Source organism: Nymphaea colorata, chromosome 13, assembly GCF_008831285.2.
Source record: "Nymphaea colorata isolate Beijing-Zhang1983 chromosome 13, ASM883128v2, whole genome shotgun sequence".
Lineage (NCBI taxonomy): Eukaryota > Viridiplantae > Streptophyta > Magnoliopsida > Nymphaeales > Nymphaeaceae > Nymphaea > Nymphaea colorata.
Window position 1 is genome coordinate 2,324,169 of NC_045150.1, and position 144,179 is coordinate 2,468,347.

General features: G+C 36.1%; 10 protein-coding genes across 35 annotated transcripts in view; 5 read left to right on the forward strand and 5 right to left on the reverse strand.

Moving 5' to 3' along the window:
* LOC116266582 (uncharacterized) overlaps nt 1–1,372 on the forward strand; it is a 5,743-nt gene extending 4,371 nt beyond the window's left edge. For both annotated transcript variants that reach the window (XM_031647842.2, XM_031647843.2), the window contains exon 6: nt 546–1,372. In XM_031647842.2, the coding sequence (XP_031503702.1) occupies nt 546–989 (444 nt within the window). In that variant the 3' untranslated portion in view covers nt 990–1,372. The remainder of the gene's footprint in view (nt 1–545) is intronic.
* Nucleotides 1,373–2,068: 696 nt separating this feature from the next.
* LOC116266605 (uncharacterized) lies at nt 2,069–6,374 on the reverse strand. 2 transcript variants are annotated; one of them, XM_031647875.2, is made up of 5 exons: nt 6,000–6,374; nt 5,777–5,882; nt 5,138–5,349; nt 3,502–3,708; nt 2,069–3,408 (listed from the first exon to the last, which is right to left on the reverse strand). In XM_031647875.2, exons 1-5 carry the CDS (start codon nt 6,186–6,188, stop codon nt 2,416–2,418), a joined length of 1,707 nt encoding a protein of 568 aa, XP_031503735.1. In that variant the 5' UTR covers nt 6,189–6,374; the 3' UTR covers nt 2,069–2,415. The 2 variants fall into 2 exon arrangements, with proteins under 2 accessions (XP_031503735.1, XP_031503736.1); XM_031647876.2 differs by having other exon boundaries at nt 5,138–5,266; nt 6,000–6,139.
* Nucleotides 6,375–7,477: 1,103 nt separating this feature from the next.
* On the reverse strand, nt 7,478–16,485 carry LOC116266864 (mitogen-activated protein kinase kinase kinase 3-like). Its single transcript, XM_031648304.2, has 11 exons — nt 16,019–16,485; nt 13,650–14,318; nt 12,392–12,479; nt 12,187–12,249; nt 11,464–11,624; nt 11,282–11,357; nt 10,179–10,238; nt 9,977–10,084; nt 9,634–9,870; nt 8,251–8,366; nt 7,478–8,054 (listed from the first exon to the last, which is right to left on the reverse strand). The coding sequence occupies exons 1-11, from the start codon at nt 16,372–16,374 to the stop codon at nt 7,799–7,801; spliced, it is 2,190 nt and encodes a 729-aa protein (XP_031504164.1). The 5' UTR covers nt 16,375–16,485; the 3' UTR covers nt 7,478–7,798.
* Nucleotides 16,486–32,331: 15,846 nt separating this feature from the next.
* LOC116266829 (pentatricopeptide repeat-containing protein At3g16010) lies at nt 32,332–46,277 on the reverse strand. 6 transcript variants are annotated; one of them, XM_031648233.2, is made up of 11 exons: nt 45,908–46,277; nt 45,578–45,706; nt 41,830–41,961; nt 40,029–40,199; nt 36,686–38,178; nt 36,520–36,581; nt 36,154–36,251; nt 33,762–35,607; nt 33,521–33,618; nt 33,291–33,452; nt 32,332–32,659 (listed from the first exon to the last, which is right to left on the reverse strand). In XM_031648233.2, exons 7-8 carry the CDS (start codon nt 36,224–36,226, stop codon nt 33,785–33,787), a joined length of 1,896 nt encoding a protein of 631 aa, XP_031504093.1. In that variant the 5' UTR covers nt 36,227–36,251; nt 36,520–36,581; nt 36,686–38,178; nt 40,029–40,199; nt 41,830–41,961; nt 45,578–45,706; nt 45,908–46,277; the 3' UTR covers nt 32,332–32,659; nt 33,291–33,452; nt 33,521–33,618; nt 33,762–33,784. The 6 variants fall into 6 exon arrangements, with proteins under 6 accessions (XP_031504093.1, XP_031504095.1, XP_031504091.1 ...); XM_031648235.2 differs by having other exon boundaries at nt 45,578–45,729; XM_031648231.2 differs by having other exon boundaries at nt 45,903–46,277.
* A 6,752-nt stretch (nt 46,278–53,029) lies between these two features.
* LOC116266831 (pentatricopeptide repeat-containing protein At1g09900-like) lies at nt 53,030–65,184 on the reverse strand. Of its 14 annotated transcripts, none has more exons than XR_007575170.1 (6): nt 65,000–65,184; nt 64,791–64,850; nt 64,207–64,476; nt 63,489–63,547; nt 57,019–57,184; nt 53,030–53,406 (listed from the first exon to the last, which is right to left on the reverse strand). XR_007575170.1 is itself a non-coding variant. In XM_050081231.1 (6 exons), exon 6 carries the CDS (start codon nt 59,628–59,630, stop codon nt 58,170–58,172), a length of 1,461 nt encoding a protein of 486 aa, XP_049937188.1. In that variant the 5' UTR covers nt 59,631–59,654; nt 59,803–60,065; nt 63,489–63,547; nt 64,207–64,476; nt 64,791–64,850; nt 65,000–65,184; the 3' UTR covers nt 57,219–58,169. The 14 variants fall into 14 exon arrangements, 8 of the variants coding, with proteins under 8 accessions (XP_049937188.1, XP_049937187.1, XP_049937186.1 ...); XR_004175444.2 differs by lacking the exon at nt 53,030–53,406 and adding an exon at nt 55,160–55,379; XR_007575169.1 differs by lacking the exon at nt 53,030–53,406 and adding an exon at nt 55,160–55,442.
* Nucleotides 65,185–69,107: 3,923 nt separating this feature from the next.
* LOC116266970 (sugar transport protein MST4-like) lies at nt 69,108–73,049 on the forward strand. The gene is made up of 4 exons (XM_031648519.1): nt 69,108–69,361; nt 69,461–69,780; nt 71,468–72,094; nt 72,422–73,049. Exons 1-4 carry the CDS (start codon nt 69,229–69,231, stop codon nt 72,875–72,877), a joined length of 1,536 nt encoding a protein of 511 aa, XP_031504379.1. The 5' UTR covers nt 69,108–69,228; the 3' UTR covers nt 72,878–73,049.
* Nucleotides 73,050–76,311: 3,262 nt separating this feature from the next.
* LOC116266746 (sugar transport protein 8-like) lies at nt 76,312–99,407 on the forward strand. 4 transcript variants are annotated; one of them, XM_031648064.1, is made up of 4 exons: nt 76,312–76,598; nt 78,311–79,099; nt 79,226–79,545; nt 98,685–99,407. In XM_031648064.1, exons 2-4 carry the CDS (start codon nt 78,967–78,969, stop codon nt 98,745–98,747), a joined length of 516 nt encoding a protein of 171 aa, XP_031503924.1. In that variant the 5' UTR covers nt 76,312–76,598; nt 78,311–78,966; the 3' UTR covers nt 98,748–99,407. The 4 variants fall into 4 exon arrangements, with proteins under 4 accessions (XP_031503924.1, XP_031503925.1, XP_031503926.1 ...); XM_031648065.1 differs by having other exon boundaries at nt 78,957–79,099; XM_031648066.1 differs by having other exon boundaries at nt 78,962–79,099.
* Nucleotides 99,408–105,250: 5,843 nt separating this feature from the next.
* LOC116266621 (uncharacterized) lies at nt 105,251–109,884 on the forward strand. Of its 2 annotated transcripts, none has more exons than XM_031647905.2 (4): nt 105,251–105,572; nt 106,155–106,305; nt 108,206–108,725; nt 109,207–109,884. In XM_031647905.2, exons 1-4 carry the CDS (start codon nt 105,322–105,324, stop codon nt 109,497–109,499), a joined length of 1,215 nt encoding a protein of 404 aa, XP_031503765.1. In that variant the 5' UTR covers nt 105,251–105,321; the 3' UTR covers nt 109,500–109,884. The 2 variants fall into 2 exon arrangements, with proteins under 2 accessions (XP_031503765.1, XP_031503766.1); XM_031647906.2 differs by having other exon boundaries at nt 109,155–109,347.
* A 23,233-nt stretch (nt 109,885–133,117) lies between these two features.
* LOC116266997 (uncharacterized) lies at nt 133,118–136,745 on the forward strand. The gene is made up of 4 exons (XM_031648542.2): nt 133,118–133,500; nt 133,664–133,814; nt 135,758–136,271; nt 136,462–136,745. Exons 1-4 carry the CDS (start codon nt 133,235–133,237, stop codon nt 136,743–136,745), a joined length of 1,215 nt encoding a protein of 404 aa, XP_031504402.1. The 5' UTR covers nt 133,118–133,234.
* Nucleotides 136,746–137,608: 863 nt separating this feature from the next.
* LOC116267088 (scarecrow-like protein 1) lies at nt 137,609–143,128 on the reverse strand. Of its 2 annotated transcripts, XM_031648655.2 has the most exons (3): nt 142,857–143,128; nt 141,815–142,016; nt 137,609–139,683 (listed from the first exon to the last, which is right to left on the reverse strand). In XM_031648655.2, exon 3 carries the CDS (start codon nt 139,473–139,475, stop codon nt 137,757–137,759), a length of 1,719 nt encoding a protein of 572 aa, XP_031504515.1. In that variant the 5' UTR covers nt 139,476–139,683; nt 141,815–142,016; nt 142,857–143,128; the 3' UTR covers nt 137,609–137,756. The 2 variants fall into 2 exon arrangements, with proteins under 2 accessions (XP_031504515.1, XP_031504514.1); XM_031648654.2 differs by lacking the exon at nt 141,815–142,016.
* Between the last annotated feature and the right edge of the window lie 1,051 nt (nt 143,129–144,179).

Here is a 144,179-nt window from a genome sequence, read left to right on the forward strand (position 1 = left end):
TATTGGTGCATGCATGACAAGATTGCAGCAGTCATTGCAGCAATCAGACATGCAGGGAACTGCATGGACACCGATGTCTATTTATGTTCTTTTTATGACCCTAGCATCTTGATATAATTTTTTCAGTGTAATATTTTTATTATTCATATCTATCATGATTCTCATGTTTTCTTCGTTAATCTTGTATCTTGTTTTTTCTCCTAAGGCTTCATGCTAGCCGTATTTTATATTTTTGGCTTAAATAATCACATATATTATGACATGTAACATGTGTGCACACACAACAATACAATGCAAGTTCAATCGGTTTCTTGGGCTTCAAAAGCTATTTCTGAGGTTGTTTCATAATTTTTCTTAAAGAGCAAGAAATTGCCTCCATCAAGAATTCTATATTGGTGATTAATTCCATCCTTTTTCTTCACTTGTGTGGCTAACTCTTTGGAAGTCATTCTTATATATTGATTATTTACCTTTTCTGGTGTGTGTTTTTGGACGTGTAGTTTCATAATGTCCTCTGACGCCTTCGTTCTTGTCCTTTTTAAAAGGTTTGTGAAATGGAACCTGGATTTTTTCGTGAGTGTGATTCTATGATGAGGAATTGGCAAGGGAGACTGGAAATATTGTCCGTCTCTGTGCATGTTGATGAAGATGCACATGTTAATGATTATGAAGATCATGAAACTGCCCCATCTAGCTTTGAGAGACAGCCTGTGGATTCAGTTTCTGAGCTGAATGAGGTGGTACAGAATCAACTTACCATCTCAACAGAAAATGCAAATGCTGGAGAACAGGTGAAACAACATAAATGCAGCACATGTAATGCACTTGTGGGAGATGCCAAGCAGTATCGTGATCATTTCAAGAGTGACTGGCACAAACACAACCTCAAGCGTAAGACAAGACATCTCCCACCTCTCACGCTGGAAGAGTGCATGACAGATATAGAGCTGGATGATGCTAAGAATGATCTTAAGGACTATTCCTTTTGAGAGGTGTTTTACTAGTTTAAGTAGTTGTCGTTATATCTATGGCCGTTCAAAATTTTGTCTTCACTGTATATCTTCAAGGGCCTCTCTGTTAATGAGAGTTTGCTAAGGCAATCGAACTTTCAATTCAAACAGCAAGGAAACACTCTTTGAAGAGATCCTTTCCATTGGTGGAGCCGGATTCTTGAAGCATGAATTTGACAATGCGAGTTTATTAAACTAAATGTCTGTAGTAAGAAGTTCCAGAGAACTTAAAGATGTGTATCATAAACTGCTGATGCTCTTACAAAATTTTTGTTCTTCTGCTCATTCCACGTTTTGACTAGTACCTGTATTCTAATGCTAAAGCAATATGAAGGAACTGCATATGTATCTTTTGTTCAAAATTGTTCCGCTCTTCCTTTTTTTCTCTTCACCTATACAAGAATACGCATCATGATGTGATAACCAATCTTTGTGGGAAGCGTAATCTGGTTCGAGGACTGGTACGAATTTGAATGCCATGTGGGTTTAAGTGGGGTTAAGTTCTTTAAAAGAAACCGATTAACTGTGTCTGGATTTATCCAGTCTCTTATCCAAACCGCCACGTTTCCTCTTGGTCTAGGCCATGCCTTTTTTTATGCTAGAGAAGAGTGTACCCTCTCGGACCCCAAGAGCCCAGATTGATGCTTTTTGGGATCCTCGAAAGCAGAAGCTTTGAGTGTGGGAGGAATTATCAGGTGTACTTTTCTGGCTGGCTTTTTGTAATTAGAAGATAATCCAATTTAAACACCACTTTGGTTCAAGTTCTTCACGAAAAAGCTTTGAGTATGGGAGGAATTATCAGGTGTACTTTTCTGGCTGGCTTTTTGTAATTAGAAGATAATCCAATTTAAACACCACTTTGGTTCAAGTTCTTCACGAAAACCTGATCAGATATTTTCCGATTTATCCAGACTCTGATCCAAATCTCAGCTTTATCAAGCTGACTTTAAAACGTCGTCTCTTCGGAGACATCCGACTTTAAAACGTCAAACGAGATCATGATTGACATTGGATCCATCTTATTACCTGAAGCCGAATAACCACGAGAACAAATAAAATATCCTTCATTTAGTAATGTTGCTTATTCACGCATCAGCAAGTCAACGGTGTACAAGTATTATGGCCCAGGTAACTATTTACATTTGACAAGAATACTGAAAAATTTGACTTAATTGAAGTAGACCAGAATCAGATTCTGATTTTTCAATTCCTTAAAGAATCAAACATCGAATGACCAATGCGGCGTATTAAATTTGAACTCAGCAGCCATCAAGCGGACATTCCCAAGTTCAGAGTGACAAATCTGAAATTCGGTAAAACCTGGAATGCAAAACAGAGGATCTGACTAAGTTTGCCTGCCTCCGCACCCATGAAATGGAATTCAACGTGTGAAGTGGCTCATTGTTCATCTCTTCCCTGCACAGACCTTGGCTCGTTTTGCAGCATGCATAAGATCCGCAAGAGATGGTAGTGGCTGAGGAACTGGGACATTCATGGATCTGTACAGTTTTCTTAGGCTAAAATCAAGACTCCTCGATGTGCCACTGGAACAAGTGCCTTCTCCTGAATCACTATTGGGCGCATGCACTTGCTTTTCTTTAATACTTACGCTACCCCCATCAAATGGTGCATGTACTTGCTTTTCTCTGCTAGTTACGCAACCACCATTAAATGGTGCATGTACTTGTTTCTCTTTGCTAGTTATGCTACCACCATTAAATTTCTCATTGCATTCATCGGTAGCTCTACTTTTATCATCTCCAACCTTTGATAATCCTTCAGCTACATTAGTAACCTTGCGTAGTGCAGATAAATTATGAGGTTCAAGCATTGTTGATGGGTTCTGAATGCCTAACCATGCTCTTCCAAACAGCGTAAGGGAGCCAACCTTAACAGGAGAAGACAAACTCCCATGCTGTGCCTTAGCGGGTGTATCCAGATTCTGAGGCAGTAGCTCATTAGCCTTTGCAGGGTTCACCTTTGTGAGACAAGCTTGTGTCGAGTGGAGCTCTTCTGTCCTAATATCCAGTAATTTCCATAAAGCATCATCTGATGAAACAGAACCAATGCCACAGTTCTTCTTTACATAGTCCAATTCCACAGCTCTGCAGCTTGGAGTTGTTGAAATAACTCGTTTAGGTTGGAGATATTGCAAAGCTAATTCCAATTCTTCCTTTGATGAATGTATAGAATAACAGACATGCCAAACACCAAATTCATCTCTTTCAGCTGCTCTCCATCTCTTATTACTTTTTCTGCTGTCATCTGCATAATCTTCCCTACATGCATACCACTGTGTAGAGGGGCGGATAAAGAGAGGCTCTGGTTGAAGATTGGCTCTAGCTGCAGCAAGTTTTGTCTCAGCTTTTTCATAGAACCTGGGGAATCCTTCACACACCTATAAATGAAGGACCAAGTAAGCAACCATCTTCTCCAGCTATCAGCTGGCCTTGACAGTTGAACTTGTTACTAACATAAGGAAACAGCTTACCTGAAAGCGAGAGGATGAATCATCAGTGATGACATCAGATGCTATGATTGTAAGTGCTTCATAATATTCAGCATTTACAGATCTGTCAATGTATATTTTGGAACCAAATGTTTTAGAAACATGCACCAGGATCTCTTCCTGCCCCAGAAGATCACATGCCAGATACACAATAGGTGCATTTGGATGCTCCCATATGCACTTGATCACCTAGAAAAAAATACAAAAAATATTAAGATGAATCACATCATATAGGCTGCAGAACTTGATTGAGTTGATTCATTTGTAAGACCCACTTGGAAATAATCAAACTTATTGTGCCTCAGAAACAAAAGTATATATTTATATTTTTCTGTGGTTCGAGCTTTACAGGCATCAACTCTCTGCACAAGCCAAACCATGTATATAGGCCCTGGGGATGGAAGCTATAGCTGTGCTGTTTTACGATCTTGGATGGGCAATTAAATCTCTAGATCTAGGTCATATCCTGTTAACTGAAGATTTCAACCAGATAAATTTGAAACACCAAAGTAAGCTGGATAACTTACAGCCAGACAGTACATTAGGTCAGAAGCAGGATAACAGTTAAACTTGGCAGCCAAATATAATAGGCATAAAAATGTTGAACTGAACAATAAGTTCCTATGCTATTCTTTAGAAAGTACATCTCCTGAAACTGTTGAAAGTTGAAACTAAAGAAAAGGGATGAGCAAGCAACGAATAATTAGCAGGAAAACAACAGCTGAAAAATGTAAATTTTAAATAAGAGGTTTTGGTAGAACGAACATAGATATACTGGGGAGAGATGATACCTATGAACTTTAAAAATTAGTCCAATGCAATGACAGTCAAATGCAGTTCATATTAAGAGAAAATTAGAAGAATTTCATTTTTAAAGGACTAGAACCAATTACTTAAAGTTCAAATATTCAAAATGAAAATTATACATATGTGCACAAACGCATGGACATGACTTGAATTACTTATGATTCCATTAACATACTTGGAGCTATCAGAACCCTCACAGGGACCACGCGTTAATGAAGATACAGTGTTTAAAAATGTTATCCCCTCGATGCATAAATATCCTGAGTGACATTATTTGTTTCAAGATTTACAGCTTCATTCTCTTTATAAAAAGGCAAACTTCAGGATATACAAATTGAATAGGGTTCATTTTGGACCATGGCTCGGGGTATTGGCGAGGTGTTCAAGCTGTCAAGTAAAATGACGAATAAGTAACCCTGAGGAAGAGGCTTCTTCTTAAAAAAACAGAAAGGAATATAATGAGCCTGCCCCTGTCCAGCACCCGAATATGGGTCTGAACTGAGTAACGGCTGTAATTGAAAGGTTATTCAGAATAACGAAACAATAATTTGTTAATATCTCACTGTTGCTTTGCCGTCCCAGTAATGAGAACAAGGTAATCTCTTCTCAAATTTTAGCCTCGAGCACTAAAGCTATTGGTGCTTGAAGTATAAAGCTCAATCCTCAACTGATTTTCATTACGATCAGGAACACCAAGTCAATACACGGTGCTAGCAGGCTCCCGTGACAGAACAGCATAATCTACTATGCAACATGTACGTGGAAGTGTAGCATTCATATGAAGAATATTGCTAAAAGAAGGAAAACATACCTGATGAACAGCCAAGTCCTTGCTCGGAATTTTCATAGTATGCCCAGCAAAAGTGCAGTCAAGGAACAGGTAATCCAGACATATCTGAGGCTTCCTTCCTCTCATACTCACGTATTTCATGGGCAAACACTGTATGCAATCAGCAGTAAGTCTGCAATCTCCAGTATGAAGAATATTACCAAATTCACCCTCGAAAAGCAGCATGACAGCCCCTAAATTTTACACACGATATCCCGAGAATTTGTCAGTTTTAGGTTAACAGAACGATGAGCAACCGCTACCTTTCTGGTCGACTAATTAGAAAAAGGAAACCATAATGAGGATGAAACCCATAAAACCCCCAAAATTAAATGACAACGAGAAGAAGAGGATGTTGAATTTGGAACTTTATTAGGGGCTCTAGTTTTTGGAATGCACACACATCATACAAATTTTAGTTCGCCAATACACTTCCTACTAGTGAGGTGACGCAACTTCACGGTGCAGAATATATAAGTGGTTGGCCGTCTATAGCTCCTGTAACTTACACCACAATAGATACATTTGAATGGACCAAGAAGCGAGGGCTCGAAGCAGCATTCAATTTATTTCCATTATGGAAACTTTAACGCCAAAAATTGAGAAAAGAAAGAGCCCAACCTGGACAATGATTAGCATCGAAGGCAGTAAAGGTGAACCTGCAGTCGGGATCATCAACGACAATCGGCTCACCCACCCTCATCTCGACGAACAACGAGTCACACACCTTCATATGCCGAAGAAACCAACAAACCAAGGTGCCGCCTTAAGTACGCCAAAAAATGCTACATAACAACGAGAAAGGCATCGAATCGAGCGAAAAAGAAAAGAAAATCCAAAAAACCTGGGGGAATTGCCGGATGATGAGGTGTTTCGTGATCCGGGTCGCGTAGATCGGGAACGAAGCGTAGTTCGAGATCGACGACGCGTGATCCTTGTGGGCGTGGGTGAGGAAATGGTACCGCTTCGCCCTTGAGGATCGGCTCCATGTGTCAACGGAGAACGGAAGGCCTCTCGGCATTTCGATCGGCATCCCGGCGACGATTCCGATCCAGAAAGGGGACAAAAAGAATAAAAAGGAAAAGGGGAAAGATCAAAAGTCGAAAAGACAGGAAGAGTGAAGGGATCAGAGTTCGGGGGTTTGGTTTTCTTCTTTTCCGCGCTTTTTTTCTCTCCTCTCCCTTGTGATTGCCTGCTGGCTTCCCAGCGAAGAATGAGCGCGCGCAGAGAGAGAGAGAGACGGAGTCAATTTAAATTTCCCATCCGCAGGGAGGGAAACCGCCAATTTTTTGACGAACCGGAGTTGTAAATAACGTATCGGTTAATGCTGCGTATCGGCTCATACAATTGTTGTGTGTCCGTCTGATGGCTCTAATTTTTTGACTTTCTAAATTTGAAACATTTAAATTAAACAAAAACATATGAACCCATATTAGCCCTGCACCATATCGATAAGGGGCCGATATCATTCCGATACGAATAGATATTGACAAAACTTAGAAGACCTTCTCCCGTAACTTGGTGTTTCAATTTATGTTTAATATACACGACCTCTTAGATTGAGCTGAAAGCATTAACGGATCAAATTGGATGCGTTTCCAACTAAATTGGACAGATATTCAGATCCGTAGCATGTTTGAATAAAGGCTGCGACAGGATTCGATTCAAAATCTGGCCTTGATCGATAATTCTAATTAGGAATGTACATGAATTGAGATATTGGATTACTGACTCAATTTTAAATTCATTTAGTCAGATTTGGTAAAGAAATCCAAATCTAGTTACTAATTGAATTTAGATTATGCATGCAGCTTCATAATTGAATATGAATCCGGTGATATTCGAAGTAAACCTAATAAAGTTCGATTAAATTAAATAGGACCATCAGATTTTATACTCCAGTCCAAATTCAATTTTAAAAGGTACGATCCAACTTTCACTATGAAATTGCATTGGCATTCAAACAAGTGGGTAAAGGATGGATCTGACCAAGTCCCAAATAGTTCAGTTTGAAGGTAAGAAATGTTTGTGTTGAAGACCAAACTCATCTTTTTGTTCTGAAGGTCTCACCTCGTTTTGCTCTAGTGTAGCTGATCAGGTTGGCAGACTGGTAAAAGTCCAATCCTCAATTCAATTTCAATTTTGTAAGTACTACCTTCTCTAGAATGTAAAAAATAGATGTGCGTCATTCTAATCAATGAATCACTCACTTCCCAACTAGGCTCCGAAGCAGCCATAAACTTCGCGAGTTGAGGAAAAAGAAGATGAACTTCATCCTCTTCAGGTCAGAGAAAAGAAAGTATTGGAAAGAAATCAACATGATAGCTTCTATACTTCTTCCTTGACTGCATTAACAGCGTTACTCTTGATACAATATTTACAAGCTCGGTGTGAACATGTTAGCACCTGCTTATTAGAAGCGTTGGGGCTTCTGGAAGGAAATAGATACATTTTTTAACCGTTTCGAAAATGAGGGTGCTGCTGAAACATCAGAGAGAAATGTCAACTCTCTAAAAGAAGCTGGCTTTCTTTCTTCTTCCTCGAAAAGTAGAAAACAATCGATGGCAGATATTGCTTTCATGAGAAAAGAGGTACCAGGCACAGTGGTCCACCGATTACCTTGAAACATCTTTTTATCATCAGTTATCTGTAAGGTCTGGCTGTTGGGCCATCTGGTGCAATCATCATCCTGTAAACCTCTGGATCCATGTAGATTGAGTTCACTTGCACGCGGGGAGTTACGGAGTTCTGTGTCTGGTAACTGCTACTCCTGCTTGTTGCAGAACTCACATGCGGTGGAGAGAGCAAGCCGCCAGCCACGGTGGGTCTGAACTGCCTCAATGGGCTTGATGAGGGAGAGACGGGCAAAGACATATTCCTTCTTGACAACAACTCTTCACTGTAAGGGAATGACGAGAATCTCGTTAACCTTATACAGACATCAGGAGCATAGCTAAGCAACCAACACCAGCACAGATGGCTGACCCAGAGAAAATCAACAGTTTGGGATTTTAAGCCAAGATATGGTCTTCAATCTCAAAATTACATGAGCCCAGGAGTGGTTGATGCCAAATGACCAACAAAGTTAACATTACCTTGAGGAAAGTGTGATTGGGCATCCCACTGAACAGTGTGGTCTGTAATCTCCATCACGGATTGGAGAATTCCTTGTGCTACAGGTTGACCTTGTTGTTGCCTGATTAGGAGAGGTCTGCAAAGCAGAGCAAGAGATCAATCAGCGACAGAGAAAACTACCACATAAAATGTTAAATATCGAAAATGCAGTCATAGAATAAAACCAGGATGCATGAAACTCTCATTTATGACGCTACGAATAGGTTATTAGGGACATAAACAACATGTGCCTAAATTGAACTTTCAGATGGTATGCTTTTAAGTTTCGGAATAATGAGAACTACCACTAAATCAGAACACAGCAAAGCAGAAAATATAACCCTCTGATAAGTGACAAGTATCACCAGGCTAAAAGAAACAGAAAATACAGCAAATAAACTCTTGTGGAGGGTTGACCACAGTCAGCTCCACCAAATCCTGGCCACCTGAGTGTCACCAAGAAGCGTCCAGAATGGATATCCATTTGACAAAGTATTGAAGCCAGATGTACAATCCATAAGAACCACTAATGAGAAACATGTCAACATGACATGACCATACAAGAACTATGAGCAAAACAAAAGCATATCTTAACTAATAGCAATTAGATAATTCTGGATAAAGTAAGAATAGACAAAATTTATCAGCAATGACACATCCAGTAGTTTGCTAAACAGCTCTCTCTCTCGTTCAATGTGAAGAAGAAGCAGGTTAGCCTTAGTTTCCAAAAAGAAAACAGATATAGAAGCTAACCTGCCTAGCCAGGTGTATGGACTATGGAGCCCTTTCTGGCCCTACCTTTATTGACTAACCTATTAGATGATGCAATATTTAGGACATTCTGCCATATCATTGGGAATAGAAGTCTAGGGAGAGTTTTTCTTGATTTGAGGGTCTCAATAATAACAAGTAGACAGAACTTCTTAGTAGCTGTGAGTGCTTTCATTTTTGTGGTGGAACAACAATACTTCCTATTGAAGGAAAAAAAAAACATCTCTGACATTCTGCTCGATAGTTCCCCCATCTAGGTTTGCCTTATCAATAGTGTCATATGTTCTTATTACTTCAAGGGAATAAGTAAATGCAGATTACAGTGCCACTAATTTTATTTGCTTTATTTCAGTTTAGATGTTCATCTGCTCCCCGTTAGCTTCAAATCATTACACTAACAAACAGCCTATAAGTTCCAATAAGATCTCAACAGTAAGGTTATCAAAAACACACTTTTCCTGATGGTTGAAGCAATCTTGCAGTAGGGTACCTGTTAAGACTGAGAGTTGATACTGATACCATTACATTTTCCAATTATGAAAAAAGAACTTTCAGAAAAATAAAGGAAGAAAACACTTCTTAAATATACATACCAGTGACTGGAAGCCATAAGGAGAAGTTGACCCAGGATCTGTGACTGATCTGATTATTGGAGCTTTTGTTGCAGCTTGGTCTCTTACAAAAGGATGACCGAGAAGCTGAGCTGCTGTTGGACGTAAGGAAGGATCACGTTGCAAGCATAGACTTATAAAATTCTTCCCCTCATCAGATACATAGTCAGGTATTGGTGGAATCTCTTTGCTGTTTCCAATTTTAAATATTGCAGCAACCTGTCAAATTCAGATAATGCTGATTAATAAATTCAGGAACACGGTAACAATGAGCTCACATACTCGAAGTTGAAAAACACAAAAATCATTTAGAAGAAGGCCCAACCCCTTCATATTGGATCCAGGGAGGTTTTGCTGTGACCATCTCAAGTACCGTACAACCAAGACTCCATATGTCCACTGCCCAATTATAGCCATTACCGTTCATTATAACCTGTGGAAGAAGACAATACATGCAAATCATAACTGAAATATACAAAAAAAAGAAAGGAAATATCCTAAAGGGAAGTATCCAATGAAGACCATACCTCAGGAGCCATCCAATAAGGGCTTCCTTTGAAGGATAGTGGAGTAGAACAACAATTGATCTGGAGGCAGAACAAGGAGCAATTAAAAGGTAAGAAAGTTTTCATTTACATCTGATCTAACAGACAAGCTTTAGACTTCCACTGGTACTAATAGAGAGAATCACATGACAAGTATTAACTAAAATAGTTAGCAAATCTCGTCACAACAATTCTGTAGCAAGGTTAGAAAAAGGCCCTGGTCACTAGCAAAAGATAGAAATAAACCAGATCATGCTTCAAAGCACAAAATGGGTTGCATTTATGTATGTAAATTTAAATCCCCTCATTTATAACCAATAATTAGTGATTTGGGATGAATATTATCAAAAGATAAGAAATGTACAAATTTATCGAGCAAGCAACACACCATTGTATATCACAAGGTTCATTCTTTCTCGCACCACTCTAGTCAGAGAAATGCATTCTACATTTTTATAGGGAGGTGACAGTGATGGACCTTTGGTGATTCACTTATTCTTCAGTATATATGTTCTTGTATGGGTTTTCTGGTTCAACTTCCACCCCTAAGAACATAGTCTCAGAAACTTTTCTTATGAGTACCAAGTACTTCAATTTAGCTATTCTCTTACTATTATTTTCCCTACATGTATGAGATTACACATTCAAGGAAAATAAAAATCAGCATCTTGATCTTAAGATCTATTTATCAAGATGATCCCCTCCACCTCTGCATTGAGACAGAGTGTACAACTGCCCTACAACTCCGTAAGAGAATGAACTACTTCTTGATGACATTTTGATGGCATGCTATATTTAATTTAAGATTCCATGAAGAGATAGTTATCTAGATATTCATTTCAACTGTATTTAAAAATGGTTACCTTCTAACTGTATAACTTCATCCATACATTATTTTCTCTTAGTCATGAATGGTTTCAAACTCTAAAATTTGTTAAAGGCAAATTAGGATATACATGTAATCTTCATTTAAGAAATAAATACACAGCCAAATTTGCTAAGACATTTATGCAAATAGAGGCTGCACAATGGACCATTATTTTTAAAACTTTTTACTATTTGGTGTTCAGTGTTCACTGACATACATGTTTTGCCATGCCAAAGTCTGCCAGTTTGATTACACCATTAGGATCAACTAGGATATTTGCACCCTTGATATCCCTGCAAAATTTTGAACAGCGTATCAGTCAGAATAGATTATATTAGAGAAGTTATCATCTCTAACATATAAGAGTATCTTAGAGAGAAATATGGCCAAATAACAAACCTGTGCACGGTCTTTCTTTTATGCAAGTAAGAAAGCCCAGAAAGAATTTGTGTGGTATAATTCCGGATAACTGGTTCTTTAAATTGGCCATATTCTTGAAGCAATTTATGAATGGATCCTCCAGAAACATACTCAAGATAAACTGACAGTGTGGAATCATCCTGTTGAACAAGTAAAAAAAAGACTAAGTTTGGCATGAGTTATTACAACATCCCCAAATAAATGAAATATTAATATGCCTTAAACTAAACTTTAAGAAACAACCAAAGCCTAAGTCACATGGGTACGGGTACAGATATGGGTACGGACACGACAATTTAAAAAAATGTGGGCACGGGGGTAAGGCAGGATATATGTATGTATATGTGCAAAATAACACAAAAAAATCAAAATGAAAGCAACATTTTAATAAACAAGTGATATAAATAAAAACATTATATGTTAATGAACACTAACTCTAAGAATTGAACGAAAAGTAAGGTGGAAAAAAAATTAAATCAAAGTAAAATTAAGCAGTTTGGATCTGTAGGTATTCAAGTGTGTCTAAGTACCCATTTTGGGTACGGGTACAGCGACACGGGTACGTGGACCCTAATGAAGTACCCATGTGACTTAGACCAAAACATATTTATAGTCCAATTTCAGCATGTGAAAACATGTCGATTCACAAGTATCAGTTTGTAAAAAATAAGTTGTAAGCAATAACAGATCCAAGTTTAATACCATATCACTGCCATAATACTGCACGATATTTGGATGTGAGAGTTGACTAAGCAATGATATCTCCTGCATGACAGCAAGAACAATCAAAATTACTGCACTAAAGTGTCAGACACTAAAAATTGCAATTTAAAAGCACCAGAAAGAAAGAAATGTATAGATGCCCTAGGGCGGCCTTAGCCTGACTTTCTATTATAGGATTTAGTACCTGGTTCAGCTGCTTGAGACATTCCTTGGAACTTGGGTCATCTGGTATGACGTTGACTTCTTTTATTGCACACATTTGGCCGCTCTCACTGAAAAACCAGTGATAGTCTAGTAAGAAGATTAACTAAATGCCTAATCAACAACAAGGACAACCTTTCAAGGCTTTTGTGGCAATAATTTTTCTCATAAAAAAAAATGCATGCACAAACTACAAAGGAAACAGCCTATAAGTTAGAGATGGGCTTAGTTTTCCAACTAATATAGGAGGATATACAAAGTTACACAATCGTAACTTCAGAAGGAGAAAAACCTGTCTTGCAAAAGAAATACATGCACAAACTACAAAGTAAAGATTGCAGATTTGCTAAAAAAGATCAACATCTAACAATGCAAGAACAGAGAATAAATTGTTCACATTCATCATGTCAAGAAAAAACAAATCTCTACATACTACAACCAGTTATTGATCATTTTTATGCACCTTCTCAATTTAAATTAAGAAAATTTTATGTAACCAAATTTCTTTGACTCATATAGTCATATTTTTCAAGGCAACCAAATAAATATTAATGTTGTACACTATTCTGACTTAATAATTAGTACTTTCAAAAGGTATAAGTAGAATAAGATGAAATCATCATAATTGTACTGGGAATTAGCTAACATAGGTGAGGACTAGATAAGAAGGTAAACAGTGACTAACTTGACATCTAGTTCCCCAGGAATTGTTTGAGAAAACCAGGAAAATTGAGCCAGACAGCAGGACAGGTTTATGAACTATGAGCCACAATTAAGTCATTTTTCACTATATAAACTACATATCTATCAATTGAGATCAAACTTTCCTTCCTTTTCACTTAGTTGGGAGAATGATGACAAACAACCAAATCAGATCCCTTTTTAACATCACTTAAATATATTTTTGACAAAATACAACAAATTTAGTATAACATGGAGAGTAAGTGTGATGATCTTTGCCATACTAATACAATTTCCAACAAGTAGAAGAAGAATTGACCATGAAAATTTATTCTGCCTCCGTTAATTAATACATAATCCACTAGCAGGATGGCAACTAAATGGTTCAACTTAATCTCCAAGTGGGACCCCTTGTTTGGTTTTTCTTCTATGCAGTGGCCACTTGCTAGCATGGATTCTATTGCTTCAATGCATATGCAGGAAACTGGAAAAGGAAATAGAAAAGATCCAGCAAAAGAAGATTTGAGCTTGTAAGAGTTGGCATCAAGGAACATAATTACCTATTGAACCCAACATAAACATGTCCAAACGTCCCTCTTCCCAATAGTTTTCCTTTCTTCCACCTTGACTTGAGGCACAACTCACTGTTTGTGCAACTACTTTTCGAAAATCCAGTCCTTGTGGAACTATGAGGCGTTGAAGATGTAGAAGTACTAGTGGAACAAGTTGGTGGGGGAGAAGTGGGAGAGCAAGGAAAACTTGGAGGAAGCGGCAATGGATGACACTGAAACCTGCTGTCATCTTGTCTTGATCGTGGAGATTCTGAACGTGAGGGCAAAGGAGGAGTACAAGCACCATTCACCCGCAAGCCTGGGCCAGGACTCCTGGCTCTTGGACTAGGTGCCAGTGAATGGTTCGCACTGTTTCGTCTATGGGCCAAACTGATTTTGGTATCTGTAGAAACTCTTGGTGGAGAATAAGAACTATTATGGGCAGTTGCAAAAGATAAATCCGATTCCACCTTTGGAGAAGAAGATAAGCCAAGCTTGTTGAACTGTGGTGAACCATATACGGAATGTGTAAAGCCATTATTAGGAGGCCTTACAAACTCTGATCCTGGGCTGCTTGATAGAAGCTGCTTACTCTCTGTGAACTGTTGCTGGATTTGATGGTCATATATAGAAAATGAATTTCTTGCTTGCCTTGGAACGTCCACCCCATCTACATATCTTTGTACAAGAAACAAAGTTTGGTTAGAATAGGACTTTTAAAGAACAGGGAAGTTCACCAAGTGTATCAAAATGAAATATTCAAGAAATAACTAAAATCTGATGAAAAACCTGGTGCAAAAATGTGCTAGCCACGTATAGAGTTCAGTGCCTTCACATCATATGATGAACTGCGCTAGTGATATATACAATTTTTATTTAAAAGTGTCGATGACATTTAAAAGGAAAGATTAAATAGGAAAGAATAATTTACTCTTAAGAGTCTTAAGACATGTAATGCGTGCACATTTGGCAGCTTCAAAGTCAAGGACCGACGACCATTTCATACATCTTACATAACCAAACAACGATGAATAATTAACAATTTCAAAAACTGATGAATGAACAAACATCATTTCAACTCTCACGCACTACCAAACAGAGGGTCTGGACCAACTGCAGGGAACAGCATGAGATATGTCCGAAATTCAAATCGTTCCTTCAGCAGCTCCTATCCCACTCCCCTCCACACTTCCAGAACACCCAACGACACACGGACACAGAAACATAAAAAAAAAAAAGAACAAGAGGAAGAAAGAAGACCATAGTACCATACCGTATCATCTCGGTAAACTAAGAAACGCACGACCAAAGTACGCGCAAGACATACGGCAGTTAGAGAAACCAACAATTCAAAAAGTTAAATCAATATTTCTCGTGACCGGAAGATATCTGCAGAAACTAAAAGAAGACATGCCGAACCGACGCATATACTGGAAGCGTCCGAACAATATAGAAATAGCAGAACATAAATTATTCAAACTAAGGTTTTTGTTCAAAAAAGAGAAGGAAAAACATAATAAGAGAAAATTACATATCGACTCGGTAAAAAAGACAACGCCTTCCAAGTGAATAAAGCAATTAGAAAGTTAAAAGGCGATGGGTTTCCAAAGAGATCACAGAATCTGATGCCATCCATTCTGGAAAGCTAAAAACTCCTTCAAATTTACATTTCTCATGTTTCATCGGATCAACCAAAAGAAGCCATCTCGAATTTCCCAAACTACGAAAATTAGAACATAAGACGACCCAATAATCCGACAAATCCCATAATTCCACATTTTCCACCATAGAACGCTAAAAATTATTCCAAAAAAACCAATTCTAACGCAGTTGACAGAAACTTTGTTCAGCTAATATAAAAACGATAACATTCACCAGAAAACTGGACACGTAATATTTTCAAGAGAAAACGACATGTAAAACAGCAAGAAGTTACTACCGTAATTACATTCGAGGTGGGGAATTAACAATTAAACAATAGAAAATTCTCAACTACATGCTAAAGGAATAATATGGAAACTGATTGTTCCTTTCGTAAGCACCCTAGGAAGAGAACCTGAGGGAACTAGAATTAACATAAGGTTTCATGAATTTTAAAAATTATAAGGAATTGGGTAAACTTCAACATCGATCTAGAAAACTCCAAGCAGGAACGACACAACTCCCCTGCTTTGGTCTGAAGTGCGCAAAAATGTCCACAAAAACGAACTGTGCAACAATTCAGCATTCGTATTGCTCATAAACCAGAAGAAAACTAAACCCAAACCACCGAGTTTCCAAAATCGATAGAACACTCCAAGCTTCCAATCCCTTTATTCTTGTCAATCAAACAAAAAACTATAAGCAAAACGCTCATATGACCACGATCTACCACGTACCTGGGAAAAAGATACCCTGGATCCGAGCACGAACCCGACGAGCTGTCGCTCGAGACCGAGGAGATCAAGGAGATCTGATCCACCGGAGAGAGCGCCGACGGGGGAGGGAGCCTGTGCGTACGACTGGCCGGCTGTTCCGATTCTGATGTAAAGCCTGAACCGGTCCCCGACGGCGAGCTTAGCTCTCCAGGCCGGGGTGAATTGATGCCGCCGAAGAGGGAAACCCCCGCCGGCGCGCCGCCGGGCGGGTTAGAGCTTTTGGATTCCGCCTTGCAAGTGGCCCTGGAGGAATCAGCGTCCTTCTTCTTCTTCTTCGCCTCCTTCGGTGAAGAAGACCTCGTCCACCATGCCGGCATGATTCCTCTAGCTATCTGCGACTTTCCAATCGTTCCATTGAGCGTTCAGGGAAAGAGAGAGAGAGAGAGAGAGAGAGCAAGGGGAGAGGAACAGACGGAGGAGAGTGAAGGAGAGCGCAGCGGGGGAAGGAGGAGGTTGAGGTGGTGCTTTCTTACGCAAAGTCCAAGTTGCCCTTCGGGTAATTCCAAGCATTCTGTACGCCTGTGCAAATCCTTGCGAGTTCCTTCTGCTTGGGATTCATTCGGTTTGAGGGTAATTTGGTCATTTCATATATCAACGGAAGTTAAAAAGACAGAGGGCTTTCGCTGTCCATACGACATCAGCCTTAACGGGTTCGGGTGTGACCCGATTGACGCTGTTTCTGATCCGCCAAATCTCGGGCCCTTACTGTAGTAGACTCAGATCCGTTTAATAGGTTCTCCTTTTTCTCTCTCTTTTTATTTTGTAGGTTTTCGTGGTAGATCCGACAGGTCCAAACTCAAACTAAATTGGACTATGGGTCTGGGCATAGGCATCCGTGACCCGTTTGGTGGCCCAAAAGGAAGCGTTTGTCTTTCTTCACATTACTCGGGGATGTTTTAGACGTTTTACTTTCCTGCCAGGTGGATTTCCCTCCGAAGCTTTTAGACGAAAATACCCTCACATGAAGACGTCCGCAGAGGCCGTTTTCACCGAAGCAAGACAAGGTGTTATCGTCTTTTGGGCGAGCGCGGAAGGTGAGGGCATCGAAGTCATTTTCAGGTGCGATTGAGGACAAGCGCGTAGTTTTAAAGAGTAGGAGATGATGACGTCATCAAGCTTGCGTGCTGTACAGTTGAGGCCAGCTAAGACAGGGCGGGCCGGCGAACAGCGGTGTATCCATCCAATGATGACGTGGAGGAGAGAGAGTGGCCTAGAGAGAGAAAGCGAGAAACACCCTACGCGTGGCGGTTTCCTCTAGATAGAATCCCCTTCGGTTGTCGCGTCATGCTCGTGCGGGACCGGGTCCTATATAAAGTTGGACCCATTTGGATCCAAATCTAGACCGACCCAAGATCCGGGCCAAAGACGACGGGTCTGGACCTTACTAAAGTTTACCCATACTTAATCCAAATATTGAACTTATTTATTTTTATCTTTGAATAAAAAAAAAGAGAATTTATGAAACCCACAACCCTTCTCTATCCCCCATGTTTTAGGTTCATAGCTTGTTTTGATTTGAGACCAATATGAACTTGTTTGGACCTAATATCTAAGAAGATAATATTCCCAATTTCATAATAATGATAACATCAAAATCGTCCAAATGTGATAATGATTCCGTTGAATCGATCAAAACTTTGTCGGGCCCAAATTTTTCTTAATTACAATTAGGTCGTGCCAAATCCCTTCTTGGTTAAACTTATACATTTTATAGGGGCATTTGATAAGAAAAATATGGGTGTGATTATATCTACTAACTAAATCTTAGATATATAGCTACAATCATCTTTTCTTCCTTAAATAAGAATATAGTGTTATTGGAATACGTGTTATAAAAACAAATGTTTTTAAAAGTTGTTTGTAAATCAAGAAATATAATTTCAACAATCAAACATTTCATAAAAAAAAAAACTGGAAAACCCCAGAGGCACCAACCAAGTAGTTTGAGTGCAGGAGTAGTAAAGCCAAAACGGGCTACCGAAATTGGCTGGTAGTATTTTTGCCGACCAACCCTAATGTTGGGCACAGAGTTGGGCGTGTTAGGGTTCGAATCACATGGGTGGGGGCGCACCCACATTTTTGGGACCCATCTCATCTTTTAAATGTACTGGCATGAGAAACACGTTTCCTGCTGTGATCAGATCAGATCATCCAAAAATAGGGCTGTTAATATCAGCAATATATATATATATATATAGCTACATGGAAGTTAGTTGCATGACCTGTAACTCTTGGTCATTTATCTTTCCAAAATGAAATGCTAAAAAAAACAAAGAGAAAATGTTGTTAATTAATGCTTAATGATTAAAATATCCTATTTCATTTTTCTCTTTGATTTTTTCTCAACGTGCCATCATGAAAAATTCAACAATTGAGATGATTTCTTATGGGGCATGCACCTAAGGATCACATACCCACCACACACATATATATAGTGTGTGCGTGTGTGAAAATTGAAAGAAAAATTATATATATATATATGTTATAGTTTGTGTGTACGGAAATTGAATAGTGACTATTCAAAGTCACATAGATTACTCATGAGGGCTATTTGATCATTGGTGACAAGAACACAAAAGAAAAATAAAGAAAAAAAATATTATGGGCATTTTCATCATCCAGTATTAATTAATATTTTTTTTCCTTATTTTTTTTCTCAACCATCCCTTCATTGTAATGAATCAAATGACTCTTTTGATGACCCTAGTGACTTGCATGACTAGAGACACTATATATATATATATATATAGCTTGCAAGATTGCACGTAAGAGTTTCCTTACTCTTTTGATCTCTCAATGCACAGATTCATTTAGATAAAGGAGTATACCATTTAAAGAAATAAAGGTTCAAAAATATATAGTCTGAATGCTCAGTTATGAATGCTCAGTTATGGTTTCCTTAATCAAATATTATATAACTGAATCTCTATCAACATCCCCTAGGATGTTTGCGCAACAGATAGGGTGGCGACCGGTATCAACTCTTTGTATGACAAATGAGGGCCACTAGTATATAAATTAAAGTGCAGTGGAGTCAGTGCCTCAGACACTAAAAGCAAGTCTCATCTTTGTATGACAAATAGGAGGTCACTAGTATGCAAGTTAAGGTGCAGTGGGGTCAGCACCTCAAACACTGAAAGCAAGTCTCATAACCTACGAGATGAGGGGGCGTTCTGCCTTCTACTTTTTAGAAGACAATGAGAAACCCCACTCACCCACAACTGAATCTCTATCAACGGTTAATAAAGTTGTTATTTTACACGATAAGACAATGAGAAACCCCACTCACCCACAACTGAATCTCTATCAACGGTTAATAAAGTTGTTATTTTACACGATACATATCCGAATATGAGATACATATCAAGTTTCCTTATAATTAAATATTAAATACATATGATCTTATCCTTTGCTGATGAGTCACATCTCTTTCCCTGACTATTTCGTATTTTCTATTTCTGGGGAAAATAGACATTTTACCCATTCACTTATCTCTTCCAGAACTTATCATGTGTGTGTTTAATTTCGATTAATATTTTCTACATTGGAGTATTGCGTTTAATCATATTGTGATTGGACATATCGTGATTGGACTGATGTTTGCATAACAGGAGGATTTCACTTTATATATATATACATACACTAATTTTTTCACTTTCAAAATTTTGATGTTATAAGAGCCATTAACTTTTTGAAATTAAAAATATATTTAAAATAAAAATTAGTATAATATATGTTTTCTATCATATCACTCTGAAGATCATATCTATAAAGTTAGATTATATAAAAAGAATCTTCACACTATTGAATTTTGAGGAATCTGTCTGGTATGTATCAGTTACTCATATATACAAATCGGCCGATTCTGGTACATATTTTTGTTAATTTTGTGAAATCAGACCACACAAATGAGTAATACAAACAGGGGCGGAGGGAAAGGGGGGGGGGGGGGGGGCGCTTAGGCCACAGCCCCACCCAGCCAATGATTTTTTTTTACATTGAAAAAAATAATATTTTTTAATTACATAATATATTTTTTGTATTAGAATTCAGTTTGACCCTACCCGGATCTAGAGATCGAACTGTCGGCCCGCCCCTGAAGAAAATCTTGGCTCCGCCCTTGAATACAAACCACACGAATGAACGTTATTACAAGTGTATTGAAGATAATCTATATTATCAGTGCATAGAAGATAATCCAAGTTGTTTAAGCCTCGATTAGGTCATGTCTTTGTTAATTAATCACCTGATTAGTTTTAAAATTTCATCACTCCATAACATATACTGTCAATCACATCACTTTCACAACTCAAGCGTTATCAACAACCTTTTGAGATCATGCCCCACTCAGAGCCCTCAACCACCCCCACCTTTTCTTCTCCTCCTTCCAATTTGAAACCTTTTCCATTTTTTATTACTTGGGCCTTGTGATGAGATGCACACCTTTAGGCCTGTTTTGATTTGAATGAGTGAAGGAGAATGTCTTGGTGAGAACATCAATGTCATTCTTGTCTACCTTCCATGTTGCTCCCTAAGGCCATGCTAATTCGCTTTGAAGGGCAAAGCGTGCATAGTTGGTCAGACTAGCCGTCATGCAGATTGCATGTAATTGTTAGTTTAACTCTCATGGGCATAGGGGTGAACATGAGCCGAGTCGATCCCAAGTTTAGTCAATTCGAACTTGGCTCGACTAATGAAACCTCGAGCTCGATTTGGCTCGAACTCGAGAATAGCTCGACGGAAGCAGCTTGAGCTCGACTCGGCAGTTACGTGTTGAGCTCAAGCTTGACTTGATTGAGGGTCGACAAACTCGTTTGAATAGAATTGATATTCATCGTTACGTGTTGAACACAAGCTCGACTCGATTAAGGCTCGACAAACTCGTTTGAATATAATTGATATTCTTCGTTACCTAAAAATTGGTTAGATTTATTGGACACTTTAAAAAGTGTTCAACGAATCTGCTCCAATTTTTGAAGTAAATGCATGGAACAGTAACACACCGTTACAGTTCCCAAACAATATAGGTGGTTTGGCGGCCGTGACATAAGTGTCCCATAAAACAGCTCCAAATATTGGAGTAGGTTCATGGATGATAGAACTATTTTTCCATCAACCTTTAATTTTTGAGGTAGATTTATAAAACATTCACAAAATGTCACTCTTGCTTTTTTTTTTTTTTTTATCATGTTCACTCATATTTTAACATAACCTTCTAATATATATTTTTACTTTAATCATGTTTTTAATAATAAAAAGTGAACACTTATATAGCATCAATATTCTGATAGTAGAAGAATTTTAATTGACTTTAATCAGGTTTTTAATAATAAAAAATGAATGCTTATACAACATCAATATTTTGATAGTAGAAGATTTTTTTTTTACAAAACTAATTTGAATAAAAACATGATTTACACTGAAGTACTGTTTACGAACACGTTATAATATTCAAATTTTGTTTGCGATATTTTTCTATTGCAAAATTAGGAGGTCAAGTTTTTGTATCTACTGACTTGATTTATATATATTTTTTTCTATTAAATCAATTATAAGATCACATGCTACGCGAGAGAGAGAGAGAGATAATTATTTTCTTGAAGAGTGGCTGACTTGTTTTACTTTTGTCTTTTCTATTAAATCAATTACAAAATCACATGGTTAGGTGCACAAAAGAATATATTATTCATATGCACATAGTTTTGGTCACTTCTGTATTTTGTTTTATTCAAGAAGCAAGTGGTCGAGAACGTTGTCCAGAACACAAAGACATATATAAAAATATGGAAAACCATGAGAACTACTTTGAATCATCATAACAAAACGGACATTTGAGATGTACATCAATGCCAAATTGATAATTTTTTAAAAACATATAGAAGCGTTACTTGACACTTTAGTAAAATATTTTATATGTGACAATGTGAGACTTGTCCAATCTGGATTTCTAAATGATTGGGCGCCGCACATTGGTTCTCATACTTTCTTTTATTATTTGAAACCACTTGCATAAATTTGAAACGGGCGACAAAAAAAGTATGTCCTTTTATTATTAAAATATTTTGAAGTGGTCTTGGATTATAAGCAGAAGTCTCGTGGCTTGTGATTCAACTTTTTTAAGTTAATTAATTAATTGATTTTATATTGACTACAATTTCCTGTCAACCATTGAACCTAACTTAAATGCTCGCTAACCAGACGTTGATAAAAGCCCAACTTCGAGTTCGAGCCGAGTTGAACCAGCCTGAATCAGCTTCTCAAACTCGAATAAGCTTGAGCGGAAGATTGACTTGAGCGAGCCAAACATTTCATTAAAAAATTATTTTTTGCATATACCCATTTGAGCAATCTATTTTTTTTGAATAAGTTTATGAAACATATTTTATATATTTTCTTTTTTCGAGCATAGCGAAGTTCAACCGAGCGGAGCTCACTTAACCCAAGCTTAACTCGTTTGGGTTGCCGAGTTCATTTCTGAACTCAAACTCTACTCGTTTAATAAACGAGTCGAGTTCAAGTCAAGTTTATAGAGCGAGTCGTTAAACAACCTTAAACTTCAACGACATCCTATTGGTCAATGAGGGCTGCTTTTTACCAATGTTTTTCCTTGAACATCATGGTAAAAAACAAATGTTGGTAAAAGCGACCTTTCACCGACATCCATTTTCCGTACTTGTCAGTGAATCCATCTTTTTTTTTTTTTTTTTGGTAGTGATATAAATATGTAAAGCTTAGTCATGCAATTAAAATTGTGAAAAATGTTGTGGGTTTAGAGGACCAATTAGAAAATAGATCGTTTTGGTTCTTAAGTTTTTTTTTTTAGGGCTAGAACTAAATATTATGGGGGTAGGTTGGGATCTGCCAATTGGTAGTGTTTTATGAATTTGATCAAATTTATGTGACATTCACCGTTTAAGAAAGTTCAAGTCAGAATCGAGTTAGCTTTGTGCACATGCCTTTTCGAGTGAGAAGATGTCGAAGAAGGACATAAGTATTCTCTTCTTCCTTTTAGGTATAAGGTTGCTTCGAAACTTACATAGACCTATAGTACACCTGTCAACTAAAGTGTCACACTATACTGTTTGTATTTAGAGAAGTAGTGCCTATAATAACTGAACTGACAACCAATCTTTCACTTTCACTGGTTCACCAACTTGATTAGATATGCCCTGAATATATAGCATAAACGATTTTCAAACTTCCTACCCCACCTCCTATGGCCAGATGAGGTACCTAGAAAAACCTCACCAACTCCCCAAGACAAGAGTCAATAGAAATAAATAGGCGTTGACTAAATTAGTCTGGGTGGGTTTTTTAATCGCAAATGAGGTCAACCAGCCCCACCTTTTACCTGCCAGGTTGCCCCGTAGTCTTGCTGGTCAACCATGGTAAAAGTCATGAAACCATAGACCCAAGTAGACCTTTGTTACTTGTGAATGGATTTATGCTTGGTTTAATTAATAGGCTCCAAGGTTGACATTGAAGAAATTAAAGATGATCAAATTATCAACAGTCTAGTCTACTAAGATGACACCTAAAGTGTATATATTTAATTTAAAAGGTCAACAACTCTTTGATTTTCCAAGAAATTGATGGGATGGTGTGGGCAATTGCCCACACAAGCCCCACGAAAGTTGTTTATTTTCATATTGAAAATTATATAACTAGTATCCCTTGAGCAAATTTTTCTGTCTTTGTTATTGGTAAAGTCATGGTTAACCGATCACTAACCTGCAAATTGAAACATGGATCTTGACATATCCAGATTTTTCTCGACTAAATTGGAGTGAGAATGTAGCAAATAAAATGCCCAGATCCGACCAAAATACGTGTGGAGGACCATATTCAAATCTAGGTAAGATGCAAGCACAATTTTAGATCTGGACCTGATCCACAACCCATGACTTCCATTTAAGATCCTTCTTTACTGGTCCATGATCCACATATGAAACTATTAGGATGGTACAACTTAGCCCCATTCAAACCAGCTAGACACCCTAATAGTCCATGTTTGGATCTGGACACTGGTTGGATCCTGACTTAAATGGATCAACTTAATTTTATTTGCTATAGGTTCAAGGACATGCCAAAATAGGTGGTTATGGATATCATTGCATAAAAAACAAAGATACCGTGTGGGCATCGTAACCCTGTTGGGTAGTTTGTGGACCCATTGTATACTTTCAATCCTGCATTAATGTGCATTTCTTGGTTTGGATCCATGGATACGTGACACTAGTACCGGTCCAACAAGTGGATCCAAAAGTTTGAGATTTACTACATTCATTTATGTCTATCAAGATTCAAATTCTTTGTTCACGTTAGATTTTATTTCATAAAGTTAGCTTACCTATCTAAGACTGCCCAAGTAGTTATTCCCGATGGGTTAGCTTACCTATGCCCAAGTAGTTATTCCCGAGGAGTTTGAAACAATCAACGAAATATTTGTTTCTAGTTACTATGACATCAACCCCTGTGAAAGGAAATACCAATGTGCAAGTTAAAATATAACGGAGATGTCACCTGGAGACACCCAAAGAAGATCGGTACCCTAGGGGTAAGTCTGGGCATTGGGCCGGCTCAGTCCAGCCCGGCCTGACACTGGAAACCTAGGCCCGGGTTCGGTCCGACACTTAAAACCTAAGCCCGAGCTAGGCCCGAGCCCGGCAAAATTAAATTAAAACTCATATATATTTAATATAAATTAATATATAAATATAATTATTAATAATAAAATATTATGATTATATATAAATTTAATATAATATATATTAAAAAATATTATCAGGCCCACCCGGGCTGGCTCGATGCCCTTTTTTTCTGGGCCCAATGCCAAGCCTTACCTAAGGGATAGGGGGAAGGGTGGAGGTTTCGTCTATCTATGAGAGGGCAAAATGAAATATTCATCTTCCTTAAGTAGTAAGACTAAAAAAATTTTGGGCCGGCTTGTAGACCGTTTAGCCTGCCTCTGCAAGCAAAAAAATTCTGGCTCCGCCCCTGCTTAAATATGCCTAAGATCAAATGCCAATGACTTGCCTTATGGCCCCTTTATAAATAAATAAATAAATGATTAAACAAATGAAAGAAGTCTAAAATTTCTTAAAAACAGTAACAACATTCGTTGGAAGTTTTTTTTTTACAAAAAAAAAAAGAAAAAAACTCTTAAAATTCTCACGTGTTCCGGTTTGTCATTATTTCAAAATTTTTATATAGAACAAGTAATTTTTTTTTAAATTTACAAACCATTGTTACATTATAAACTATCGCTAGTGCACCTGTCAATAATGACATGTATGATTAGTTTTGAATTTTTAGTCATCTAATAATATTTTAGTTTTATCTTTAGTTGTTCACAGACATACACATATATATATATATACACACACACATACACACACGTGTATGTGCGAAAAAAAAATTAATATCTGATGTGAAAATCTTAGATTTGGATTCAAGAAAAGTAATCCGATCAGATTCAGCTTTGAATTCAGACTCAAATTTGAATTAATATTCTTTATCTATTAGCCATACATTTAGAAAGTCAGCTCTTAATATTTCGTCATGCGGTTCAAATTCGGTTGTGTAAGAGCCGGATTCAGATTTTGATGTAAACAAAAACCAGATTGGGATTCGATCTGGATTGTGACTTTACAAATTGGATTTGAATATGGTATAAACTTTTCTTTGTTCATATTCTAACTTGCATGAGTATCTGATATGTTGAACATGATAAACAATACATCGGTTTCAAATTAGATCCGTTGACATCCCTAACTGATAACAGCTCTGAACTTAGGTGGGCTGCTTGAGAAGATGTTGGGATGTGTCCAAAACTGACATTAATTGCTATCAACAACCTGTCCTTATCATTCATTGTCTTTCTCTATCCAAGCCAAGAAAGGACATTGAGCCAAAATATCTTCTTAATAAACCTAATATTCTTCAGAACAAGGGCACATGATTCCTTCAAAAAGTAAAATTTGGCTTCCTAGGCCTCCCCTTTATGCTCAACCACAAGTAATTTTTTAATTGCTTAATATTATTAGAAGAGTAGTCCTGTAGCCAAGGGTAGGGGTGAACAATGAGTCCAGCTACTCGAGTTTGACTCGTTAAAGCTTCGCTCGTGAACGAGTTCGAGCCAAGTCATTTGCTTAACGAGTCAAACTCGAGTTCATGAGTCGGCTTGTTCAAATAATCGAGTTAACTTCAAGGTGAGCTTGAGCCTTAATCGAGTCGAACTTGAGTTCAACACGTAACAATGAATATCAACTCTATTCAAATGAGTTTGTCGAGCTTTAGTCGAGTTGAGCTTGAGCTCAACACATAACTGCCGAGTCGAGCTCGAGTTGCTTCGGTCGAGCTATTCTCGAGCTCGGGGCTTCATTAGTCGAGCTGCGCTCGAGCTGACTGAACTCGGGCTCGACTCGGCTTGTGTTCACCCCTAACCAAGGGGGACCAACATTTACTGTTGTGTTGCAAAAATAAGTTTGTGTCGGCTCAAAACTATTAAAAGAAAAAGTGTCTGCACATAGTCATTCCAAGGAGGTTACAATAATTGGTCGAACTGATGGGCCGGTAAAAGTCTGGTCATCAGTTTGATTCATATAGACACTATTCTTTTAGACTGCAAATGGTGGATACACGATATATTACTTGATGGTGTACTGCTCTCCACTTAGGTCCTAAAGTAGCCCTAGACCTAAAGGTAAAGAGAAAGTGAGAGGAGCTTTGACATTTTCTTACTATCTCTCCTAAAGGTCTTCACATGATCTAATTTATTACATACTAGAGCTTTTATACCATATTTATATACAAAAATTATATGTTGGTGCCCTTTAAATTTAAAACTTTTTGAATGATCTAAATTTATGTCATTAAATATTCTTTTTTAAATAATAAAAAATTTTCTAACTTCGCCACTGACCGATAGGATGCAGATCAGCCAATCAATGGCGATGCTTTATTTTACACAAATCGCAATGTAGGGCCGGAATCTGCATGTGGATCATGCATGTGATTTTTGCAAAATAAAGGATTATATATAATATGTTTTGCTTGGTCAGATTCGTATATATAACCGCTATATAATTTAATCAAATGGTGAGAGAACCAATCTGCATTGGTTCATATATAAGTCTTTTTAAATAAAGAAACTTTAAAATAAAAAAAATTGGTACTTTTTAATTAAATAGACCAATATACATTGACAATATCTAAGGTGTGGTCTGGTCGGATCCTGCTTGGCCTATCTGGCCAAGAACAAACCGGAACAAGTGAGAATTTTAAGAGTTTTTTTCTTTTTTTTTTTGTAAAAAAAAAAACTTCCAACGAATGTTGTTACTGTTTTTAAGAAATTTTAGACTTCTTTCATTTGTTTAATCATTTTATTTATTTATTTATTTATATATTGACAAGTGTAGTCTACGTTTCAACGTTCCATTAAAAAAAGATGGGGATTTTAAGTAACTCCCCACCCAGCTAACCAGACCATATCGTAAGTTTCAAATCCATGGTAGGTGGCACCAAAAATATTATCTAAGTGTCCATAAAGATGTCAACGGATCAGATTTCAATTAGATCAACCTCTTTATCACATATTTGAATTCAAATGTGAATGAGAAAAGTCTGTACTATATTTGGGTAAAACTTTTAATTTCACAACCGAATCCAATCTGAAATCTACTTTTAGGTTTATATCTAAATTAGAATATGACCCCCACATTATGATATTTTAAGAACCAACTTTCAAATTTATGATATTGAACTAAAAGAAATAAGTTTAAGTAGCCATCTGTATGCTTATTATCCAATCCGATATTTAGTTAAATCTGCAGTTGGATTTGGATATGGTGTAATTTCTTAAAATAAAATCCGATTTGATTTATTAATCGGATGTTTTTATTTATATATATAACTTATACGAAGCAGTTTGTGATATATTTGATTTGAATTTGATCCATCGACATCCTTTATCTTTTCATATACTTTAAAATTTTAATTAAAAAAATATTAGAGGATCTTAGGCTCCAGTTTACAATTTGAGATCGCAACTTTGACAGCCAAATCAATGATGAGGACATTTATAAGGCAATTTAAAATAGCAGCATAAAGTTAGTATTTTATGAATATATTTTAAAGATTAAAACACATACTGTTACACAAATATGCTCCAACTTTTGAAACATATTCATGAAACACTAATGCAGTATTTCTTTTATCAAATGCTCCCTTAGAGGACCTCTTAAGATATATATTTCAAAACCAATAAAAATTGTTGCAGAGTTCAGGCATTGCAAACATTGAACCTGGACTTCACATCCAAATCAAGTTTGCTCTTTATCTTTATTTTGCTTATCTCCACTGTTGCCCATGGAAAACACATTTTTCCACAATATTAGAGCTCATCATAATCCCTATTCATCAGAAACAATTAGCAGGCGTTTGATCACTCTAGACTTGAAATCCAGGGATCTAAGGGCGGAGCCAAGGTGGCGCCTGCATGGGCCCTGGCTCCATCTCAATTTTTTTTTTTAAAATTTACATGTGAATTTCAAAAAATTTTACTTGTCCTATATAAAATTTTTGAAAAATGATATTTCTGTCAATGTCAAAATTTAAAAACTTTAATTCGGTCCCCTTCATGAAAAGTTTTTGGCTCTGCCCCTACGAGGATCTGATGTGGCATGATAAAATCCATAGTTGCAACTAAAGATCTTATGTAGGGTGTCGATGCTGAAGGGAATCAAATCAAGAACCGGTTCTCCATCAGTTATAGTCCGACCAGCTATGTTAAACCCCTTGAAAAGCTGCTTACAATAGTTCAAACATCCCATTTTGTAAGGTCCACACAGCCTTGACACAATCACATAAATTTATTGCACATATATAATCCAAGCACACGAGACTTAAGTGATGCAAGGATGAGCAAGAACGCTTAGGTCAAGGTCCCATTGACATGCTTATCTTCTTGAAAAGTCCACAAACTATTGACTAAAAGCCCATATGCACCTTAAGTTGACCCCACGGCACAATTTTTTTTGGGCCCACTGGGTCAATTAGAAGGTGAAGCATCATTGACTAGACGGCAAAGTTTGACCCCACCCAGTTATGTTTGGGCATGGTTTTGCTAGGACAACATGGCAGATGCCTTGACTCGGTTAGACCTTTTTCTTAGACAAATGGCTTTCAATTGTTTTTAAAGTATTTTAAAAAATTGTTTAATTAATGTATACAATTTTCTTTATTTATTTATAATGGTGGATTGTTGCAAACCATGACGACCAAGTTAAGAAATATTTTTATTTAATTAAACACCATCGATTTGGTGATAGTTCAAAATGAAATTAAAATAGTGATTAAAAATTTTCCTAAAAGGACAAGTTGACATGAGGAGCTAGGAATGTAGAGGGGCCATCTCTTCAAAGTAAAGAGGAGTGTTGATTGCAAACTCTCACCAACTTTCATCTACCTCGCAAAGGGCCTCTTTTTTTTTATTTTTTTTCTATTTGTTTAAGGGTATTTTCATTGGTCTGCTTGAGTGTCGTGTTCATAATGTATCTCTAGTTCTATTCTTATAGGTGCTAATCGTCTACACTGCAAACAGTAACATATACAACACTCGAGTTGAAAGGTATACCATAGGACCACCCAAGTCCCGAAGCAGCCCTAAACCCTAAAGCAAGGGAACGAAAAGATGATTTCACCTATAGTGAACTGCCTTGTTATAAAAAAGAAAAAATAACTTTTACCCTTTCAAATTTATTTTTATGAGGGGTCTTTTTGTCCTGAAGCAGCCTTAAACTCTAAAGCAAGGGAATGAAATGATGATTTCATCTTTAGTGAACTGACTTATTATAAAAAAGAAAAAATAACTTTTACTCTTTCAACTTTATTCTTAGGAGGGGTTCTTTTGTCCCAAAGCAACCCTAAACTCTAAAGCAAGGGAACTAAAGGACGATTTCACCTCTAGTGAACTGCTTTATTATAAAAAAAGAAAAAATAACTTTTATTCTTTCAACTTTATTCTTATGAGGCATTCTTTTATCTCAAAGCAGCTCTAAACCCTAAAGCAAGGGAACGAAAGGATGATTTCATATCTAGTGAATTGCCTTATTATAAAAAATAAAAAATAACTTTTACTCTTTCAAGTTTATTCTTATGAGGGGTTCTTTTATCTCGAAGCAGCCCTAAACCCTAAAGCAAGAGAACTAAAGGATGATTTCACCTCTAGTGAACTGCCTTATTATAAAAAAAAAAATAACTTTTACTCTTTCAACTTTATTTTTATGAAGGGTTCTTTTGTCCCGAAGCAGCCTTAAACCCTAAAGTAAGGGAACGAAAGGATGATTTCACCTCAAGTGAACTGCCTTATTATAAAAAAAAAAAAATAACTTTTACTCTTTCAACTTTATTCTTATGAGGGGTTCTTTTGTCCCGAAGCAGTCCTAAACCCTAAAGCAAGGGAACGAAAGGATGATTTCACCTCTAGTTAACTGCTTTATTATAAAAAAGAAAAAATAACTTTTACTCTTTCAACTTTATTCTTATGAGGGGTACTTTTGTCCCGAAGCAGCCCTAAACCCCAAAGCAAAGAAACAAAAGGATGATTTCACCTCTAGTGAACTGTCTTATTATAAAAAAGAAAAAACAACTTTTACTCTTTCAACTTTATTCTTATAAGGGGTTCTTTTGTCCCGAAGCAGCCATAAACCCTAAAACAAGGGAATGAAAAGATGATTTCACCTCTAGTGAACTGCTTTATTATAAAAAAGAAAAAACAACTTTTACTCTTTCAACTTTGTTCTTATGAGTGGTTCTTTTGTCCCGAAGCAGTCCTAAACCCTAAAGCAAGTGAACGAAAGGATGATTTCACTTATAGTGAACTGCCTTATTATAAAAAAAAAAATTTACTTTTTCAACTTTATTCTTATGAGGGTTCTTTTGTCCCGAAGCATCCCTAAACCCTAAAACAAGGGAACAAAAGAATGATTTCACCTCTTGTGAACTGCCTTATTATAAAAAAGAAAAATTAACTTTTATTCTTTCAAATTTATTCTTATGACAGGTTCTTTTGTTCCGAAGCAGTCCTAAACCCTAAAGCAAGGGAACGAAAAGATTATTTCACCTCTACTGAACTGCCTTATTATAAAAAGAAAAAATAACTTTTACTCTTTCAACTTTATAAATTCTTATGAGAGGTTCTTTTTTGTGTTTCTACATTTTTCTTGCTTAGGAGCATTTTTGTCTTTTAACCCTCACTATTGAGTAATTGTTTTGCCAATGAATATGAGGAAACTAATTACTTAGGCCAATATTGTAAAAATCTATTCATAACTCGTATTGGAAGCATTAGAAGAAAACGATGTGAATTGTGATCGGTGTTTGGTGTTATCTAGTCATTTTGCCTAAAGCTGTCGATGGATAGGATTCAGATCGAACATCCATCTCAACCACTTTAAATAACTTGGATACTAAAAATAATTTAACTAACTAAAAGGTAAGATACGGTTTTCATAAATGGCATCTGATTAAATTAGGATTAAGACTCATATTTGGTTAAATAAATGCCCAATCAAATAATAAAACTCAATATGGCTAGTTACATTGTTCTCTATCCAATGCCCATGTTGAAAATCCATTGTGGACTTACCACAATGCAAATTCAGATTCAGATATAAACTTAAAAAGTTAGATTTCTAATTGGATTTGCTTGTGAATTTATAATATAAACATTTCTTCATTAACATACAAATCCGAATATGTGAACATCCCATGAATTGAATACAATAAAAAACACATCCAATTCAAAATCCGATCTATTGACATCCACAAATTCAGCAACTTTTTGAAACCCAGCTCTGTTAATGAACCTGAAGGCTCAAACCTACAAGTTTATAAGAAAAAAAAATCAAAATCAGATGCATGAATTGAAATTTAGGATCTGTTAATTTTCGATAAATTGAAAACAATCTAGATCATGATTTTAAATCATCATAAAATTCTAACGTGCATTTTCTTCCAGCTTCTTGTTTTTTCATTCAGACTAGGAAATTTTGACCTCTAAAGTAAATCCATCAAAGCAGAAACAAAATTGAAGAACAAGGTACTGGCAAGTAACAATTTTCAAATAGGTCAACAGCCGATATTTCCTAACAAGTCAGGCAAAAAACATGAGGACATGATTCGAAAATATTTATACGAGAATTTTAACTAATCATTGGGCCTTCTGAAAAGAAACCTGATCGAGATTGATATAGATGAAACAATATGAAACATGAGAACGATCATAGCTGCACAAAAAGGCTTAACTGACTTGAACAAATAGTTAATACAGCTTTATGCTTGTCTGTTACAAAGAATTTCCCCAAATAACAATGGCAACAAGCCTGGAATTATTCAGAAGCCGAATCTTACAAATTATATCGATCTTTGGACTACAGTAATGGCATGCCTTGTAAGCAAGACGGAATCATTCTTGGAAGACGTCTCATCAACAGTGCTGCTTTAACATTATCATCATAATCATTATCTACAAATTGGCCTGCACAATCCCACCAAATGAATTTTTCCCCTTTGCCATCACCTTTTCCATCTCTTATGGAACTGCAGAACAATCAAAATGATGAAGCCAACAGATCTATCAAGAAGTCAAATAGTACTGCTGAAGCAAATCAACAAGATTAAATGAGCCCAGATGCTCATACTAGGAAAAGCTTAGAGCTTATACTTCTCAAACAACATATAGCTCAGGGGATACATCTCATGCATGCCTTCCTCTGCATTGATACTCTACCTAAAATGCAGGCCGAAACACCAAAAGCTCAAGATAAGAGGAGGAAATACGGCTTTCACCTAAGCTACACTCAGGAGTGCCGGGCCTACATGCTGGTTTTAGCCTCCTTAGGTGTGCACATGTCCATGCAGGCAGATGTAGCCCTGTAGGTCCATCTCCATAGCATGATGCACATGAAATGACTTCCTTTTTCAACTCCTTAGAGCTTAAACAGAAATAAACTTCCCCAGCAAGATTGGTTTTATATGGATACAATGCAAGCATCAGGAATCATCTCCCCCCCTTGAAAGAACTTGTGCCAACAAAAAAATTGCTTGCCAATAAAGGAGCCCCACTTGACTATCAAATTATCCAAATCTTATGTCCTTTGAAAAAGCTTGATCAAGGATAAACAAGAGACACATCGTTGAACTGAAAGACGGATATTGCATTAACACTTACCATTAATTATATAATCAACTGACTCTAAAGAACTGCTCACAAATGCTAGTGCTGATAATTCTTGTCAAGCATAACCAGCGAACAACCACCAACAAGATCCCTCAAGAAGTACCACGTGGTCAAAACTTCCTTCATGCACTCCCCAATTATTGACGTGCATTCCTGCTAAAGCATTGTTAGCTTAGTTGTCAATCACAAGCATCATTTTGGAGATAAGCTGAAAGATATACTTTTTGGTTTAGGCCTAGCACACTCGTCGGAATAGGCCCAACATTCAATTGTGTGAGGAAGACAGAACCTCACCAACTCCAACAGCACCTACCAAAATCTATTAGTGCCACACAGTAGCAAAAAATAGCATTAGTAAATACAGTTAGATGGACTAATATGATAAAGCACTTGAATATGAATTTCTGTAATTGGTCATAACTGGGAAAAAAAAAAGCTGTGGAGATCAACTGAGAGAAGTACCATTTGTCAAGTTGAATAAGACATTAGTCTTCATCAATCTTTCCTACAGCCTCAAGTATTGAAGAATAGGTAATGAGATCATACTCAAATCCTTTTGATTTCATCTCCTTCATTAACCTAGCAGCTTCCTCAAACATGCCAGCCCGACTAAGAGACCCAAGAACGGTATTATATGAAACAGCATCCGGTTTAATACTAGAATCTTTCATTCTTGATAGCATGTCCACTGCCTGACCTGGCCCACCTGTTCTCGCCAATCCATTGAGTACAATATTGTAAGAGTTAAGATCTGGATTACATCCTTTCTCTTGCATCTCTCGAAGCAAAGAGCAGGCTTCATCAATCATACCCACCCTCACCATCCCAGACATAAGAGCATTGTAGGAGAAGACATCTGGAACACATCCAAGTCTTCCCATTTCTTCAAAAAGGCTCATGGCACCATCAATGTCCCCAGATTTTCCAAGGTGTTTGATCATTACTGCATAAACCCTTGAGCTGGAAGTCCCACAGTTCTCTATTAACTCCTGAAACAGTTCTTTTGCAACATCATAACGCTTTGCTTTTCCAAGAGCATCAATTACACTACAATAAGCAGCAGGGCAAGGCGGGAAACCCTTCTCATCCATTTCCTCGAGTAATAGTAATGCTTTTTCTAGTCGATTGGCTTTGGAAAACCCATCAATAAGAATTGAATAGGTAAAGGCACTTGGGGTGATGCCCTTCTCTTTCATTTTCTCAAACCAGCAAGTGGCTTGAAATACAGGAGATTTTGACCTAAAAACAGCCTTTATGACACTATTATAGGAGACCACATTGGGCATGCATCCTAAGGCTTCCATTTGACAAAATACACTATGAACATCGCCATATCGACCTGCCTCACCTAGAATATTGATTAGATTATTCATGAATACAATATCTGGCTTGCATCCCACATCTTGCATAGTGAGAAAGAGTTGATAAGCATCGTCAACTTTTCCTGCTCTGCCCAACCCCTTAATTAACTCAGTATATGTATAAACACTTGGAGTACAATGTTTGGCCTTCATTTCTTGAAATATATCCAATGCTTTGTCCACTTTATTTGATTTGAAAAACAAACCAATCAGGGTGGTATATATCTTTGCATTCGGTTGCAACTCGTACTCTTTCATTTCTTCAAACAGTCGAACAGCAGAATCTTCACGACCCAGTTTGCTGAAAGCACCAATAAGCAAGCTATAGGTTACAGTATCAGGAAGGCAGTTATCCTCATTGCACATTTCATTGTAGAGCTCATGGACCTTCTCATAATGATACTCTTGCATCAGCACTAGAATCAATGTATTGTAAGTGGAAATGCTTGGTTTGAATCCTCGAGATTTTATCTGATAGAATATTGCACATGCCTTCTCCAGCATCTTTGCCTTCCCAAGGATCCTAATTATCTTTGATACATCTGATGAAGTAATCATACAACCACTCCTCACCATCTCTTGTGTGAACTTCCATAATTCTCCAACCAATCCTGCTTCTTCTAAACTATGGATGAGAGCCATGTAGGTTGTTGTCTCATGCTCGAAATTTTTGCTTTTACTAGCCCACTTGAAAAATTGAATCTTCACACCAATCTGTACATCAGTTTTCATCACCTCACGAATGAGCCTGTGGTCCACCTTTAGCATCAAAACCTTCAACGCTCTTTCTGAATCAGGACCCCATTTGAATATTTTGAGAATCCGGATGAACCGTTCATCTAATGAGTGAGCAGAAATTTCACCATTTGCAGGTTTTTGACCCATTGGCTTTTCGGGGGGCCCAATTTTGAGGCTTGGTACCCGGAACATTTGAACAATGTCATTATCTATTAAAGTTCCACATATTAGAGTCTTCATCAAAGTAAGATAATGAGAACTTTGAAGAATAAAATCTCTTTGTAGTCTAAGACCATGACACCTCTATACAGAAAAGCAAGGTGAGCTGCCAATGTGCTTTACTACAAGAAAGATGATTATGCAACTTGATCAATTTTTTGGGTAATTGGGTGCAGTATCTAAAGACTGAAACAAGGAACTATATAGATAAATGTGCATATTTAGGATCAATTATTCTGCATAAGTTAGAAAGGGAGAAGGCGTTACTGAAAATCTATTACTTTGCTTTGAAGCAAATATTGGGCTCTCCAACAGAAAAAAACTTATTAGAGAAATGAATAAAAACAACTGATCATTAGAAAAATAAACAAAAGATGAAGAACTATTGGGAGGAAATATTTGAGCATCATTCTTTTTGGTACCTGTTCCATGCAAGGAAGAGAAAAAGATGGAAGGAAACAAAAAATGACCATGAAAAGAAAGAAGGGCTCTGCAGACTCCAGAAAGAGAAAAGAATTTGTGATAAGGGCATGAACCTGAAAATGGAGAGTGGCGCCAAAGAGCAGGTACAGAAGTGATTGTCCTCCTGAATGGCCGAAACCTCAGCATTGTTTCTTTGAAGAACACTTTTCACCTGATCACATGAAAATTGGAAGTTCACTGAGCAAAACCAATTAATTTCTTTCTCTCGTTCTCTCTCTCCCCACACCTGAAGGGCCAACTAAGTGGAGGAAAATAGACAAAAAGAAAAATCCACCAACAAAAAAGCAGCTATTAGAAGACTGTTGCATCATCGGATCAAAAAATGCAGCCAAAAGAAGAGAAAAAGACGGGGAAAATAAAAGGAAAACAGAAAAACAAACGGACATAAAGGAGATCCGAGGCAGGGAGAGAGAGCATACATCATGTTGGGATGCTTGCTGGCGGGCAACAGTGAAAGGGGGCACATCCCTGTGGAGACCACCTGAAACGCATGGAAACAAAAGAGGGGATGGGCAGAGGGTGAGGAAGTGAGGAAACCAAAGAAAGAGATGAAGCCGCGGAAAATTAGAGAGGGGTTGGAAATACCATGGAGAAAGAGCCCTGCGTGACTGCGTCACTGTTGCGGACGAACACTTGCCGCCGCTGAGGAGGAAGAAGGGGACGAGACCAGTGAAAGAAGCGGCTTCACCTGGCGGCCAGAAAATTCCTCGCGCATAAAAGTCGGATCTACGGGCAAAAGTCCCACCTCGATAGGTCCGTAGATCCACGGATAAAAAGGTCCAGCAAACAGAATTTTTTCAACCGTGCGTGAGGGAACAATCTTAATATTCAAATGTTACCTTTACCTATATCTATTTTTCGGATATTTACACATTTAGATTCGAATTTTAATATATCTAAATCCAAATTCAAAATCTCATTTCACAATTCAAATCTGATTCGAATTTATTTTCAAATTCGTCTGAATTCGATCTGATATTTTAAATTCGATATGATTTCTAAGTCAGATATAATTTTTTTTCTATAATCAATTTTTTCAAGATGAATCGATTCGATTGAATATCTGATTCAAATTGGATGGATTGACGTTCCTATGAGTTCTAGGCTTTAGTGAGGCTAACTTTGAGGTTCTGTTTGTTAGATCCTTGCATTATGAAAGATTATTTGTTATTCTTAAATTAAAAAAAAAAACTATTTCCTTTTATCCAACACACGTGCAAGCTTGTTTTTTTTTTTTTTTGGGATCTAACAAGCAATTGCCGAAACCCAACATTTTTGTGGGTTAGGAAAACACTATTTTGGTTAAAAAACACAATAAATAATTCATCTATCAATTCTTGATCATGTTTAACACATACATGTTTGGCAACAGTAAAAATTAATTTCTGGACTTTTAAAATCTTACGTTAATAATTGATGTTTTCTTATAAGCCCAAAAGCTTACATGGATACATAACTAATGTTTTACGGCCAAGTAATTTAAACAGCATCCTAACAATACTAATAACAACCAATTCATGTGAAATTATATATAGATCTCTTTTTCTCTTTCTATATATATATAGACGGAGCTAAAAATTTTTGATGAGGATGCTAAATTAAAGTTAATTTTGACAGGGGCCAAAATATTATTTTTCAAAATTTTTATATAGAACAAGTAAAATTTTCTAAACTTACACGTAATTTTTTGAGGGGGGGGGTGGGCAGGGCACCTGCAAGCGCCCCTTGGCTCCGCCCCTACACACACATACACATATTTTCCCTTAGCAACCAGAATCACATAGATAGATCTGATAGGCAAGTGCATGCATACACACGCACATTTTTAGGTCCGCCATTAGGTTGATTATGTTAAAATTGAAGGGTTCATTCAGTTTCCAGTTATGTAATTATTCCTTTTGCAACAAGTCAGTGACATCAACTTCCATAGTGGCAACTAGTAATGTAACCTAAATTGCATGATATTCTTCATCTTCTCTTGGGTGGGCACTGTCATGTCAGGGTAACAAGCCAAACCTTTCAGCTGCCCCATATACCACATCATACACTTGATCTTCTGTCATCCCAACCTGCTCAACCTAAAAAATACACACAACGGTTAAGTTACATTGCCATGTAAAGATATGCATCAACATGACTAGTTACATTGGGTTTGGATGAAATATATATAAAAGATCATAGTCACATTGCATACAGTAAATAAAAGTTGATCAAAAAATGTGAAAATTCCAAACATTTGCATTCCAAGCTGCATCATCAGTATTACCACAAAGAAGAAGAAGATTCGAACTATTTTTGTAGTTATTGTTTGTTGTTAATATTGGGGACCCCTTGGTTGTCCCAGTGTTATAAACGAAAAAGAGCTTCTCTCCAGAGATTTTTTTTTTTTTTTTTAATGTCTTGTACACCCTTCAATGCATTTGAACATGAGTAGGAGATAAAAAAATATTTGCAACATTAAGGGGTTGTTTGATAATAGCAATAATATGTTACTGTTCTATGTATCTGTCTTATAAATTATGTCTTATAAATTAGAGTAGATTCATAAAACACCTTTTAAAACTTTTTATGAACCTATCTTAACATATTGTTACTATTTCCAAACGGCCACTTAAGGGGCCATTTGGTGACGGAAGCACCATGTGAGTTCTCCATTAATCTCTACCAAACATTGCGCCAAATTCATGGAAAATTAAGTTAAAGTGTTTTACAAATCTTTTTCAATTTTTTGTGACATATTTATGAAACACTCACGCGGTGTTTTATTTTCAAACACTCTATAAGGTTCCAACTTAAGGGGGTAGGACCTCGTTACACCTAAAAAGCATAGGTTGATTTAAAAATATTACCAAATGTCTTGTTCTTAATGTTTTCTGCCTTCAAACTTAAAAGAACGTGTTTGATACTATTCTGCGGAACGACATGTTCCGAAGAAAGGTAGGACTCGTAGGCAATGCAAATGCGAGTGAAGGATGACAGGAATGTACATCAAGAGTGTTTGTTCGAACTTCGTGGTAAATTGAGGTGAAAATTTGTGGGAGTATTATAGTAACTTTTCACTACAAATTTTATAAGATGACATGTGCCATTGGAGTAGAGATACAAGAATACAAAAGAAATTATAACTGGAGTAGTAAGCCAAAATTGTGTAATAAAAATCATAATTGTAGTAGGAAAAAAGTGTATATTAATTAGTTACCATCATTGAAGATTGTTTAGAACAGAATATTGCTTCTAATACGTAGGGACAACGCAAGCACACGAGAGGCATTAACATTTTACATGTATGTAACATAGTTGGCTTGGAAATCGTCCGAGTCAGCTTAGATTGCCAGAAAACTTGGCCACAAGTCAAGGTTAGCTCGGTTTTCCCTAGACTCACCCCTAACTCGGCATGACTTGGCCCTAACTCTTCTTGCTCGCGTAATTCAAGCTATTTTAAAGCTTGAGCGAGTCCGCGAGTCAACTCACTAACCCAATAACCTAGTCATCTGCTGATCTGAATCCGAATCACAAAGCCGAGCACGAGCTCGAGCTCGAGCTCGACTTGGTATACTAAGTTCGAGCTTGACTTAGTAAATTGAGTCTGAGCTTGAGCTCCACTAGTTTAAGCTCGTGCCAATTGATTCATATAATTTTCTCTGTAAATGAAAATGAAAAACATGAAAAAAAGTATTAAAATTCATAAAAAATTACCGATATATCCATACAGACATGAAATATAAAAGCGGAGTCGAGCATAAATAAGTCGAGCTTGTGTAACTCAAACTCGATTGATTTGTAACTCGAGCTTAACTCAAGCTCGAGCTCGACTCATTTATTAAACTAGTTGAGCTTGAGTCGAGCTTTACAAATTATTAAAAAATGGAACAAATTGAGATAATTAAAAGCAATATGTCGATAGCGAAATTTTAAAAAATTAGCTTACTTTAACAAAGGCAGTGGTGCACATATGAGACGACCTCCCCTTGGCAATGTTGGTTTGGGTGATGTCGAACCCACATGACTCCAGCATGGCTTGGACCTTCCCAGCCATCTGCTTCCCTCTCCAGCCCACTTTGACCACGAAGCTCCTTTCCTCCATCTTCTCAGTCTCCACCTTTGTGATTCATACATACAAATACATGAGTCTAGTATAGAGCAGTGCAGTTGTTGGTGCTCGAGGGCTCACAAGGCACCACTTGTCTTTTTGAAAAAAAAATCATTTTTTTTTCATTTTTGTATTTATATAAGACAACTTTTTTTTTGCAATAAAGGGCATTTTGATCATTTGGCACTCAAGCATGCAGAGGCGGAGCCAGGATTTTCTTCAGGGGCGGGCCGACAATCTGACCTCTAGATCCAGGTAGGGCCAAACTGAATTCTAATACAAAAAAATACATTACGTAATTAAAAAATATTATTTTTTTAATGTAAAAAAAAAATTCATTAGCTGAGGTGGGGCCATGGCCTAGGCGAGCCCCTTCCCTCCGCCCCTGAGCATGACCATTCATTCTGTCATAAGTACAAAGTATTATATTAACATATATGGTATTAAGGAGCTGTTACCATTTGTTGCGTGAATAGTAACTAACTGATCTATCTTTGTTTAGGTGAGCAGGTAGTTCATGTAGCCCACCACCTAGAAGAGAGGCCGAAGCTACTATCCTCGTAGCCCCTCAGGTTTAGAGCTTGCTTCGAGACTAACATGGTCCAAGAAAGTATGTCTTTGAACGAGGTTGTGGCCATAGGAATAGATACATGAACTCCCTTTATATGCACCGCATGTATAAGGGCAGAGGGAAGAAGGGGTCGGCAAAGGCCATGGCCTTTTTTCAGATTTTGAAAACTTTAAAAATTTATATGTAAATTGAAAAAAATTATTTTAGTTTAATATATATGAAAAATTTAAAAATTTCTATTTTAGCCCTTGTTAAAATTTTGAAACAATAGTTTGGCCCCTACGACAAAAAATTTCTGGTTTTGCTCATGCGCATGTATGCCCAATTGCACTGCACCCTTGGAGCTAGAATAGTAACTAACTGTTACTGTTGCCAAACAGCTTGCATGAAACAATTTTCTCCATCTCACACCCAACTTGTCAAAATAAAACAACTTTTTTGAGATTCGGGCGTTGATAATTCAGTACAAGAGAAAGATTTACTGGATTCAAAGAAGAGAGACATGAGTGTTAATTTCTCGAAGCACAAAAATTGAATCGGCGGATATTATGGATGAATGGGATGGGAGGGAACTTCATGAACCCACATCAAGGCCAAAATTCACTTGAAATCGATAATTGTGAAAGAAAATTAATTACAAACTAGTTTAAACTGACTGATTAAGGCCGATTATTTTTCGAAATTGCTTTCCAGAAGTATGAAAAAGTAAGAGCGTATAAAGGTTGCAATAATTTGAGTAAGATTTGGATTCAGAATGACAAAAGAACCGAACCCCATACTTAGATTTTACCAACAAGTGGCAGTTGATTTTTTTCTTCTTTTATCAGAACTTTACCCATGTTTTGGCTCTTTATGGCAAGTAAATTGGAGTAAAATAAAAGGCAAAAAAAATTGCTTCCTTATGTTATTACGAAATGTATATATAGCAGGTACTTCTGCAGCAGTTTCAAAAGAAGGTATGAATTTGCCAATTCAGAAAAAGTGGCCATCGTTTCTACATTATATGCAAAAAGATGAACCTGTATGAAAATTCCCCATCAATTAATATTACAAGAGAAGAGGGCTTACACTGAATATGCAGGGCGGGGAGTTACCGTCGACATTTTGGGCAATATTTTCCATTGTCTTCTGGGTTTCCTCGTTGATTCTCCTTACATACTCCTCAGTCTTTTCAAGGATTGTTCTTTCATCTGTCTCCGTCTGCACAAAAAGACATTGCAAAGCAAGTTACTTGTTATAGCATTCTACTTGCGACAGTATAATTTATTTATCAACTAAAACATTTTATCTATGACGATGAAATGCCTCAATCACCTAATGTCAAGTGTCACTCAGACATGAATTTAGGTGGTTAGGGCATTGTACCATAACATCTTATCAGAAACATTGTATATTTTTCAAAATCTTTACTGAACCAAATCAAAATTTTTGCAATGTTTAGTGGCAAAATTTTAAATTTTCAAAAGGTAAGGACTGGGATGGTCCCTGCGACGCCCTTTCTCCAGCCTCAAGCCGCAGACCATGGCTTTCATGGTGGTGGACATGATTCAAATCTTATAAGTGTCACTATTTAGGTAAGCAAATGAAATTTTTAGTGTGCTATGTTGAAGACCTTGGATCAAATCTCAACACTGTTCTAGCCCATGTCATTATCTTTATAAGGCTTGCTGGCCAGGCCCCACCTTTTCATTTCAATACAAAAGAATATAAAATGCTACTTCCAATCAGTAGTCAGTAGCAGAGCTAAAAATTTTGAGCTTAGGGGCACTAACTAAAAAAACTATCAAACCTTAAGGGGCAACACTACATACAAATGAACAAATCTTTCAACTTACTAACACACACACACATATATATATAAAAGAGAGTTTAATTTCATGGGCCTGTTGTAGGCAACTGCCTCCACCTGCCCATATAAAAGATAGTTTTAAGCCTAGGTTTTCCTTAGGATTCATTTGAAGGACTCCATTAAAATTACTTCTTGGCAGGTGCATTTGAGCCAAAAGCAAAACAAGAAGGGAACAACTGGTCGATCATCTCCCTCAATGAATGATTGTAATTTACACAAGCCCATCAATTTTTTTTACTTAATTAGGCAGGGTAGGTCTAATCCATAATTAAACTTGTGAGGAGAAGAGCAAGAATGCTCCCAACATTTACAGCAAAATAAAACCCTGCCCTAGTCTAACAATGAATGTATGTAACTTAAGCCACTGTGAGGTCGTTGTTTCATGAATCTATTTCAAAGATTGAAAAAATTTTATTTCTAGTGTTCTATTGAATTTGTACAATTTGCAAAAAAGATTCATGAAATACTCACGCAGTGTCCCTACTGCTAAACGACCCCTATGAGACCAAGTAACATTCAAAGCTAACCATTTCATTTTCATATTGTATTAAGAAAATAGGCTCGCTTCGACCCATCATGTTGCCAGAAATGTCTGCTGAGGAGTACCATTAATACATCCAAAACAACTTTTAAGGGGAAATCAATATGTAAATAATGAAATGGCTATGAGATACCAATGTAGATATAAGCTACTTTATGTGGGTTGTTGTGGGCAAAACCTATGCTAGCTTCTATTTACCTCCACCACTAGCTCAAACCACGTGAGAGATGGGTTGTTCTATTAAATTTTGCCCACATCCCATACACATTGAATTCATCCTTACACAGATGATGGTGTGTGCATCTTATTGGCATCCTTATTAAACACAAAAGAAGATATCAAGTGTTTTCAGGTGAGCATGCCATTAGGCATGTACAATAATTGGACAAATGGTGGTTTTAAACATTGGGTGGTTGGCGAGCTTGGTCACATAATTGTGCCATGCGATGAAGAATGAGAAACGCACACTCCCTCGGCTTAAACTCATTTTAGGGGATAGGCTTCCAACCTTTTATTTAAAAAAGAAAAAGAAAAAAAGAATGTATATGAAATCTTCAAAACAACATCCCCCTCCCTCCCCAAAATATGCATAAAAGAAAAATCTGGCCTCCTTATGTATAGGAAAAATGACTTCCTAATATATATATATATATATATAAAAGAAAAATTGAACGGCGACTCTAACTTTTTAGAGTCAGCCAGCCAACTAATCTGCACCGTCCGATCCGCATGATGGACAATTAAAAGAAAAATAAGAAGAAAAAGGTACTAGACATTTTTATCATTTGATACTATATATGTGTTTTAGACGGATGGTTTTGATTAGATGGCTGAATGACTTTAGATAACCAGAGTTATTATTAACTCACTATGTATATAAGTAAGAGAATAATGACTGGCTATTTAGAGTGGCCATTTTAACTAAAGCTGTTTATCTGAAGTAGATAGAATATACAATATATTTTTAATTATAAAATACACATTATTAATAAGTCTGGGCATGGGCTCGACCGGGCCGAGTACTGAGTACCGGGTACTTGGCCGGACGCCCACCCTTAGGTACCAGGCCTTTGCCTAGAGAATTTTACTTGGATTACTTGTTTCTCCCTTGTTTTTGTTGCAGAGGTTACTTTGAGTGGCAAAGCCACTACATTTAATTCTTAAGAGGCACTCATGTTCCCTTCTGCTGTTAAAACTTTTAATTAAGCAATCTCTCTCTCTCTCTCTCTCTCTCTCTCTCACACATATATATATATATATATATATATATATATATATATATATATATATATATATATATATATATATATATATATATATATATATATCAATTTCCATCTTGCACTCCGGCAGTCCGAACTGTGTCGGCCACCCGTTCCGAGAAAATTTTCATCTTTTATCAGATAGGACTTGTTGGTGCTTGACAATACTTCTTCCTCTGATCCCTTAAGTATAATTTTTCTTTGGCTTTTAATTGCCGGGAGTGATGCCTATGGAGTCAATTGGCAGTAGAAACATTACATTGGAATTTTATGAATGTCTCAAAAATCAAACTGATTCATGAAAACTTAAAGCAATTTTGGCCAGATTCATGAAGAATTAATTTTATGCTTTCGTGAATCTGCTCCATCTTTGAAGCAGATTCATGAAATACTCATCTGATGTTGGAATGGAACAACCAAGGCTGAAAGCAATTCAGCGAATATGGGTGAACGTGTAACTAGTGAATGGTTACTATCAGAACACGAAAGAAGAATAATACGATGCCTCTCCTTAAAAGGAGGGATCAGATGGAGGTTCTCGAATGGACAAGAGAGCAGTTGCTCACGGACTGAGATTCTATGCATCCTCAAGGTCTCAAGGCTCAACAGTGTCATTTTCATATTATTATCTTCACATATTTGCCTTCCTTTCGGAGATATGGGAAACTGCGAATGAGTATCCCTCTATAAAACTTTTCTGGTTCCACCACTAGCTAGGAGTTCCATTATCTTGAACTGTCTGGATTCCGCGTTCTGATTATGCCAAAAACGAAAAGCAGGAAGCAATCAAAAGTTCTCTAATGAGAAAAGTGTTCCAGTACTGCAGATGGGAAGAGGGGAAAGGCAAAGGTACTGTGACTCAACCTAATTTGATACTAAAAAGGCAGACCAAAGATGAAGAACCATGATAACCTCATTCAAAACATTTGAGCATAGAATGGAGAAAGAGTTTCAACTCCATTCCAAAGAATGTTTCTTTTAGTCATGTGCAGAAAGAAAAGACCAAATTCTAGACCAAGTTTCCCGGTAGGAAGTAATCTTTCTCCAAGGATCCTTTGAATATTCATTGTGTGAATCTTGCCAAGAACAATGACAATTGGGAACACTGCATGAACAGAAAAGGTTCAGAAACTATGGCTTAAAAGCAAAAGTTAGAAGACGAACCTCATCCAAATTAGGCACTAATGTCTTCAACATCTCAAACTGCGGTGCTAAACCTTCATTATCACTTAACCCTCTGCTGGAGCCACTACTCCCGCCTGCCCGAAAATTCCGACGGCCAGCGGAATCCATCTGCAGGTTTAGATTCAGCAACTCTAAAGACAAAGAGTTTGATATGCATCATGCGCCTTCCCGGCATGGGTATATATTGACAAAGAAATGATCAGTAAAGATGATCTTTTCAAAGATTCTAAAGCAAAAAAAAATCTTGGAATCTTAGACCAATTACAAAAATATCGCAAACTGTAGGAAGTGCCCATCTCCTCACCGTACTTTCTCGATTATGGTCTGCCCTTTACAGCAGGTTCTGATTGCAAGTTGCAGAAGTGAATGAAGATGGAGGAATCCTTCAGTGGGCACTTGTTGCTTCTGCCTCCAGCTTTTGAAACCTTATGCCGAGGCCATGATTGCAGAGAATCATTTGGGGAGAAGGACTTGGAGCTTATGCTTTTGGAGTTGCTATCTCATGCACTTCTGCTAGTGCAATTGGTTCCTTATTTACTGTTAAAAGATGTCCCCCCTATTAGCTTTTGAGGTTTGGTAATATGTTCTTTCACTCGCTTTCCTAGTGCTTTTCCCAGTCTAGTTTTTTAGTTTATAGCTCATATCTCTTGAATAGAACCCAGTCAATCTCTTTTTCTCTCCCCCCCTCTCTCTATTATTTACATATATATATATATATATATAAGATAATTATACAGCAAATGGGATGGGATGCTTCTTTTCAGAAAATATTAGTTAGTTGTCATAGAAGAATAGTGAAGTAATTGGAATTGAATGAGGTAGCTAGAGAGTGAAGAGTCCACATCATCTCAGCAGTGGGCACCAAACAAGCAGTAATTTCATTCTATAAAGCATTGAACTTCTACTACATTCTCGGATTTTTTTTTTTAATTGCCATTTTTTTCTAAGTAATTGATTGAGAGAGATTGGGCAGTCAGGTCCCGAACGCGACAACACAAATATTGTAATAATCCTGACAAAGAAAAAAACGAAAAAGTACTTAGGAAACGCCTCCCACGCCAATAAGGGCAAAAAGTGAACCAGAAGATACTTTTCTTTACAAATGCTAAAATGCCTTTATAAAGCTTGTGACGGATGGAAGAATGGCCGCTTGACAGGGCCAGAACGCGTCAAGAGTATGCTTGGACAGGTTAATCAAAAGGACAGGCACAGAGACAGTAGGCTGGTCCACCATTAAAGAAAGAAAAATTTTCAATTAGGGCTTATGATTAGGTTGTAATTTCAAAAACAAGCTTTACATTTATGATTATATCTATATCTATATATCTATATATATATATATATATAAACAATAGTTACCGGACCCTTACATACCAGATCTCATGAGAATCATCTGACAGTCAATTTTAATGGGATCAGATGATAGATATTAAGTTGTAAATGTAGAAGTTAAGCCATTCTTTTAAAGACTTGAAATATTCTTTCTAGAGAAATTAGCTGTACGAAAAGCTATGGAAAATTAAGTCAACCCATCAAGTTGCACCGATTCTTGTTGTGATTATGGATAAAACAGTTTGGATCAATATATATATATATATTTCTCCGGCCAGCTGAGGACAAAGCATCTTCGTTAAAGTTCAGCCATATATGTAACGGTCAATTTTTTTAGTCTCTGACATGTTTCTAAGAGGGTTTATATAGGAAGAGACGATCGATGAGAGAAATAAATTAACAGCCTGTTTGAATGGAGAGAATTGAAAGAAAAGGGAGGAAAAGAATAGCCAATCATGTATTCGTTTGCTTAATTAAGAAGGAGGGAGGGGAATGAAAGGAAAATTAAAAAAAAAAAAACATATTTGGTTGCAAATGAAAGAAATAGAAAGATTGAAAAAGAAATGATAACTCAATATAAATTAAATTCCTTGAAAATTGGAAGAAGTGTGATGGAAAGGAAGATCTAAACAAGTTTTACAATAATATCTTTCTTTTTCTTTTCTCTATTCTTCCCAATTTCTTTCTCTTTTTTCCTTTCTTTCCCGTAACTTAATAGAAGTCAAAATCTTAGAAGTGCAGAATAGACACAAGGTAAAAGTATGAAAAGATATATTTTGGAGGCCTGTTTTTTATGACTTTGCTTTGAGTATTTATTTAACACAGAAATTAGACACATTAAAACTAACTAGCTATTTCATGCCTATGAAAAGAATTGGATGTTTTGTATTGCCGAGAAAACTTGATAGTTAAAAGCCAAGTTCTATATCAATATACTCAGTGGGTGGAAGGTTTTGTGCTATGATAGTCCCATTGCTCCTACTTCTCAATTTATGATGGCGAGAGATTTTCATCCTTGAAGGGTAGAGACAATGGACAGGGTAAGAACAGTTAGTCTTTATTTTGAATTGTTGGTGTATCAATCTTTTATACCACAAGGGAGGGATGGGGGCTTTGGCTCGCTTGTAAGGTTTTTTTTTTTAGTGATAGATTTTTAATTTTTTAGCTTTCAGCAGCATCTGACAACCAGATGATTTGAATCCCCTAGATTCATGCATGCATTTTAAAATACATAATTAATAATTGCAGTTTTTGTATTATCTATTTGTAGTCATACAATTGATTAATTAGTGGAAAGCATAGCAATTATATTGTGGACTCAACTGAAGAATTGATTGAGTAGGAAAAGCATATTAAGTCAATTATTTGTGACTTTAAATGTGCTTTTCTCATACATCTGAAAAACAAAACATTCCTATAACACCCAAAATTTGGTGCTAAAAGAAATCCAAGATTTGTCATAAAACAAGCTTGAAGTACCAAAACATGTTATTATACTCAAATTAAGTTAAAAGCATCTTCGTTTGTGCATGATTGGTTGTCTCTCTCTCTCTCTATATATATATATAGATATTGAATTCATTTAGCTACTTCTGTGATCGGATGGTTATTTTTATATTTTGTACTGTTAAAAACGACACTAAAAAGTGTATTTTGTTATTAAAAATTGTAACTAACAACTAGCCATTCCAAATGTACTTTTCACAAGGGATTTTAGCGAAACGAAATTAAATATACAACCACTCAGATTGAAAAATAGTAGGTTGATTTAATTCCTTATATATATAATGGTGATTTGGCTATTCGTAGTCACCATTTTCATTCTTGAAAGCCGTCTTTTCCATCATAATAGACTGTTGAGAAAAAAAGAAAGAGAAAAATGTTTAAATTATTACATTTTTTACTTTTTTATTTTTGTCTTTGTTTTTTTTTCAAACGTTTCAAGAATCAACCTAACGAATGAATTGAGTAATTCAATTATTTAGTATATATATATATATATATATATATATTTTCACAAAGAAAACAAAGATGCTCATTTATTGACAGGCACTCAACTTTGCTTTTGTCCTGTTTTACCAGTACGGTTGAATAATGGAGGTCACATCCAATGCACCCAAGAAGAGTAGATGCAGGTGGCAGAAAGAAGATGGCACAAGCACCTAACCCATGCATGCATTTATTGTTCTTTGTCCTTTATTATTCTTCCTCTTAATTCGCTTCTGTATACATTAATAAAACGAAAATTTTCGAGATAATAAGAAAAAAAAATAATGTCTCCTGTCAAAAGATATAGATAGAAAGATAGGTTTGTGTGAATAGATAATTTCGAATGAGCGACAAGAAACCGAGTGTTCCCGTGAGAGGTCAAAGTCAACATGCGCTTATTCCATTTAACGCATGTTATCTTTTGTAGTTTAAAAAAGTAGCATCTATAAGAATCGAACCGATGACTATGCTTTTAATGACTATATAACAGGACCAGCTATACTATGCCTCTTAAAGCTCTTGCATCCAAAGATAATTGAGGCGCCTAGATACGAAACTAGTTCACATGAGATTATTAAACTTGACTACCATTAAAGATGCAATCAGATTCGCTAGACTGATGCACAAACTCTGACAAGGAAGAAAAAAAGTAACATCCAGCTAAGAGATTAAATTGGATGCAGATTTAAGAAAGGACATTTGGTTGGATTTGGACTGGGATTCGATTTTGAATAAATGGAAGATCGGATTGGGATTCAAGTTTAACTTTAAATGAATATCTTATATCGAGTATCCACATATGTGGAAGGTTGGTTATTAACGCATGATAATACGGTCCTGATTGGATTTTGTATTTAAAAGTCGGATCCGAATTCAGATGTGACTTCAAAAATCATATCTAGATTGGGTATATACCAATGTGATATTGACTTTTCTTCATTCATATTCAAATTTGAATACGAGAACATATGCAAAATCAGACATATATAGTAAAGGGTACATTCATTTAAATCTGGCTACTTGTCATCCCTGTCTATCATTCATGTTTGATTGGAAAAAAATGTATAGGGTTATGTATAGTCATCTAATTCCCAGAGTCCCCATGATGTAGCTCTGAGAGGATAACTAATCTGTCAAGCATACAGGCTAACATATTTGAGTACATATATAATTCATGTCCATTATCATTTATGCGTGTTTCGATGAAATTAATATGAGTTTATATGGGTCCTTTGGCAACTCCTAGCAAATTGTTACTGTCTAATGATTCTGTCTCAAAATTTAAATGTTACAAGGTTCTATGGGTCTACCTTAATTTTTTTAGCAGTGTCACTGGACAGTACTGGTGTCAAACGACCTCTATAAAAACCTAATTGCACATTAAAATAAACTCATTTCCCTACGCTTCAAACATGAAGATCACATAATATCCACGTCATTAGAAATCTGAAGAGGATTATACCATTTTGTTTTAAATAATGCAATTCCACTTTTCTTGCCCATTTATACTGCACACACACTTTACATATGCGTACAAATCTAAGGCATCATCCCTCATATATCTAATGCAGAAACCTTTACGTCCCTATCATTGAAATTGATGGCAGAGCTGTTTGCTGCCTACCATTCAACTTGATTTTAAAGAAGGAAGATTAGATTCGTGTAGAGAAGAGAAAATAAATGAATCTCTGACTACAAGATTATTAGATAGCTATAAAGACTAGTTAAGCTAAGCAAGTATCTTACTAGGGATAGCTATATTATTTAACCCCATGTTTCATAGATCATAGTTTATCGAAATTATGTGGCTACTTCCCCCCAAGTGGTGCTCTTATCATTTCTTTTATTTCATGTGAGCATTAAAAATTACATTTTTTTTTTTCAAATTTACTCATGTATATAGGTATCTTATTCATATAATCTCTCTCCTATTTTTCTACAAACTAAGTTGAATGTTTATATATATACCTTATGAGTATATCATTTTTTAATAAACTTCAAATGGACAGCTTTGCTCTAGTCCATGAAATAATTAATACCCTTGTCTAATGTCTGAAACAAAAATTTTCCTCTCCTCCTTTTTCTTTTTCCTTTTTTTGTACGAGTATATGATCTTTTTTCTTTATTCATGTCTAGCATCATTTGTGTGTGTGTGTGTGTGTTTTTTTTTTTTTTTGGTATCCCATATAACGAGTGCTGGCTCACCCTTGAATGAATGGGCCTGTGTTGGCAGCGGCCCACACATGCCCACACTAGGCGGCAGCCCACACATTTCTTATTTGATATATAATTATCCACTTTATAACTAGTCAATTTGATATATAATTATCCACTTCATCGCCGGTTTTTTTCCCTTTCTTATTTCGGAAGTCCGAAAAAGAAAATTCAAACATTATTGACCCTCGTGCCAACAACTACCAAGGAGGTTGAATGCATGGGTGGCAAATGTTCAAATACTTTCTTAGAGAAAAAGGGAACAAAAATAAAGTAACACTTTTAGATAAAAAAACAGGAAAAAAAAAAGATATTTTTCAAATAGACAAAAGTACCTCTAAAGGAAAAGAAATACTCTTCACAAGCTACCTGGTTGCCAGTAAGCCCGCCCGTTCCAGCATTAGACTCTTTAGGGAGTGTTTGGTAATAAAAACGTTGTTTTAGTGTTTTTATTAACGAGCACCTTTTATAGGGATGTCGACAGATGAGATCCAAATCTGATAAACTCTTAGGATTTGAATACATATTTACATACAAATGTAGAAAAGTTATATGGGGATCTGAATGCGAAATCAGTTTTCACAATTCAAATCCGATTTTTACATTCACATCTGAATTCAAATCGGTATTTTGAACCCAAAAGTGGCTAATTTCAAAAAAATAAGGCCATCGGATATAAGATATTTGTTTAAGACTAAATCCGTTCTGAATCCAATCAAATGTCTTTTTTAAAAATCTGATCTTAGGCAGATATTCATTTATATATATATATATATTTGATTTTTCAAGACTAATTTGATTGGATATCATATTCAAATTGGAGATAATGAGAATTTTTTAGTCCTTCTCGACGCTATAAAGTACACTCAGCTTTTACTCGCACAAGGGGAGGCGAACCAACATTATTACAGCTTGATTTTTATTGAGTTAACTTGGTGTCAGAATGGCAGCGCCAGAGATTTTGGACACACTGTCGATTTCGAGCCATAAGAACTAAGAACTCAACTAGTTTAAACTTGGTTTGACTCGATTACGTAAAACTGGTTGGTTATAGTTTAGTTAGTTAAACGAGTTGACCAGTTAAGCAAGTTGGGCTCGAGCCTGTTTTATGGAGCTCAACTGAAGTTCAAGGCCAAGTCAAGCTTGAGCTCGAGCTTTTTGAGTCAAGTCGGCTTGTGTGCAGCCCTAGTTTCACCTCAGTATAATATCGACAAATACATTCTTGGCCAGGTGAAAATCTTGAAAATTATATAAGTGATTGTTCTTAAGAAAAAAATCCTTGCTCCACCCTTGATTATGATACAAGCAAAGCTTGCTTTTTCCATATGGCTACCACCAAGACCTCCTCATTTACAACTTTGAAAGAAAAAAAAAAAACCCATTTTAAAGGCTAAAAATTGGTTGGCCACTTCAACAACCACACCAATGTGACTACTCTAGGAGCATTTGCTTAATTCTATAGTCTTTAGAGTTAGAGGCCTGCTACAATCATTTACTTCAATGGGAAAGCAAGTGGTTGATAGGTCTCCTTAGAAACATGTCAACACCAATCCCTTTCTTTTCTGTGATAGAAATAAGTTTAATTCCTTCCTCGGAGTTGTTGGTTTAATGGATTTTAATGGCTTGCCATAACTTAGAGGCAGGTTAAAACCTATTAAACCTACAATCTTGCCAAGGACATAAGGTACGAAACAGAAATTTGTCATGTGTAATACATATATAGCTTTACAGATTTTTCTAAAAGATGGATAGTTTCTATGTTTTTATGATATTGAGTTTGCAAACCATGCTGAGAATACAAAGTTTATGGAACATGAAATCACAGTGGGGCTTCCTTTCTGCATGCCAATTTTCTTGTAATCTCCCCTTCTAGTTATTTCGTTCCTTCAATGTACAGCCACCTCGTACACTCATAATTGGATGATGTACCTACATTCTGACCTGCCTTCTTCCTTCATCATAAAGATGCAACCTTACCTAACCTTCTTCTCCACCTCTCCACCTTATCATCACTCGATTAAGTAGCTGGCCTCTTAGAGAGTGTTTGGTAAGAAGAACATTCTATCCTGCAGCTAGTATGCTGATCATGCACTTGCATTACCACCTTTTCTTTATTATTTCTTCGTGCAGCTCCTATGCCTACCATGCACTTGAGCATCATGTGGCTAAAGCAAGCTTCACACGGTACTGAGGAAGCACACTATGCGTTGAGCATCATGTTTTGGGATCCTGTCCTGGGAATTCGTGTTTCCAAAACAACATCTCATCCTCTTCTATCAAGAAACATAGTGTGATTATGTTCGGCATTCTATTACTGAATGTAAAGATGATATTCATAATCACATCATGTTTCGTACAATAAAAACATGATATTTTTAGATAATATGATAAGAACATGTGTTCCAAGAACATAAAGTTCTTATTATCAAATTCCCTCTTAAGGTTTCTTATCTTTCTGATGTAGAGGAGCCACTGATTATGCAGCTGAAATGCTCTGATACAAGGTGATATTAGCAACTCTAACTGCCACCATCACCATTGTCATATCATATGAGACTATGTTATGTTCAAGTAGAGGCAGAACTACAAGAGGCACTCTACGTTTAAATATCAACTTCAAGGAGCACTCATATATATATAAAAAAGTGAAAATTAATGAAGTTTCTATACGTCAGCTAAAACGCAGATCCATTACTGAGTTCGAAATAGCACACTACGAGTCGCCCAAAGAGACCATATTCATTTTCACGAATGCTTCTTTTTTCTGTGGGTGTGGTATTTTCATTTGTCTTCACATTCATTTGCATTTCATACTGCAACTCAAATAGGGGTTTTCCCCTCTCTCTATTTCTGGAAAGGTACTTTTTGTCCCAGGGAGCCAGGGGGGAAGAGGAAGGCCATTGAGGCGCCTCCACTTCTCAGCATTCCCTATTGTTGGTATACTTTTTTATGCTCTACTTTGTCGGGAAGGAATCGTATTCTTTTTTCAAGTTGTAATTTGATTTGAAGTCCGATTGGCTATAAAAGCACCTCCATGCCTGTAAAAATCATACGCCTCTTGGTATCCATCTCCCATCTCTCTGTCGAGTGGTATCCTTCAGTTTCCCTTCAAGCCTTCTCCTCTTCCTCTCTCTAGCCTCAGTCTATGTACGCGAACCGGTGGTCGTGTGTTTTACCGTATCCGTTTTGATCAGCCCTCTTGACCAACACTCCAGGGCTATGGGCTGAGTCTATCTATGCTAATCCAAGCCGTGCCACCTGCCCACCTAGCAGCCCACTTTGACCCAAAAACCACAAACTGAACATGCATTTGAAGGTCGAGTTGACACAATGTTTTTGATATCGTTATAGAGCCCATGCATGTTGGACCCTCACTACTGCTGTGAACTGATGAGATCCTCAAGGTGCCATTCATTTGAGAAGAATGCCTTAACTTGAGGAACCTAACATCACTGGAATGCATGATCTTGACTCCTCTATGCAGCATAAAAACTGAAGTTTAGTTAATTAATCAACAAAAAGCATTGATCTCAATCCATCACGTCCTGTTGCATTTAGAAAGCAACCCTTCTTCATTCGTTTTGAGTTTGTGGCAGGTTCATGCCAAAGATAGATGGAATGGCTTTCTTCCTTATTGGCTGTATTTGAAATCCATGCTTCACTTTTCAAGGTCTCTATATTCATCTTGCACCTTACAACTTATAAACCCTAGAGATATATTTATCCTGGTCGAGAAACAGCGCAAGTGAGACGAATAATATCGTTCGCCGTGTCGCTTCGAAGATGCTATCCCCTTGAAGATCCGTGACCATGCAAGGGAAAACGAGAAGAAACCTTTGTTTCCTCTTTATAGTGCTCTATTAGATTGAGATTAGGTATACCTATCAACTATTTGAACATTGCTCCACTTGACTTGGAATCAGATTTTGATGAAATAAAAAAAAATTACAATACAATATCAAAAATCTTTACATGTAATTGAATTGGGATGCTTGTGATAATCATATATCTATTAGATTCGTACAACATCCATGTAAAATTATTGACCGGATCGGTTTTTTCTTCTGGAATCCAACAACTTGAATTCAAATTCAAAAGGAATATAAAATTCACATCAAGGCACTTCTTTGAGATTGGCAATCTTAATTTTCATTCAAGTACTTAACTTGAATGGCCAATGACACCAAGGAGAAGCCGGGAAGGAACCATGTTGTGTGTTCGAGCTCCCATGTTCTCTACCGATTTTCTGTTTGAATGAGAGGATTCTGTGTTTAGATATATGTTCAGGCCCCAATTCATAATCCTCTTTCTGCAAGGAGGCTAAATTGAGAGAGAAGAAACCATGGAAGAAAAAGGCCTCTTAAAAGCATTACAAACTTACAATGAATCAGCTAAGCCTATAGGTTAAAACTTCATCTTGAATAGTAAGTATAAAAGGCTTAGTTAGAACTAGGCACAACCCTATTCACTAATGGCCCGTTTGATTGCCGGGTTAAATTTCGTAGGGAGGGTGAAATCTATACGGACGGATGAAATTTCACCCACCCGCCTCACGACGTACCAAACAAAGTGAAATTTCACCCGTTTTACGTTAAAGTGAGCGGGTGAAATTTCACCCGCTCGACCTTTTCCTCTTCGCTCTCCTCACGACCTTTTCGACGCCCATCCTCTCCTCGTTTCACCCCTCCTCTCTCAGAGCCTCTCTTCTCTTGCTCTCTCATTCCCCTCCTCTCTCGCTGCCCCTTTCTGCTTCATCGCCTCTTTCCCTCTCCTCTCTTGCTCTCTCCTTCCCCTCCTCTCTCAGTGTCTCTTCTCTTGCTATCGATGCTCTTTTTCTTCATCTCTATGTATTACGCATCTTTGAATCGAGAATGGTGCGTCTCTCCCCTTCCTCTCAGTAGCAAATCCCTATAGGAGGATTAAGGGCTTTTTGTATTGCTTGTATTTTTCCTTGGTAATCCAAATTTTTGTTCCTTCCTCTCGTCTTTGCTCTTTATCTCTATTCTCATTTCTCCTTAGTGGGGCAATTCTAATGCTCTGATCTTTCTTCGTTGTCATGAAAGTCTTTTGCAGTCTTTTCGTTATTGCTCATCGAAAAAGGTCTTTCACAGTTTCACTGGGAGGATCTCAAATATTTAATTTTGAGAAATTTGGGATCTATCTAGACCATGAGACCAAGATGGAAAGGAAAAGGTTCGGCACAACTTGCCCTGCTCTTGTTCATTCTGAGTATGCGGCTCTGGTTATTTGGGATGGTGATGATGAATTCAGCAAATGTTATGAAAAAACTGGTATTGTTATTGCTTGTTCGGCACAACTTGCCCTGCTCTTGTTCCTGCTTGTTTGGATGAGTGGACTATTGAAGACACTGTTATGAAATTTTTGTGATTTTAGGTTAAATAAAACCCAATTCAGATTTATTCTCCAACTATGACAAATTGACAATTAAAAATACAATCAACTGTGTAAAAATACAAGAAAGATCTTCATTGTACTTATGTGAAGACAAGGAAATGAAATCCTAATTTATGGATTAAGAATCTTCGTTGGGTTGGATCAAATGGAGCTATGCAGCTGCCTTACTGGTTGCAGTAAAATCATTAAAGATAAACAACATTTACCACGTTAAATTTTTATTATGCATCAAACATGGTTAAATTTACTACGTTAAATTCTTCATGTGCATCAAACATGGCCTCAAATTAAAAGAAGGAGAAATTTCATCCTGTAAATTTTTCCAAAAAAATTTACACATGGTAAATTTTACCAGGCAATCAAATGGACCCTAAAGAAAATAATTAATGAAGACTATTATGTGGCGTTCAATAATCAAATATAATTTAATTAATTAACAAATGAAACAAGAAAACTCAAGAAACACTTACCTTAAGACACGTTTATCGGGGCTCAGCAGAAGTTACTTTAGACCCATTCAGTAATCTTGTTTCTTGAAATGCAGCTGCTAAGAACTCTATAAAAGCATGAGCACACCGGAAGCAACGGTAACTTGTTAATTCGCCACCCATGAATGTCCCACGCTCTTCAAGAAGACTGTTAGTACAAAAAGAAATTCTGATCCAGTCTCTTTCAAGAAAATATGGAAATGACTCTTTATCATCATCCTCACATCAGAAATTGGTATCTAAAACCACATTAAACCACATACTTCACTCAGACCAAGATAGCCAGGACTTCAGGGAACAATAAAAGTTGTCGATTTATGAAAAAATATTGCAACACCAAGAGGAGTGTATAAGAATGGGTGAAAAGGTGACGGATGTTAGCCTTATCACACGGCCAAAGTGGCAACAACTATTGGAAAAAATAAAAAGCAACCAATAGATGTTAGACCATGATGCCACTTCCACTGAAGCGTTCCAGTTACTGGAGGCCAAATGACACAAAGACAGAACTATATAGAATCAAGCTGAAAAGAAAAACCCGCCAGTTTGATAGCCTCGTTAATGACCACGTCAGCTCTTACTTCAGCGTTTAGAGATTCCGCACGATGGTGACCTGATTTACAGATCCTTCAAGGAAGACCTGTCAAGAAGGCTGCAGTAGGAAATGTGCTTCATTTGCTCCAGTTAATATGGAACAAGGACCACTTCATGCCTTTTCTGAATCCAAGATTATCTTGTACAAGTTCGAATCCAGTACGTTTGCTGCAATTCCAGTATCAGGACAAGAAAGTGCCAATCAAAAAGGTGACTCAACAGAACCAGCACAGTGGAAGAGATGGAGAACCAAAGTAGAGACGCTTGAAGGAAATAAAAGTTAGCACCCAGACTGTGCTCCACAGCAAATCCAAATTCCTTCATTTAGGATATAAAGAGGTTCTCGTTTCTATAACTGAGCATATCCTCTGGTTCCTATAGTAAAATGATACCTGCCAAAAGTTAAGCAGTCAAAGAGTTGACTGCCTAGTTTGTGTATCGGTTAAACTGCAGATTCTGCTATCAATATGGAGACCACTCACCAGAATCACAGGCTACAACCTCCAGGTAGTTTCTGTACATCCAATAACGATAACTCTTTAAATGAACATGCAATCATCACCAATGATTTCATTCAAACACTTTACAGCATTTCCCGTTTGGTCCCTGCATAAGTTATAGACCACGTTGTATGTAATAGATTGACCTGGACTGCAGCCCATCTCCAACATCGCGTCTAAGACTGATAATGCATCAAGTGTCTGCCCTTCAGCACAAAGGGATAGGATCAGTTTATTGAAGGTACGTTTTTTAGGTCTTAGTTCCTCTTCTAGCATTTTCACAAGCACCGTCACTGCCTCATTTATGTTCCCAACTTTGCAATAACCATCAATCATATAATCGTACATACATTTCAATGGACGCAAACTCCTTGCCAGCATGTCACTGAAAAACTCTACTGCTTCGGACATTTTACCTTGACTAGATAATATTCGAATAAGAGGTGTATATGAGCAAGCAATTGGCTGCAATCCTGACTCAAGCAACTCATGGTAAAGTTTAACAGCATTATCAGTGTTTCCTTCCTTGCAGGATGCCCGTATCAGAATATTGTAGGTGATAACATCAGGCTTTATGCCCACAGGCAGCATCTCCTCAAACAGCTTAGTAGCCTGGGATACCTTTCCTTGTCTACAGTATCCATCAAGTAATATGCTGTATGTCTTGATATTTGGTTTACATCCACTTTCATGCATCTGCATATACAACTTCCTAGCATTCGACATTCTCCCCAACTTACAGTATCCATCAATAAGCACGTTGTATGTATGTACATTTGGAGCCAATTTCAGACTCAGCATTTGGGACCAAAGCATTTTAGCCTCATTCACTCTCTTTGTCCTGCAGAGGCCATCCATTGCAGTTGTATAAGTGAAGACACCAGGATTATATCCCCTTTCTATCAACTCATTAAATATGCGGAGCCCTTCATCAGTTTCATGCTGCTTACAAAGCCAATATATAATCTCCTGGTAGGTGATTAGATCAGGCATACAGTTTTTCGCAATCATAAGATGAAGAAGTTGGGACACTTTGCTGTAATCACCCTCCTTGCAGAATCCAGCAATCAATTTGGTAAAAGTAACAACATCAGGAACATCACCAGTAGTGAGGACTTCATGAACCAAACCATAAGCTTCATCAAACCTTCTCTCTTTGCAGAAGGCTTGAATAAGTATGCAAAAGGTTTTCACATCGCCTGAAAGACCAGATTCCATCATCTCTCCATAAACCTGCCACACTTGATCAGTCCTCCCAATTCCAAGTGAACCCCTCAAAATCGAATTCCAGATGCGCAAAGGGGGCTCTGGGTCAAGCTTTTTCAACTCATAAAACAAATCAAGTGCCTCATACACTCTTCCATGCCTGCAGAGTCCTGCAATATATCGTTTGGGAACAGAAGGTTCCAGTCTTCTCTCACTTGCCAGTTTCACAAGAAGTGCGCGAGCTGCCGCGCACTTCTTCTTCTTCACCAAAGCATAAAAAATATTCTTTATCATTATCTTATCCGATTCAATGCTAGCCTGCAAACAAGCCATACAAAAGAATCAAAAGGGGAGAACTGAGTTCAAAATCCCTTGCAACCAATTCAGTGCTTGGACGAAGTTTGGACAGAAACTTGGGAAGAAGGCTTTTTCCTAAATGATGCACTGTTTGAATAGGTTGCCATACATTGTGCACTGTTTCTGTGCAAGTAGCTTGGATTGCTCCGCAACATCTGTGCTTCCAAAGAAGGGCCTTCCATGATCAGGTTCCTGGTTGACAATTTCTTTGTTTTCATTACCTTCTTCTGCTCCACCCATTGATGCAAAGAGAACTCATACTTGACCAAAATGTCATGCCATCCTTAGAAATCTATGTGCCTTCGGCAGCACTAAATGGAAGAAAGTGACCATATTCAGTCAAACAAAGCACCGTCATCTTTCATCACACTCCTGGTAAAAACCGATCATTAAGGGAAAGCAGAGAATCAAACTTCAAAAGAATGGACCACTTAAATGTATTTATAAGGTAGAGTAAACTTCAAAAGGATGGACCATTTAAATGTATTTATAAGCTCTTTGACAACTAAACACACCCTTAAGTTGCTATCTCCCCTGATTCATGAAAAGGTAACCCTGCATTACCTGAGAATTTAGGAGGCTTCTTTTGCTTAGCCACCAGCTTAGGAGCCTTTTGCAAATTCAATGTTTTGCAATGAACCAATTTGGCTCCAACCTGTACAACGTGTCCATATACTATGCCCTTTGACAAGCCAATTAATCCTTTGAGACACATAAAAAAAATGCATAAAAAAATGCATGCCTAAACAATGGATCTCCAGTCCTTCACTAAATAATAGTCAAAGGGGCATTAATCTTCTTAATGACATTGTAAACCTTATGATGAACCTCCCTGTGATGGCATGTGGACACTGCTTGAATGTCATGGATGACTACTTGCCAATTTATCTTAATATGAACCTAATCTCAACTTATGAAGTTGTACACAGAATTTCTTTTGTTGTCCAAATCTACATTTCATCACCAATGAACATACATTTGGAAGGCAGATGTCAATGAATATAGAGTGTGCATTTTGTCAGAAATATATATACGTGATGTTGTAGTTCATATTAAGATATTATAAAAGAAAAATTGAAGATGGATAGGGAGATATTCTTTTTAGTTAGAACACCATTGTGCATTTGGTCCTAACAAATCAAAAGACTCTTGACCTACAAGTATAGACAGCGCAGACTCAGTTTTCTGGTTTATGGGAATCGTAATTTTTTATTTTACCTGGGTTTCTAATTGTTAAATTTTTCTTCACAAAAGCAATTGAAAATATTTTTTATTATGAAAGTTGAAGGATAAATCCTTTCACTTCTCTCATATGTTTTTCAAAAGTGTTCTAAAAAAAAGTTCAAAATTAAAGAAACATCTTCAAGAATATTAATCAGTTCCTTTTTAGTATTATATGGTAGCAATGAAAGCTGATATTGTCACATATTTCAAAACAAATGTGATAAATTAGTGTTCAAAAAGAAGATGCAGAATGAAATCATATTGCTTACCCAAGTTGTTTTTACTTAGAACTTAGAAGTAACCAACAATATTTTCCAAGTTGTTTTTACCTAAGTAATGGTGATACTTCATAAAAGTATCAACCATTCTTCAGCTCTCATTCTATCTTTCTCTCCCCATCCATCATTAGACCTCCATCATTCTCGTTCTTCTTCTTCTCCATCTGGAATCAAATTGGACTTGTTGTCTGGTTACTGATTCCAAACTTTCCCCATTCTTCAGCTCTCATTCTCTCTTTCTATCCCCATCCATCATTAGAGCTCCATCATTCTGGTTCTTCTTCTTCTCCACCTGGAATCAAATTGGACTTGTCGTCTGGTTACTGATTCCAAACTTTCCCCATCCACCCACTAGTATGGATGAGACAAGTAGAGGAGCTCATCTTCCTTTTTCCTTTTCATCCACAAATATCACAATAGTTTTGACAATATCATAAATTCACGATATTAACATAAAAAAAAAATGCAAGATATTTTCAAAAATGTTAAAAATGAATTATCAGGACCTTTTCCGATTTTTCATTTTCTCTTATTTATTACTTTATTATTATCATTTCAGCAAAATATTTTCTATGTTTTCCTCTTAGTTTCTCATTTATTTTATTTTCAACTAATATTTTGAATTTTTTATTTTTACAAAAATCTGAGATTTTCCAAGATTTTCTCAAAAAAAAAAAAAAAACTTTGCCAAAGATAACCAAGAAAAACCTCAGTAACCCAAGAACAATATTTGTGGTTATTTCTAGTTATGCCATCAAATTTTTTTCTCTAAATTTGAGAATCAGAATAATAGGTACCTTCTTTTCTCATCAATCAGTATCTTCTTGCTTAGTAGGCCTTTGGATCTAGAAAGATATCAATTCCCTTAAACATTTTTTCCCATCTCTTGCCATGCAGCATAGACCTTTCCTGGTTCTTCAATAGATTTGATTTTGACTGAAAACAGGTCGGAATAATGGATTTTTTTCTTTAAACTCATTTTTTTTTCAAGTTTAAAGTTTTAAACATTCTTTGTGTCTTTGGGTACCTCTGATAGAGATGAATTAGGTGAGTTCACGTCTTTTTCTGCTCTTGGTTCATTTTTATTGGAGATACATTTGAACGATGAAAATTTTCGAAGTTAGAATTTCCACTTCTTAATGATGGGATTCAGCAGGATAACGATAGAAGATGCCCGGTGCTTAATCAGATCACCCTCTATGTCTACCAGATGAGTAAGAACTTCTCTCGGCCTTTTGGCTAATATCAAGTGAAGAACATCTAAAGTTCATGATCCTTGAAACGGAATTGGATTTCCATGTTTTGCTTGTTTACCAGCACCAGCTCCAGAAGAGTTGGCAAACCCATGAATCAGAACTGGATTCGCTGACTACTGGGTCACGGGTCAGCAAATAGTCTGGGTCAGGTCATAAACTTTCTGAATGTACTTTTACTACAAATTTGATGAAGAATAATAATTACTAATTAGAACTGGTGTTGAATGAAAGAGTTCAGAATCTGCTTCTGAGATTATTCAACCAATTCGGGCGATCCAAAACAGAGTCCTAGAGGATTCGGTTTTGTTTAGGTTCACATTTCACTTGTGACCCAGTCCCTTGAAAATCCAAGTTGATGATGGCAGTTCTCAAGTCAACTTGCTGGGTTTGCCAACTGTGCAGCAGAAGGAAAGGATGTGAAGATGATGGCTATGTTAAATCCTCGGTATCCAGTGACAAATTAGTAATGCAAAAGATTGTAAATTTGTTCAGTGATCAGTAACTGGATTTCTGCCTCCACAGACGGGGATAGTTCCTTTCATCAATTTAATGCAGAATAAAGCAAATAGACTTCTGAAGGAGATAAACCATTTTGGCAAATTCTGAATTCTCCTTGCAACAGTATGAGAAGGAAAAATGAGGATGTAATGAAGATGAAGAAATGGAATCCCTTCTACAGGAAGCATAAGTTGCAAAGTAACCCATACATGCTTTCTTTCTCACACACACAACAGCCAAATGAATTTGCTAATGAAACACAGCCATTTATAACAATGTACAACCCCATGTCAAACATAGCCATTAACGAAACAAAGTTTATAACTTTCCATAGATATAAATTAAACTTGTAACAATGTAGAAGTTGTAATAAACATAAACTAAAACTACAAAAAAGAAAAAAAAATCATATCAACAGAACATGTAACAACTAATCAATATATCACCTATGGCACAAAAAATGAACTTGTAACAAAAAATATATAATAAACCATGAAGAAATAGGAAATCAAAAATATAGTTACAAGTTTGCAACTTACCTATAATAAGCAGTTTTTCTCTTTTTATTGGAAAAAAGGATACATGTTTACATTGATACCTGCACATTAAAAACACAAGTAAGAATGCAACATATCAAAAATTTGTACACAAAACCATATTCGTGAAATACATGTAAAACATGAAAGAACTCACGGAAGTGAGTTGATAAGATGTAACACCGATTTCAATTGCATTCCACGAGTCTTCATTTTATAAGGGTCATGTATAATACCATCAAGTACGAGTAAACCCTGATCTCAAATTCAATCTTGTTAAAGTTTCTGAGAACAGGTTCTCGTGTAAGCCATCATAATTTAAAGTTTTTATGTAATCCCAGACATTAAGTTTTTATCAAAATAAGCTTCAAAAGGACCAGATAAAACAGATTAAGTTTTAAATTTTCAATCAAAATAATCCAAAGAACCGCATAAAGAACAAAAATTCGTACATATTATTTAGACAGAAGCAGTTCAACATTTAACTAACATAAAAGCCACACAAAACAGATTCATTCTTAATCAAAATAAGCTTCAAAATAATTTTCAGAAAACATAGTCAGTCCTAATAAAAGGAACCCTCAAAGTAGGCCACATAAAAAAGTCAAAGGCGCACTGAAACATAGAAGTTGCCACAAACTGCAGACTAACATACGCAAAGCAAGAGTTTCAGTCATAATCTTCAAAAAACATATTACAGAGGTAGAGGGTCTTCGAATACCAGAGAGCAGAAACCTGCCAGTCGCCAGGTCTGTTAGTTTTAAGCGGAGGCCTGGCCAAGGCCAGATTTTGCTGCATCCAATGTCATTTCTTGATCTGCCACAGCCGAGAGATAGAGAGAGTTACAGGACCACGCCTGCAACGACCGCCGGAGAATGCAGGTCGATGGAGAGAGGGAGAGCAGGGAAATCGAGGAAGGAGACAGGAAGGAGAGTGAGGGAGCCAGCGATGCTGTCCTAACTCCCCTTTCCTTTTTGCATTTCCTTTTCTCCTGAAAAATTTACAGGGTGGCTCTCCAAATTTGAGTATTTTTACGGAAACACACTGAACTTTTGAGACACACTCTAAAGTCCCTAAACAGATACATTGGACCTCTACCACCAACGCATTTTACGCTGCCCAATTTCCGTTCCCTCTCGAGCAGCCTGGTCACCGCCTCATCAGGCAGAGTAGCATTCTGACATATGGTGGCCTTTATTGACAATCACAAACCAGGGTTCGCCAATCTAAGATCGCACAGTAAATTACAGGCGCAGGTAGGAAGCGATACAAGCAACAAACGAAGACACAGGAAGAAGATGGTACCTGATGAACTCTGCATGTACTGTAGCTTTCAAGAGTCTGAAATCAAGACTTAAGGATCACCTGCAGGAAAGAAATGATAACCCAAATGAAAAATGGGTGCCATCAACAAGAAAAATGAAAATGGGCGATGGTCGATCAACAAAAAAAATGGGCGTTTTACATAGACGGGAAGAGATTGAGAGGGAAAGTGTGAATCTCGAATTGCATACCTGCCTCCACCGTTTCAAAGCGAGTTGCAGGTGATCGACCACCGGTAAGGGAAGACAACAACTCCCCAAGATGGGCTGCTCCTGTGAGAGGGGAGATGAAGAAAGTGGGGATTCTGTGTGCCCTAACGGCTTAGAAGCAGCAGCAAGAAAATAAGCCCAGATTACAGTTCCACTGTTTAGGTGGAACATCGACAAAAGCACCACTTTTGTTTTTTGGATTTATGACTTTGTAGTCTCGCTTTCACAGGGACGTTTGTGGCCTTTCAGTTTTATTTTTAAAATTTAAAAATAAAATTCGACAAATTGGAATAAAAAATTTAGTTCTGGTTAATAGTTTAAAATTTTGATTCTATAACTGAAAATAGTGTGTTTGATAAAATAGAAATTAAAATTTTCTAATTAATGAATTAAACCATCAACACATGCATCTTAAAGAGAGACTAAAAAATTTTAAAATTCTGAAATTATGATTTCTTAGAATAGAATAATATTTTAGAATTTTGATTCAAGCGTATACTATACTATTTTTATTTCATAAAAAATGAAAAGTTCAATTTTAAAACTATAATTCTCGCCTCTTCAAACACCTTGTAAAGCACAATATTCAGTTTTCAGACCAGGTCATTACATTCAAATTCAGTTTTAAATAAATATATACAGTTAGAAGGAGACGGATTCAAATTCAAATTCAAATAAATATCATATATTCAATATTCATATATATTTACAAACAAAAAATAATCTACAGCTTGAAACTAATACAAGAGTTGGGCAAAAAAATGATCAACACAACTTGAAACTATCATGAATGCATGAAAGAAAACTTAGGAGGGTGATGAAACACTTTGTAATTGTTTCATGAATCTGCTTCAAAAAATTGAGGCAAATCTGTGAATACTTAATTCTAATGTTTCATAAATCTGTTCCAAACTTTAAAATAGATTTATAAACACTTACAAAATGTCCCAAGTGCCAAACGGCCTCTACACAAACACAAAGTAGAGTTGGACAAGAACCAAAGCATATCATACCAACAAAAGTCAGATTATACCAGCCAGCCAAAGCAACTATGTCAATTAATGCCCAAACAAAGAAATAAAGTTTAAACAATGAAGAGGCCGTCAATCTATAGCTCAGGGCAAGGGACTCACGTTGGTTGGGCCCAAATAGCAAGAAGCATTTGATCATTTGGTGTTTTGAAATATAAAATTCATTTATGTTTCGTATTTTTTTTTATCAATGGTAACAAATTTGCATACTAAACCTGGTTCACTGCATCATTAAGCATGTCCAAAGAACAATTGACGACAAAAGCAAATGTAAGGACAGGTGCAACCACGATGAATAATCTATCAATGAGTTCTTTGGACTACCAACGAGAATCTCATGTTTGAAGAACATATTAATTGTTTCGTGTATAGTAGCCATAAGCAATAGCCGCTTATTACATATTAGATTATGCCAACAGTAATTTTATCTTTATAGGTGTCTTCAAATATTTACTTATTTATATATTTCAGGTGAGTGTCACTTACCATTGCCCGATAAAAGACCAAAGCTCCCACCTAACTCCGTCCCTTAAGGTATAGCCTATTTTTGATGCTTCAGGGTGTCGCTCCCACCATATTTCAACTTATACATCAATGATCCATTTATTTTGTAGCACAGAGAGTCGTGCTCCATAGAATCAAAACAGATATAAAATAGTGCCCTTCAAAATTTATTGGCTCCCACTTGCCATAATATTTTTCTTGGCTTTTGGCCCTGCATATCTTGTTATTTTGTATTTTATTTTTTTCAATTTTTTGTGTACATTAATTTCGGCACTTTATTTATTTATTTATCTTTTATGTTTCTTTTTTCTAATATATTATTTTTTTCTTAATTTTTCAAAGTTGGCAAATTATATATTTAATTCAGCCCGATTCAGCTGGTCCTCTGAATTTACTTGTAAACCTATTCTGAACTATTTGAGGAATGATTCTGGTGAATTATTCATTCATTTGCAAGAGGCTCAATTCAGAAACAAATTTCGACAACAATACATTGGTTGGTGCCAGAAGCGCTGCTATAGTGTGGCTGGTGTGGGCCAACTTCCACACTAGACCTCCAAAAATCTCATTCTAGTAAAGCTACACTAGGTTTAAGTCACATGCCATGCCCACATCAGACCATGGGGGTGAAAGGTTGAAGCTTTTCTTTCTTTCATTTGCCTCTAAGGTTCAGAGTTGCATTCAAAATTAAGTAAACTTATAATTATTCCTTTCAACTCGAGAGTAGCGTTTGTCATCTTATACAGTCTAGAGGAGCAAAGTGCTAAGGAATCAAACTGATGATCATACTTTCACCGACCAGCTACATTATGACCATTGAAGCATTTGAACCGGTGTTATCAGAATTGACCTGCTCTGCTGACATGGTGATTTCTAGGGCCAATTCAAGAATGCCTAGTGTCAAGTTTTCACCAATTTTTTAATTTATTTAGGATGTTTTATACCTTTTTATTGAGTTTTTAAATTAAACTTTAAATATTTTTAACCGGTTCACTACTAATTATTCACTTGAATCGACGAATCAATTGATTCATTGAATCAGCAGCCTTCTTCATTTGGTTCAAAAACTGATTTTATAATGCTAATTTAAACTTAAATATGCAATTCTCATGATTTGAGAATTGTGGACTTACCGGCCTTTGATTTTAAATCCGACCCTCTTCAATGAAAATGGAAACTTTATTGTTATTTTAGAAAAGTAATATTTAGTCTATGTGTTCCCAGTTGCTTTTAAAAGTAGGCATAAAAGAAAAGCGCTTTTTTTAATTTTTTTTTATTACTAAGCTGGAAAAGTAGCTGCTTTTGTTTAGGTCGGACAAAGTAGACACAACTGTTTCTTGAGTTAAAAGAAAATTTTGGCAGACATTTACAACTAACAAATGTAATTTCTAAAATCTAAATACATAAATAAAAACACTATTAAACAAATACAATTATTTTTTAGTAAAGGTCCCCAATGGCATTCTTAACTTTAGCGTCAAAAAGCTTTTACTGATGTTCAATAATTGCTGTAACATATCAACAATGGCTTATAGATATGACATGGAATGAGTGTCTCTAAAACTCGTCATAAAAATATCAATACTGACATGTAAAAGAAGTGTCACTATAAATTAGCAACGGCATTTTCTATTTTCCATAGAAAGTACTTCATTGACGTTCTTAAGATGCTATAAAAATGCTCGTAGTGCCATAGAAAACCTTTCAATAGAACTTCTTCCATGCCATAATAGATCGACAGTAGCTTTTAGAGAATGCCACTAAAAGTCCTTCAGTGCTCTTTCTCCGATGTCCTGGAAACTAGCCACTGAAGGGATTCATCTCCTAGCATAGGTAAAGTTTTTATTAATTTTATATATAATAAGGTCAGATCTTTATCAAGTTTCAGTTGAACCAAAAACTAATCCAAATTTTCTTGACAAGTTGAGATCAACCGGATTTGATGCAATTGGGCTGTTACATGAAAAAGGTTAACATATATAAAAAGAAGTTTTCTATGTGAGTCCGAATTACCGAAAAAAACATGATACATTCCATGAGAATCGGTACACTTTCCAAGTCAAATTTGAAAATCGCGTCAACAGTTTTGGCTGTTATCAGGATAAACTCCAACAAAAGCCGGTACCAGTCGTGGATATCCAGAATCCATTTTAGGATTAATGATCTCCCGGAAAGAAGGGATTCCAGTTGGATCCAAATCAGCCTCATTCATCGCTCGATGGACGGCGAAACAGCTTGCTTTCGGAGCTCGGCCATCCAAAAGTCATTGAGCTTTCCTTCAATTTCCGAGACACCACACTGTAATTAACTGTCATTCCCGACTAACTTCTATCTTATCCTCATCAATATCTCTTTCTTGTTCAGAAAAGGTAATAATTCCGATTAATGGGGGATGGACGCAACGACCGCCAAAAAGGAAACCAAGAGCACTATTTTTGGCATCTCATCCGTCGAATTTTCGCTATTTTATCAAAAAATCCAGTGCTGATCCACGTAAGGCGAAACACCGCCTACAGTTTCCCTTTATATCTGATCAACACAGAGGCCGTTCGTCATCCTTCTCTCTTCCCTTCTTCAATCCCCTCAGTCGATCGCCCTCTCCAGAAAGAAGACAAGCCTTCTTCTTCTTCTTCTTCTTCTTCTTCTTTTTCTCTAAGAAACAGAAGGACAGTAAAGATGCCGGCAATAGTGATGGACAAGCCGGGCTCCGGCGCACAGTTTGAGGCGAAGTTCACGTTCTACGTGTTCCTATGCTGTATCATGGCAGCCTTTGGAGGACTCATGTTTGGTTATGATATTGGCATCTCTGGTAATCACAGAATTTTCTTTTCAGAATAGACGTTTTTTATTTTCTGTTGGGTTCTTTGTTTTTCGAAGAAGAAAGGATACAAGCTTGTTGGTCTTGCAGGGGGAGTGACGTCCATGGACGATTTCTTGATCAAGTTCTTCCCCAAGGTCTACTTGAGGAAGCACGAAGCGAGGGAGAACAACTACTGCAAATACGATAACCAGTACCTTCAGCTCTTCACCTCGTCTCTGTATATGGCTGCTCTCATCTTCACCTTCTTCGCGTCTTATGCGTGCAAGAAGTATGGAAGGAGACCCACCATGAGAGCCGCTTCTCTCTTCTTCTTGGCCGGCGTCATCCTCAATGCGGCAGCCATGAATCTCACCATGTTGATCATCGGGAGGATCCTTCTCGGCATCGGAGTCGGCTTCGCTAACAATGTATGTGTTTTACCGCGCGCATCATCTTCTTCCCCTTCCTCTTTTTTTTTTTTTTCAATCTCCATGCATGTGCTTCCTTCTTGTGGACTAAGCTACATGATTTTCTCCAGATCGAGATCTGTTTCACAGTGTTCTTTCTACTTAGCTACTAAGTTTTATTAAAGATATATATTTTCTATGTTCCCTGCTTTATTTTGTGAACTTGTTTGTTTTATCTTCTTGAATTTATTGGCATCAATGTATTTCGGTCACTCTTGTTGCAATAATTTGTCATCGGATTTCTTAGTCAGTTTTAACTTTTTTTTTCCCTTCTTGGATGAAGTGATTAGTCGCTCATTCAAACATAATATGTGTGAACTATCCGTTGTAATAATTACCAAAAATATTTTCTCCAAAGATTTTAGGATTCATCTTTTGGTATTTGTCATGATGAGTTTTCTATCGTAAGGTTCATCTTGAAGAGATTTTTTCAATCACCCATATGTGATATATAAGTCAGCTATTTCATATTTTCTGTGTGTGTGAATATATTTGTGGTTTTAGGTGGTTGACCTAACAAGCAAAAATCCTCACATTGACACCACGATATAAACCTACTATATGTGGAACAAATCTGTAACAAAAAACCCCCAAGTTTGTAATTCAAATTGCATTTTATGAATTACATTAAAAAGTTAAGGTCACCTATTTCCAAATTAACTTGCACGGATATAACCTTATGAATACTTTATCTGAATTCATATTTTCCACGAAAATTCAAGAATTTGAAAAATTAAATACACTTTTGAAAATTAATTATTATAAATACTACTACTATTATTATTTTTTTGTTTCAACAAAATATTTTTTTTTGTTTCATGTTAGTGAACGTCTACTAAGTCCTAATTTGAGATTTTTGGCTCTTATTGAAAAATTACGAAACACATGATGTATACTCCACCTATGATGTACCCTCAACCAAAGAAACAATTGCAAGTAACCACAAAACCTACCCAAACTTGCAGGTGTGGTGAGTCGTGCATGTTCAAGTTCAACCTGAAGGCCGTGCATCTTAAAATACATAGAACATTGAGTTTCTCTTCTATGACCTGCAACAAGCAAACAATCCATGTTCCAAGATAGTCGAGAACTTTGTGGGTTTGCTTTTTGTTCTAATAATTCCTCTTCTGTTGTTTACTATAGATATATAGTCCATAAATATTATTCCTGTTCTTTGATGGTGGTACAGATTTCGTTTACATCACTATGACTATATTTTCTATTTCTGGTTTTCATAATTAAGATCATGACCATAAGTATTGTTCCTGTTCTTTGATGGTGGTACAGATTTCGTTTACATCACTATGACTATATTTTCTATTTCTGGTTTTCATAATTAGGATCATGATGATTTTTGCAACGGATTTAAAAGTTTCATAGTTTTACATCACTAGGATTCTTTGTTGGCATATGGTTTACTAAATTCCTGTAATTAGTTAGAGCTTTGAATCTCAATCCGAAACGAAAGTTATGTTTTTCTGCTGCTGTTCTATTTCATTTAATCATGTAAGCTGACTTCAAAGTTTAAAGATTCATGATTCCGGAAGAATTAAAATGCCTTTAATTGCATGAAAGTAAGTCTGATTCATATGAGTTGACCAGTTTGATCGAGAGTTCTCTTTTGGTTTGTTGGGAAAAAAAAAAACAGGCGGTGCCGCTGTTCCTATCAGAGATTGCACCGGCAAGGATTAGAGGAGGGCTTAACATCCTGTTCCAGCTGCTTATCACCGTCGGCATCCTTGTGGCCAACCTGGTAAACTACTGGACCTCCGGCATCCATCCATCAGGTTGGCGCATCTCCCTGGGCTTGGCCGGCGTCCCAGCCATCCTCCTCTGTGTGGGTTCTCTCTTCATCGCCGAGACGCCGACGAGCCTGATTCAGAGGGGCCACTTGGAGGAAGGGAAGGCGACGCTTAGGAAGATCAGGGGCACCCCCAATGTGGACGCCGAGTACAATGAGATCTGCCGTGCCTGCGAAGCCGCCAACCTTGTGAAGCACCCCTTCAGGAAGCTAGCCAACAGGCGCAACAGGCCTCCCCTTGTCATTGCTATCGTCCTCCAGGTCTTTCAGCAGTTCACCGGCATCAATGCCATCATGTTTTATGCCCCCGTCCTCTTCCAGACCATCGGCTTCAAGAATGATGCTTCCTTGCTCTCTTCTGTTATCACTGGGCTCGTCAATGTCCTCTGCACCATGGTCTCTGTCCTCTACGTCGACAAGGTTGGCAGGAGGGTTCTTCTCCTTGAAGCTGCTGTTCAGATGCTCATCTCTCAGGTACCAACTGATATTAATTAATCAACTGCATATACCTAACTAATGTCATTATTTATTTCATCAGAAGAAGACCATGGTTTGATTTCAACATCCTAACCATTGAAATGGAGATTAAGCAGGACCTTTACATATTCATATACACTTATGCCTATGAGTAGTTTTAAACCATGAGAGCAATCTCGGAAAGGAGTGAGAGCTTCGGCCTTTCATTCCGATGGATGGTGTACATACAGCTTGTTTAGTTTCCATGTCTCTTTAGGTTTAATATTTCACCACTTGTTATCTTAATTACTGTTGACTTACAAATTTAGTGGTATTAATTTTTAGGTTGGAATTGGGACCATCCTCTTGATCAATCTCAAGTCTGCCAACACTCTACACCATACCGTAGCGGTTGTTGTGGTGATCTTGGTGTGTACCTTTGTCTCATGCTTTGCTTGGTCATGGGGTCCGCTGGGTTGGCTGATTCCAAGCGAGACCTTCCCTCTGGAGACGAGAGCCGCAGGTTACTCTTTTGCGGTGAGCTCCAACATGCTCTTCACCTTCATCATTGCACAAGCCTTTCTCTCCATGTTATGCCACATGCGTGCCGGCATCTTCTACTTCTTCTCCGGGTGGATCGTCGTCATGGGCCTTTTCGTGGTGTTCTTCTTGCCGGAGACGAAGGGCATCCCCATTGATGAGATCGACAGAATATGGAGACAGCACTGGTACTGGAAAAGGTACATGGACAACGCTGATGCAGAGCTTAAGGTGCAGAAGGAACAGGCTGCCACTGTTTGATGAGAAAGCTACGAAACAGGGTGGATGAGAAAACTCCTTTTATTTTAGATCAAATTACTGCACTAGTTCATGGAACAATTATTCTTGTTTTTCTTGCTTTTGTCAACTCTCCTTTGTTCATCATCTTTTTTTGTCACCTTCAGTGGTTGTGTATAATAATACGTGCATGTGGGACCTCATGATCAATTCAATATTGATGGATGTTTTATATTCGACAAAATTATGTGGGATATTTGTTTGGCGGCATCTCAAGGTACTAAAACAGGCAGGCGTTGTACCATGAGGAATGACAATTTGGGTGAACCCATTAGCCTTTTTCGAACAGTGGACCAAATCCCGCTCGCCCTAAATGACTTTTTCATTGCTGCTTTCTGTTGATCTGTGTTGGAAGATATATATTTATAATATGTATGAAGATTTCTGAACCTAAGTGGTAATTTAAATGGGCGGTGCTCATTAATTTGCTACTATTATATATGGGTATTTTTTGTATTTTTTTCAAATCAATTTAAAATGTTGTAAACTAATTTTTAAGTTCAAAAATAAGAAAAGGAAAAGTTCTTCAATCTCTTCCCTCATCTTTTGCTGGTCTCGTGCATAAGATTTTAGGTGATGGAAGATTTTGAGTCTCGGCTTCCAAGATATGGATCCAACGGTTTCTAAAGGTTTTTATATCCCTTGTTTGAAAGATGCACTTATAATCGGTGGATCTGTGGACATAAAAATTATGTGGTTGAGCCTCTCTCCCCCTACTTATTCCTGGTGGTCTTTGAAATTTTCTCTAGGAGAATATAATGTGCAGTTCTTTGAACCCCTCCCACTTGTTTCTGGACTGTCCTAAATCCAAGAGCATATAAAAATTCATGGCTAAGTAATTTGGGAAATGAGGCAAACCTAAACATAACCTTATTGAAGGTCTCAAATGGTGGATGTGTGTACAGCTTCCCGAAAAAACTTTATTGAGGTATTGGCGCCTGTGCTTCCACTGATTGTTTGGTGGATCTGGAGACAGGAATGAATTAAATATGAACACTCTCCCATGTGCGCTCATACAGGGCTAAACTACTAGAGAGCTTGCGCAAAGCACTTCTTCAATAAGGAGTGACACAAAGATTAGAAGACCGCCAATCGCCATTGAAAGATGGCTATGCACTCTGATACCCTGGTATGGGTGGGTTTGAGACCCAAATGATTATCCAACTCTGATCAATCGTGCAGAAATTATGAACAGACTGAGGTGAGAAAGAGAGAAGACAATTGTACGTGGTTCGGCTAATGAAAGCCTACATCCACGAACATAGAGGTCGATCTTTCTTGCTTGTCATTTGTGAATTACAATCTGTTTTCTTCTTTATACAACAGAAGCCAAGGTGAATACAGTAGTTGCCTTAAAGAGAAGAGAACGTTAGTTCAAAGCTCAAAACTAATTGAAGCACCTTCCATATTCATTCAGGTAATCGACCTCTCAACGTCACTTTAATTTTATCAAACTCAACCACATTCACCAGAGAGGTTACACTAATTCACCTCCTCCTGAGATCAGGCCAAAGAAGAGGATCCTAACTGAGGAAGAGGCCATCGAAGATGCCGGAGATGAGAGAGGCAAGGGAAGCCGGTGAGTCGTCGAAGACAGGGATCTAGACTCGAAACATGCGCTGCCACTGCTTCTTGAGTTTTTCGTTGAGTCGGGGATTGTTGAGGGGCTTGGAGAGGGATGCTGTGAAGGAACGCCTTGCTTGCTCAATGGCTTCCTACCTCGAGAAGGGTGGAAAGATGTCAGAGGTCCTTTTCGACTGTTTGTTGGGGTTCCAAAATGGAGGAGAAGGGGACGAAGAGGCGGTGAGCAGGGGAGGAAAGTCGTGATCAGAAGCCTGCTCATCGTCACATGATGAACACCACCGGCTTAGGCTTTTCTAGCTGCCGTTTCAATCAAGTGAAACAATATGTATCTCGCTTACTTAGACAACCGTGGTGTTGAACTTGCTTCCTTCCAATGCACTTCAGTGTTCTATTCCGATGCAAGACTGCTGTTGAATTGGGCTCCCTTTCCATTTTACACTCAAGTGTTATATTGCTGAATCGTTTTCGTGTTGTTGAATTTGGAACTCTTTGCGTATACTAACTGCTAATACTCTCATACCCTGCAGTAGGTGGATTCATGACACACTATTGATGCAATTCCTTGACGGTAGGTGTAAGTGCAGGTCTGCAATTATTGACATGGCCCATGTTTGGAGATCAACACGTCAGTGAAAGGTGGCAGATGTCATTGGAGTTGCCCTTCTTGTTGGTAATAAGAAAGTCATGAGATTTGGTGAAGATCAGAAGATTGAACAATTGATGAGACACATGCAAATAGTGAACAGCTACAGTGCTTGGTGAAATGGTGCGCAAGTCTATTGAAGATGGATGCTCTTAAGCTCTCAACTTGAAATCTCCTGTTGATAAACGAGCAGTTGAGCTCGATTTGTTGAGCTTGACTCGAAGTTCAAGCCGACCTCCACATAAAGTTGTTTTTTTTTTTTTACATTTTTCACATTCTTTATTTCTACATGTTATTTTAATTTACTTTTTATTTCTAAAATTTCTTTTTAACAATTTTTAAAACGTGCCGTGATTTTTACAAGATTTTCAAGTTTAATGTATTGTACCTGAAAAAAGTCTGACCGTTTAAAGCATTATATGACATTTGTGACAATGGTTAAGGCTAACAAATGACAAACTACCTTTAGTGGCAAAGTCCTTTCTTTTACTTTTCTATCAAAGCAACTAAAGTGTACAATTCGAAAAATGAGGTCTTCAGTAAAAATTACAGGCGAATAGGTGGAACACTGGTTCCTGCCATGGCTCAAAAACATCTTCTATATTTTCCTTTCAGATCAAATGAGATTTTATAAGATTTTTTATTCTGAAGAGTGTATTATTGGAACCAGCTTGAATAAGGAAGACTTTTGTAAATATAAAATGAAAATTATGAAAATGTTAAAAAGATTAAAATCTACATAGCTTTAAAAAAATTTCTAAAATATCACTTCCTCCTTTGTCCTTTTCCTTGGTGCATGTTTGTTGAGATGTGCGCGCAACTCAAACTCAGTTTTCAATTTAACGATCACATTGACATGGTAAAAGTGTTAAAAAAAAAAAAATCTGAGAAACAATAAACTTTAAGATATGTAACCGCATAAACATTGTGCAGTTGCATCACAGTTATTTTCTTCGTCTTGGTGTCTGTCTCTATCAAAATCTGACTTCTAACTCCACGAGCCAACATATATATATATATATATATATATATATATATATATATATATATATATATCTTACTTTTGCCGTTGAGTCCTCTCTTTCAACTACTGATAATCTACACCTTGGTGCCTCTTGTCACTTAAATTTCTCTTTCGCTCTTGCTTCAACGTCTTTGTAACTCCCATCTTTTAAAGCCAAATTAGCCAAGAAGCCAAAAGCTCTCTCTCGAGCTCTCTGGGCAGAGAGGAACCTAAGAGCAGAGTGCGAGACGGTTGCTGGGTTTTCTGTCATGGCTTCCGCTGTGGGCATTTCTGGTTAGCGTCTACCGGATCATCATCTACCAGACTTCTTTTCCTTGCAGATCGTCTTCACCCCTTCGTCCAGGCAGCAGTAAGATCATTCCCTCCATAGAAGGGACCAGCATCAGGGGAAGATGCTCCATTGCCTCCTTCCGCAGCTACCTCCATTGCATCAGGTGAATTTCAGTAGCATGCATCAGGTGAATTTCAGTAGCATCACCCATCTTAATTCACTCTAACAGTTCAACACACCTTCAATCACATGCATCATATGAACAATCTTGATTTTTCGCTTCCGCTCGCTAGTAGCAGGGGTCTATTTCCTTGAATTTTGTTTAGAAGTTTGAAGAGAAAATGAAAACAATGAAGATATTATTGTTTTCAAGGGGGAAAAGGACATAACCATAAATTTTTCATGAGGCAGGTCGAAATTAAAGTTTTTAAAACTCACATATAATGGACTGAAGCATATCATAAAACCCACAGGAATCCAACCAGAAACATTGCTGAAGCAGGTTGTGTATATCATACTAATATACCAAAGTTTAAGTTTTCTGGATTAATATGGTTAATGATGAAAAACACCTCGCCCAATGTCTAATGAAAAAAGAACATTTTTTTTTGTAATGGCAAAAAAAAAAGAAAAGTGAAGTCAATAATGATCAAAATATCTCTCCTTTTCTTGTGACGTATATGGGTTGCATAACTGCACACGCAACTCATTCTCACCAGCACGACCAATTTTTTATATTGTATTTGTTGAAGCAGGCGTTGTGTCCTATATTGATGAGTATTTTCCCTTTTGTTTATGAATGTTTCGTCTTCGTTGAAAAACAATTTTTAATATTATTTCATTTTTGTCCTTGTATGGCTCTTCTTTTACATTTTCTTTTGCAATCCTTTTTGGCCTGTTGTCCCCCTAAATCTCTTGAAAAAAAATTAAAATATCTTCAAATATAAAGTAAAAGCCGGCCGAAATCTCTTAATCACTATCTTCTCCTCTGTGCATAAAAACGTAGATGGAGAATAGTCGCCCATCAACTTAACTTAGAGTAGAGTTTATTTGTAATTTAAAGAAGTAGTACATCAGACATAGGATTGTGACCGATTGATCTCAAATTGTCAATGGTCACTGAATCAGGAAGGTCGGTCTATAATGCCGAACCTACTCACACAGAAGCACCATGGGCTGAGATGGAAGGATGCCGAGAAAGCTTCTGTGACTGCTCAAAACTGGATGGTACTTGCTTTAGATGCTGTTTGATAATAACAATAATAGTTTGTTACTGTTTCATAAATTTACTGTTTCATGAATTTTGAGAGTAATGATATATAAAACATTTTTATGAACATATCACAATCTTTAAAACAAATTCACTAAACAATAACAAATTCATTGCCTTAAATGCATTTGTGGCTGTATACTTAGTTCGACTACAAGGTTTGGCTCGGTCTGTTCCAAATCAAGAGTTAGATGTCTATATCAGCCAATAAATCAAATCAGTTAATCATACTTTTTCCATAAGAATCGGGCCAATTTTTATAACCAAGAAATATCAAAGGGTCAATTGAGATGGGCAGTGGCGTTTTGGTCAAAACTAAAGGCAGCTCGGCCTCATTTTGGTGAAACTGGTTTAAGTACGTCATATTCATGCAGAAATTTTTAGTGCGCGATGAAATACCACCGATTAATAAAAAAAAAACTTTTTGTAAGGATAAAAAATACATAAATAAAATGAAAAATATTAAAAAGGACAATTTTTAAATAATGACCAAATTATTATTTTTTTTTGGCACATATGGATTGAATGCGCAACTCACTGTCTAACTTTGGTGTTGACGGATAGCGATAGCACACATATATGACAATATGAGCCACCGCTTTCAGGTCAAGGGCCGGCATGCATGTTGGACTTGTTGGGTGCAGTAGTTTGGTGCTCAACTGTGACAGAATGAGATGTACAGAAGAAAAGAACAAACGAAAAAGGTTGTTTGAAAGATGAGTTCCTATTCATAAAACATTTCATTAGAACTTCAGGAGCTTTTTCTTAAAAACACTGTTAGAAAATAAGCAATAATAAAAACATGCAGCCCTAAGCTTTTCATGTTATGAGGCACCTAAATTTGAACCATGAATTAAAACAAAAAAAGCGGTTTGATCTGCATTAAAGCTAAGTTATTAAAATACACTAACTTAAACTTGCATTAATGTGATAACATAATGAAAATACCACCAAAATAGATAAACTTTCACTTTGAATACATGATTAATTATACATGAGTAGCTTGCTTCAAATGGTATAGCATAGTTGGTCGGGATAAGATACGACAGTATCCTCTATTCCTAGGCTGCTATTCCCCTCAACCCCCAAAAGTTTGGGGAAACACCACCTATGGTTTCCCTTTATATCTTGCCAACACAACGGCCATTCTTCATGTTCATCATTCTCTCTTCCCTTCTTCAATCGCCAAAGCCGATCGCCCTCAACACCAAGATCATAATCGTCATCTTCTTCTTCTGTAAGCAACAAAAGGACAGTAAAGATGCCGGCAACAGTGATAGACAAGCAGGGCTCCGACGCGGAGTTTGAGGTGAAGTTCACGTTCTACTTGTTCCTATGCTGCATCATGGCAGCCTGCGGAGGACTCATGCTTGGTTATGATATTGGCATCTCTGGTAATCCAAGTTTTTTTTTTTTTGAGAATAGACGTTTTTTTCGCTTTTCTCTTGGGTTCTTTGTTTTCTGAAGAAAAAATGATATGTAGATCGATCTGAGATCTTTTCTGCTTGTTGGTGTTGCAGGTGGAGTGACGTCCATGGACGATTTCTTGATTAAGTTCTTCCCCAGGATCTACGTGAGGAAGCACGAAGCGAAGGAGGACAACTACTGCAAATACGACAACCAGTATCTCCAGCTCTTCACCTCGTCTCTGTACATGGCTGCTCTCGTGTTCACTTTCTTCGCGTCGTATCCCTGCAAGAAGTATGGGAGGAGACCCACCATGAGAGCTGCTTCCCTCTTCTTCTTGGTCGGCGTCATACTCAATGCGGCGGCCATGAATCTCTCCATGTTGATCATCGGGAGGATCCTTCTCGGCATTGGAGTCGGCTTCGCGGGCAATGTATGTGCTCTACCGCGCGCATCATCCTCTGCCCTTTCCTCTATTTTTTTTTAGCTTTCTTTTTCATCTCCGTGCATGTGCTTCCTTCTTGTGGACTAAGCTACATGATTTTATCTTTTTCATAGTTTTCTTTCTAGTTAGCTACTAAGTAATATTAGAGATGTATTTTCTATGTTCTCTACTCTATCTTGTGATCTTGTTTGTTTTTCTTTCTTGAATTTACTACCATCCACGCATTTCGCTTACACTTGGTGCAATAATTTGTTATTAGATTTGTCAGTCAGTTTAACTAATTTTTATTTCTTTTTGGATGAAGCGATTCACTTATTCAAGCATAATATATGTGAATTATCCGTTCTAATTACCAACAGTATTTTCAGTAAGGAGATTTTTGGTTTATCTTTTGGTAAAGTCCACCATGATATAACTAGGCAAATACCTTAAAAATTCTATTATTTGGTCAACTAGAAGAAATCTTACTATGTGGGAAACTAATCTGTCAAAAAAGAAACACCCCCAAGTTTGTCAACCAAAAAAAATTAAGACCTAATTTCCAAATTAATTTGCACGTATACAACCTTATGAATACTTTAACTAAATTCATATTTTTCAATGAAAATTCAAGAACTGAAAAATTAAAGACAGTTCTGGAAATTAATTATTTTATATACTACTATTATTTTTATTTTTTCATTTTAACAAAATAATATTAGATGAAGAGCTAAAAGCACCCTTAACGCATGGATGTGAGGTGATCAGCCAACAAAGCACTCGAATGCGCATAACAGCTAAAACATATTCCCTATCACAGAACTCTTATTTTCGACAACTGTCTCTGTTTTTAAATTGCATGAAATAAGGAAAAGAAGAACATACAAAGGTTAGAAGCTTAGAATGCCAATATTTTTAAGGTAGATCTTTCCTCTGGACACCATATTGCATTTGCAGCTTTGCTTGTAATTTTAATTAAGAAATATGTTTTATGATTTTTTTTTAAAGTATTCATATTTCTGTTGAAGGCTGTCACTTGTTTCAAGTTAGTTAACGTCTACTATGTCCTGATCTAATACTTACCTCTTTCATTGAAAAATTTAAAACACGTGAAATATATATATATATATATATATATATATATATATATATATATATATATATATATATATATATATATATATATATATATATATATACTGTTCCTATTCTTTGGTGGCAGTGCAGTACTGGTTTACGTCACTATGATTATATTTTCTATTTCTGTTTTTTGGAACAGCTTTAAGTTCCACAGTTTTACATCACTATGATTACTAAATTCCTGTCAGATCCACGTTGTTAATTAATTAGACCTTTGAATCTTATACCAATCTGAAACAAAACCTAAGTTTTGTTGCTGCGGTGCAATCTCACTTAATCTTGTAAGCTGACCTCAAAGATTCACAGTTGAAAACGAAGTAGTTCTTGTAGGTATACCACATAGTCTGATAATATGGTAGATCTCCTAGCTCTTGCAGATCTACGAGCAGGTAATTGATCATTTTTAATTTGTATGTCTACATCCTGTTCGTGTTCATCAGTATGATCGACATTTAATTCATCTGGATCTGATGCATTACCTGTATGATTTGCGTTTATGTCATCATGAGAGACAACATAATCATACACACTTGCATTCTCTTTAGCAAGTCTACTTTCAGTATCCTGTATTTCCTCAAAATTGAGGTTTTGTAATGCATCTAGTCCAAATAAGCAATCTGTTAGCAATTTAGCCTTATCTGTTTCCACAATATGTGGTGTATGAGATGAACAATAAAACATATAGCCTTTCGATCTTTCTGGATAACCAATAAAGAAACCACTGGTTGTTCTAGGATCAAAGGCTTTTATGTAAGGGTTGTACAATTTAACTTCAGCAGGACATCCCCATATGTGCATATAAGAGAGAGAAGGTTTCCTACCTGTCCACAATTCATAAGGAGTTGTGGGAACAACCTTAGTAGGAACTATATTCTGCATATGCACTGCTGTCCTGAGAGCTTCACCCCACAAGGTTAAAGGGAGAGTGAAATAATTTAACATAGCTCGAACCATTTATTTAAGCGTACGATTTATTCTTTCAGCAACACCATTTTGGTAGGCACTGCCAAGCATAGTGTATTGAGGCACAATGTCTTCTTCCTTTAGAAATCGTGCTAATGGTCCCTCCCTTTGTCCCATCTCAGTAAACCTACCATAATATTCACCACCTCTATCTGATTTGACTATCTTGATAACTTCACCAGTTTGTTTCTCTACTTCTTTCTTATAGTTCTTGAAAACTTGACACACATTGGATTTTTCAAAGATTAAGTAGAGATACAAATACCAAGAATAGTCATTTATAAAGGTGACAAAATACTCTTCGCCTGTGTAACAAGGAGGAAAAGGTCCACAAACATCTGTGTAAACAATTCTTAATCTTTTAGTACATCGTTCGACATATTCTTTATATACGTTAGTTTGCTTTGCCTTTATGCAATCTACACATATGCCTTTATCTGTAAAATCAAGAGATCGTAAGATCCCTTCATTTAACAGTCTTTTTATTCTCTTTTCAGAGATATGACCCAAACGGCGATGCCATAGCATGTACAAATCATCATTTATGGTACTACGCTTATTACCACTTATACAATGACTAGAAACCAACAATTCAGGAGATTGGATCTTCACATTCAATTTGTATAAACCATCATACAAAATAGCAGAACGAATTTCAACAAGATCTTTATAAATGAACATCTTTGAATTTTCAAACTTTAAACAAAAATCAAATTTGTCAACTCTTCATACAGAAATTAAGTTTCTACTATATGATGGAACAAAGAAAACATCATGAAGATTCAAAACAAAGCCAGTATGAAACCTAATGTGGCATTCTCCTATAGCCTTCACATGTGAGCGCATTTTGTTTCCTGAGAAATGCTCCTCTCATGTAGAGTTGGTTCCCTTTTGCTTAGAAAGATCTGTAAAGAATTGACAATATGTACAGTAGCACCAGAGTCAATCCATCAGCTATTAATATGAACATATAACATATTACTTTCAAGTGAAACAAATGACATAATACCTTTCTTCTCTAACCAATTCTTGTACTTGATGCAAGCTGACTTCTTATGCCCATTTTTCTTGCAAAAGAAACACTTTATAGGAGCTAAGTTAGTCTACGCAGTTTGAGAAGCAGTTTGACCTGTTGACTTTTTCTTGGCACTTCTTTTCATTGAACTTTTCTTTATATCAACTTTATTAGCCCTAGAATGAGAAACCATATGTGCTCTTTGCAACTTCTCACCCTTAATTCTTTCCTCCTCTTCAACACACTTAGACATCAATTCATTGAATGTCCATTCAGTATTATGTGTGTTGTAACTGATCTTTAAAGGAGTATATTCAGCTGGTAAAGATGTCAAAGTAAAGAATACCAAGAAAGATTCAGAAATAGTCAACTTTATGTCATTCAATTGAGAAGCAATGTTTATCATTTCTAACATATGCTGGCGAATGTTACCTCATCCTTGATATTTCATAGATATTAACTTTGACATTAGGGTACTGGCTCTGACTTTATGAGAGCTGACAAACTGAGCCTCAACTGCATCCAAGAACTCTCTCACCGTTCTACAAGGTGAGATAGCACCACGTATGTTGTTAGCGACTCTTGATTGCAAAAGCAACAAACTTAGTCGGTTAGAATGCTCCCACTTGTCAAAGTACACTGTTTCATTATGTGTATTTTGTGGAGTAAGAGGATGTGGCTCAGGTCGCATCAAAGCCATATCCAGATCCATATACCCCAATATAAACACAACATTTTCTTTCCATTCAGCATAATTTGAGTCATCAAGTAAAGGGATAGAATTTGAGCCATTAAAATAAATAGAACCAAGCACTGCAGATGACAAAAGATATCAATAAGTTGACATGTATTATATGAGACAAACCATATGGAACAATAAACTTAATAAAAGGCTCTTTATGTCTACTATTTCTAAGACAAATACCAGGGGTCATTAGGATACTACTTTGGTAATATACCTAATACGCACATGTATTCCGTCTTAACTTTATCTAGTAAAACTAGGAAATGTAAATTCAAACAATAGTTAAACATAACACATTTGAGTATAAAATGACAAAACTATGTAAGAATCTATTTTCCTATTTTACTCTACTTATTCTCTTGAACATAACACACTACCTTTGGGTAATTATGTTATTTCAAATGAGAGTAAGTACAACATGAAACACTAATGTGCCTTTAAATCATGAGTAGTCACTTTGGTGAGGTATAACATGATTTAACTAATCATAGACTCTTTACATTAACGTTATCGTACAACTTTATGATCATGCAACAAAATTAACTTTATCATGATCTCAAATAAAACATGATAGAAGAGTGTAATATGTCATGATAATACATATAAAATGGAACACATGGATCATTTCTGCATAATCAACTTAATGCTATCTAGATTGTTTGTTAAAACTCCATAAAACATAATGAATTGGTCCCGTATCGATCTAAAATGATCGAACCAATCCATTAAACACCGTAAATGGACATGCAACCATATATACCAGCTTCCTCTAGCTTAGAACCGGTCCCATATCAGTCCGAAATGGACCGAACCGGTGGAAAACTAGATGAACCGATCCCGAAAGGGATAGAACCGGTTGAAGAAAGGCTAAAAACGGTTTCAAAACAGAATAAACCGGTTTGAAAAGCCTTGAATCGGTTCCTAAAAGGTCCGAACCTGTTCCAAAACTAGATGAACCGGTCTGAAATGCTCTGAAACGGTTTGAAAATGGCTCGAATCGATCCCCAAAAAGCTTGAACTGGTCTCAAAAGATCTGAATCGGTTCTATTTTTAAAAATCAGACCGAATGGATATGGTTCGGGTCCAAAAAGACCCAAACCGATCCAAAAACTCAAAATAAAACCGGGCGGAAGGTGCAAAAGCAGGAACGAGAAAATCCTTTTTTTTTAAGTATTATGGATCCGTGTCGGGTCAAGATGACCCGACCTGGGTCTGACCGCCTCCCCTTCGATCGTCTCCCGCTCGACAGAGCGAGCGGTTTCAGGCATCGAAAAACCGCCTCTCCCTACTAAGCGCCAAACAGTAGGGGACGGCGATCCTTCTCCAACAGGCTAAGAATGGGCGCCGGAGGGTTGCACAGTCCCGTCCAGCGCTGGCGAACCCGATGGACCAAAACCCGTGCAAAGATTGGCGCTTGCCCTTTTTCCAAATTAGGGCATTTGCAACGGTGGTGGGAGAAGCCACCAGCAAGCCTCCCTTGGGTTTGGGTGGGCACTGGAGGATCTAACGACCCCATCCGGCGATGGCGACACCACCGGTGGCCTCCCTTCCCAATGACGCCCTTCAACGGAAAGCCAATGCCTTCCCCTTTCCCTTTTCACTTCTTTCACGTTTCAGCCCTATTCCTTTTGCGTGAAGATAGAATGCAAAAGGGAGAACGCGCAGCAGAAGCGTGGTGGTGGGCCCATAACCCATTGTTGGAGCTTTGCGAGGAATCAAGATAGCGACTAAAAGAAAATGCAGAAATCGAAAACCATTCATAGATCCATGTGTTTCATAGGGCGGAAGTAGAACCTGTAGAGGTGACCGCCGACTGAATGTCGGCGGCTGTTGGTAGAATGACTACAGTCCCCATAGAGTCGTTCCCCTGCGGAGGTAGCGGCGGTGGCAATGTGTTTCTCTCCTCAGCCATAGCAGCCCACTGATGGGGACAGACAATTCACGTATGGCTAAGGGGACCGATTACCCAGATCGGAAAAACTTTATATGTGTCTCACTCCATCACAAGACACGAGTATTTATACTTAATGGTCCAAAATGGATATGGACCCGTATCGACGCGGGACTATCCAGATGGGGAAATGCCAACACTCTACACCTAAGTGGTATTTTAAATGGATCGTACTTATTAACTAGTAGTTGTTATGTATGGATATTTTCATATTTTTAAATCAATTTAAAATATTGTAAACTAATTTTTAAATTCAAAAATAAAAACAAGGAATGAAATGACCAGTGAATAAGGAAACACATCTACGGGCATGCCATTTAAGCGAGCAAACAACACACAATTTCTGTTCTTGTGGACTGAATAGTTGTTCAATCTCTTCCCTCTTCTTTTGTTTGTCTTGTGTATAAGATTTGACATGACGCAAGATTTTGACTCTCAGGATGTTGGAGCCATGGATTTTTAAAGATTTTTATGTCCTTTGTTTGAAAAATGTGAAGGCACAAACAAGCAAATATGATATACATGCCAAAATAATAAGAATCGATCATGCTAGACATTGAAAAGTTTGCATAACCATATCAATGTTCATCACACATATGGAAGAGGACTTAGTGGATCTTTTAGAGGCTGCAATGGTGTGACACAAAATCCTTTAAAATGGGACAGAGGAGATCACACGATAGAATTTTTCCTAACCTTATGCCTTGGGGACCACAACCCTGTTTATATACTTATGAGAGTTTAAATGATGGTTTTGCCCACTATAAACCGGATATGGATCTTTTTGGTTTTTGCATATATGATCTATAATAAATATGGTGATACAGACCCATACTTATTAAATCACCTTCAATTGGATCTATCTACAAACGTAAACTGTAATGTACGACAATGACAATCAACACGTTATAAGCCCATCATATAGACTTCTTATAATTTTTCACCTAGGTCATATATGTCATTATAGAATCGTGCATTACAACATAATCCTTATGACCTCAAAACCGTTATCGTTTCTATCATCTCATACAATATTGTCCATTAACCTTACCAATATAGGATCAAAGGAATCATGATCACTATAATCATAACCAGCCATATCAACATAATTAAATGACATAGATCAAGTATGGTTGTGTAACATGAAAATTATAAGCAATGTAACCTTAACTTGTTTAATTCCAACTAGTCCAACCTTATACTTTAATGAGACCACAACCAAATAAACTGAGAGCGAACTAGAAAGAATTGTATTTTATAACAAAAGACAGACATGTCTATAACAAAAGTGCGAAAGTGCAAACTCCCACTCAAACAGACAAGTCCTACAACGACAAAGCATCTATACAAGAAGTATGTTCATGAAAGACCTTGGATAAAACACCTTTAGTGAGTTGCTCACTGGACTGCAAGGCAACTTTATTGAATTCATTAAAACTTTAGCTAGTTATAATGAGAGAATTGCATAAGTTGTCTTGGATAATACCCTAAGAATGCTAAATATACATCACCAACGGTTAAGAAAAAAATATTACATGTTTTTGCAAGTAAAGTGAGAACTAAAATTATAAAAGAAATTGGTGATGCTAAATATTATATTATTGTTGATGAAGCTCGAGATGAGTCCAAGAAAGAGCGAACGATTGTTGTTCTTAGATTTGTTAATAAGCAAGGTTAAGTTCAAGAAAGATTTTTAGAAGTTGTGCGTGTAAGGGATACTACAACAATTACTTTGAAGAATGCAATTTCTACTTTATTTTCTCAACATAATCTTAGCATTCAAGATATATGGGGTCAAGGAGATGATGGTGCTACTAATATGTGAGGTGAATGGAACAGATTGCAAACATTAATTTTGAATGACTGTCCTTATGCATATTATGTTCATTGTTTTGTTCATAGACTACAACTTGCACTTGTTGGAACTTCAAAAGAAGTTGTCCATGTTCGTAAATTTTTTGAATAATTAACATGTGTTATTAATGTTGTTAGTACAAGCAGTAAACCTAATGATGAATTACATGAAGCTCAAGCAAATGAAATTGCATTTAGAATTGCTATAGATGAACTTGAAACAGGAATATGACTTAATCAAATTGGCTCATTACAACGGCCTTATGATACTAGATGGGGATCTCATTTTTTGTCTGTGTGCAGTTTGATAAAAATGTTGATGCAACATGTGTAGTATTGGAAAATTTAGGAGACAATAGATCAACATATCAAATACGAGGTGAAGGTTTTTCAATTTACGATCACATCATTTGCCTTTGTATTTATTTTGCACTTGATAGAAGAAATTTTGGGACAAAGTGATATTATTTGTCAGTCATTGCAAAGACAAAGAGAAGATATTTTAAATGCAATGACTATGATTTATAATTCAAAAAAGTTCCTATAAGAGCTTAGGGATAATATTTGGGATTCATTTATAGATACTGTAGGAGCATTTTGTATGACACATGATATCTCTATTCCAGATATGGATGCTCAATATTTTGTGAGAGGATCACATTTTCATCGTGAACATAATTTTATTAAAGCGAGACATTAATATTATGTTAATATTTTTATTGCTACCTTTGATTCTCAGCTAGTAGAGTTGAACAACAGATTTAATGAGAATTCTATGTAAATACTTCGTTTGATGTCAACATTCGACCCTAGAAATCAATATAAGTCGTTTAATGCAAAAGATGTATATACTCTTGCAGAGAAGTTTTATCCTGAAGATTTTCTAGACTTAGATTTTATGGGTTTAAATTATCAGTTGAGACATTATGAAAATGATATTTGTCATCATCCAAGTTTTCAAAATTTGGATACACTATTAGAACTATATCAAGCAATGGTACATAGTAAAAAAATTGAAGGATATCCTGATATTTTTGGTTTATAGATGTGTTTGTTTATTATATTTTGAGTTGTGATATTTGTAAGTCTGTCTTCTGCTCACTGCTCACACTTACGTCACTGTAATAGAAATAAAACACCTTATCTGTTTAGGGCAGATCGCGCTTTGTGCTAATGACACAAATAATTATTAAATGTGTCGTAGGACAGATCGCACTTCACATTCATGACATGGACAATTATATACGACATATTCACTTCTACTATACTGTAGTCTGCAAATGTTATCTAAGTGTGTGAATCTCTCTCTCTCTCTCTATATGTGTGTATATATATATATATATTATATAATATTATATATACATATATAATATATTATAGTTCACTAAACTATTTGGCCCGCCCTTAAAAAAAATCCTGGCTCTTCCTCTGACTAAGCGGATGTATAATCATATAGTTTGTACCAATGTGTTCAATGGACACTTGACCACTTTGAATTCATTCTTTAACAACAAGATACTTAATGTCAATGTATTTTGACTTTGAAGAACTCCTGTTGTTGTTGAAATATAAGACTGAAGAGTTATTGTCACAATATAACTTTAATGGTCTTATGATTCCATCTAGAATATACAACCTAGTGACAAAATTTTGTAGCTATATTTTATGATTGGATGTCTCATAACAAGCAACAAACTCTGCTGTCATGGTGGAAGAAACAATGAGTGTATGTTTGGCATTTGCCCATAAAATTGCTCATCTAGCCAACATATAGACATGGCCTAATGTGTATTTCCAACTGTCTTGGCATAAAGTAAAATAGAAATCATAATATTAGATGATTTCCAAATTATCTGATTTCTTATATATGATCATGTAATCATTTGTCCATTATAGATATCACATAACCAGTTTGGCCATTTTTCAATCGTCCACCCCTAAGTTGCTCAAACATCCCCACAATGAATGCAATATTTAGATATGTATACACCTGCATATATGTTAGACTCCCAAACACAAGGGTATGGGGAATCTTCTGCATTTTTTTTTTATTTTAAACTGGTTTTTGGGGCACTGGTTGAACCTGAATTTGTGTCCCACAGCAATAGGAGTCTTACATGACTTGCAACCCTTCACGTTGAATTTTTATAGAACTTTATCAATATAGCTCTTTTGTGATAATCCAAGAATACATCGAGAGTGATATCGATATATCTAAATTCCTAATACAAAAGAAGTGATACCAAAATCATTCATTTCAAGGTTTATTTGACAAAAACTTCTTGTTATCATGCAGTAATCTACGTTGTTGCTAGCACAAAGTATATTATCGACATACAATACAAAGAATATAAATTTAACTTTACAAAATTTATGGTATGTGCATTCATCAAACAAATTCACCTTAAAACAGAATGAAATTATAACTTCATGAATTTATGAGACCATTGGAGAGAAGCCTGCTTGTGACCATATAAGATTCATGTAATTTGCAAACCATGTCCTTTGTATCTTTGACAACAAGTTTTTTTTCACTTGCAACATATACATCATTTTCAGTCTTCACATCCATTTGATAAAGTTCCAAACCAGAATAAGCGACTAATGCCATTATAACTCTAAAGAAGTCATTGGAAGAAACTGAAAAGAAGCTCTCCTTGTAATTTATGTCTTCCTTTTGAGTGAAACCTTTATCGACAAGAAGAGCTTTATGTCTTTCCACATTACCATTCAAACATATTTTGGTCTTAAATATCCATTTACAATTAATAGGACAAGATCCCAAACATCATTGTCTTTCATAGATTTCAACTCTTTTTGCATAGCATCGGTCCACTTTTGAGAGTTAGAACAATTGATGGCCTCACAAAAGTTAACAAGATCATCTTCCATTTCATGAATACTCGTATGTTCTTGAAGATATACAACGTAATAATCTGAAATTGCATTTCAGTTCTCTTCAATAGATCTTCTTAGTGGCACTTATTTCTAAGTTCCTTGAGGTTGTTGAGTTTGATCTTTATGAGAGACTTGCAATTCATTAGCAGGAGTTCCTTAGTGACACTTTGTTCAGGATTTGTTATTTGATTCATGTCAGACAACTAAACATGGTCTTCATCAATAACTATCACAACAATAAGAACATGTTCTTCCTCAAATACAATGTCTCTAGCCTTATCACATCCCACAAACTGTACATCATCATAGAAATAAACATTTCCTATTTCGTAAAAAAGACTTACGAATAGGATCATAAAACTTATAACCCTAAGATATTTGAGAATATTCAACAAAGTAGCAACTAACTGTTCTGATGTCTAATTTTTTTTATTAGGCTCATGCGACTTAGCCTCAACTAGACTTCCCCAAATATGAAAATGTTTGATACTAAGCTTCTTTCATGTCCACATTTCATAAGGAGTTTGACATATTGCATTAGTTGTAAATCTATTATATATATATGTTGACTCGTTAGTGATTTGCCCCAAAGGGCCTTGGGTAAAGTGGAATGACTAATCATACTTTTACAATGTCCTTAAGGTAGTGTTTGATGGCAAAAAATTTTCCTGTAACTCAGGAAATAAAATTCAAATCTTTAAAACATTTCCGGTTCATCAAACACAAAATTACTTTTTTTTACCGTTAAAGTGAAAATCGGAAACATATTTCCGGAAATATGTTTCCACCCGAAGGGCTGGAAACATATTTCCAGAATTCTTTTTGGAGCCGTTGGGCACGATGCATGGGAGGATGGAGGAGGGAAGAAGGGAAGGAGATGGAGGCGGAGGTGGAAGAAGGGAAGGAGGAAGGAGGGAGGAGGAAGAAAGGAAGGAGGAAGAAGGGAGGAGGAAGAGAGGAGGAGGAAAGGGGAAGGAGGGAGGAGGAACGGGGAAGGAGGAAGGAGGAAAGGGGAAGGAGGAAGGAGGGAAGGAGAAAGGGGAAGGAGGAAGGAGGAAGGAGGGAGGAGGGAAGGAGGTGGAGGCGGAAGAAGGGAAGGAGGAAGAACGGAAGGAGGAAGGAGGGAGGAGGAAAAAGGAAGGAGGAAGAAGGGAAGGAGGGAGGAGGAAGAGGGGAGGAGGAAAGGGGAAGGAGGGAGGAGGAAATGGGAAAAAGGAAGGAGAAAGGGGGAAGGAGGAAGGAGAAAGGAGAAAGGAGAAAGGGGGAAGGAGAAAGGGGAAGGAGGAAAGAGGGAGGAGGGAAGAAGGGAAGGAGGTGGAGGCAGAAGAAGGGAAGGAGGAAGAACGGAAGGAGGGAGCAGGAAAAAGGAAGGAGGAAGAAGGGAAGGAGGGAGGAGGAAGAGGGGAGGAGGAAAGGGGAAGGAGGAAGGAGAAAGGAGAAAGGGGGAAGGAGGAACGGGGAAGGAGGAAGGAAAAAGGGGAAGGAGGAAGGAGGGAGGAGTGAAGGAGGCAGAGGTGGAAGAAGGGAAGGAGGAAGAAGGGAGGAGGAAAGGGGAAGGACGGAAGAAGGGAAGGAGGTGGAGGCGGAAGAAAGGAAGGAGGAAGAAGGGAAGGAGGGAGGAGGAAGAGGGGAGGAGGAAAGGGAAAGAGGGAGGAGGAAGAGGGGAGGAGGGATGGGGAAGGAGGCGGAGGCTGAAGAAGGGAAGGAGGAAGTGCGGAAGGAAGGAGGGAGGAGGAAGAAAGGGAAGAAGGCAGAGGAGGAAGAAGGGAAGGAGGGAGGAGGAAGGAGGAAGAAAGGGAAGGCAGCGCTTTCCCATTTCCACCGATTCTTCTTCTCTTGTCATCAAACGCAGAAATTTATTTCCAGAAAATAATTCCAAATTAACAAACACAACATAGTTTTGAAAATGTAGAATTTTATTTCTTAAAAACCTTGGAAATGTAGAATTTTATTTCTCAAAACCCAATTCCAGAAATATATTTCTGGAAACTTGTTTCCAGAAACATATTTCTGGCCATCAAACACTACCTAAGAGTCCTATTTTGTCGCTCAGCAATACCATTCATGCTAGGCTACCCGACATTGTATACTAAAAGACAGTTCAACATTCCTCTAAGAACTTAACAAATTGTTCTGAATATTGTTCACTGATTCATCACATATGGCATAGTATCCACTACCATGGTTATATCTGACGACTTTAATCTTTTTTGCCAAGTTGGTTTTCTACTTCAGCCTTAAAAACTTTGAACACATCCAATGACTATGACTTTTTATGAATTAAATACAAGTACTCACAACATGAATAATCGTCTATGAATGTTATAAAATACTCTTGAACATTTCAAGAAGCCGTAGGGAATTGACTACAAATATCAGTATGAATAAGCTCTAAAACATCTGGATATCTCTAGGCACCAGTTTTCTTCATGTTCATGTGTTTTCCTTTCATACATTTGATTCACTTAAAATATGTAATATCAAAGAATTCAACAATTTCATCAACCATAAGCCCTTCAATTTTCTATCCAAAAATATGACATACACACTTGTGCCATAATGCAGTAGAATTCTCTTTAGTTAATTTAAGTTTCGTACCACGAATGCTCAAATGCAAGGTTTTACCGAATGAAGAAATAGTTTCAAGTAAATATAGGTTGTCAGAAAAAAGACAACCTAAACTAATAAGACTTGAATTTCAAAAACAAATTAAATTTACTGATTTCAAATAAGCAAAAGTAACCAAATTTGTCTAATATAGAAAAAAAAAATTAAGTTCTGCCTAAATGACGGAACAACATAAATTCTTTTCTAGTCTGAATAAGAACCAGTCTTTATTAACAACCTAAAAGTTTCTATTGTCTCAACTTCATCCGTCTAGCCATTGTCCACATAGATAAATGTTTGAACATCATTTGGTGTTAGCAACTTAGGCAATCCTAGATAGATACACTTATGTGAATAATAACACATGAATCTACCCACCAAATATGATTGAGTATGGAAGTTAAATTAACTTTAGAACAAAACATAGCCAGGACAATACTTTTCTTCTCATGCCAAGCATGATACTTGGCACAATTCTTCTTTATGTGACACATTTACAGAAGAAACAACTCAATTTTCCTTATGTCATTTCTGCTTCTTTTGCTATGATGGACCAACAACTTTCTTAACCTTTTTCCTCATTCAAGTTTTATATCTAAATTTAGTTGTCATGTTAGTACTTTTTGTCTTATTTTGTTTTATCATCTCTTCTTCTTGCACATACTGCAAATGAGCTCATTTAAAGTATATTTCTCTTTTGGCAGTTGTAACTAACCTTAAAAAGGTAAAACTGTGCCGAAAAAGATATAAACACTAAATATAAGTCCTTCGACAGCTCCAACTTAAGTGCTTTCAGTTTTGAGAATAAATGAGACATTTTCATTATGTACTTCCTAATGTTCCTCTTTCCCTTATATTTCTTTGAGAAAGGGTTTGCCAAAAGTGTACATGTCTCTTCATTTTCATTTTTGACCAAACTATTCTCAATTTCATCTAGGAACTGCTTGGCATTTATATCTTTAGATATGGCCTCCCTAAAAGATTTGAATTGTATGTTTTATGGTCATGAAACTCATTTGATTGGAATGATGCCACTTCTCAAAGTTCTTTTTATTCGAAATGAAACTTTTATTTGTAAGTGCATGTGGCATTTCCTCCCTTAACGTGATATCCAGATTTCTGTACTTGAGAACTATCATTGCGTTTTTCTTTTTCAGTTTTTGAAGTTGAGTCATTCAAAACAAGTATACAATTGATTTGCACATATATTAAAGCAAAATTAACATTAACTATATAAAGAACAATAGCTAAATACAAACTCACAATCAATGTTTGAACAGTTTGGCAAAAACATTACATTAACAAATTGAAACGATGATGTAAGTCATCGCAGAATACATTACACAATATGGACATAATATCTTTGGACAATCATTCAAGATGTCGTATTCCTCCTTTCCATCGTTTGGTAAATGAATATTATTGTAAGGTAATATAAATTCTATCATTTTCTTTTTTTTTTATGTAGTCTAAACAAACATGATTTTAACAATTCTTTCATTTTTATTCAAACAAGCTTTATAATTACCTCTTTCATTCATTTTATATTCTCACTTTTTTTTTCCCTTTCCTTTCCACCCATTCCTTTCCTTCCCTTTCCCTCCATCTAGACAAAGTGTTAATGACATGCACAAACCGCCAGAACGGTGGAAGGGCGGCCTCCCCCTTTCACCCAATGGTAATCCGGCGCCGGCGGCCGTCGCTTGAGGAGGGACCCTGCCAAGTCCTTGATCTCTGTCTGTCTTTTCTTCACTGCGACAGTGGTACATTACCACCAAAAGGGCAGCAATCTCCTTATTCTGTTTCAGCAGCTAAAGAGGGTCGACGGCCCCTCCTTCAGCTGCAACAAACGGCCGGTGAGAAGGGCAGTATCCCTCCCCTTATTGTCTGATCAGGAGCGAGGTACCCAAACAGGTCCCTCTTCTCTCTTGGTGGGTCACGACAACTATCGTTGCCATTGGGAAGGGGAAGGGTTCAATGGCCTTTCCTTCTCTCCGTCACCTAAAAAACGAAGGACCCCTGTTGGAATGATTGAAGCAGAATGACACCCTTGATGCACTTTGTGTTTGCGCAGCAGGTTCACCAGCTATGTCACTAGCTGTGCACGTGAAGAAGCAGCGACAACACCAACTGTTGAAAGAAGCAAAAGAAGAGGAAGAAGAGAACCGAAGCAGAGAAGTTCGTTTAGGGGTTTCCTTCCGTGACACTTAGGGTAATCACCAATGCGTTAACTCTAATTAGAGTATTGCTGGGCTTAAATAGGCAGCCTCACATGATTGCCCTTTGCCCAGCTTGCGGTTGGGCGAGTGAGAGATTATGGAGAGATAAAACGTGTAAAGAATATCTTTAATTTTATAAAAAATGACGTTTATAGAAACAATTTTGAGGATGATCTTATAACTGTGAGTGGCCCCCCTCGTAGTTACAAGATACTATGATAAGGCTCAAGGCCACTATCCAACGTCTCCCACTTGGCCATGAGACCGTGAAATTGCTTCCACTAAGTGTGGGTTTTATTAAGCTTTAGTTTATGTGGTTTTTTAGTATTGGTTTGTCCATCATAACTTGAATTTTATCCAAAGTTTATAGTGAGGCTTTTCGTTCAATGGCTTTTCATCACAACTTTTCAAATATATCATAGCCCCATATGAGCTACATGCTTTGAAAACAAGTCTTCAGATATTTCTTTAGTTAAGGGATTAGGTACCATACCGTTGATAGGCGTATACTCAACTAAGATTTCATTTTTGTCAATCATTTCGTAAACATAATGATATTTCACCATTATATGCTTAATCTTTGAGTTTGCAACTCCATTTTTCATAAGTGATATCACTGCCTGATTATCACAGTATAGCTGAATTGGTTCATGATCAAGATATAATTTCAAGTCTTTCAAGAACTGATTTATCAAGACAACAAAGGTAGTTACAACCATATCCAGACAACTCCATTCCGCTTCTTGTGTATGTTGAGCAATACATCCCTGTTTCTTGCAGGACCAAGCAATCACACGCCCTTCAAAGAGAAAAATATATTTAGATGTGGATTTAATGTCATCTTTACATCTTGAAAAATCTGCATCGGAGTAGCTAACTAGAGTTAGCTCATCAGCTTGATAGGACAATTTCAATCATTTCATTTCTTTAATATATCGAAAATTCTTTTAATTGCTTGCCAGTGAAGCCAACCAAGATTACTTTGATAATGGCTCTCCAGACAGACAGGAAAGCTTATGTCTGGTTTAGTACAAAGCATCAGATACATTAAATTGCTAACAGTTGTGTATATGAAACATTTGATTTATTTTGTCCTTCACCAGGACAATCATTTCTGCTTAAATTTGCTCATTTAGCTATAGGAGTTCCAATAGGTTTGCAGTCTTGCATTCGAAATTTCTTTAAGAAATAATCAATATATGGTTCTTTGAAATTTCTCAAGTTCTTATCTCAAGTAATCTTTATCCTTAGAATATAGGATGCTTCACTCATGTCCTTTATTTCGAAGTTTTCGTTCAACCAAGTTTTTGTTTTGGATATCATGTTGTTATCATTCCTAGTCAATAAAATGTCATCGACGTATAATGACAGAATACAAAAAAAACTCTCACTTTTTCAGACATGTACACAATGGTTTAGTTGATTTGCTACATACCCAAGTTTCGTGATTCCTTTATGAAAAGCAAAATACCATTGCCTAGGTGACTACTTCAAACTATATAGCGATTTGTTCAGCTTGTACATTTTTCCTTCATTTTTTTTAATGACATATCCCTGTGGTTGAATTATATATATGTTTCCTTTAACTCACCATTCAGAAAAGGAGTTTTAACATTTATCTAACAAACATCAAAGTCATAGAATATTGCAAAAGCCATAATTAATAAGTTTCTAAGTAATCAATTTCTTTCTTTTGGAAAAAACATTTTGCTACCAGTCTAGCCTTAAATTTCTTGACTGATCCGTCAACTTTATACTTCTTCTTTAACACTCATTTACATCTAATGGGTCTCCTATCATTAAGAAGATCTATTATTTCTTAGACTTTATTCCTTTTTATAGATTTGATTTCCTCATCCTTAGTGCTTACCTAATCTGACGATTCATGCAAGTTTATGGCTCCGTCATATGTCAAATTGTCAGACATTTTGTCAATATTAGCTAAATAGCATAGCTTCTGTACAAGATATACATAGTAATCACTCAAATATGAAGGAGGAGTTCTAAGTCTTTTATGGCCTAACAAGGTATGAGATGATGAGGTACTCGAATCAGTTGTTTCATTACCAAACTGTTCTTTAGTCAGTTCACTATCAGATTGTTCCTTAGACGAGTCAAACACAGTTTGTTTATTATCAAACCGTTCCCCAGTCGGTTCATTGTCGGACTGATCTTCTGAGTGAATCAGATCGTCTACTAAATCAATTTGATCTTTAACTAAATCATTATCTTTATTATTAAGTTCTTATAAGAACTCTACATCTCTACTTTCTATAAGTCTCATCGTCGATTGATATAATATGTAGCCTTTGGATCCTTTTATATATCCAATAAACACACATTTTACTGATCTATTATCTAGTTATCTATTTTTGGATCTAGAATTTTCACATGTGCTACATATCCCCTTCTCCTTAGTTATCTCAGATATGGTTTTACACAAGTCTATCTCTCGCAAGGAGTGGTTGAGACTGCTTTGAAGGGTACTTGATTTATTATATACATAACTGTTAACACAGCTTTACCTAAAAATTTTTTTGGTAATTGTACACCTACCAACATGGATCTCACCATATTTAAGAGGGTTTTGTTATACCTCTCAACGACACTATTCTGTTGCAGTGTTTTAGAATTTTTTTTTTGTCTGTTAATTCCAAGGTCTTTACAGTATTTAAGGAATTCATTTGATGTATACTTACCTCCTTGATTAGACCTTACAACTTATAATATATTTCTCAAGTTGTCTCTTGACTTCAATTTTATATTCCTTCAGACTTATATTTAATTAGGTAAATATAACCAAATCTTGTGAAATCGTCAATGAATGTTATGCATTATAACTTTCCACTATGTGTTTGGATTATGAAAGGTTCACAAGTATCTGTATGGATTATTTCCAACAGTTCAGTGACCTGAATTACTTTAGATGGAAATGGTTTTCTTGCCATCTTTCCGTATAAACACGAGTCGCATTTCGTGAAATCATTTATATTTATATCGGGTATTATATCTTATTGTGAGTCTTCATTTTTTTCATGCTTACATGATTTAATCTTTAATGTCATAAGTTTGTCTCACACTCATTGCACAACCAATATAAGCAGAATTGAAAACTTTATTCATTTCATTGAGTTTGAACATACCATGTTTTTTTATATATTTTCCATTGAACATGGTTCTCCCATGTTTTTCCATTGTGACCTTCCCTGAAACAAAGTGGACTTCAAAACCTTTCCCAGTCAGTGCGAAACAGACATCAGCTTATTCCTCATGGAGGGAACATATAAAACCTCATTAAGAATGACATTGGTATACCCAACATTCAGTTGATATGACCCAATTCTCATGATATTACAATATGAGTTATTTCTCATGTAGACTTTGTGAGCTCCCAGAGTCAGTTCTTCCATGCAAATTACACCTTCTTTTGTCTTTGCAATGTGATGAGTAGTCCCGAATCAACCCACCGACCAGTCAGTTCTCCATCTACAAATAAACATTCTGACACTACACAGATGACTTCTCTATTGGAGTCTCCTTGACACTTCTTTCTGTTTTTGTTGTCTTGACCATTGTTGTCCTTCTTATTTAGGAATTTTGTCTTATAGTGCTTCTTGATATGTCCAGGCTTTCAGCATTTGTAGCATTTCAATACAGTTCCTTGAGATCTTTGAGTACCTGCAAAATTGCTCTTAAACTTGATATCGTTTTGTTTTTTAAATTGTTTGGGTCTTACATGCATATGACTACTAGCAGGTTCATCCTGGACTGTCATCACTTTTGCATCATTTCTTTTGGTTAGGCGTTGTTGCTGAATAAGTAACTGTATGGGAAGCTTTTCCAAAGTTGGAGTATCAAATTGGAGACTCAAGGCAATGACTGCCATATCCCAAAAAAGTGGTAGGCTATTCAGAATGGTACTGATCTTGTCAAATAGCATTTCCCACTATAGCTACATCTTTAGCCATGACCAACATCTGGGAAGGGTCTCAACTTCTCAACTGGCCATCGTAAAGAATTCAGCTAGCAAATCCTCGGCCAAGCTGCTACAACCTGAGCGCTAAACCACTAGCTACAAGGCGCAAATTAGCTCTCGGTTTAGTCTGTTGCAAACCAGAATTGGGCGAAACATTCAGACCAAATCTAAAGATTTTCGTAGCAGTCCTTCACCAGGTGAATATCAAGTTGGAATCACCCTTGTCTTAGCTTCTTCCTGGCCAAATTACAGCTCAATCGAGCTAGAGGCGGCTGAGATAGAGCTCACAGCCAGAATCTGCATTTTGGACACCGGCGGTAGTTACTGCTGCTCCTTTTTCGGCAACAATACGAGCCAATTTTGTAACTTCAGCGGTATTGTGGTTGGCTTTGAGAAGTTCGTAAAAATATGAATGTCCATCATACTAGTGGAAGAGGGCTCAATAAATCTTTCAAAAGCTGGAAGAATGTGGTACAAAATCCTCCAAGATGAACTAAAGAAGATTACACAACAAAATTTTCTGTTCATTATGTCATAAAGATCACAAACTTATTCATAAACATATAAAGGTCTAAATGATAGTTTTGCTTATCATAAATTAGACATGGATTCTCTATGCCTTTTATACATGATCTATACTAAATGAAGTTATTCAAACCCAAACTTATTAAATCACCTTAAATTGAGTTTATCTACAAAAAAAAACCTGCAATATATGACATAAAAATTATGTCTACAGTAATTCTTTCCATAAACTAGTTTTTGCTTATGCGATGTTTTTTTTTTCTTGTTCATTCATTTCAAAAGCCAGCGAGAGTAATATTTAAATATGAGTTTTCTGGTGTTGAATGAAAATAATATTTCTAAAATTCAGGAGCTGAGACGAGGAGAGGGGTGCGGCAGGGCAGGTAGGGCTGCACACGAGCCGAGTCGAGCTCGAGCTCAACACGAGTTTCACAGCTTCAGCTCGAGCTCGACTCGAGTGACGGCCTTCGAGCTTGACTCAAACGGCTCGTTTAAACTTGATAATGCCTTCATTTTTCGCTGCAAGCGAGGGCTATGCATGGGTGAAAGTGTTGATGACGTGGGGAAAAGGAAAGGCAGCATGTTTGGGAAAAGAGAAAAAGAGAAGAAAATGACGACGTGGGGAGGAAGAAAGGCAGCATGTTGGGAAAAGAGAAAAATGGAGGAAAAATGAACATGAGTGGTGAAGAAAGAGAAAAATGGGAGAGAAAATAAAAAAGTGATTGATTGATTGAAAAGTATAATAAAGAAAGTGGGGTATAATAATGAAGTTTAAAGAAACTTGGCTGAGTGGGTGAAGAGACGAAAAAAAGAGAGGGAAAATTAGACAATTTAAAACAAAAAAAATAAGAGTCGACATACTCGAGTTTTTATTTAACTTCCAGCTTGACTTGTATAAAAAACGAGTCGAGCTCAAGTCAGTCTGAGTTGGCTCGATTCGTTGTGCAACCCTAAGGGCAGGGGCGATGCCCCCTCCCCAGTTTTGAAAACAATTAAAATCACCACATAAAACTTTCAAAATTTTCTGTTGAGCCCTTGTGAAAATTTAGTAAATTATCTGGACTGGCAGGCATCTTCACCAAAAAAAAGTCTTTAACTCCACCCTGCTAAAAATTCAACTATTAACGTCCCCTAAGAGGTCTTTCTTATAGAGGCAGACAGCCCTTTGAGAAATAATTTCTGAAGACAAATTATTTCATTTTTACCCAAATTTTATCATAAAAATATGAAAAATTTAAAATGTGAGAATATAAAAAAATAAGTATCACCTGCGAAAATAACCTATAAATTTTCCCCTCCAATATTGTGACCATGTGAATGCGATCCCTACGTGCCCGCTAACTTCAATTGAGCATTATTAAAAAGGAAAATTTAAATTTCCTTTTTTATTTGTGCACATAACTATAGTGGAGGCATAAACAAGCAAATGGTTATTTATACCACCTATAGAGTTAATGCCATTAGAGTGCTATCTTCAATACACATTCGGTTTGATTGGGTCAAAACTGACCATTTTAATTATGCACATAACTAAATCATCTTTTAAAAAACTTATATACAAATATAAATAATAAAGTACTATATATATATATATATATATATATATATATATATATATATATATATATATATATATATATATATAATCGCTACGCCTGTACCTAAATTGTTGAAATTCCCACATCTGCATCAACACCCCCCACCGGCACCCACACCCCTCTAGTGACTAGGTGCAGTTGCAACTACAGATATTTTACGGAACTTGGTGTCTACCTCTATCAACATCTGCCTTTCAACTCAGTGGAGGAGCCACGGCATTCCCCTAACTTGTCTATATATATATATATATATATATATATATATCAATTTAATAATGTTTGACTGGTTGTGACTGATTGATCTCCAATTCTCTATTGTTAGTGAATAAAAAAGGTGGATCTATAGTGCGACTCCATGGCACATAGCTGAGAGATACACGGAATGCTGCGAAGAGAGGCAGCATGGACTGAGAGGGAAGGACGCCGAGAAAGCTTCTCTAACCTCTCAAAACTGGACAGTACATGCTTCAAAACTGGACAGTACATGCTTTAGATGTTGTTTGAGAACAATAACAAACTATTACGGTTTTATGAATGTTTAGAGAAGATTTATAAAAAACACTTTTTATGAATCTGCTCTAATATTTGGAGTAGATTCGTGTAGGTTGATGAAACAATGACAAATTGTTCCCATTAGAATCTTGATCTCTTGAGGTAACTCCTCCTACTACAAGGTCTGGTTGGATGGGTTGGCTCGGTCAACGGCTCACCTGTTCCAAGTCAAGAGCTAGATGTCAATATCAGCCAATGAATCGAATCTCTTAATTTGTAACTCATTTTATTCGAATGAGGCTGAATTTTACGTCAAAGAAAATTCAGAAGGTCGATGGAGGGTGGGCCTTTGGGTTTTGGTCAAATCGAAAGGCAGCTCGGCCTAATTTTGGTATTGACCAATAGCCATAGCACACATGTGAGTCACCACTTTGGCCAAGACGCATGTTGGACCCATTGGGTGCGGTAGGCTTTGACCGATATAGTTTCAGTTGGTGCTCAATAGTGAGTTGGGCACTCGCGCACTGCCGTTGAAGATGCCTAACACAGAGACTGTGGATTACTAACTAAAAATGACAAATATAAGTTGAATATTAGAGGCCACTTGGGTGGCACAGTGAAAGGGCCCGAGTATGATTTGCCATGTGTCGTCAGGTTAGGGCCTTTCACCATAACAAGCAACATGTTATGTTGTTTGGGTGTATCAGTTCAACCATTTGTGACAGCGGATAGTTTGTCCCGCGAGATCATGTGGTTCAGACTTTTTTAGCGTCGTAGGTGAAAGGTCATAACAAACAACTTGCTCTATTTAAGTGTCCATTTATATCAAGAAAATTGCTACATTACATGGGAAAAGGGGAACTAAATGAAAAATGAAATCAAAATTTAGGTGTGTTTGATATACAATCAACACTGGATCATGTTTATCCAATCTCACCCAGCTAGACTGCTGGTTGCAGGTGAGAGAAGAGCTAAAATAGGTGTGGCAAGGCAATGACAGTTGCCCAAACCAGCCAGGGAACAGAGATGAGTTCTGCAAGAAGGGCAATGTAATGGTGGTTCGAGACTCCATCAACCATGGACTCCAACGGTCCATCACGAACAACCTCATCAGGGGCGGAGCAAGAAATTTTTTATGAAGGGAGCTGAATTAAAGTTTTTAAATTTTGACTAGGGCCGAAATATCATTTTTCAAAATGTATATAGAGTAAGTGAAATTATATATATATATATATATATATATATATATATATATATATATATATATATATATTAAATTTTTTGAGGTGGGACCAAAGCCCAAGCGAGCCCTACCTTGGCACTGCCCCTCAACCTCATCAATGACCCAACTACCCAAATTATCATCAAAGCTGAAGACCCTGTCTGCAGGACTTGCCTAAGATTTCCAGTCTGCGCCGACGTGCTCGGAACCGGACGGGGATTCAACGTGTAGTTTATCCGGAACGACCGGACGTCGGAGATTGACAAGGCTAGAGATGATTGAGTGGCAAACTTTCTTGAGTGGCCTGGATGGATTACATAAGGGAATGGAATGTTAAGATCTTGATTCTCAACAGGGGAGCTCACTATGAAAGGGATGAGATTGTGTTGAGGGCATTGAACTCAACCTTTTCTTATATAAAGACGCATCATCCGGCACCCCTGGTTTTCTTCAGGAACACACCACCTGATACATTTTTTTCTCTCTCTCTCTTTTCTCTGCATGTTAAACTGTTAGTGGACCTAACATTTATGGTACAGCAATTGTTCATTGTTCTTTTCATGGATTTTTAATTTTCGGATATCTAACATATATATGAAAATTGAATAGTGACTCAAATCCCGAGAAACCCAGCTCACTCAAGAGGGCTGGTCCATTGTTAATTCTTATATTTCCCATTGTCTTTACCACATGCTTAATTAACATTTTCGTTTTCTTTATATTTTGAGCAAATACAGTGCTGTGCTTGTGCAATTGGTGTAGATATCAGTTTCATGTGTAATTCAAGTGGGGCGCACCCATGCATGTTTCAAGAAGCAAGTTCTCCTAAAGCGACATAATATATGCTGACGAGTAGATTACCTTTAATTGATGAAATTCAAGCGCTAGTATAATTGAATCATGCCAAATTTAAGCTCAATTAACATTAGAGCGAAGGAATGTAGTAAAAATCAAAGAAAAAAAAAAGAAATTCAATTTACTCTATTTATTTGACATGGTGATCAACACCTCTCTCTCTCTCTCTCTCTATCTATATATATATATATATATATATATAGGTTCGATGCCCAAGGCTGAAACCGTCTAATCTATCCAGATCGGATGGTTCTAATGTTACCGGTGCTGAAGCATCAAAAGCCTCTCTCCCAACGCCTTCTCTCTGTTCCGTCGCACCTCTTCCCTCTCGATGTCCACTGTCCTTGCCCCCAGTGCCCTCACACCTCCTCCCTTGGTGGGTTGGGAGGATGGGCGGAGGGAGAGGGGGCCTGCCTAGGCTATGCCCCACCCCAGCTAATTGAGAAAAAAAATTAAAAATTTTTAGTTGCGTAATGTATTTTTTTTGTTCGGATTTAGTTTGACCCTGCCCGGATAAGCTCGTTAGATCGTTTAGCCCGCGCTTGAAAAAAATCCTCACTCTGCCCCTGTTGGGTGTTATGTTATAGCGACACTCTGTGAGGCCAAATGTACCGTTTTTTTGTCTCCCCTTCTTCTTCTTTTTCTCTCTCTCTCTCTTCCGAGACCTGCATTCTACAACACTGGTTCCAAATCGCATTTACTTAGTAGAGTTGGAATTATAAGTAAATTTAAACTTCGTAAATAATAATATTTTTTAGTGGAGATTCCACTAAGAAGGTAAATTGAAACTTAGAATTCCAAAAAAATTGAACATCAGTTGTAAAAGTTTTTTGTTTTACTAAACGTTTTAAAACATTCTTGATCATTTTTAAGTGTAATAAATGAGAAATAACTTGACATTATCCTCGATTAGGGATGTCAACGGACTTGATTCATATAGGGCCAAACTATTTCAAAAAAGTAAACTATGAAAAAAATTTAACATTAAATTAAGAAAGTAAGATTTGGATAAAAAAAACAACATTTAATTGAACAGTTATTTCAAAAAAGTAAACTATGAAAAAAATTTAACATTAAATTAAGAAAGTAAGATTTGTCTTGTATCTTAAGAAGACAAATGGTTGAGAGTTTCGGCTCTCTACCCTGGTTGTCGGTCTCCTCTAATCGGGAAGAAAGGAAAACAACTTAAAAAAACTGCTCCCAGAATTGGTTTTTACTCATTCTTCCCTTTGAGATATATACACACCCACATGTCGCCAAAAAATCTCATGATACCAAAGTTTGATACATTTTGGGCTTTACTATCAATGACTTTTGATATTTCATTTTACATGCAAAGTAATTTGCTTTCTTGCAATATACCATGTCCTCAAAATAAAAAATTTTGAAAAAAAATTATATATAAATTTTAAAAAACGACATTTCAGCCCGATCAAAATTTAAAAAATTTAATTTCACCTCCCTCATAAAAATTTTTTAGCTCACACGTTCTTGTTTATTAAATGGGCGCTTTGCATTAAATTATTCAGTGCCGACTATCGAAAGTTCAACTTTTAATTACCAGGTCAAAGCATTTGACGTGCACGCTAGTGGCTTCGGCTATCTTCGTAGTCCCGATCATTTCATAAGTGAAAAATTAAATTCTTCCGGGAGTTGAATGTCTCATTCACAAGACATGAACAATTCAATTCCAGAGCGTACTCTCTCTCTCTCTCTCTGTCTGAGATGGGCAGTGCCAGGAGCAGAGAAGGGTTGGTGGATCTCTGTCCATGGCTGCTCTTATGGGCCTCTGTGATCGGCATATTCTGGTTCATCTCCAAGCAGCAGCCCTTTGACATGGCCGATTTGTTCTCTTCCTTTCAGGAACTGAGCACCAACTCCACGGATCGGCAGCAAACCATTGTGCCTCCGATCTCCGGCACCGCCATTAGAGGAAACTCTGTCGTCTCCTTCCACAACCATCTCCGTTGCATGAGGTAATCTTTTCCTCTCATCATCAGCCAACTCAAATATAAAGACGCGCCCTGCAGTTGATTTGCACCCGTCTTTTCCTCACTGTCATCGATTGCAGAAATTTGTGTATATAGTGATCTGTAGCAGAATTAACTCATGCTTCTGTTCCGACAGATGTTAAGGAGAATGGATACTGTTATCAAAATATGTAGCGCTGTTTTTTTGCCTTGTCATAAGCAAATTACTGAAATACATCTTTTAGTTTATGTTCTTTAGTATATCTACATGTACTAATGAGAAAACATAGCCTTAGAAACAAACAGGGATTCAAAAAAAATGCCAAAAACGTAAAAAAAAAAAAAAGCGAAAGGCAAGTTTTTTCCCACTTTTTTTTATGTTTTTTATCATGTTTTTACAGTTTCTAATTACCAGATATTCGTTTTCATCTTTCTATTTTTTGTATTAAAATTTCGCTTAATTTTTTTTCTCGAGCAAACAGTTTTGCACTTTTAAACAGGAGAAAAGCCTTGCTATGTGAGAAAACTAGTTAGGAAAGATATATTTAAAGGGAAGCATGTATATGAACTGATTATGGAGCAATATAGTGAATCAGGAAGGTGGGTGTACAATGCAACTCCAAGACATATTCCTTGGGATTATGTGGCAGAGAATTATACAGATCGTTGTGATCAGGAGCACGTTGGCTTGAAAGGAAGAGATGCTGAACAACCCTTCCTCACTCCTCAAAATTGGACGGTATTCTCTCAAACCATATCACTTTTGGCAAACACTTCATTCTTTCCGGCTGTTCCAAATTTCATATATATATATATATATATATATATATATATATATATATATATGCCACAGCCAAGATGGAGGTTTCTTGGGCTCTGACCCCATCTCAAAATTAAAATATATATATGTGTAAATTTTAGAAAATTTCATTTGTTTTATATAAAATTTTGAAAAATTATATTTTGACCCGCACGGTTAATGAAGTCCAGAACCGAGTCTTGAAAGGGATTTACCTGTAATCAGATCCAGTTTCTTACTCTCCGCGTATCCAGTTTCAGACTCGTAAATTCAGATCCAGTTTCTTACTCTCGGCGTATCCAGTTTCAGTCTCGTAAATTCAGATCCAGTTTCTTACTCTCGGCGTATCCAGTTTCAGTCTCGTAAATTCAGATCCAAGCTTAAGTCAGACTCCAAATCTGATTAGGGGAGATCCAATTAGGTCCAAAACTGGATCCGGGCTGGGTCTGAACCTGTACTCAAAAGTTTGTGTAACGACGATACTGTTGCCAATGGAATCTGGATAAAGTAAAAATGTCCACAATTCGGAGGCAGAGCCGAAAACCATGGGCGGGAGGCAGATGCCCCGGATGTTCAAAAACTTTTAGAACTGACTGACTAAAAAATCATTATAATTATCTTGAAAATTGCTCAACAATATTATTAGTTTGTCTTGAACCGTTTAATATAATCATGAATTTTTACAATCAAAATACTTATTTAAAAAAAAAATTAAAATTATTAAACACACAGAGGATTTTGTTTTTAGAATTAAGAAACTGAAACCTAAAATCTTGTTTTCATATTTCAATTTGAAGAGAAATTATGATTATGTAATTTTCATTCTTCAATCAAAATTTTATTTTCTTGAATTTTTTTCTTGACCATCACCACGGCACGGATGCATATAGAAATGATTTCTCTCCAGTTGATTTGCTAAGAACAAACCTTTCAAATCATTTCTCCATCAAAATATTTGTTTTCGTCAAATCACAACTTTGGCACTTTGGTAGCGGACAGTATTTCAGATCAATAATGTAAGAACAAGCAACAATCAGGACGCGTATTAATAGCCAGCTATTGGTCAAGAGAAGTGCCGGCGGATGCACGCAATTGCCCGCCATTAAAAAGAAAAAAAAAATCCCCAAAACTTGATAGGAACAGTTCAGTTGACCATGCACGTCCAAAGCAATCGTAGATCTTGATAATATAGGAAAAAACTGGAGGGATTTGGAGATCGGATTTGAGTAGTTGTCATGCAATGAATATGCACCAAAGGAGTGTGAGGGCATCCTTGAAACTTTTTATAAAAGGAGTGGTCATTTTAAACATTTTTACTTTTCTATAATCATTTTTATCCTTTTAAAAAAAGTTTCTTTTTATTATTTTAATAAAATATCTCCCTTCAAAACTTGATGGGAACAGTAGCAATCATAGTTTTGTCAGCCTGAATTGATGGATTGGAATGGAATTAGTGGTAAATTGATCCCTTCGCTGGAAATTTCAAAAGTACCACGTGTCAATTTTCTACTTTTTCTAACAATTTATATTTATCAAATTGCAAATTTTATTTATTTAGATTTTATTAAAAATGGTTTTTAAAAATCAAACATAAATGGTCATTTTGACAGACACTACTGTCTTGCAAATCTACCTCAATAAATTATAAAACCAGTATTTCATGAATCTGTTTCAATTTATGAGGTAAATTCATGACACACTCACCTAACGCGCATGTTATACTTATTGTAGTTCTTTTTTTGTACTAGCAATGACTAGTGTGGTTTAATTACTTGACCCTTGATCTGCGTTTGCATAACCTCGACCGAGTTTGATCCGAGCTAGCTGGTCATGGTTGCAGGTGAGAGAAGAACTGAAGTGGGTTTGGAGAACGAACGAGACTTGCCGGATCGAACCAGTGGACCGGGACGAGTTCTGCAAGCTCATTGGGTCGGCAAGGGGCAATGTGATGGTGGTTGGGGACTCCATCAACCATGGATTCCAATGGTCCATCACCAACAACCTCATCAAGGACCCAAACGCCCAAAAGCTCATCAAAGAAGGATATCCGGTGTGTAAGGTCTGTCCCGGATTCAGGATCTGTGACGACGTGCTTGGAAGGGGAGGGGGATTCAACGTATCGTTCATCAGAAACGACCGGATTTCGATGACCGGAAAAGCTAGATATGAGCATGGAGGAAGATTTATCGAACGGCCGTGGACGGATTATATAAAGAAATGGAAGGTTAAGATCTTGATCCTCAACAGGGGAGCTCACTATGAAGCAGATGAGGTCGTCCTGAAAGCATTGAACTCTACCTTTTCTTATTTACGAAAGCGCCATCCCCAGCTTCTGGTGTTCGTCCGGAACACCCCGCCTGGTACATCTCTAATATATATACATATATGTAGTCACCAAAAACTTGTTTTTTCGAAAAAAACCGAAAAACACGATAAATTAAATTACAGTTTAAAACTTAAAAAACGTGTTTTTTTGACAAAAAGTGTTAAAAACGAAAAAACGTGTTTGTAATGTATTTTTTTTATTTTTTAATGCCAAACAAATTTTTTTCATTTTTCATTTTTTATTTGTTGAAAATCTACTTATCTTTTGATATTTGTGCTATTAGTTTTTCACTTATTTATTTTTCTCTTATTTTTAGTTTTTTTTAATTTTTAAAAATTTATCGTATTTTTCTTATTTTTGTAAGTTCACCGTATTATACTGGAAAAAACTTCATCATATAAAACTCCAAAACATTATTTGTGACTATCAGAGTTCTCCCCTTCTAACCTTATTACAGCCACAGCTGTTTTTTGTGATGCCCTTTTGTTGATAAGGATAACTCTGGAATTCTGAAGGTCACCTGAACTGCATGAGATATAAAAGGCCACTGGAGAAGAGGCAAAACTTCAGCAACAACGAGGGACCACACAATTGGGGGAAATTCCATAGCCAGAACCGTCTTGTGAAGGAACTAGTGGAGGAGTTTGGCTTCATACATGTCGATGCAGACTCTCTCCTGAGCTTGAGAGCCGAAGGACATGTGCAGAGGCGCGATTGCTTGCACTACTGCATTCCCGGACCTCTCGACGCCGTCGTTGAGCTGCTCTACAACATAATGAAAGCCATTCCTCGGTTCAGTCAACCATAAAATTGAAGCACAAACTGTTTTCTCATATTTACCGACTGCCAAAAAAACATCGGTAAACTTAAACAAATAAAGGGGTTTAAAGGGAGCTCATGTTAAAGACCTCATAGAAGACTCTTTTGAACCATACCATAAAAGGTCCTAACACTTGCTTTGTGAAACCCTACAATTGAGGCATAGGTAGAAGACTAAGGTGGAAAAAAATAACCACTCACCTTGAAAAAAAAGTGTCTTCTCTATTAATGTGTTGTATGAGGTCTTCATTCTTTTGGCACTAATGGATCAGTACTATTCTTTTGAGGGAAATTGATTTCCATTTTTTGAGCTTTTTTTTTTCTTCTTCTTATAATTTCAATGAAGGAATCTTTTTTTTGTAATTTTTTGTTAATCAAAGCAATGCTGTTCATGAAAGGTATGTGTTAGATAAGAGGTTGAAGTGGTTTGATTTGGGCCCTTATTTGAAAATTTTCATGCAAAGTGTGGCTCTTGTTAGAAAAATCACAAGAGCAGTGCTTTTTCAAAGTTATGGGGAAAATACAGGTAAAAAATGAAATTCTTCTTCTTTTTTCCCACAGTTTATTATACTCGTGGTGTTCTTTCTAATTACTCATAATTATTATTTCTATTATAGTTAACATGTTCGTCTCCTTTTTAACTTTTTATAGAAAAAATAATCGTTCCCACCCTCAAGATTCCATTTGATTTAGAAAATAAAAAAAAAAAATTCAGGGAACAAATTCTTGAAAATTCGAGCTAGCACTGCACAACAAGGCAAGACACTGAACTCACTCGAAAAAGCTCAGTTCGTGCTCGACTCGTTTATAAACAAGCTGAGTTCAAGCTTACAAATATACTCAAAATAATAAATGACTCGAGTTCGAGTTTCAGGAACTTGACTCGTTTGTACTCGACTCAACTTGCACCTGTACTTTATATAATATTGCCAAAACAAGTTGAAAGATATAACTATTTTTAACTTTTGAGGGTAAAAACAAAGTTTCACAAGTTAAACTAGTTGCATGAGTTAAACAAATTAACACTTACACGAGTCAAACGAGTTAATGCTTACACGAGTGAACACCTAAACGAGTTAAATGGGTTAAATGAGTCGAGTTCGAGTTCGAGCTTGAGCTTGCTATAAGGATCTCGCTCAAGCATGAGTCTTTTGAGCCGAGTACATGAGTTAAACGAGTTACGTTTGTTAAACAAATTAACACTTACACAAGTTAAACAAGTTAATGCTGACATGAGTTAACACCTAAACAAGTTAGATGGGTTAAATGAGTTGAGTTCGAGTTCGAGCTTGCTATAAGGATCTCAACTTCAGTTCGAGCCGAGTATGAATTTTTTGAGCTGAGTCGAGCTCGGGCTGGTCGAGCTTGACGACCTTGACGAAAGTTGAAACCTCTCCTTTTTCTCAATGTCTCTAATGTTCAGGGTGGTGTTAAAGCCTGGTGTGGAAATAGGGATGTCAATGGATCAGATTCGGATCGGATATACCTTTTACAAAATCTGACTTTTCAAATATTCAAATATTCAGATTTGGATTTGGATTCAAATTTGGATGAAAAAAGAATTATACCATATCCGAATCCGACTTTCAAATACACATTCGAATCCAATCGAAATCTGTTTTCTAAGTTATATTTAAATCCAATCCGAATTTGAATTTTAAGTTATATCCAAATTTGATCCGAATCCAAATTTTAAGTTATATCCGAATCCAATCTGAATTTGATCCAAATCTGACTTTTAAGTTATATCTGAAACCATCTGAATCTGATTTATGGCTTTTAAGCCCTACGTAAATCTGATCCAAATCCGATTTATGTACGAAAAATATATAGTAAACACCAAATGAACTGTGAAACTCAATCTTAACATTACGTTAGCTCAAACTTGACTTGAAACACACACACGCATACTACATTTTCAAACTTCATTCTCTAGAACATGCGAATTTAAATTTCCAAAAATTATACTTGACTACTGTTCGTTGATGTAACAAAAAACTAGACGAGTCATCCTTGGCAACTTCAATAAAAAAAATAAACATTTCACCATATAGTACAAGCTTGCAAAATTTTTCTTTTAATGCCTCCATTTAACACAATGGATATGATTTTTCTATTTGGATATATACTTCAACCATTTTGACATTATATTAAGTTCCTGAGGATAATGCGATCATATTAAGCTGCATTATGCAAATGAAAAATTTAATTAAATAAACATCTTAGACACAAATAACTTTAGATTTTGATTGATGTAAAGAAAACATATAAATACAAAAGAATATATACCGCTAATTTATGATTCAGTTTCAATATATGCATATGCAAATCGTACTTCTGCTTCAGGCAAAGGAGTAGGCAAATCAGAACATCTAATAAAAGAATAAAATAAGCAATACAAAAATATGCTTAAAAACATTAATTATAAATAAATTACCTTCAGCCTTATCTCGCAACCAATCTTGTGCACAAATCAAACCCTCCAAGGTCTTTGTACATAATTTACTTCTGTATAAATCAAGAATATGTCTACTTGTACTAAATGTTGACTCTAATGCAACAATTGATATATGAATAGCCAAAAATATCACATACGATTTTAGATAACACATGGTATTTATGTGTGTTGACCTTCCACCATGTTAAAATATTAATTTGATTATTTTGGCTATAAAACTCTCTATAAATACCTCCACAATCTTTCCTCCTGAGCATGAGCTAGCCTTTGGAGAAAGTTTAGTACATTCTCACTTGAAGACTTATAGTTTTTTTCCCTTAGCTCTCTTCATCCATTTTCATCTTCCTCTTTCCTTTTAATTCTTCTTCTTCTTCTTCTCCAACTTGGAGCAAGCTTCATCAAACTACAACTCTCTTGAAGACATTATCTTCATCATCTTGAAGCTTCACTCAAGGGGAAATCTGATCATTCCAAACTAAGATGTTCATTTTCCTCAAAGTCGTTCTCATTAGAGATATGTAATCAACATTGTATTCCATTTTTTTATTTTTTTTCCTCTTCATCTCCCCATAGCCACATGAGATAGCTTTCAAATCTCTATCCTATAGTCAAGTAGCTATACTCGAGTACACTGGGAGCATAAAAAGATGAGATGATATTTCATTTTATGATTAAATCATATTCTCTTTTCTTGAATATAACCTTGCTTTGGTTCTCTTGTTTCTTTCATTCTTCATCTTCTCATGGTCATATAAGATAGCCTTCAAATTTCTATTTTAGAGTTAAGAAGCTATTCTTGAGTGCACCGAAAGCATGAAAAGGTGAAGTAATCTTTCATTTTATGATTAAATTATGATATTCATTTTCTTGAATATAGTTTTGTTGTTGTTACCTTATTTTCTCTCCTCCTCATCTCCCCATGGTCATATGGGATGACTCTCAAACCATTATTTTAGAGTCAAGGAGCTACGATTGAGTGCACCGGGAGCATGAGCAAATGAGATAATATTTCATTTTATAATTAAAATAATGTTTTCTCTTTTTTTGAATGTTCCTTTGTTTTAAGATATTATCTATGCATAGTTTTTGATTTTTCATTTGTATGTGAATGCATATTGAGAATGAGAGTGTGGTTTGAGACTCTTTGTTCTTATGTTAATTTTTTATATGAGGGCTTGTCCAACTCGAGAAAAATCCTCATGAATGCGTACAAGTTAATATACATTTTCATGTCATTTTGCATTAGTTTTCTTTTAACCATCTGATTAGGAACCTTAATGAGCACCGTATCGTGTGGTTTAGTTTTCTTCCATACCTAACGATGAAAGAAACATATTTTTTTGTAACAAATGAAATAACTATGTTTTATGTTCCTATATAAAAATATTTAAGATCATGGTTTCAAAATAATTTTTGAAAGAATCATTTCTAATATGGCTTTGGAGACTTAACTTAGGCTCTTGCATGAGCCCAAGCTTCTCTCAAACCTACATCAAATTTGAAGTAAGATATTTTAAATTACTTTCAATCTCATGAAGACACATATGTATATATATGTTATATACATATATGTGTACATGATTATTTCTTCATTCTTTTCTCTCTATGTTTACATATTCTAGTTTACAAATTTTCACATATACATGAATGCATGTATACGCGGGTTTTAGTTTCTTTCTCTAGAATCTTTTATTTCACTTTTCTAGTCAAATGCCTTCGTTTATATATATATATATATATATATATACACATGTAAGTGTAATCTCCATCTACAAATGATTACACACACACATATATATCATTTGTATGTAAGATACTTATCTTCCCACTTTCAAAATCTTTCATGTAGTGACATCTAAAATTCATTTATCTTTCTTTCTTTCTTTCTTTCTATGAGAGTATTTCATCTTTTCTTTTCTTTTAAATATTTTTCTCTCATGATCCTTTTATATGCCAACTTCATCAAGACCAAAGTTCAAGTAATGACCCAACATTAAAATCATGTTTGATGGTCTACAACCCTAATCCAATTTCAAAAACTTTTCATTTTTTGTAAAAATATTTTAGGTAATTATAAAAATAAAAATCTTAAATGTATGTTATGGTAGGAATGTTTTTATATTAATGTTGTGGTAAGATTGCTTTAATCATATAAGATCAATGCATACATGCTTTCCATTCACTTAATATCACTTATGATCACAAGTACCACTCTAATAAACTTAAGCAATATGAGATTAAGCTCTAACTAGATGGTAACCGACGTACTTAAAGTCTTAAGAGAACACTAAAGTAATTTAAAAATGAGATCTCCAAAATTTTCCAAATATTTATAAAGAATTTCTCAAAATCAAAATATTTTTCATTCTCAAATAATTCTTCAAAACTTTCTCAAAGATTTAAAACATCAAATCTTCAACATTTTCTCAAACACTGCACCGTATATAAAGTAAAAAGATGTTTAAAATGAAATGCATCAATAATAAATATAGTCATTGGATTGATTAACTCTGGTAAAGGCACTGGGAACAGTTGAACCTTATACCGACAGGCGAGTCTCTTTTTCTCATTTTCAAAACAAAACTCATTTTTCTAGAGTACACTAAAAACCAAAATAATTTTGTGAGGATGCAAACAAACGATCAAGTTCTTGAAAATGGCCAATAGCCTTTTTATATTATAAAGCTACATCAAGCATAAGAAATATTGAGTTTCATCCAGTTGAAACATCGAGACGGAACTTTTTTTCACAAGTAACTTTGACATGACGCACTACTTGAACAAAAATTTCACTTCAAGTTGGAGATGCCTTGATATATTTTATGTTTTTTCTGATCTTGTCAATCACATCGCTTATTTCTTTGACACCATCTTACACAACCAAATTAAAAATATGAGTACCACATCTAACTTGAAAAAATTTTCTATTACAAATAAGTGCATCCTTTTTAAGAAGTCACTCTGTCAATTTTGTAACAATGACATCGTTTGTTGAACAATTATCTAATGTAATTGAAAATAACTTGCGACCAATGTTCCATTTTAGTAAACAATCTTTGATGATTGATGCAAGTTTTTCTCTTATATGAGGTGTTTCAACCATAACAAAGTTGAGAACTTTCTTTTTTATTTTCCAACTATTATCAATATAATGTATAGTCAAACATAAATAACCATGTTTCTCATAAGACAAAATCTGCATGTCATATGTGAGATTAATCTTCTCATTAATCTTCTCCAACTATTACATAATTTTATCATTTTATCTTCATAAATGTGTATGCAATCTGATCTAACAGTGTTATGTGACAATTATAAATGTGACTACAATAGTCACTAAAGAAGAATATGACAGAAAAAGACACTAAGGCCACTTGAAAAGATATAACTCTTTTTGAATGAATACCAAACGGCTATGAAAAACAACATACATGATACAAGAGATGCTTGGATATTTAGACAAGAGACTATGGAGAAGGGGGTAGGGAGAAAGGGTTCTAGCCGTTGGGAGTTCCAATGGCTCATTCCTCCAACGGCTAGATTAAAAAGGCAAAAAAGAAAAGAATAAAAAATAAAGAAAAAGAAGAAAATAAAAAGGAAAACCTACATAAGATAAAAACCTAGTTATAAAATATCACTAATATATCTTATTTCTTAACATCCCCCTTAAACTTAAGGTGCTATCATCGAAAATTTATCTAAAAGAAAGAGGGTTTATAAAAAAATCAGCCAACTGAAACTCGAAGGGGACATATGGAAGCATGATAGTCTTCTTCAAAAATTCTTCAGGAATATAGTGACAATCCATCTCTATATATTTTGTTCGATCATGGAATATTTGACTCTTGGTAATGTTGATAAAACTTTTGTTGTCGCAACACAAATCAATGGGTTCTTCAATTCTTGTTCCAATATCAAAGAGCATTTGACAAAGGCAAACAATTTCCATAGTTGTAGTAGTCACAGCTCGATATTCAGCTTCAATAGAAGATAGAGAGAATTCTATTGTTTTTTTCACTTCCATGAGATGAGAGATTCCCCTAAAAGAACACAAAGTCCAGTACTTAAGTGTCTATCATTTAGATCTCCTCCCCAATCAGCATCAGTATAAGCAATCAAGTTTAAAGAGGAAGAGGAAGACATAAATACTCCCTTATTTATTGTTTTCTTAATGTATCTAATGATACGAAGAATAGCTATCATATAAACTGTTGATGGAGCATGTTGAAAATGACTCACAGTATGAACTGCATGAGCAATGTGAGACATAGTGTTGCTAAGATACATTAAGGAACCCACAAGCTGTTGATAAAGGGTGGGATTGGTAAGTGGAACTCCATCATCAATCTTCATTTTGGTTGCTACTTTATTTTGGTTGCTACTGCTTCAGAAGTTTTTGTGACCTTATCATCTGTTATGCCTGATTTAGCAATAATTTCTACAACAAATTTAGTTTGTGACAAAAAATAGCCTCTAGTGGAGTATGCAACCTCAATACCTAAGAAATATGTTAGAAAACCTAAATCTTTCATTTCAAAAGTTTTTTGTAGTAATTTTTTACATTCTTTAATATATTCCTTATCACTACCTGTAATGATCATGTCGTCAACATATAGTAGGAAGATTATGATACCTACAGTAGTATTTTTAACAAACAAGACAGTGTTAGTTAAACATAAATGAAATCCATAATCAGAAATAACAGAGTTAAAACGGTCAAACCAAGCTTTAAGATTTTGTTTGAGGCCATAAAAAGCCTTCTTAAGTCTAAGAACCTTTCTTTGAGTTATAGACAAACCAGGTGGTATTTCCATATAAACTTCTTCCATAAGATCTCTATTTAAAAATATATTTTTGACATCTATTTGATAGATGTTTTAGTTTTTAATAAATGTTAAAGCAATAAAAGTCATAACAGTAGTCATTCTAGCTACAAGGGAAAAAGTTTCATCATAGTCAATACCATATTCTTGTGTATAATCTTTTGCAACAAGCCTCACCTTATATCTTTATAAAGAACCATCACTTCTAATCTTTACATTGTATACCCACTTGCATTCAATAGTATTTTTTCCTAGAGGTAAATCTTGTATTTCTCAAGTTTGGGTTTTTCTCAAGGCATCTAATTCTTCTAGCATGACAGTCTTCAACTCAATATATTTGGAGACTTTATTAAAAGTAGAAGGTTCAAAGTGAGAGTGAATGACATTAATTCTAGCTCTATGAGTTGGGGTAAAAGTTTCATACGACACAAATATATTGGGTTGTCTTACGTTTATAGTGGATCTTCTAAGGTTTTCTTCACTTTGTGGAGTTGGTTGAAGATCAATAGTCTCATGATATTCTCATTTACCAATATCTTGTTGTCAGTTTCTTCTATGATATTTGAATATATCCTTGGCTACTTTACTATTATTATCATTAATGTTACTATAATCAACATCATGCATTTCATCTTCACATTGAGAGAGATACTTAAATAAAAAGGAGTAATCATTGTTGTGTTGTGATTCTCCACAAGTTTTGAATCCATTTTCATCTTCACAAAACTTTACATTTCTTGAAACTATGATCTTGTCTTTGAATTGGTCAAAACATTTATAGCTTTTTTGTGTTTCAGAATAACCAATGAATATACATTCAATAACCTTTGAAGTTAGTTTATCAGCATTGTCATTAAAAACAAAACATTTGCATCCAAAAACACGAAACCTTTTGAAATCAGGTTCATATTTGAATAATTTTTGAAAAGTGGTTGTATTATTTAAAGGTTTTGGAGGTATTATATTTATGAGATATATAAAAACCAGGGCTCTTTCAGCCCAAAAGTTTTTAGGCACATTTTTGACAATAAGAAGAGTTCTAGTTGTTTCAATTATGTGCTTATGTTTTCTTTCAGAAAATCCATTTTGTTGAGGTATTCTTGGACAATATGTTTGATGGACTATTCCATATTTTTCTAAATAACTTTTGAAGTCATTTGAAATGTATTCACCTCCAGAATCCGTCCTTAGAATTTTTAATTTAGCATTAAATTGTGTTTGTACTAAGTTGTTAAAATTTTTGATCTCTAAAACCTAAGATTTGTATCTTAAGAAATATATCAAATAATATCTAGTGAAATCGTCAACAAATATCACATAATACGATAGCCCTCATTTTAACATGACAGGAGAGGGTTCCCACACATCCAAATGAACAAGTTCAAAGGGAAAAGAAGAAAAGAAGTTTCTTTGTCCAAAAGATAAGGATTTCATTTTTCCATGTCTGCAATCATTACATTTGAAGTTCTCGATACAAACATCCTTGGTAAGACTCATCATAGACAATTTTCTAATGTTTGGATGACCTAATCTTTGATGTCAAACATTGATATCCACATCTTTTACGTACTGACAAAACTTTTCTTTAAAGATACATAAAGAAAACAACGTCAAAACCAAGATCTGAAATTTGAGATAGAGAAACTTAGTTAAGATTAAGTCTAAGGACATAACTAACTTTTGAAACAAAAAAACTTTTGTTTTTCAAATTCTTTTTCAAAATCCCCAATCCCTTTAACATTCAAAGATGTCCCATCAGCGGAAACAACATTGGATTATTTTCTTACTTGTTCAAAATGAGTCAAAGATTATATATTTGGTGTCATATAAAAAAATGCACCGAAATATAAAAGCCAAGGAAATATACCGAGAGTGTTGGAGGTGGATGCCGTTGTTGCTAGTGCTTTGGGGACTCCTTGATCATAGGTTGAAGAACCGACATGATTTGATTTAATGTTGTGGGGATTGATGAAAGATCACATCCTTCATTTGCAACATTCCTTTGATCAAATTATCTATTGTTGTATTGTCCACCTTGTGAATATGAAGTTTCATGGTTGTGTTGTCCTCCTTGGAGATATGAAGCTCCTCCTTTGAAAAGATTTCCTCCATAGTCTCGTGGTTGTCCTTCATTGTTATTCAACTTTGGACAAATAGGTCTTATATGACCCGGTTTATGACAAACGTGGCAAACAACCTTAAATTCTCCTCTATTTTAATTTTTAAAGTGAGGAGGTCTAAAGGATTTGATGTTGTTCTTGGGTCTAGAGGCGGCTAAAACTTTTTCTTCTTCTTGTTTGGAAATAAGAACACTATTCAATTCTTTGGATAATTTCATTCTAGTTTTTTCACCGGTTAACTTCGTAAGAAGTTCATGAATGGGTGGAGGAGAGGCTAAAGAAAGAAGGGCTGACCTAATTTGTTCAAATTCGGGTCATAGACATTGAAAAAATTGAAAAAATCTAAATTCATCAATTTCTCTTCTAATCTCATGACACTTACAATTCAATCTTAGTTTGGGAGTAAGTTGATCAAACTCATTCCATACACTAGAGATTTCTATAAAATAATCTCTAACATTATTCTCGCCTTGTTTGATACTTTGGGCTTTTTGAATTAAAAGATATTTTCGGGTCATATCTTTTGGGGTAAACATTCCCTTGAGATATTCCCAAACTTCACTTGTTCTTTCATAATACATGAGATTTTAGGCAATTCTAGGTTCCGTAAATCTATTATTTAATCTTAGAGTTTTTGGCCTCCCAATCATCTAATTTTTTATAGTATTTATTTGTGTCATTTTGTCTAATTTTTTATAGTATTTATTCATGTCATTTTGTCTTTCTTCTTCATTTAAGTTTTTCTCAACTCCATTTTCAATTTTGGTCAACTTGAGAGAAGGAGAGGTAGACGTACCTCTTATGAAACCTCATAAATATTTCCTTTTGATATGCATCTCCAAGCATTTTGCCCATAGTGTGTAGTTGGTTCCATCAAGCTTGTACAGAGCATGATAACTTCCTCCTTCGATCGAGGCTTTGGAGTCCTCCATAAAAACAAGATTTTAAGTAACAATCTTGAAGAAAAACAAAGAGGAAGTCCTTCTAAAAATTTCACCAAACAGTTGGAGCCGCAACAAGAAGATCTTCAAAAACTGACAATTAGCAGCATGACCTCGTTTGAAATTTTCTTCAACAGTCAAGTAACATAAACAGCAAAAAACTGCTTCTAATAACTCTCCAACAAGCAGCCCAATGGATACCATATAAATGTGACTATAATAGTCACTAAAGAAAAACATGATAGAAAAAGACACTAAGGCCACTTGAAAAGATGTAAATCTTATTGAATGAATACCAAGTGGTTGTGAAAAACAACATACATAATACAAGTGAGCTTGAATATTTATACAAGAGACTAGGGAGAAGAAGGGGGTAAAGGGACAGAGGGTTCTAGCCGTTGGGAGTTCCAATGGCTAGATTAAAAAGGCAAAAAATAAAAGAATAAAAAATAAGAAAAAGGAAGAAAAGAAAAAGGAAAACCTACCTAAGCTAAAAACCTAGTTATAATATCACTAATAAATCTTATTTCTTAACAAAAATAACTTGAACTATGGTTGTAATCCTATAATAAACTTCTAAAAGACAGAATGACTAACTATATAAAATAGATATTCATGAAGAATGATCATATTGGCTAAATTTAGTCGGCTTTTATCTAAATCAAACTTGAAAGTACCAACAATACATTTTCCATCATTAGTCTTTTCACCAATGACGAGACATTATTGGCTTAATTCTAAGTTAGGCTTTTTAAGGCACACCTTTAAATAATTTTTTAAACGTGTGGTGTCCATCTTACTATTGCAATCCATAGATACTTTATAGTTGACAAACAGCACACTGAACACTTGATTCATCTATTACCTTCCTAAACTCCTTCTATACAACTGATCTTAGTGACTTGACTTTTATAAGAATCTTGTCAGTTTCTATATTGTTATTAGAGACAAAACTAAAAGCATTGCACCAGATGTTGTAGAATCCATAAATTGCATATAAAAAAAACCTTGATTAAACCATTAAGGATATATAGCCTAACTAGACCACTAAAGATGTGTTCTAGTTGAATAAGTAGTATGTATAAATTTCTCTTTGACACCATACTAAGCATACCTGTAGCTCACACTTGTGATCATCAAGCATTTCAATATCCAACTAAGTTTCCTTTAACTGCAATAAAGATTCAAGTTGTCAACTAAAATAAGAATATAGCCTAAATGACTTTCTATCTTGAAGTTGACAACATAGTGATATACAACAAATATTAGGGTCAATGGAAGCACAAAAAATTACTGCCAAACTGCAAAGAGACAACAAATCAAATGTATGGTAAATATATGAATGCTTCCTAAAAATAAGTCATATTCTAGAACGTAATGTGGCTGCTATGCAGTCGCCATGCAATATATGATAAAGAGGCTTTGCCCAAAATTTACAAGAATCAACTAAAGTGCTGGTTCAAGAAAAGAGCAGTTACAAGAATCAAACATGTAATGAGGATAAACCATAGGCATAAACATATAATGAGCTCCTCTTCAATTTTTAAAAAAAATTGTGATCACACTAATTGAAGAATGAGAATGATGCTCACAAACCTATAATCAGGGTGACGAGGATCAAAACCTTAACTGACGTGATTAGCAAAACTTCAGGGTATTCACTTTTTCCTTCTTCAAACATGTTCACAATATATTGATGTGATTAGAAAAACTGTCGGGTGCTCATCCAGTCTGCGGCCCCAACCTCATGATAAAAATCAGGAGAATTATTGCAGTAAACTAAAAGCACTTAAAGAAAAATTAACCTAGATCAACTCTCTTCCAACTGCATCAGCCAGAGTACTAATAGCATCATATACAATTCGAAGGTTTCTTCTCTGCAAATACCAAAATGAAAATCATAGGCTAAGAAAGAGAAAGGTACAGCAGATTGGTAGCTTTCGAACTTTCCATTTTTAAAATCAAAACATACACCTTAGTGAAATGAAAAAACAGCCTGATATCCCCAGACGAGGAGCCAACTCTTCTGCAACTTCCTGTCAAAAATTGAATAATAACCTGGCTCAATGGAAGACAACTTTTAGAAAGCTGCCAATGAAATCATACCTACCTCTTCAAGTGCTGCAAAGGCGAATGGTTGCTGGTGGTAACAACGCCATGCAAATGAACAATGGCAGCAGAGGTTTGCATCTCTCCTTCATGTGAACAGGCAAAGAGCATCACGGGGACAACAGATAGGTGACTGGGTTTCGTTGATTCCGGCCAGCTCAGACCTTTCGGTCGAGCTTGTGTTCGTTGGAATCACAACACATCGGAGATACTGTCTTATCAATACCACAGGAAATGGCCACTGGTGGTGACAGCACCATGCAGAAGAACAGCCACAGAGTTCTGCATTTCTTCTCCACGCATGCAAGGAAAGAACACTGCGGAGGTTCCTTTGTGTTGTTGGGTGGTGTAGGGAAGAAGAAACGATAGTAGAAGGCCAATAATTTTCAATAGCTTGCATGTTTCAATAAAAAGAACGTTTTTTAGAAGCAAAAAGGAATGGGAGGGAAGCTTCTATTTTCATTTTAAATCAGACCATATACAACTTGACCTAACCCACAACTCCAATTAGTTATACATAGCTTAAATGGAAAAAACACTTTCGTGGTTTTCTAATTTCAATTTCATGTCCGACCTAAAGCTAGTTGACAAATCTAGTCATTATTTAATTTTGTCATACAAATTTATATCTTAATAGTTATAATTTAGAAACAATTAGTAAATTTATCATATCTAAAAAAAATTGAAAAATTATGTTTAGGCCTCACTTAAAATTTTGAAACTATAGTTTCACCTTTGCAACAAAAAATTCCTTGCTTAACCCCTACCCCTATGTATTTAAAAAAATAAGTTTAAGTGTGTCATCTAAACATATGAATTAATTATTAAAAACTAATTAAAAAAACTATTTTTCAACAAATCCAATTCTTGAAAAACAGTTTTTTATGAGGATGTCATCCAAACAAATGCTTAGATTTTATTATAGTTAGTGGCATATATATAATGTGCATGTGCTTAAAAAGCAGACTAAGAATTGAGCGAGGGGGTAGGCATATTAGTCATTTACTATTAATTCACATGCTTCTGTCATCTATTTTCCTTAATTATGGGCCAAATTAATGGTTAAGACCATTCTTGATGGGCCAAATTCTCAATTTTTTATTAGTATATTTGACTTTCATGTTTTTTCCATGATAAACGTGCATATTGAAAATTGATTGTTTTATTTTATAATAGTAATATATTTTAATTGAGCAAACTATTATTTCATGATAATCACTTATCATGAATTATTAAATCGAGTGACCCATATTATTTCTCATTTAAAACAAACATTAATAATTATTCTTTTTTCTCATTTTATTGAGTTAATTGAAATAATTTGTGTTACACCCATAAAAAAAAGTGTTCAATGGTATATCAAATAATTTATTAGTCCTCTTACCCTTATTACAATATGTATTTTTTTACATAAAATTATATATTTAATCCAAGGGTATATAAAATAATTTATTAAATTGAATAATTTGTTGTTTTCCTACTAGTTAAAAGTTTTTGTTTTTAAATTTGTGAATTATGTGTTATTATATGATTATACAAAATAATTTACTTGATTGATTAAATAAGTAATTGATACTTTGATAAATAAAACTTTTTTATGAGTTCAGCAGTTTTTTCATATTAAATATGTTTATTTGAGATTATGCACAATGAAGTTGCTTTCAACTTAAAATGAATATGATAATGCGTTTAAGAGTTTTTTATTTATTATAAAACATATTTTCTGTTAAGTTGGTTTAAAAAAAAAATATTTTTTGCGATCAACTTTTCTTTTTTCATACATGAGGTACATGCCAATATTTTTTTTTGAGTTTTGCCATTTTTAAAATATATAATATAGCTATTCTTGGAACCAATTTGATATATTGGTCATTAAAAAATTTATAACTCTAAAAGTATCTTTCTCTTGTTTTTAAACATTCCCATTTTGTTCAATTTCTTGATTGAAGCTTTCTTTATTATTTTGAATTAAATAAATATATTATTTAAGATATTATGCTTAGTTGCCCATTTTGTTCAATTTCTTGATTGAAGCTTTCTTTATTATTTTCAATTAAATAAATATATTATTTAAGATATTATGCTTAGTTGCCCATTTTGTTCAATTTCTTGATTGAAGCTTTCTTTATTACTTTCAATTAAATGAATATATTATTTAAGATATTATGCTTAGTCGATGCCATAACTATAATAGTTTGTTTGATTACACAAAAACGTTTAATTAAACATACTATTATTTAATTAGTTTTATATGATACAGTTTTAAATATTTTAAGTTAAATGGTGTATATGATTTCTACAAAGATATTATTGTATGAAACTTTATGAAAGTCATTAGCTATCTATATATAATATGTATATTCTTATGTTAAGTTAATGTGTTTGGCTAAACTTTTTGCCCAAAAAATATACCATTGTCGTAGGTTGTAACTTCAAATCCAATGACCAACAACTGAAACTCACCAGATTCAGATATTAGGTTACAAGATTCGGATATAGCTCTCGTGGTTCGGATTCGGATATGGGGCTCCAAGATTCGGATATCAGATCTCCCGGTTCGGGTTCGAATATTAGGCTACAAGATTTGGATATCAGTTCTCGCCGTTCGGATTCGGATCTGAACTCACGGTTCGGATTCAGATATCATGTTATAGTTTGGTGTTAAGATAGTTAGTATCCGATCAGATATTTATTTAAAACCGAATCGGAATCCGTTTCTGATCACATGTTATTTCTTAAATCCGAATCCAATCCGATTTTCTTAATCAGATGTTAAATTGGTTACGTATATGATTTTTTTTAAAAGCAATTCAAATGGATATCCAATCCGAATCCGATCCGTTGACATCCCTATGTGGAAACAACTCCCGAGAACTTGGGTACTATATACTACCACTAAAAGCCAAAAGCAGTGGTGTAGCCACATGTGGGCCGGGGTGGGCAGTTGTCCACACCAGCTCTTTAAAATTCATTTTTTACATTGAAAAATTTAATATTTATTTCTATACATATATAGGTGCCCCTCCAGATATAAATGTTTCTAAACATGTGCCCCTCCAGCGAATTTTTCTGACCTAACTCCACCCATAAGCATATCACCTACATGCATCGAACTAGCAAGGTGTCTTTTCCCGCGTCATCAGCCTCAAAAGCTATATTCTGCACCTCAAGGTTGTTTTTGTTTAGTAATATATAAAATAATAAACAAAGTTAAGTTGATGCTAGAAAGTTAAGTTTTTTAGAGAAGCTTATTTACTTGCAGAACAAAGTTGGGCATGTTTTTAATCACTGCTTATGGGATCAAAAATCTAAGCTGGAGAGCTTAAGTTGATCATATCTCAGATTTTGTTTCATAAGTTTCAATATTCAATTCCATGAGAATGAGAATAGTTGCTAAAGATCTCTTGAATTTGCTCTTCCTGTGAAAGAGTAGAAATATTTACATAATTCATATCCACAATATGAATTCAGGTTTGAAAGAAATTTTGGATCCTTGACTTATCCAGATCAACAAACTGGATATAATTAGAGAAAATTAGAAACCAAAATTCGGTGGATCTAATAAGCAATTTGAATCGAAATGTTTTAAGATTGAAATGTCGATTTGCAGTAAAACAAATTGATTAATCGCTGCTTTAATATTTGACTCAACCTTCACACTTATAATCCAAATTGAGTTCGAGTTTAAAATTCAATATACAAACAAATCATGCGTGCTTACACGTTTCAATAATGGCATAGAACATTCAACATGCATCATCACATCTTGGTTGTGCATCAACATATCTAAAAATATAAATGCAAATATTTTTATAAGAATATATAATAAAATATTAGACAATTCTACGAATGTTGGATGTTGCCCAATGGTTAAAATTTAAAAATATTAGTGATAGTTTACGATATGACAATAGTTTATAATAGCTTGAGTGACAAATTTTAAATTTCACTATGTTCTTTTTAGTAAAAATTTAAATTTTAACTTGGTAGTACTGTGTTTTTCAAAAATGTCAAGCAAATTTATTTGGACTGAAAATAAAGACACTGAACGGTCCCAAAGGTCCTATATCTATATAAAAATTAAAAAAAATGATATTTCAACCCCATCAAAATTTAAAAACTTTAATTTGGTCACCCTTATAAAAATTTCTGGCCCTGCCTCTAATGACAGGTACACCAGGTACACACTCTTTGTACCATGGCCAGCCGTGAATCGTTGACATTATTTTTATGTATCATGTTCAAATATTTGCTTCAAGTACCCCTTAGACATAAAAATCTGTGAATAAGTGCCCCTCAAAAAAAAAAAAAATTGTCTCCACAAATATGTTTTTCCAGCATAGTTATCCTAAACCTTAATGTTAAGTGACTTAGGTACGGGTAGAGATGCGGGTATGGATATATGGGTACATGACAACTTTAGAAAATATGGGTGCGGTAGAATATATGTATGTATATATGCAAAATATCACAAAAAAAATCAAAATGAAAACAACATTTTAGTAAACAAGTGATATAATTAAAAAACATCAGTATGTTAATGAACAATAACCAATGGTGGGCATCGGGTAGGCCCAGGTCAGCACGTCAGGCCCGAAACTGAGGCCCGGGCCAGTCCCTTTTGATAATAAAAAATTATTTTTTAAATTAATGAAATAATTTTTTATAACATAAAGAGAAACCATCGGGAATAGGCATTATTTGAAATTCGGCCTCAGCAATATATTGTTAATAATAAAATACATATTATTAAATTAAAAAATAAAAAATATTTTTTTAATTATTATCAGGCCAGATCAAGCCGGACCGGGTTTTTCCAGCTTGGGCCCGACTGAGGCGGGTACCGGGTACCTGATGGGTACCCGGCCAATGGTCCAGGCCTAACAATAACTCTAAGAAGGCTAAGGCTACATTTGATGGCCTGGATTTTTTGAGGGGAAATTTTTTACAAATAGGCATATCAGAAATATCAACCAGTGCCACCGAGAGACATAAAGACACTATATTAGCCGTATAAGTAACATAGCAAAAACTATTGCATTACCCAAAATTGCTGTACACTCTTTGGAACAATTCCCTCCCCTGCATATCTGGCAACCATCTCAACATTTTCAGTTGTTAAGTTATCCTTTAAGCATTTAGTTTCTTGACATACTAATGAATCATCCACCTTATTCTCCCTTTTCCTCTTCCCATTATTTTGAAGTTTTTGCTCATCTTTCTCATTTACCTTTACCTCTTTATTTTCCTTACATGGCTTAGCTTCCTTCTTTGCTTCATCTGCATTTGCTTCCATCTTTTGCTCATCAACGTTTATTTGTTCTTCTTCTCATCTCCTTTGACAGTTTTCTTCATCTCACCATCTTCAACACCTACAATCCCTTTGTCATCATTTTTGGCTGCTATATTTTTCTTCTTTATCAATCTTGTAGTCTTCTTAATCATTTTCTTTTTCACTTCAAAATTCCCATCTACTTCAATATTGTCCTTCTTCCTAGTTTAGTCAATTTCTTCCTTTTCATTTCCCTTATTCTTATCTTTCACCTCTTCAACATCATCACTGGCCTCTTTCTCCTCTCTTACTTTTGGATTAGACTCTTCCTGCAATTTCTCCTCTCGCTTCCCTTCGATGACCAGAGAAGATGCATTCTCAGCATTAAGCTCCGAATTGAATTTAAAGGTACTGAGTGTGTCGAGTACCCATTTTGGGTATGGATATGGCGACACGGCTACGTGGACCTTATTGAAGTACCCATGTGACTTAGCAATTATTTAAAAGATTGCTCGCGGCTTTGAGCACAGGAAGAAAATAAAATTTAATCGTTCTAAAAGGCTAAAACGAATGGCTTGTGTACGCAAAACCCAAATTTTTTTTAAGTTTTTTTTGGGTAATTTTCTAAGCAAAAGTAAATTGGGATGGTTTAATTTAGAAAAAAATTACAAATGAGCACTCATGTCTTGGGCCTATAGCATGTTGGTCCTCAACTTTTACGCACCCCTCACCTTTGAGCCAATACTCACAAATTGCCACCCTCTGCAATAAAAACAAACTGACAGTGGAGAAGATCTCATGCTCCTCTCTGTCCGACCTCTCGCATGAGAGATCTTGCGCTCCTCTACCATCTTCCCCTTCCTCAGCTAATTTTCCCGCATCATGTTTGGCTGACCCAGTTCCATATAACCTCTCCTTTCAACGGCGAATAATTTTTTTTTTTTAATAAGGGACTAAACTATAGTTTCAAAATTTTAATTCAGGTCAAAACATAATTTTCAAAATTTTTGAATATGATAAATAACTTTTTTTTAAACCCTGGTGGTTCTCTCTCTCTCTCTCTCTCTCTCTCTCTCTCTCTCTCTCTATATATATATATATATATATATATATATATATATATATATATATATATATATATATATATATATATGTGGTTTTTATAGGAAGGAAGGCCCAACCTGCTGGTTCAAACTTGTTACACTTAAAAACACTTTTATTTCTCCATTTTTTGTGAAGGGGAGGATGGAACTGCCATGGAAGTTCTTAAAACAAGACGCATGCTCAACTTACAGCACAGGTCCGTAGTGTTTTGGCAAAGGAACAATGATCATTGTCGGTGCAGAATCAAGGTGGGCCACAGGGCCCTGCACTCCTCAAAAAAAAAAAGAAAATTACAGGTAAATTTTAAAAAATTTCACTTATCTTATATAATAATTTTAAAAAATGATATTTCAGCCTTAGCCACTTTAATTCGTCCATGAAAAAATTTTGGCTTTGTCCCTTATCATTGCCACAGCCAGGCCCGCTACTTTAACGGAATCTGCCGCCGCCAATCCCTCGGACGAACAATGTTGGAAGCTTTTAACAAGGCATGGAAAAATATTTTTGCATCCGCCCGCGGTGGGGGGTGGATTGGGGAATTCGTGCGGGTTTACATAAAAGCCCGGCCAGAATAGGCCCAGCCCGTCAATGATCGGGCTGGGCCGGGCCAGGCCTCCACGTTAGTCTCAAGCCTGAGGCCTGGCCCAGTTAGGAGGGGGCCGGGTCTCGGGCTGACCCGATAGCGTTAACGGGCTTAGTTTTTATCATTTTTTTAAAAATGAAGGTTTAGCCCTACATAATTATAATGATATTTGGACTTAAGCATAACAACTCGATTGGATTGGTTTAACGTAAGACTTAGATGCTTAATGGGGACTGATCCAACGTGCACATGTTTCAAGTATGGTAAAAAAATATCGTGTGTTTGGGTTTGAAATGGTGATATTTTTTCTTGGATATAACATGGCGAGTTTGAAAAAATAAAAATACAGTAAATTAAAAAAAATAAAATTAAGAAAAAGTAAAATAAATGAAAAGCTAATAAGACTTTATCAAAAAATAAATAGGTAAGCAAAAATTAAAAATTAATGAAAAACAAACAATCTAGCACTCAAAAATATGAAAATGCCCAGATTGGGAAAAAATGAAAAAAAAAAACATTGTTCACTTTTTTTTTTTGGCAATTTTTTTTAAGATACCGTTTTGGCTAACTTTAATTTTGAATTTTAAACACGTTTTTTGATTTTTTTTTTTTTTTTTTTTTTTTTGTGAGTATACTTCCAAGCAGGAGAGATGTACTATGTGCTAAACCAGACCCAGCCCATGACCAAAGAGTAGCTTCTCCAAGTTAATGGTGACTCCAGGTACCGAGGTACCTCACTACTGACCCAAAAGCTCAAATGATCGTCGTGAACTGGGGGCTGCACAATGAGTCGAGTCAGCTCGAGCTTGACTTGATATTGCTTGTTAAAGCTACACTGGAACTCACCTCTTTTGTACACGATTAAAATACCCTTCGTTCACACTGAAAAACAAAATTTTTATTTTTTGTAAAGACAAAATTGAAAATGAAAAAAAATAAAATAGACTATGGAGGACATTTCTTTTTATGTCTTTTGTTTAGCACTGCTGCTTTGTTCAGTATCGAGGATGGTCTCAAACATGGATAAAGTTCTAAAGGAGGCTGGTTTAGTAAGTATTCACTTCACACATATTTCTTTTATTAATGTGGAATTTATTATAACATGATCAAATTCAGGCATAGGTGCCTGCATCCTGATTTGGACAAGACTATTTATCATATAGATCGATAAGGAGAGACTCTCCTTCATTAAAAAGGTTATACTTGAACACCCTCTAAAGGTAAATTTGGTAAACAGAACAATATGAAATTATTTTATGAATATGGTTCAAAGATTGGAGCAGATTCATGAAACATTTTAAAACTGTTCTATGAATCTGCACAACTTTTACGACAGATTCATGCTTCATTATAACGAGCTATTTTACAGAAAGTTATTCTACTAAATGCAAGCAGAGGTCATGTCTTTGATGAAGTTGTTCTTGTTTGAACAACTGAAATCAAATCCCAAGCTGAACATCAGCCTCAAGTATACTGTGCTTACCGGCAGAAGAAGGTTCCACAATAAGTTTCACACCAGGGCCTTGTGTGTCAACACCTACAACTCTGGTTTTAAGCTTCAACTTCATCTTTGGCTTCTCAAGTGAACCTTGAAACATCTTAGCATATCTCACCACCAATTCATACTCAATTGAGAGCCCAGTAGAGAGAACGCCAATGGTGGAAGTAGTGGCCATTCTGAAGAAGATAGGAGAAACATGGTCACAAACTACGTTTCTGAGTTTTAAACAGTGAGGGTTTTCTTAGGTATAATACAATGAACTTCAAAGAAACAGAAAAAAACTGAAAAATACATTAAATTTTTGAAATTTTAAAACACTAAAAATGAGGAAAAATAAAATAAGTGAAAAATTAATAACACAAACATCAAAAGATAAGTAGATTTGCAACAAATAAAAAAAAATGAAAAAAAAACTGTTTGGCATTAAAAAATGTAAAATGAAAAAATAAAAAATAGCAAAAAACTGCATTAAAAACTCAGTTTTGTTTTTAATGTTTTTTTTTCAACAAACATGTTTTTTTAAGTTTTAAACAGTAATTTATTTTTTCGCATTTTTTAACTTTGTGACTATGGAAGAAAGTATGCAAGTCTTGAAAACACCATACCAATCACTTGACCAACCATTTTAGTAAACTATTGGAAAATATTGGATGTGCAATTCTAAATCTTATGTTTTTGTATTATATTACACATTTGGATGTTCCAAAATCTTATTTTAATGGCAGTGATCTCTATATTGCTATGAAAATTTGTCCTGTGTTGTCTATTTGACTTCTACGGAATAATAATGACTGCTACTAAAGATCTTCAGTGATATTACTTACCATATAGGCCTTCAGTGGCATTCTACACTATCACATAATGGCAAATAGACATGTGTGTCATTAAAAATATTTACTATCAATTCCATCTGCCATCTAATATTTGATATAAAGGACCTTTACCGGCACTTGAAGCTGGCCATAAAATGTCAATGCGACACGGATGATCATAACATGCTTCATAATTACCACTGAAAGAACTTCAATGGCACGTAGAAAACTGTTTAAAGGCGCTTGTGCTGTGCCACGGTAAACTAATACTGGCAATTAAAGAACACCACTGAAAGGCCCTTCAGTGGTGCCCTTAGAAGGCCATAAAAATCTCTACTATGACATGACATGTTGCATGTGTCACTGAAAAGCTTTCAACCGCATCATTTTAGCGCCATAAAAGGGTGTCATTATTGGTATTTGGACAATTTGTCTTAAAGATTGAGATAGATTCATAGAATGTTACATCCCACATCAAACTTCCTGGTTCAGCAGAACATGGAACACTATGTTGTAGTGCATTATTAATCTATCTTAATTTTTAGGATAAATTCATGAAATAGTTTGTTATTGTTCTCATTACCAAACAACCTCTAAGATTGTGATTCTTTAATGTAATTCTCATTTAGTTTTAACATTGCATGTTTTTGGGTGTTCATTCTTTATCATTTGCTTTTTCAATTATAGATCAAAACGCCATTCAATTACGAAAAAGATAGTTTTAGATGACTCACGGTGGTTTTCTTGCCCCATAAGCAAATTTTTTCTCAAACCCCAACTTTCTAAACAATCTTTTACTCAATGTATTGTTTAATTTATTAATTAATTAGTTCCCCTAATTTGAGGGTGTTACTTCAGGAAGTTCCGTTCCAAAATTCTGACCTTGATCAGGACGCGATCTTTGTTTAAAAGCTTACGAATCCATCCATAGATTTAAAATATTTTTCTCAGTTTTCAGATAAAATTTTGTTAATAATCAATATGAAATTTAGAAGCTTCGAACTGTTGCCGAAAACTGAATCCTTATAAAATGGAATTTATATGTACAGCAAAATGAACAGATATAACCAATAAACTTGAATTTCCAATTTCGCACGGTAGAGATCATAGTAAAAAAAAAGAACTTGCTTTTTTTTTTAAAAAAAAAAAACGCGTTAAAACATGAAAATAAGTCAGCTGTAAGAAAAGGAAGAAAGAACGTTTTTGCCAGTTTCTTGAAAAACGACAAAACGAAAAAAATGTGAAAAAAACACTATTTTTCTCCCTTTTTACGTTTTTTTCATTTAGGCATTTTTTTTATTGCAAAGCTACTTGTTTCTATTTTTCTAATTTCTAATTGTTGCTTACCAACTTAATTTTTAATGTTGTCTTATCATTTTTCTCATTTATTTTATTTTTCTAAATTTTAAGATTTTTTAATTTTTTAAAAAATTTACTGTATGTCTCTTCTTTTCTTTGCTTTTTTATGTTGCCCATATTACACCTAAAAAAAAACCTTGCCTAAAACCTGAAGCAGATATTTTTAGCTGTATTAAACGTCATTATCACATTGTTAAAAGTAAATTTTAAAATGAAAAATAACATATTAAAATACTTAAGGTTAATTTGCACAAATTTTATAATGCAAACTTGCTTCTTTAATAATTTGCACGGATTTTATGCAATCAGTTTGCTGCAGATGAACGATATTATGGTCAGCGCCTTTGCTTCTGTTGCTTTCTCCACAGTCCGCCTGCAATTGACATGGATTCATTAGCCTTTACGTCCTTGGCACATTCTTCGCGCCTGATCGGGCGATGACATATACATATTCATTGACCATTAAAAACAAGCAATTTGCCATGGAGCTCTGAGTGACCTTCTCAAGTCAATGGAAAATTGCTGGTCTACGACGCTTCTTGAATCTGCTTCTTTCTTCATTCTTAATAGAAACTCTCACCTTTTCGAACCAAGAAAGCAAAATCTCTCCCTCTCAATCTCTCTCTGATCTCTCTTTCTCTGATGGGCACTACTGCAAATGGTGGTTCCTGGTGCAGAAAAGGGCTGTTTGATCTCCTTTCATGGCTTCTCTCCTGTGTTTTCGTGATGAGTTTATGTTGGGTGCTCATGAAGCCGCGGCCCTTCGACATGGCCTATCTGTTTTCTTCTTTTCATGTCCTTTTCAACACCACAGAGCAGAAGCAGATGCCTCTGCCTCCTCCCATATCAGGCACCAACATTACAGGAACTTCTGTCATCGACTTCCATGACTATCTTCGTTGCATGAGGTCGAGTTTATTTTTATTATCATCCACATTCCATTCATCGATTTCTTTCTCAAATTAATTAATTAGTTGGTTGCATTGATTCTACCTATGTATATGTTTAATCTCAACAAGGAAATCATGATCGTTGTATTGACTATGTCCTGGCTTCCGATTGATTACACAGTGAGTCGGGAAGGTGGGTATATAATGCAACTCCAAGGCACATTCCTTGGGACTATGTGGCAGAGAGCTACCTTGATCGTTGTGATCAGAACCACGCTGGTTTGAAAGGAAAGGATGCCGAACAACCCTTCCTCACTCCTCAAAATTGGACAGTAAGTATACGATACATATATATATATATATAAGGGAGTTTTATATTGATTGCCGTGAATTGTCGGATGACTAAAAGTTCAAACTCTATTTGTTAATAGAAAAAACAGACATTAAACTCATGGTGTTTTGTAATTCATGGTACTTTTAATAACAGATTTTCCATTTTTGACTAATCTGCCAGCTACCAGGTAGCTAAATATTTAAAAATTGTGGTTACATGGCTCTTATATATATATATATATATATATATATATATATATATATATATATATATATATATATATATATATATATATATATATATATATATATATATGTATATAAACCATTGTTAATATTTCTGTTGTAGAGTGCTTTTAGTGATGCTGTTTAGATATTTTGTCATTTGGTAGTAACATCCAATATCTTGCTGATTTAATTCCTCATAATAGTTGCTTCGTGATGTCAGCTGCTCCGCATGCAGCAACCAACCTCCCATCCAGATTATTTTAATCCCTATATATATATATACATATATATATATATATATATATATATATATATATATATATATATATATATGCACACACACCATGAGCAATTCTGGCTGTTATATTTATTGTTGTACATTTTAATGAAAAGTGGTAAAAATAATTATTTGAGCTGTTGTAATAAATGGTTATTATGGTTTAGTTTCTATATGTATCTAAACTCCAAGTTTTGTATGCACCATTTCATGATAATGCAAATTAATTGGATGTGATCAAAACAATTCGGCGCATGTCTTTAAACAATTTAACTAACAAATAACATATTTTGGATCACTAATGTGTAGTCACACACGGAATATATATCCACCACTCAGACTTTCATTGTCTTTTTTTTTTTTCCTCCTTTTTTCTCTTCCATAGACAGGCATGGTTCGCCTCTGGCAACTTCTTATCAGGTGGGAGGTAAGTGTGTGCTGGGTGGGGCATACGCTCCACAGAGCCCATTCTAAAACGTTTTTACTGGATTTGGGTAGATTGGGATCTAATTATATAATTCAACCCCACAACACCCAGGTCACTGCTCCAAATAAAAAATTTCTATTTTCGCTATATATATATATAGTAAGAACGCTCTTTGTGGGATTTACTAGTTCTTGCCCCTTGCCTTACATCTTTGTTCACAGCAAGGCACTGGCGGAGCAAAAAAAATCTGGAGCACTAATATTGTCAATGTTAAGCTTTAAGGAGCACTTATATTAAAATAGAAAAACAATGATGCTTAATAGGTGCCGCTGCCACTGCGGCAAGGTTAATGGTTGAACATGGTTAATAGGAAACACTTTTTACAGGAGAGGTGTTTGACCATATGCAGATAGACAAACTGTAGTTCATACAAAACAGGGATTTAGGATCCCTCCGGATCCGATCAAACATGTGGCATGGTAAACAAACATGCCCTTTCTTTCTCTTTCTTTCTTTTTTTTTTTTTGATTTTTTCTTTTGATAACCATTAGTACCACCCAGTTGATATGTCTTAAGAAGAAGAAAAAAAACACAAATTAAATTTTACTCTCAGTTTTCATATTCGTATTTCTCATTGGAAAAAAAAAAAGTTTGAATGAGTTGAACTTTGAGGTCATAAACATTTACTTTGTTTCTTTGCATTTGTCCTTTACCCTTGGGCCATCCAAGCCTTCATCCTTACCTTCTACGTTTTCTTTGAGCTTTCTTATAAATTAGTCATTGAGGTCAAAATATTAGCAAGCACTGTGAGGCAACTAGCTACCTCCCTGAAAGCAAACAATGAACTCAATAGAACGGCCCACAAATTAGTTTTTAAACTGCCTAAAGTTATTGTCGACTAACTATGGTTGAATTAAAGAGAAGGAAAAATAAGAGTAATTTATTGGCAATTTGCAGCAACCCGATTGCATGATGCATGGTTGAATCTTAATCGAAAGCCAAAATTGCAGGTAAGAGAAGGGCTGAAATGGGTTTGGCGAACAAACGAGACATGCCCGACCCAGCCTGTAAACAGAGATGAGTTCTGCAAGTTCATCGGTAGAAGGGGTAGTTTATTGGTTGTTGGTGACTCCATCAACCATGGACTCCAATGGTCGATTGTTAACAGCCTCATCAAGGATCCATCTGCCCAAGTAGTAGTCAAAGATGGATACCCCGTATGCAACACTTGCCCTGGATTCCGGATTTGCGGCGACGTGCTCGGAAAAGACCAAGAGTTCAATGTGGCATTCATCAGGAATGACCGGCTGTCGGCCGTTGATCGGAGTAGACATGAAGGGGGAAACTTCTTTGAATGGCCATGGACGGATTATATAGAGAAATGGAAGGTTAAGATCTTAGTTCTCAATAGAGGTGCTCACTATGAAGCAGATGACATAGTTCTAAATGCGCTGAATTCAACCTTCTCTTACATAAAGGAGCGGCATCCTGAATTGTTGGTGTTCTTCAGGAACACTCCACCTGGTACTTCTTCATCTCTATATCTGTATGTTTGTATGCACGTACATATGCTTTCGTGGGTGTGTGCCAGAGAGAGAGAGAGAGAGAGAGAGGAAAAAAAATTGAAAGAGTTGTGTAGGTTGATTGATAGTATTGGTTTCAGAGACAACCGTATCTGGATATGGACTAACAAAATTCCTTTACATTTTCAAAGGTCACCTGAACTGCATGAAGCACAATGGTCCACTGGAGAAGAGGCAGAACTTAAGCAGCGCCGATGTTTACAACTGGGGGAACTTCCAGAGGCAGAATCATCTTGTCAAGGGGCTAGTAGAAAAGTTTGGTTTTATTTATGTAGATGCATATGCTATGTTAAGCTTCAGAGCAGATGGGCATGTTCATGAGCAGGACTGTTTACATTACTGTGTACCTGGTCCTCTTGATTCAGTAGTTGAATTACTCTACAACATATTTAAAATCATTCCGCGCTTCAGCTAAATTACAGCATTGTTGTATCAATTGTTTTTTGTTGATGCATGTTTCTGCAGATTGATCATTTTGAACGCACGGACTGCGGGTTCATATTGCTTTGCAATCCTTGGATTTTGTTGAGATTGCTATTGGAAGGTTGTCATGATACTGTCTCAAGTTTGATGCACAAGTTGTGATTATGTTTCGATTCGAGAATAATCATTATCTTCAGAGTCATCAATAGTAGGCTATGACCGACGACCGCAGCTAAGTTTTACTTGCTGTGTCTGCTCATATCCCACTTAAGACCGAGGCTGGTCCTCGTTGCAACCCTCGGGTTTATGAAGCTCAAAATCAAGGACCCATGTGCAACATATCTCTGTTCGATCACAGGGCATAGGAAAGATTCAGAGTTCTACCTTAAACATCTGCTTAAGGTATAGTTTTCCTTCCTTTAGTGCAGACTTCTTAGACTACGGGACCAGGCAACAGATTTTAACTCAGTTTTCAGGCCTTGGCAGTCAAGATAGATACATATGAAGCATGTAAATCGCAGTTAGTGCGGTCAAATCAACCTAACTAGCAGATACTAACCTATTCACTTGTAGAAAATTGGCAGAAAACTTGCCCTAGATGAGATCAAGTTCATACTCTGCTGCATCAGCTTTTGATGCCCACAGCTTTTTGGCAAAGCAAAAGCCATAACAACCCCTTCCAGAGTTTCAGGACAACATGCAGGCCACACAAGTACACACACACACATATGTTCTCTCTCTCTCTCTCTCTCTCTCTCTCTCGCTCTCTATCAACACACATACATGAACTCCTCGTTGTCCATGCATGTTGACCGCTGAAGTGATTTTCTTCAATCACCGAAAGAATAAGCAGCGTAAAGGAAACTAGATTTGCCATGATTCCATATTTGTTCAGCCTACAAATCAGACACGCATGCATACAAACATAAGAATAGAGAGAACATCTACGTTACCAACCATTACATCTGATAAACTAGTTATTTATAGGAGAACATCGGCCTCGTCATCTCCAAGCTGAGGCTACAATTAGGTTCTTGTCCTCCCAACCAAAGTAAAGAGCACCATTATCTTCCTTTAATTTATATCTGTCACAGTAAGACCTATGCAGATGTGTCTTGATTGTGTCGTTCACATAACTACTCAGCGGACATGGCTCAAATCCTGCCATCATCATTCGTGCCCTCCATTTTCCGGCAACTTCATACCGCTCTATCCTTTCTTCTCCTTCACACGCTACTATGTTTACTATTTCACGTGCAAGGCACTGCTTCTCCACATTTATCCTGTCAGGGCTTTCCCTCGGCATTGTCACATCTAATGACGTGAACACAGCAGAGTAGTACTCGTACACCTCATGGAACCGAGTCAAGAAGGGTGCTGTGTTTGCATTCACATCCTGTTCCACAACCGTCACCAGTTTTGGACCCAGGCTCTTTACCATCCGGAGAAGATGATCACGTTGATTCACCGTGGAGACACTCTCATCTGGCATGTGATGAAGCTGAAACGCAAAGTTGACCACCAATGCCTCCTCCCCAGGATGAAGGTCCAGCATGTCTGGAGTCACATCACACGTCTTAGCAGGTACAGCTCTAAATTCAAATGGCACACCCACTAGCTTTGCAAGCATTTCGAGTCTTTGTCCTACGATTTTCAAACCACCAACTTCACGCTGCACAGACTCAGGATCGTCCACACCTGTGATTCTAATACGGGTCTGCTTACTGCTCTGCTGGGTAGAGAGGGCCTGGATTAGAGTTACATACTGGGTTCCTTGATTTATGTCAAAATCAATTATGTGCACACACTTTTCATCTTTGAATGCTTCAGCAATCGCACCATTTGCTGCCATGAATCCAAACTTGAAACATGGGCATATTTCGAAAAGTATTTGCATGGCAGAGAGACGATCTGAAGTTGGTGGTTCTTTGCATTTGAGAGCTTTATAGAGGCCGTGCCCAGAATTAGCAAGACGAGCAGCAAGACCTTCAACCATGTAAGATGTAATTCTGTGTATAGGGTCACCTTCAATTGATACCATCTGCCTCAGTTCATTGATCATCTTAGAAGCTTCTTCAAGTCTCCCTTCAGATACTGCTGCTGCACACTTGTAAAGCATCTCCTTCGGGGTTGTCACTACTTCATGCAAACACTTGAGAGGACTGGTGACTTGAGCAGTAGATGCTTCTTTATTGCCACTGAGGTTTGAACTTGAGGACGATTCTTTTGGGGAGTCTGACAGCAAAAGGTTCTCAATTGATTCAGCCCATTCTCCATCCATACAAGTTTCCTGTCCTTCACCAAACTCATTTCTGTCATCATCATCATACATTAATTTTCTTTCAATTTCTTCAAGCTTCTTCTTAATTTCACCCGTATCACAATCTTCCAAACTTGTGTCCAAGATAAGGCTGATCTCTGGACTGGAAACATTTTGAAGATGTCTCCTTATAGATGAATCTGAGGAATTAGACAAGTCTTGAGTAGCATCAGAAGAATCAGAACTAGCTAGAGACTGATATCGAGCTGTGTTTTGATATTGAAAAATCAATTCATTCATAGAAGCATCATTCGGATTGTGGAAGTTGGGTCGTATATCAAACTCATCTACAACAGAACTAGGATAAAACTGTTGGCTGTAAATCTCATGGTGATGCTGATCTGATCCACCATAAATGAACTTTCTCTTCTCTGGAACATTTAGGTAAGAAAATGTTGCCATGGCCAGATGCTTTTCTGTTAGCAGGGGTTAATATGGTTCCACAGCCAGGAAGAGTTTGTGAAACCCCTTTAGAAGCATAGTGGTCTTAGTAAATATCTACAGCTTGAGCCCTTCTGTCAACTTCTATTCCAGAGGAGATAGATGATTCACTGTCAGTAAGAAAGAAGGTTTGCCTAGTGAGCTGATATCCTTCTTAGCTATCACAAACCTGAAAGCAGAAAGATGGTCGATGAGTGATGAGAAGCAGAGTGACATTCATCTCTTAGATGGATACATAATACTACCAAGAAAAACAACTTCATATTGCTTGGAAGGAGTTAGAAATTCACGGATGAGTTCAAGAAGCCTCACAAGGCTACCCACTTAAAACTACATGTACATTTAAACCAGGTTTTGATGCATCTTAGCATCATGGAGTACCAACGTTGCCAAAGCAGGTATCAGTTGATGAACCACCGTTGTGCAGGCAAATGATTTTTTCCCTTTTTTTATTTCATAATTCTTCTAAGTTAGATGTCATTTGCAATACATTTTACGAAGTAAAAATAGGCTGATAACCATGACCTAATACAAAGATATATAGCCTACAGTTTAACATTTTACAACACGTTCACCTCTAATACTGATAGAACTATGTTCCATACTTCAATGTAACGAATATCTAAACATCTGGATGATATCTCTTCAGAATATGATAGACATCAAACTTTTGCCTTCATAATCTAGAGGCACCTTTACAAAGATCAGCTTTGTCCTCTTACGCTTCATGAATATAAAACAGAGTTCAAATCTCCTCGAGATCAATATTACGAAGAAAAGAAATTCAAGTTCTACCAATTTCAGATTTTTCTACTTATGACACTTCTAGATCCTGTGTGCTTAAAATCCTGATGATCAGATAAAAAATTCTGTGGACTGGACCTATTTTCCTTAGCTGGAAAGCCAGAAAATGCTAAAAATGCTACAGTCATAATGGGCTTCTACTAATAAAATTTTGGTGGAACACAATGAGAAAGGATTCACCTTGCACTCAACCGTAACCATGACGTTGAAAACTGAAGTTAAGCCCTCATTGTGCTGAAATATGCTCATGCATATATAAGGACATGGCAATATGGCATAGTCACGATGAAGACTACAACTACAATGTGCACATAAATCAATAACAAAATAAGCACTAGGCTTAATTTGAGTTCCGACAAAAGAAGACTGCATTTGAGCATCTAGGACCATCGGTGCAGTTAAATACTCATAACATCATTCACAATGAGAGAATTAATATCTCTATTTCTCATTTCCTGAACATTTCACAATGATCATTTTCTTTTGGAAAAGCTTCACAGCAACCAGAGCTCTTCCACATATTTCTCTATCAGTTAGTAGAGGTTGCATCATTTGAAAGAGCAACATACAGTTTCCAACATAAGGCACTACTTGCATATGATTGTCTTGCATCCTTAAATCACATTTTCAAATTCTTTAGAGCGCAGTCACAAGCACCGTTAATTGGGCTCCTATAAGTGACATACTTTCAGCTATTAATTGGATGTTTACTTTTATCGGGAAAATCTCATGAACTCAAAAAAACTACAAAAATTTGAAAAAATAACAGAGAAAATTATGAAATTATAGATGTTCTAATAGTTTTCTTACAAAGCATCAATAAAGAACTCATTTGAATGTTAAAAGTACCCAAAAAAGTTCAAATTGCACGATCAAACAACTTTCCCAAGCAAGTCATAAAAATATTTCACTGTTTTCCATGTCTTCTTCACTTGATTTTGATATGTTAATGTAATACCTTCAAAACATCTCAAACATTTGTGACTACGCTTTAGAATTTAAACAGATGATAAGCCTTGATAGAAACCCATACTTCGATGTCCTCAAAGAAAGAGCATTGAAATAAATGTATTAGATTGACTTAATCAGCAAGAAAGGTCAAACTTCCTGCAGTTATTGATGGATTTTGTTGGTTGTGTAGTTATGCTGATGAAACTTGCTGACTGCCCATGTACATCCCATGACAAATAAGAAAGATCTGTTCAAAACTAAATCACTTACATCTAATCCACCTGAGCAAGGGTACAATATCGCTTGAAATTCAAATTGCTGTTAAAGAATTTCAATATCGCTTGAAATTCAAATTGCTGTTAAAGAATTATCTCCTCAAGAGCATGCAAAAATTGCATTGAAGCAGTGTTCAAATGGTTTGAGGAGTCAACCATTTTGAAGATAATAGAAGGAAACACATACTTAAGATAGGGGTTTGGGGTTATTGATCAAAGTAAGAAGGAAAGCAGAGCAGCCTATAGTAGCAAGAATGATATCCCAATTACCATTAGCAGTATGAGATACAGAGCAGGTTTGTTGTTTGTTAGCCTTCAGTGACTGAGAGCACCAACCCAGAGATCTTAAGTGCTAGACTCTCGAATCCTTAGCTTGATCCAGCTTAATTGTTCCCCAGAGCTAAGAAGGAAAGACCAAATATGGATACTAAGATTTTTTGTTTGATTGTCCCCAAAAATCTGCCTTATTGTCCTAAAAATATTCCAGAAACAGATACATAAATAGCCTGTCAGCTAATTAGCAGCACATGCTAAACCTCCAGAATCTGGCAAATCCTTCCACCATTGTACCAAACCGAAAGAAAGAGGAGCAATATATGCTGGGCCCTTTATCAAATCGAGCCTATCATATTAAGCAACGAGCAAGGAGAAGCCATATTTAGTTAGAAAAGAGAACAGAGGGTGACCTCAAAGGAGGTCATCAGAGGAAAGCAACCGAAATTTTTTCCAAAATATGCCTGGAAACTAGGAAAATCGTCTGCAGGATATGGGCCATATAGTGTATTATGATAAAATATATTCAAGAACCTAACGTATATTAGGTGGATAGGGCTTGACATCAAAACCAACATACACATCTTGTTGCCTTTAATCTAGCAATGAAATGATCCCCAGTAGGCCCGCGCCTTCCTCAGAGAACTGCCACCATTGAAACGGCAGAGCAGTTGAAAAGCCATAAAAACTTGGACAATAAGAATTTGGCCCAGCTATAATATCAAGCATCCGAGCTGCTTCTTTTATTACAGAGAAGCTTGAGGTGCCCCCAAGCTTTACCAATACAAGCAACACAAATGATCTCAGGAAGATCATCTGCTGATACCATTTTTTGTGCAAACAAAAAGGTTTCATATTCTGTATATAGATGCTAAGGGATGCATATAGAAGAAAAGCACAGGAATCATGACACGGAGAAGATCTTTTCTTGTAGCCCCTGAATAAGCATCAAAATCCTTCAAGATCAGCGGGTTTTACAAGATCTGCAGAATCAGAATTCTTCTATTACAGAACGTCCGCCAACGAAAAGTGAGTTTACCTTGAACTTGCAGCAGCCGACCCACGATCAAACAGCCTGACGAGAGATCATCAACGATGTAGATAACCAAGAAACGATCTCATCACCAAATAAGAGCTATCAAGAACAGAGAAAAGGCAACGGGATGAAGAAATGATCGAATGGTTTGAAAAGGAAACTTCCAGGTTTGACTAGAGGTTTCCCAAGGAGTGGATAAAACAAGAGGAACCAAACCGCCGCGAAAAAAGTCTTCCACCGATGGGTTTTTTGGAGGAACACAATGATACAACTTTGACCATGGATTTCGCTTTTTCATATACAGGAGATACGCAAGCGTGAAATACCAAAGACCACTCCAGTGAATGCCTTCTTCCAAAAGAAAGAAGGTAAAAGTCAGTGAAAGATTTAACCACGGATTTCTAAGAGTGGGAAAATCATAAACAAGATGAAAAGTTACGGAACAAGGCAAGTTCCAACGAATTTCTTATATAACATATGATTTTCTGCAAAATGGAGACTACCTTATATGCCGTATTGCAGAAATCGTCTCTCTGCTTCCTGTGGTTGCACAACTAATTAGAGAAAGGCTTTTCTAGCTTCACAGTCAAAGAACGTTTGCTGTCTTTGTTTTTCTAAATTAACGCGCTCAAACTTTCCAAGATTAGATTGTGCTTCATAGAGATATATAGATTATGTTCGAAAACTTGGAAATTAAAATGTATTATCGGCATTTGTTGGTGCTTATAACATCTGATCTAAATAACCAATAAACTAGTTTATGACGGCACATGCAATTTCAAACCTGGAATTTTATTGACAACCGACTTTGCAGGATGAAAAAGAAAACAATGAACAAAACGGACATCCAAGATTTCAGCTGTAGCTTCCAAGTAAACTCACCTTTGACAAATTTTCTTTGAAGAGACTTATTTATTTCTCGATTTGTTTCTTCTGCCAACCTTGTGCAGGACAATGCTAGTTATCTCTGCATCCTTCCAGTTTTATCGGATCATCTCATTTGTTGCTGTTGATGATAATTTACATGGGTTAACCTCTTGAATTATTTGGCAAAAATTTCGACAAGTCAGGCACTGTTTTGGAATTAGTTCATAAGACAAGGTCCATTTAGCAAGAAATGTAATACAATTTGAAAAGAAAAAAAAAAGGAAAAGGTGGTATGAAAAGGTTTGGTAAGAAGCAGCTGAGCATAGAGCCCCACAACACAAGGCAAGCAGTTAATAAAATAAAGAGAAAAAAAAAAAAGCACAGGCAATATTTTTTTTATTTTTGCATAAAATAAAATATTATTTAAAATTTTATATTAAAAAAAACTTCAAAAGTGAA

Coding starts and splice junctions, on each gene's coding strand:
- LOC116266997 (XM_031648542.2), top strand. CDS start 133,235: ATGGGCACTACTGCAAATGGTGGTTCCTGGTGCAGAAAAGGGCTGTTT. Junction 133,501..133,663: donor GACTATCTTCGTTGCATGAG/GTCGAGTTTATT, acceptor TTGATTACACAG/TGAGTCGGGAAGGTGGGTAT. Junction 133,815..135,757: donor TCACTCCTCAAAATTGGACA/GTAAGTATACGA, acceptor CCAAAATTGCAG/GTAAGAGAAGGGCTGAAATG.
- LOC116266970 (XM_031648519.1), top strand. CDS start 69,229: ATGCCGGCAATAGTGATGGACAAGCCGGGCTCCGGCGCACAGTTTGAG. Junction 69,362..69,460: donor TTATGATATTGGCATCTCTG/GTAATCACAGAA, acceptor TTGGTCTTGCAG/GGGGAGTGACGTCCATGGAC. Junction 72,095..72,421: donor TTCAGATGCTCATCTCTCAG/GTACCAACTGAT, acceptor ATTAATTTTTAG/GTTGGAATTGGGACCATCCT.
- LOC116267088 (XM_031648654.2), bottom strand. CDS start 139,475: ATGGCAACATTTTCTTACCTAAATGTTCCAGAGAAGAGAAAGTTCATT.
- LOC116266605 (XM_031647875.2), bottom strand. CDS start 6,188: ATGCCGATCGAAATGCCGAGAGGCCTTCCGTTCTCCGTTGACACATGG. Junction 3,709..5,137: donor AGGACTTGGCTGTTCATCAG/GTATGTTTTCCT, acceptor ATTTTTTTCTAG/GTGATCAAGTGCATATGGGA. Junction 3,409..3,501: donor ATTCATCCTCTCGCTTTCAG/GTAAGCTGTTTC, acceptor CTTCATTTATAG/GTGTGTGAAGGATTCCCCAG.
- LOC116266621 (XM_031647905.2), top strand. CDS start 105,322: ATGGGCAGTGCCAGGAGCAGAGAAGGGTTGGTGGATCTCTGTCCATGG. Junction 105,573..106,154: donor AACCATCTCCGTTGCATGAG/GTAATCTTTTCC, acceptor GGAGCAATATAG/TGAATCAGGAAGGTGGGTGT. Junction 108,726..109,206: donor CGTCCGGAACACCCCGCCTG/GTACATCTCTAA, acceptor GGAATTCTGAAG/GTCACCTGAACTGCATGAGA.
- LOC116266864 (XM_031648304.2), bottom strand. CDS start 16,374: ATGCCGGCATGGTGGACGAGGTCTTCTTCACCGAAGGAGGCGAAGAAG. Junction 12,480..13,649: donor GTTTATGTTGGGTTCAATAG/GTAATTATGTTC, acceptor CTGGTTTTTCAG/TGAGAGCGGCCAAATGTGTG. Junction 8,367..9,633: donor CTTATGGCTTCCAGTCACTG/GTATGTATATTT, acceptor TCTGCTTTGCAG/ACCTCTCCTAATCAGGCAAC.
- LOC116266829 (XM_031648233.2), bottom strand. CDS start 36,226: ATGCTGAGGTTTCGGCCATTCAGGAGGACAATCACTTCTGTACCTGCT. Junction 35,608..36,153: donor GCGCCACTCTCCATTTTCAG/GTTCATGCCCTT, acceptor GAACTTTAATAG/ATAATGACATTGTTCAAATG.
- LOC116266746 (XM_031648064.1), top strand. CDS start 78,967: ATGCCGGCAACAGTGATAGACAAGCAGGGCTCCGACGCGGAGTTTGAG. Junction 79,100..79,225: donor TTATGATATTGGCATCTCTG/GTAATCCAAGTT, acceptor TTGGTGTTGCAG/GTGGAGTGACGTCCATGGAC. Junction 79,546..98,684: donor GAGTCGGCTTCGCGGGCAAT/GTATGTGCTCTA, acceptor GACTACTAGCAG/GTTCATCCTGGACTGTCATC.
- LOC116266831 (XM_031648246.2), bottom strand. CDS start 59,669: ATGGCTTGTTTGCAGGCTAGCATTGAATCGGATAAGATAATGATAAAG.